Genomic DNA, 122,527 nt, shown 5'->3' with positions numbered 1-122,527 from the left:
ATATTAAGCACTAAGCAGAGAAGGTTGGTTTAACAATGATAGTTTGGCTCCAAGTAACTTTGTTTTACAGTAACCTGGTGAATGTGGCAGCTCAGTGTTACTTTTTGTATAGATTGAATTTAGATCTCCTAGTGATCATGTTTAAATGTGATGTTTCTTTACTACATATTTTGTACTTAAGACTGCCACTTGTTAGGTTATGAATGGAATTTTTAATTAACCATCCAGAAGGAAGAGTCAACAGCCCTGTGGATTTCAATTGTAACTGACTAACTGAATATCAGCTTCCATTTCCTTTATCTGTAGGATTTTGAATTGAATTCGAAATTATCTCAATTTGTTTCATATATCTGACATCCACAAAAGAAAGCTGTCCACAATGCAGTACAAATTGACATTTGCGTATTTAAAGTCCAATAGAACATTTATGCCAAACCAAATAAATTAGAATTTGTGGATAGAGTGCAGATCTTTTGTCAGAAATGTTTGTAAGTTACTGTAACCGTTACTATCCCTAAATTTCTTATGTATGTGTTTTACAACAACAATTGAAATTGGTTGGCATTATTACCTGATCTGATAATTTTAGCTTCTAAAATTTGGTGATCCTTCCTATCCCAAATCTGTCTGAACACAGTGATAAAGTTTAAAAATTTCCATCTTCCTGAGGAATTTTATGAAATCAAAAATTGGCACTTAAGGCCACATTTTCTTTATGTTTAAGTCTAGTACCAGACTGTTTCATTTTTGCCTCCTCTCTCCATTAAAAATGAGAATGTCAAGTTCCCAGGAACTCTATTGATAGAAATTTTTAATGTGTTCTAAAGTCAAGGTTTTATTCTTATACTTAACAAACCTTAAGATTGCACAATAGATTTGAGGGTAAATATGCCACTTGACAGATGAAGAGAGCCTGTGCCCGGTGAGCTTATCGTATCCAAAACAATTTTGGGACATCGTAAAATCAGACCATAGCCTAGGTACAGAAACATTGGTTATTCCCATAGACAAATAATTGATAATTGTAGTTTAGTTCACAAATGCCTCCGTTATTTAAGTAATGTAGAACAGCTGGTACCTGTGGAACTGTACTTCTGCATTAGTGTCTTTAAGAGAAGAGGGCAGAAAACTATAAGGCGATAAAGTAATTGCAAGCCACAAGTTACAGTTTATTCTTCGTATTGCAAAAGTTGCAAACATTGCAGAAGTGGGCTTTTCTCACAGTACCTCAATTGAGCAGTTGTTGATTAGTCAAATTCTTCTAACAGCAACTCTTAATGAACGTAGCGCTGAAGCTGAAGTGCATAGAGTGAGACTGGAAGATCACTGCCTCGAGGAAGTTTACTTTGCTTCTCAACTTCCAAATAAATCAGTACAGCTCTGGCTATTAACAGGAATAAGTAACGTTGAGTGATTTGAACCTGGAATCTTCTGATTCAAATAGGAGTTTGCAATACTTACTGATTACAATGTACCAGTAACACAGTTCACACAGCAGTAATTTTTAAATGGATTGAAGTGCCTGAATGGGACAAGGGGAAATTGGCATCAACTGCCATCATGTTTCTAGTTAGTCCCAACTACTACAAGCCCTTCTGATCTCTCTCATTGTAAGGATTGACATGGAGACTTAGCGATCAGGATGGGGAGGGAAAATACTATAAATACTAGTATCAAATGCTTTGCAATTTTTTTGAAAAATAGACACTTGTACCATTTGCACTTCTCTCCACACTCTGAAATTTAAGTTCTAAGTTTTGATAGTACTATGCCGCGCCTAACTCCTGAAGATTGAAATGCTTGTGCACTTTCTAGTCTTTTTAGAAATAAAGCTTGAGAAAATTTGACTGCTATATTATGATGTTCATCTTGAATGCGTCTGTATAATTTAAGCTATATTTGTATGTTTGTATAAATGTAAATAGCTTTTTCTGTTCTACTTTCCTTAACTCATTCTGCTTTATTGAAAAGTAACAGAAAATAATTGGCAAAGAATGTGTATGACTGTACAATTTGGTTTGTTTATAAAAGTGCATTTTTGGAGCGTTGTGGAGTATGCACTTTAGGAAATTCACAGATAAAAATGCTTGGGTTCCTACTGTAGGCTGTTAGGTCCTTTTTATTTGAAGCAGGATTTATAATACAAGAATAGCTGATGTCGCTGACCTTAGGAGCGAAAAGTTATCGAATCACTACCAGTTGAAACCAGACTGAAAGTGTCCATATGTATAGATTGCCAGCTGGCAATATATTGAAGCTCAGCTGAAATACCTTCTGAAGTCAAATAGTTTGTAAATATTTATTATCTATGTCCTTGAGTGAAGTATAAAGAGGACAGTATTTGTGGACCTGTTCATCCACAGAATCGACACATTCGGGAGAGGAGGATCGGAAAAATTGTGTATCGGAATTCGCATACGTGGTGAAAGTCATTATTTTCACTCTGTATTTCTGTTATTGAGACAAGTATTTATGTTGAACATTTTCAACTTTGTAAGAAATGGACCTGGATTGACTTTTGCTATAATTTCATCTGCGAATAAGATTCATTTTTGGTGCATTACACAGCTTTGTATTGCAGAATTCCCTTAACTCCAACTAGCCTGCCTGTTGAGGGGTTGCTTTCAACCATGTTATTGTTCTTTAATAAAGATAAAACGGTGGTGGACAGCATGTTGCAGTGGTGCATGGCCCATTTTTCTTGGATCAATTTGCAACATGGTTTTAAAGCAGTTGCAGAGGGCGGCAATGCTGATAAAATGTATTTGTGTAATGCAGCACCAGGAATGTGGGCTCTTCCCAATAGATTTTGTAGATGGTGAGCTCCTGATCTCTTATGGGGGAGGGAGTAAATGTGTCTCACAAGCAGAGATGGATGGACAAAGCTAAAGACGTCCAATCTTTTACTCCTTACACTCTCGTGGCCACTCAGCACAGCTTAGGCATTAGTCCAGAAAAAATTTGCCCCACTGCTGTGTTGATCAGTAACAAGGGCCATGAACATTTAAAATAGGATAAGACTAATTAGCAACATACAAGAGGAAGGAAAGTAGTGATGCAACCAACTTTTAACCAATGTAAACAAGAGTTTGAGAGTATCCTAGAAAAGCTATTCAAGAGAGGGGTCATTTCAGGTAATTCATATAATTGGCTAGCTTTGTCTGTTGAGTCCATTCTTGGCTCAGTTGGGCTATTCTCAAAGCCTTCAGATCAGAGAAGAGAACATAGGTCAGGATTTTCAATTGTGACCATATCTCTGCTAGAAAACCTAATTAAGTCTTAGCACCACATTAGTTATTTTTGAGTTGTTCTTCAGTTAATTAACCTGGTGACACTTATGTCAATGCTAGGGAATACGCACTTGTATGATTACACAATGGCACTGGTTCCCGTGCAGCTGTATCCTGGCAAAAATCAACATCCTCAGTAGAAAAGGCTGAGATGAAATCTCTTACCTGTGATCCTGCATCACAATTGACCAGAATTTGCTTCTAGACTGTTGGTTACTAAAAGAATGCCCAAGAACTTGTCCCTCTGGCATTGCCACTTCAGCACTCCATGTTATATGCATAATTCATGAGTACTCTGACACAATTGTTATGTTACTGGACTAGTAATGCAGAGGATTGACTAATGATTTGGGGACATGAGTTCAAAATCCTATAGTAACAGCTGGGGCATTTAAATTCAACTGAACAAATAAATGGTGACCGTGCATTAAAACCTATCTGGTTCCACTTGTGTTGTTCACGGTAGTAATTCTCTTGCCCTCACCTGGTCTGGTCTGCGATTTTAGATCCACATTCAAAGAATCCCTACAATGAAAAGGGATGCTATTCGGCCCATCTAGCCTGCACCAATAACAATCCCACACAAGCCCTATCTCCATAACCCCACATATTTACCCTGCTAATCCCCCTGACACTAAGAGGCAATTTAGCACATCTTTGAACTGTGATAGGAAACTGGAGCACCTGGAGGAAACCCATGCAGATACAGAGAATGTACATACTCCACAAACACTGATGTGGTCTACTTTGAACTGCCCTCTGAAATAGTCAAGCAGTCCATTCGGTTGTATCAAATCATTATGAAAATGTCTAGTAAGCCTTAACCAGACAGATAACCTTTACCTCACAATCTGCATCAATAGAAAGCACTCATCACAACCTTCACAAGAGCAGAAAGGGAGGGGAAATAAATATTAGCTTTGACAGTGACATTGACATTCCACAAATAAATTTTAAAAACTTTGATTGGAGCTCAGTATTTGCCTTGATCACTATTGTCGCCACGGATTACATTAGCATGTCAAAATGTTGGCCAAAATTCCACAATTCAATCCGTTTTAAATGTGTACATTATTGTTGCAACTGATCTAGCTTCTTTATGAAAATTGCCCTCCTATGTTCCTCCAACCTAATTTTATAATGCATAACATTCACCTAACTTTATTAAGTCTAGTCTCTACTGGCCCCAGTCCATAGTGTCTGTCACTTTGATAAGATTAGGTTGTCTTGTCCTCACAAGTCAAATTCCCACTTTCATGTGGCACTTCAATTCTTACTCCAGTTCCTATCTACCACCATTGTCCTTTTGGATTATTACGTTGTTGGAGCACATAGCTTCATTTTTAATTTTGTCTTTTTCCAGACAAAATAACTACTGTTGGTCCCAGTTCCACTATTTTTCATTACTTGTTTGAAAGACTTCCTGTCACAATTACAGTAATTCTAGCATCTTTTACACTCATTTGATATTTCTTTTCCAGTTCTCACTCTGATCTAGGACATTTTGTTTATCAATGAATTTTTTACTGCTCCCCATAATCACTGTGTTTTGTATTTGTGTTGTCCATATCTGATTTGTCTCTTTCTTTACTGGACTTGTTAACCTCCATCCCTATCATATATGTTCCACGTGCTATTGCTACATTGCATCATTTAGTGTTTCTACACACCACCACCCAAGAGTGTTCCAATGTTTTAAGGTATCATTAGCACGAAGATGCACATACTGGGGACCTGTTGGAATCTGAACCACCTCGGGCTGCATGTGAGGATACTTAGAGTGTTGTGAAAGAGCAATCTCTCCTCACAATGGATCAAATACCAGAACTGAAGGGCATTTTGTTTACTTGCCTAATTGTGGAAAGATAATGCCTGTTAGAGGGTTGAGACTTTTGATGATTAAAAAAATCTGGGACGTAAATCAATTAGAAAGTGCTTGACACCCTAGCTTATGTAATACTTTATCAGCCTTTCTTTAACAGTAGTTTAACCTAGTTCTGTTTGAGATGGATCCTTCTGCTGGGTTTCACACAAGATATGAAGACACCAAATAAACAGCACCCACATGAATATCAAAACTTCAACACAGCATCAACAGGAAGGGCTTATACTCAGTACAGATTCAACTGGTATATGGCCATCAGAAATGCATCCATAAGTGATCATTTTTGAGAAGCGTTCATGATACATATATGCTCTGGCACTCTTATCTGCCAGTTTTATGAATCCTTTGCACACCACCATGGATGGATCCTCAATGACAGTAGCATCGTCTCAATGCCATCAGTAGCTATGCTTTGAGAGACTCTCACACTGAAGTTGAGGATTGGTACAATGCCTAAATGGATTGATCGATCCATGATCGAACTGACAAATAGGCTTGCTCAAGATCAGATTCCATTGTTTGGATCATCTCGGAACAATAATCAATTGGATCCTTTCTTGCCTGGCATCCTTCAGATCCATGATGGGTACTCCCAGATGTCTCAAAACTCCTAGGACTTGGAGGACACTGACACTTGAGGCAAACGCCTGTCACCTACATGCAACCATTCCTCCTGTGGCAACTGCTACTGTTGTACTGTTCTTTCTCATGTGTGGCCAATCGTTCCCCATCCACCACCAACAGTCACTCTCTCTACCACTGAGCACAGTAGCACAAGAGTGTACCATCTAAAAGATGCAAGAACTCACCAAGGCTGCTTTGTCAGCACCTTTCAAACCCACAACCTCTATTGCCTAGAAGAACTTGGATAGCAGATACATAGGAATGTTCATCAACTCCAAGCCACACACCATTCTGACATGGAACTATATTGCTGTTCCTTTGCTGTCACTGGGTCAAAATCCTGAAACTCCCTAACAGCACTGTGGGTGTACCTATACGGTAAGAAGCCTCACAACACCAGGTTAAAGTCCAACAGATTGGTAACAAAAGCCACTAGCTTTCAGAGCAGTCGCTGCTCATTCATCAGGTGAGTGGGAGTTCTGTTCACAAACAGGGCACATAAAGACACAAACTCAATTTACAAAATAATGGTTGGAATGCAAGTCTTTACAGGTAATCAAGTCTTATAGATACAGACAATGTGAGTGGAAAGAGCGTTAAGCACAAGTTAGAGATGTGTATTGTCTCCAGACAGGACAGTTAATGAGATTTTGCAAGCCCAGGCAAGTTGTGGGGGTTACAGATAGTTGACATGAACCCAAGATCTCGGTTGAGGCCATCCTCATGTGTGGAACTTGGCTATCAGTCTATGCTCAGCAACTGTGTGTTGTGTGTCATGAAGGCTGCCTTGGAGAATGCTTACCCGAAGGTCAGAGGCTAAATGCCTGTGACTGCTGAATGTTCCCCAACAGGAAGAGAACACTCTTGCCTGTTCTTATGAGAGCATCTTTCAGCATCTGGAGATGTCTGTTGCGATCCTCCTCATCTCAGCAGATCCTGTGTATATGGAGGGCTTGTCCATAGGGGATGGCTTCTTTAATGTATTTAGGGTGGAAGCTGGAGAAGTGGAGCATCGTGAGCTCATCCATGGGCTTGTGGTACAGTGCCGAGGTGACCATTCTTCATGGAGATGTGTGTGTCCAAGAATGCATCTGATTCTGGAGAGTAGTCCATTGTGAGTTCGATGGTGGGTTGATATCATCATAGTTGTTTCAATGATTGTTCACCATGAGACCAAAGGAAGAAAATGCCATCAATGTATCTAGTGTATAGCATCAGTAGAAAGTCCTGTGTGATGAAAAGGTCTTGTTCAACCTGTGCATGAAGATGTTGGCATATCGAGGTGCGAATTTGGTCCCCATGGCTGTTCCATGTGTCTGGATAAAGAACTGGTTGTTGAAGGTGAAGACATTGTGGTCCAGGATGAAGCAGATGAGTTGTAAAATTGCATCCGGAGACTGGCAGTTGTCAGCGTTGAGTACTGAGGCAGTTGCAGCAATGCCATCATCATGGGGGATGCTGGTGTAGAGTGCCGAGACATCCATTGTGACGAGGAGTGCTCCTGGTTCGACTGCTCCATGTGTGCTGAGTTTCTGTAGGAAGTCCATAGTGTCGTGACAAGAGCTGGGGGTTCTTTGTACAATGGGTTTCAGGATGCCCAGAGAGGTTCTCGCACAGGGTCCCATTGCCCAATACGATGGGACGGCCAGGTTTGTTTGCCTTGTGTATCTTTGGGGGGCAGTAGAGATCTCCAACGCGGGGAGTACGTGGGATGAGAGCACGGAGCGCGCTCTGAAGGTGCGGATCGAAGGTCTTGATCAGTCTGTTGAGTTGACGAGTGTGTTCTTTGGTCAGATCTGCGGGTGACTGTCAGAAGTGTTCCTCGTTGTTCAGTTGTCAGTATGCTTCTTTGCAGTAATCCATTCTGTTCAGTATGAACATGGCCCCTCCTTTGTCTGCTGGTTTGATGACAATGTTGCTGTTGGTCTTGAAAGTGTGGATTGCACTGCGTTGTGCTTGGGTGATGTTCGGGGCTGTCTTGTGAATGTGGTTGATGAATGTGGCATTGACACATCTTCTGACGGCTTGGGCATACGTGTCAAATCAAGGGCAGGAGCCGTTCGGAGGAGTCCAATTCGACTCATTTCTCTTCAGTTGCTGCACTACAAATCTCTCTGTCAGATCTTCCAGTCCATTGGCTGTCTCATTGTGTTTGCTGTTGGCCTCTTGGGGTTTGTGGAAGAACTCCGGCAGCCTCATTCACCTGATGAATTCCTCTGTGTCTGCTGCGAGACTGATGGGGTCCATTTTGGTGGTGGGGCAGAAATTGAGCTCTTGGCTGAGAACTTCGATTTCATCTGGTTGAAGTGTGTAGTCTGACAAGGTGACAATGGTTTCCCTGCAGTGGTATTAGTTTTTCTACTGTGATACCAGGGGAGGCTTGGTTGCTGCTGGTGGTGATGCCAAATTTCTCAAGTTTCCTGTTCTTGGTGTGCATGTAGGTGGCAAGTTCTGCTTTTGCATCTACTTGGCAGAGTTTCGCAGCTGCTCTGCATCCTAAGCGCAAGTTGAGAATATGGACTCTATCTTGGTTTCCAGAATGTGGTGTTTGCTGTAGAGCTGTGTATGAAGTGGTTGAGGAGTGTGAGAGAGGTGCTGTGGTGTACCTATACCACAGGGACTGCAGTGGTTCAGCTGCCTTTCCATGATTGAATTAAGTGACAGAGCAGGCACAATGGAATGAAAGGCCTACTGCTTCCTACATATAAAATAATGAAGGGGCTAGATAGGTTAGAGGTAGAGAGATTCTTCCTGCTTAGAAAGGATAGCAGAACTAGAGGGCACAGCCTCAGAATAAAGGGGGGGGGGGGGGCGGTGGTGGGCAGTTTAGATCGGAGTTGAGGAGGAACTTCTTCACTCAAAGGGTGTGAGTCTCTGGAATTCTCTGCCCATTGGAGTGGTGGAGCCTACCTCGCTGGATATATTTAAGTCACGGGTGGATAGGTTTCTGATAGACAAGGGAATTAAGGGTTATGGGGAGAAAGCAGGAAAGTGGAATTGATCCACTTCAGATCTGCCATGATCTTATTGAATGGCGGGGCAGGCTCGAAGGACTAGATGGCCTACTCCTGCTCCTATTTCTTATGTTCTTAATATTCCTATGTTCCCAAGGGCAAATTAGGATTTGGCAATAATTGCTGGACAAGACAGCAACGCCCAGGTCCCCTGGAAGTGTAAAATAAGGATCATTGAGCATTTCCAGCATTGGGCCTGGTTGTGCTGCTTGACCCAGAACTGCTAACTTTCATTGCTACCTCCATCCAGGTTTCCTTGATTAGAACAAAAGAAACAAAGAACAAAGAACAACCCAGCACGGGAAACAGGCCCTTCGGCCCAACGAGCCCGCGCCGCCGCATCGCCCTACACCTATTCTACCCTACATGTCTACGAATGGGACCCTACTCAGTCAGATTCAGGGAAGAAATAGTGTCAATTTGGTGGAAACCAATTAGCCTAAGAGCACATCTTTGGGGTGTGGGAGGAAACCGGAGCGCCCGGAGGAAACCCACGCAACCACAGGGAGAATGCGCAAACTCCCACAGACACAGGCCCAAATCCATGTATCTGCACAGCTAGCAGTGCTAGTCACTGAGCTGTTGTGGAGCCCGTCTATCGGTCCAGGATCAAGCACACACACCGACATGAAGTACTAGGCCACTCCTGGACTTCCAAGAGCAGCCCACGCACGACCCGCCGTGTGCATGCCCCTCGCTTGACACGAGGTGGACCTCCACCTGTGGAATAAAGACAAAAAATATTAATCATACAGCCTGCCCTTCCAGTGTCTCCCAAGGTTTACCCCTATTTAATAGCCCCTACCATATCCCTCCATTCTCGTTTCACTCATGTGCCTATCTAACTGCATCTTAAACGAGTCCAACGTTCCTGCCTCCACCACCCTACTCGGTAGCGCATTCCAGACCCCCACAACTCTCTGCGTAAAGAGAGGAAGGAGGTTCTCCTTTTTCCAGCAGTTGAAAACAACAACACCATCCATTCCTGGGCAGCTTGGAAGCAAACCTGCAGACGGACATTGTTGAACAAGAAGTCCATCCTCTGGCCTGGACTATTTCCCTGTTCTCAGCCTCTTGCTTTCTTCACTGAAGGCAGCAGACAATGGCAGATACTGTTGTGGCCAGTGATGGATCCAGATTTTTCTGTTCACCTTTTTCTGACTCAGAGCTGAAAGCTAGTTTCTTTGAGCCATGGGAGATTTCTTTCAGCTGCAGACACAAAAGTCAGAAACCTTGGAACCACTGCTAGTAGGTCTAGGTGCCATTTAAAAATGTACTGTCATTAGCTAACACTGGGATTTCCACCTTTCTGTCCATCCCCATCGTGTGATTGGATGGTCCCTCGACTTCATTAATTGACCAGCCATCACATGATCACACTCTGATCCTGAAGGGGCAATGATGAGCTCATGTGAACCTGCCACCGAGACCCACATCACTGACATTAAATTATGCCCAATGTCTCCATACTCCATAGCAAAGAATAACACTGTATGAGGCCAAAAGAGATCAGTGGGTGGGTAATTAGACCTGGGTAATTAGACTCCTGAGAGAACAAAAAGAAAAAGCATGCATACAAGTGAGTTAAAGGTCTCTGGGCATTTCATGAGGCTATGCCAATGATAGGAGGAAGGTTTAAATCACCTTTGCCTCTAAGGCACAGGTTTGTTTTTGAGGTTGTGCTAGTGTATTGCTTATAGTTGTTAAAATAATCTCTACCAAGTCCAGTGGCTGATTTCTTGTTTCACTCAGTGAGTGGGCAAATAAGATTAAACTAATCTCTGCCAGTCGTATGTAGCTGTGGTATGTGGTGGATCCTTACAAATAAATTATTTAATGCAATTCATTTCTGCAGATGCTGTGAATGTGTCCTGGGTAAAGAGATGGTGAAAAAAAGTCATTATAGAATAAACTTAAGAAATCGTGTGAAGAAAGCTTCCATAGCAACTAGCCGGCTGAAAAATACAGGCCAGGCCTGTTATCTTTGCTGAGGACATGCCTCTAGGACAAACATTCCTAGAGGTCATAAGATCCAACTTATTTGTAAACCACCATCAGAGAAATCATTAGAAGCAGGCTAGCTAGAGGGGGAAAAAAACACTTTGAAAAACTCTTTCCTTTTCAAAGTGATCCATGTTGGCTCCAACCTTCTTCAGAGGTAACAAGGAGTGAGAAAGCGCCTCCTTATGCTTTAATACCCGTTCACCACTCGTGCACTGTCATCCAGGAGTGGTAAACCATTCTGACCTGTCAGAGAAGCATGTTTGTCCTGTTAATTTAGCTTGTGCATCATTTTTAAACTGTTGCTTCTTAACACAAACAATGGAGACTGAGGATAGATTTGATAGAGGTATACAAGAGTATGACAGTTTTGATGAGATTGAAATAGGGCAGAAACTTACCATTTTTTTCAAAGTGACACACTGAGTGAAAACTGGCCTGGTTTTCTCCAGCTGCACAGACCAGTTTTCTGTCCAGATCATCCCTGCGATGAAGAAAAAGAGTGGGTGGGGGTTTTGCCCATATCTTGGTGGGGAAGGTGCCTGAGAGAACTGGCAAGGACTGAGACCAGGCCATCAATCCCCTACTCCCCAACATTAAAGTGAGGTTCTCACCCTTTGTGGCCATTTACCTTGAGATGTCACTGAAGAGGGGCAGGGAAAATCATGAAGTACATTTCTAAATTTTCTCCAGATTTTCTGCCTGAATCGTCATTCTCTCTGATGGCGAATGCAGGCTGAAAATTGCCCCCACAGAAAAGCTGTTCCCATTAACTGATGGTGAAATGGCCAGGGGCTTGGATTTAAGATTTTGGGCAAGAAATCAGGGACAGGTGAGGCAGAACGTTTCTATACAGAAAGTGGTAATGACCTGGGTCTTGCTGCCTGCTAGGGCAATGGGAGCAGAGATGATGGATGATATCAAAAATAAACTGATAGTCTTTTGAGGGAAATAAACTTACAGGACTACAGAGATAGGGTGGGGAATGAGATTAAAAGGATTGCTCTGCAGAAATCCAACGTGAAATTGACGGGCCAAGTGGTTGCCTCCTATGCCGCTTTGACTCTTGGATTCCACACTTGTAAACATAAGTCATGCCCAGAATGGGGCTTCCTCAGAATCTTATCAATATAGCTCAGCACCACTGACTATGGAGAAAAAAGGACTAAAAGAATTAAGATAACCCTACAAATTCATTTATTTAATTGTCTTACCTTTTTACTGTTCATCTGAAATTTTTGATCTTACAGTCAGGTTTTACAAGATAGCTGCTTGTGATTTTTATAATTTAAAATTGGGCATGAAAATGTGTTTTTCAGTTTCACATTTTAAAGAACTGTGAGCATATCCATTTCATGTCTGAACCGGTTTTAATCAGTACTTTTCACATTTATCCCTGTGCAGGCTATATAACATTAATATTAAGGGCATTTAAATTGTCATTGGATAAACATATGGATGATATTGAAATGGTGTAGGTTAGATGGGCTTTAGATTGGTTTCACAGGTTGGTGCAACATCAAGGGCTGAAGGTGCTGTAATGTTCTCTGTTCTGTATACTTTTAGTTACGTACGCGTGGCCATAATTTTTGTGCCTCAACTAGTTTTAAATTGAGCAGTAATCATCGCATTGCTGTTAAACATTTTTCTTAAAGAAACTTCCCATTAAGAGGTTCTCTCCCTTAAGGTCAGGTGACTCTATCTTAAGCACCCTCCCCACGGTTTTTTGCCACTCCGTTTTAGCTGCAGGTTTGTAGTGTATTTGTACCCTGTTAAAAGTTCCTTTTTTTAATCATTTAAATAGCGCTTTTCAAACCTATTTTACTCGAGGACCAGATTTGTCAGTTGTATTTTTTGAGCAGTTTGATCAGAAATGATAATTTGTTTCCTCAACATGGTTTGTAACAGAATCCCCTTTTTTCTCCTCAGTTTACTGCTCCCCTCTCTGCATTCTACTTTTATTTGTAATTGCCAATTGTGAAAATTTTTTTGCATCAGCATTGTTTCATTTCCATGCTGTATGTGGCCTTACTCAAATGAATCATTTTGAAGTTTATTTATTAGTGTCGCAAGTAGGCTTACATTAACACTGCAATGAAGTTACTGTGAAAATCCCCGAGTCACCACACTCTGGCTCCTGTTTGGGTATCCTGAGGGAGAATTCAGCATGGCCAATGCATCTAACCGTGTATTTCGGGCTGTGGGAGGAAAGCAGAGCACCTGGAGGAAATCCACGCAGATAAGGGACAACATGCAGACGCCACACAGACATTGACCCAAGCTGAGAATTGAACCCATGTCCCCAGCGCTATGAAGCAGCAATGCTAATAACTGTGTCAAAATAGTAGAGGCTCTGACAATATTTCAGTCCCCTCTAACTTTTTGTGGTGCTAGAGAAGTGCTAACATTGTACTGTTGTTTTAAAGGAGTTAGGGTAGGAGGGATGGATCGAGTAATAATTACAGGTCAGTCAGCCTAACCTAGCTAATGGGTAAACTATTGGAAAAAATTGTTAGAGACAGTATGAATCATTATTTAGAGAACCATAGTAAGGAAATCACAGATTTGTTAAGGGAAGATTGTGTCTGACTAACTTGAGTGAATTTTTCATGAAGGTAAAAAGATGAGTAACAGAGGGACCTTGTCCACATTTCTCTAAACGTAGCTGAGTGGGCCAGGAGGCATATGGGAAATTGCTTTTTCATCAGCTATGGCCTAATATTAAAGAGCTGGATGTTATACAACCTAAAACACCAGTTACACCACAGTTAGAGCTTCCATGTGGTTCTGGGAGGATGTGCAAATGCAAGAGAAAGTATAGAGGGAGTTTTATGAAAATGTTGCCAGGAATTGAGAATTTTACCCATGAAGAAACATCAGATAGGATAAACTTGTTTGCTTTGGAGCAGAGGAGACTGAAGGCAGGTTCAGTTGACATCTATAAAATTGAGGGATTCAGTTATAGTCGTTAGAGAGGATCTATCTCCATTAGCTGAGAGGTCAATAACCAGTAGGCACATATTGGAAGGAATACATAGAAGGATTAGAAGGGAATTAAGTAACTTTTTTCACCAAGAGGCTGATGGAATTCTGGAATTCGCTGCTTAAATGAGTGGCGAGGTAAAAAGCCTCATGACATTTCAAAAAAACACTTGGATAAGCACTTGAGGTCTGGAACTTGAACAGATCATGAGTTGGAATTTGGCATTACACGGGTCATCTTTTTTAACTAGCACAGTTCAGTCACTCGCAGTGAACTGAATGGCCTCTTTTGGTGCTGTAATTCTTTGTGTTTCTAACTGTCTCTGGTGTTTAAACTATCAGTTGGTGAGGGCGAGTTGCATTCCACTAAATTACCTTTCAAAGGCCAAGATGGAACTGGAGCTGTGATGTTTTGCAGAATATTTGATTTTCTCTGTGAAACTGTATCCCTTCAAACACGATTGCCATGTATTTCTCCAACTTTTACGTGCTTTTCTATATATATGTCTCCATGAAGAAATATACTTAAACTCATTGCTATTGTTTGAATTTCACTAATTGCATAGTTAACACCTCTGTTTAAATTGAATAATTGAATTAAATTTGAATTTCCATGCATTGCAGGTTTTGAAAATATACATTGCATCCCATCCAGTTTCATTTTGTTCAATGCAGATAATTCATTTGAATTATGTCACTGCCTTTGCAATCTTTCAGCATCTCTGAGCACTCCTGTCAGGTGGCTTTATCTTACCTGCAAAATCGATTTTAAAAAAAAATTCAACAACTGGCCTTGGTAGAGACAGTTTTATTAATCCACTCCATTTACCAATCGCCTATAATTATATCAATACTTCTCTGTGCTAAGGATGCAAAGATGATCAATCTTTCTCATGTCAATGTCACTGTCTTCATGAATTATTCTGAGAAATCTACCTCACTTGGTTTTTCCTATTTGGTTTTTTTGTATGTTTTGCACAATTACATACCTCCCCTCCTTTCTGGCCCGATACAATATTACTATTGATGTGGAGATTTGTGTTCCAATTCTTATCCAGAATTCTGTATACTGTTGTGTGGAGCTGTAAAGATCTCACTGACTCGCTAATGGCTTTCCAGCCACAAGGACTTGTTATTACCTTTCTTGCCCGAGGACACTGACTGCCCTTTATTATAAATGGGCTCCCACCTTGCATGATTTGTAAAAGTGAGGAAGAGGAGTAGTAGCGGGATGGATCTTTGAAAAATGGGGCTTAAATATAGACATAAAGGAAAGGACAGTATTGGTAAGAATTAAGTAACGGAGGACTTTGACAGCAAGGAAATAGAGTCATAGAGGTTTACAGGACTGAAACAGGCCCTTTGGCTCAATTTGTCCATGCCGCCCCCTTTTTGAAAACCCCTAAGCTAATCCCAATTGCCCGCATTTGGCCCATGTCCCTCTATACCCATCTTATCCATGTAACTGACAAAATGCTTTTTAAAAAACAAAGTTGTACCCGCCTCTACTACTACCTCTGGCAGCTTGTTCCAGACATTCATCACCCTCTATGTGAAAAAATTGCCCCTATGGACACTTTTGTATCTTTCCCCTCTCACCTTAAACCTATGCCCTCTAGTTTTAGACTCCCCTATCTTTGGGAAAAGATATTGACTATCTGGCTGATCTATGCCCCTCAATATTTTCTAGACCTCTATAAGGTCATCCCCACGCTCCAGATAAAGAAGGCCCAGTCTAACCAGCCTCTCCTTATAACTCAAGCCATCAAATCCCAGTAGCATCCTAGTAAATCTTTTCTGCACTCTTTCTAGTTTAATATTATCCTTTCTATAATAAGGTGACCAGAATTGCACACAGTATTCCAAGTGTGGCCTTATCAACGTCTTGTACAACTTCAACAAGACATCCCAACTCCTGTATCCAATGTTCTGACCATTGAAACCAAGCATCTGAATGCCTTCTTTACCACTCTGTCCACCTGTGACTCCACTTTCAAGGAGCTAAGAACATGTACCCCTAGATCTCTTTGTTCTGTAACTCTTCCCAATGCCCTACCATTAACTGAGTAAATCCTGCCCTGGTTCAACCTACCAAAATCACCTTGCATTAGTCTAATTAAACTCCATCTGCCATTCGTCAGCCCACTGGCCCAATTGATCAAGATCCCGTTGCAATCTGAGAAACTTTCTTCACTATCTACTATGCCACCAATCTTGGTGTCATCTGCAAACTTCCTAACCATGTCTCCTATATTATCATACAAATTATTAATATAAATGTCAAATATCGGTGGACCCAGCACTGAGGCACACCGCTGGTCGCAGACCTCCAGTTTAAAAAATGACCCTCTACAATCACCCTCTGGCTTCTGTCAAGAAGCAATTTTGTATCCATTTAGATACCTCACCCTGGATCCCGTGAGATTTAACCTTATGCAACAACCTACCATGCGGTACCTTGCCAAAGGTCTTGCTAAAGTCCATGTAGACAACATCAACTGCACTGACCTCATCTACCTTCTTAGTCACCCCTTCAAAAAACTCAATCAAATTGCTGAGACTTTCCACTCACAAAGCCATGCTGACTGTCCCTAATCAGTCCTTGCATCTCTAAATGCCTATAGATCCTGTCTCTCAAAATACCTTCCAACAACTTATCCACCACAGATGTGAGGCTCACTGGCCTGTAGTTCCCAGGCTTTTCCCTGCAGCCCTTTTTAAACAAAGGCACAACATTTGCCACTCTTCAATCTCACAATCCAATAAATAGAGTTATAGAACAAGACTCTTAAAAAGATGAATAGTCATGAAGTAAGAGGAAATCCTATACAAAAATGAGATTAAATGTCTGAATGCCAATGTATAAATATATTAAGTTGTACTCCTAAATCTATTGACACCAGATAACCGTGTTGTCTTTCGTAAGCTGCTGAGATGGCGGTTTCAAACTGCTGTACTGATAGTTTTTAGTCATAAGTTAATCCAGAAATTTTTTGTCACCTGAATTGACATATTTTTCCAAAGCCAGCTGGATTCCTTTCTCAAACAAAAAGAACCCCATTTCTGAAGAAGGTACAGGATTGCTTTCACACAACTTTCTGTTATGGTGGATGCTTTTCTCTAGCTAACCCACTTAATACAATTCTCTTATTTTCTCACGTTTTTGTTTCATTTTGATCTGGTTTGTGTCAATAGGTGTTTTAAACATGATCATCTGTTTACGGGCACTGAGAGGTCTTTAATATAACACATCATTTTAATTGTTATTGGAATCAGGGTAACTTGAAAAATCGTGAGTGGTATAAGGGACATTGTTGCCTGATGATAGTGACTGCCTTTTATAATAAGTAAGCACCCATCTCACATAATTTGTAAGACTAAGGCAGGGAAGTGGTAGGAGGACGGATCTACAAGAAACGTAAGGAGCTTAAATGTAAACAAAAAAGAAAGGACAGCATAGGTGAGATTTAAATAAGGGAGGACATTGAAGACAAGGGAATAAATAGTTGTAGAACAGGACTCTAAAAAGGTGGTAATGAATACTGTTTGACTATGATGCATTTTCACAAACTTCATTAGAAACACAAAACAGTATTTATTAATAAGAAAAACTGAACGGCAGCCAACATGGCAGCACTTAGTCCCCATATGTCTCTTGTCTGTGAGAGGACTCCACCCCCTGGAGTGATTACCTACTCCCAATTGGTCACCCAAGCCAGGTGACCCTTTGCTGTTTTTCTCTTAAAGGGACAATCATCACAATTCACAACATTGACCCACAATGGGGACCTGGTTGATGGACTTCATTCACATGCCAATGGGCTTTTGTCTCTTTTCCCTGGGGGTAGGGGGTGGGCTAAAGTTGCTTTAGCAATTCAGTCCAGGATTATTGGGTACCAAGTTGCCATATTCCGCCTCAAGAAGACACTACAAAGGGTGGTGCGGGAAAAATGTATGCTGCTAAAAGGAAAGAATATAAGAATTCCAACAATGAATGAAGTCGAGGGGACAATTGAAGGTTAGGAAAAAGGCATCAGTATGTAGTCAGTAGAAGTGAATGTACAGAGAGAAGTCGAAGTCAACAAGTAGGAATGCAAAGAGATTAAAATATCAATAAACAAAACTAATTAGTAAAATATTTTACAGACAAATCAATAAAAAAGTTTGTGATGGGAAAATGACCACTCAAGAATAGACAGGAGAATAGCAAAGGTAACAACAGAGATGATAGAAATAATTATTTCATGTTGTTATTTACCAGGCTGAGCGCAGGTAACTGTGACTAAGATGAGCAACAAGTGCATTTAAAATTTTCAAAAGGGATGTGCTGAAGAAAGTAATTAAACACAAAGAAGATAAAACACCTGTTCCAGATGGATTGCACCCATGGATTTTAAAACAACCCAGAGAAAAGATAGCAGAGTCGTTACTATACACAGAATATTTTGTCAGAAAACTGGAGAATAGTCAGTGCAATTCCTATATTTAAGGAAACAGAACATGGCCAGGGAATTATAGACCTAGCATCTTAATATCAATGATAGGAAAGATGCTGGAAACCATACTAAAGATGAGAATAAAGAAACATCTAGAAACAAAAAATAAAATGAACAGTCAGCATGGAAAGTTTTGCTGGACCAACCTTATTTAATGTTTTGAGGCGGTAGCAAAGTAGATAGTGGCAATGTAGTAGATGTAATTTATTTAGATTTTCATTTGAAAGTCATTTGATATGGTGTCTATAATATTAAAACTTTATAACAAATAAATTGGATGCAGGAGAGGAATGGCAGAATGTATTGGTAGCTGATTTCAAGTCAGAAAGCAGCGAGTTGGAGTAAAGATAAATATTCCAAGTAGCAAAAGTTGCATAAGAATCAGTGTTGGGTCCACTGCTGTCCACCCAGGCCCTGTGGTTAATCCACTGAACCGACACACCTTTGGACTGTAGGAGGAAACTGGAGCACCTGGAGGAAACGAACGCAGACATGGGGAAACTCCACGTAGTCACTCCAAGGTAAGAATCAAACCCATGCCCCTGGTGCTATGAGACAGCAGTGCTATCCATGCGATGTTGACTGCCCAGTGAATCGATGAGCAAGTTGTACCTCTCTTTTTATATATACTTTACATTGACTGCTGTTTGCCTCTTAATTCACGTTTAGTTTATGTCAATTTCATTTTGGTCACTAAAGTAAAGGTTATCCATGTGGGATCTTGTCCATTTGTTTCTCATTGGGGCCTTTCGATAAATTGATTTCTTTTGGTTTGTTGCTCTCCATGGGGATCATAATTTTGGGAACTCATTCAGGATCAATCTGAATTAGATTGTGAAATAGGTTTACTGGAGCTTTCCAGAATAGAAACAAATAAGATTTCAAAGTTACTTTCCATGCACTCATTGGGGAATCAACATGAGGAACTTTGATGCTTAGTCCCTTGTGAAGAGGGGGGATTTGACTCAGTGCCTTGGAACACTTGACAAAAGATAATTTGAAGGCCAAGGAAGCAGAGAAAATGGAGGTCATCTTAAAATCAGGAGCTAAGAAGGCAGCAATTGTTGAAGAATTGGTTCACCACCTGAAGTTCAAGGAAGAAAGGGATGAATGTTTGCTCTAGTGCGCAAGTAGAACTTGCCAGGCTTTAATCAGAAAAGTTAAAATTCACAAAAGAAATGAAAAAAAAACTTGAATTCGAAAGAGAAAGATTAGAAAGGGAGAAATTAGGAATGGAAAGCAAAAAGCTCTAAGTACTGGAGATGAAAAGTGCTGATGACCTGGAACAAATTCCTCATAGTTTTGGCAAGGAATATTCACTTGGTACTTTAGTGTGGAGGAGTAGGAAGAACATACTTTGTCACATTTGAGAAAATTGTCATCAATCTGAATTGGCTTGAACAATCCTGGCTCAAGCACATACTAAGTTTTTTTTGGTAGGGAGAGCTTGGAGGTGTATTCATCTCTTTCAGATGAACATTCAGGTGACTATGACAGAGTAAAGATTGTTCTTCCCAATGTCCATGAGTTAGTTCCAGAAATATACAGACAGAAATTCCAGACTTTGAAAAGTAAAGTAGACCACATCTATGTGGAATTTGCAAAAGAAGAGGAGATGGTGTTCAAAAAGTGGTCAATGAAAGTTATACACAACTTTGAAAGGCTTAGGGAAATGATTCTAATGGAAGAATTTAAAAAGTGTCCCTGCAGGAGAACCTACCTGGAAGAACATAAAGTTGGTTAAATACAGGGTAGTGGCATCTGTCTCATTTTCAGAATAGTCAGTGGAGTCTGTTGAAACTGAGATTTTCACAGAAAATGCTGAATTATTCAACAAATCTTCCTTGGTTGAGGCACAATGGCTAGACCAGACCACATGTTTGAGGCAACAGCTGAAAAGGCCCCTGAGTGCTGTCAAGAATTACATTTTGATGAGAAAATTGAGACCTCCCCAATGATATTGGGCTGTTATCCATCAAATCTGGAAGACTTCAGTTAGGACAGTGCCACATTTTTATTGGCTGAAGCTGCATAAGCGTGTGGTAGAATGTTTGGAAGATATTACATAGCAGATGATTTGCAAGTCACCGCCTTTGAAGAAGCCAGCTCCATTAATCCCAGGACCGACAATGGGTACTTGTGGATTGTGTTAGTTCCTTGTTCAGGCTAAGTTGAGTCTTAAGCATTTCCTGACCATCATGGATCTGTCCATTAAATTTCCAGAGGCAGTATCATTGGAAAGTAATACAGCAAAAGTTGTGACTGAAAAGTTGGCTCAGTTTTTCACCAGGTGTGGGTTGCCAAAAGAAATTCAGTCTGATCAGGGGTCAGATTTCAGGTTGGGTGTGTTTCAGAAGCTCTTGTGCAATTTATAAGTGTAGCAATTCAAGTCATCCGCTTATCACCTGCAGTTCCCAGGAGAGATTTCACCAGATTCTAAAGAGTGTGAATGGAACTTATTATCTTAAGTCTAGGAGTGGACCACAAGGATTCAATTATTGGCATTCATGGCTAGGGGCACAACAAATGGGTTGACTGGTTTCATTCCCTGCAAATTGGTCCATGGGTATGAGATCAGAGCACCCCATACACCAGGGGTTCCCAACCAGTGTGCCACAAAGTAAGATGCAAAATGATTAAAAATTGATATAAACAAACTAAATCTAACCTATGTTTTCAGCTCTATGCTCAGGCCTTCCATATATGTGCCAGCCAGGGAAGAGGCGCATGTGTGTAGTTTGGATCTTTTACATCAGTCAGGCAATGAGCCATCTAGCTCATGAATGTCCTTCTGTTATAACAACAAACTGCTACGAAGTCAAAGTGAAACTAGGCAGGTGATCTAGCATCGACGTGGGCATCAGAAATGACAGTGGCACACCCGGCTGTGAGAACCCTGCAACTCCTCTTCTTGGCGTCTAGGGGCTTGAGCCAAAATTGGGAGAGTTGTTCCACCAATTAGTCAAGCAACAGTCTGACATACTCATACCTGCTTAAACATACCTTACAGATAATATTCCAGACACCACCATCATCATCCCTGGGCATTTCCTGTTCCGCCATCAGGAAAGACCCACCAATCATGGTGGCATAGTATGGTCATGTATGGTCAGAAGAGAGTTACCCTGTGAGTCCTCAACAATGACTCCAGACTTCACGAAGTCTCATTGTTTCACAACAAATATGAGCATAGAAAATTCCTAATTTTCACCTAACACACCTCTCATCTGATGAATTTGTACTCCTCAATGTTAAACTCCAATTGGAAGAAACATTGAGGGTATCAAGGGCATAGAATGTACTCTGGATGATGGATAACAACGTCCATCACTAAGAGTGACTCAGTAGCACCAGCACAGACAGCTAGCTGTGTCCTAAATGGCTAGCTATTAGACTGGGCCTGTGGCGGGTGAGGAGTGAACCTGCAAGAAGAAGAACCCACTTGACCTCATCTTCAGTCCAAAGATGTGCAGGTTAGGTACATTGGCCACCCTAAACTGCCCATTGTGTCCCAAGATGTGTCAATTAGATGGATTAACCAAGATAAATGTACGAGGTTACAGGGATAGGATGAGAGACGGCTGGGCAAGATACTCAGTCAGACAGTCAGTGCAGACTTGATGGGCTGAATGGTCTCTCACCAATCTACCAGTCCATGAAATATTGATGGAAATGACCACCACATGATCCTTGTGGAGACAAAAGCCATTTATTTACATTGAGAAGACCCTTCATCATGTTATTTGACATGACCACCGTTAGGTTTAGATCAGATCTAGCAAGTCAAAACAGGACATCCGTGAAGTGCTGTGGGTCGTCAGCAACAATAGAATTGTATTCAACCACAATCTGTAATCTCGTGGCTCAGCATATCCCCCACTTTATCATTATCAAGCTGGGGATCAACCTGGTTCGGTGAAGGAGAACACACCAGGAGCAACACAAGGCATACCTAAAAAAAAAAATGAGTTGTCAACCTGGTGTGATTACTTGCATGCTGAACAGCAGAAGCAGCAAATAATAGACAAAGCTAAGTGATCTCAAAACGAATGCATTAGATCAAAGCTCTGTAGTCCTCGCATATCTAGTCATGAATGATGGTGGATTATTAAACAGCTAATTACCACCCTGGTCCAACATGGACAAAAGAGAAGAACTCAAGAGCTGAGAGTGACTGCCCTTGACATCAGGGCAGCATTTGATTGAGTGTGGCATCAGGGAACCCAAGCAAAACCAGAGTTAATGGGAATTGGAGCAAACTCTCCAATGGTTGGAGATATACCTGGCACAAAGGAGGATTGGTGTGGTTGGTTGAGGTTGATCATCTCAGTTACAGGAAGTCACTGAAAAGATTCCCCAGAGTAGGGTCCTAGGTCCAATCATCCTCAGCTGCTACATAAATGACGTTCTGTCTGAAGATCCGGGGTGGATATGTTATTTCGTATGCAGATGTTTAGTGCTTACTGCAACATTGAAACACAATGTTTAGTGCTATTTGACTGTGATTCACAATGTTTAGCGCTATTCACGAGTGATTCACAATCTTTAGAACTATTTGACTGTCACAATATTTAGTACTATTTGTACCAGTGATGCAGAATATTTAGTACTATTTGTGTCAGTGATAACAACGTTTAGTGCTATTTGACTGTAATTCACAATGTTTAGTACTGTGTGTAACAGTGATACACAATGTTTAGTACTGTTTGTGACAGTGATACACAATGTGCATCTCAGTCACAAATAGTATTAAACAATGTTCAGTGCTATTTGACTCTGATACACAATGTTTAGTACTGTTTGTGACAGTGATGCACAATGTTTAGTACTGTTTGCGACAGTGATACACAATGTTTAGTACTGTTTGTGACAGTGATATATGAAGTTTAGTATTGTTTGTGACTGAGACCACAATGTTCGGTACTATTTGTGACAGTGATACAGAATGTTTAATAGTATTTGTGACTGTGATATACAATGTCTTTCTCAGTTACAAATAGTATTAAACAACGTTTAGTACTATTTGATTGTGAATCACAATGTTTAGTACACTGTTTGTGATAGTGATTCACAATATTGGGCTGCAGATAGCACAGTGGTTAGCACTGCTGTTTCACAGCTCCAGGGACCTGGGTTCAATTCCCGGCTTGGGTCACTGCCTGTGTGGAGTTTGCACATTTTCCTCATGTCTGCGTGGGTTTCCTCCAGTTGCTCCGATTTCCTCTCACATCAAAAGATGTGTGGGTTAGGTGGATTGGCCATGCTAAATTGCCCTTTAGTGTCCTGAGATGTGTAGGTTAGAGGGTTAGCGGATAAATATGTAGGGATATGGGGGTAGGGCCTGGGTGGGATTGTGGTTGGTGCAGACTCAATGGGTCAAATGGCCTCTTTCTGGACTGTAGGGTTTCTATGGTTCTGTGAATGTTTAGTACTATTTGTGACTGTGATTCAGTGTTTGGTACTATTCTTGACAGTGATACACAATGTTCAGTAGTATTTGTGACTGTGATACACGATGTTTAGTACTGTTTGACTGTAATACACAATGTTTAGCACTGTTTGACTGTGATACGCAATGTTTAGTACTGTTCGTGAGAGTGACACACAATGGTTAGTATTATTTGTAACAGTGATTCACAATGTTTAATATTATTTGTGACAGTGATACACAATATTTAGCATTATTTGTGACTCTGATACACAATGTTTAGTACTGTTCATGAGAGTGATACACAATGTTCAGTATTACTTGTAACAGTGATACACAATGTTTAGTACTGTTTGTGACAGTGATACACAATATTTAGCATTATTTGTGACTCTGATACACAATGTTTAGTACTGTTCGTGAGAATGATGCACAATGTCCAGTATTACTCGTAACAGTGATACACAATGTTTAGTACTGTTTGTGACTGTGATACACAATATTTAATACTCTTTGTGAGAGTGATACACAATTTTAGTATCATTTGTAACAGTGATACACCATGTTTGGTACTATTTGTGACAGTGATTCACAATGTTTAGTACTATTTGTGACTGAGATACACAATATTTAGTATTATTTGTGACTGAGACACACAATGTTCAGGATTATTTCACAGTGTTTACTACTATTTGTGACAGTGATTCACAATGTTTAGTACTATTTGCGATGGTACTAAATATTGTGTATCACAGTCACAAATCGAACTAAACATTGTGAATCACAGTCAAATAGTCCTGAACGTTGTGTCTCAGTCACAAATAATACTAAATATTGTGTATCACAGTCGCAAATAATACTAAACATTCTGTATCACTGTCACAAATAGTATTAAACATTGTGTATCACAATTTGTGACAGCGATACACAATGTTTAATACTATTTGTGACTGAGATACATAATGTTCAGTACTATTTGACTGAGATTCAAAATGTTTAGGACTGTTTGTGACAGTAATACAGAATGTTTAGTACTATTTGTGCCTCTGATACATAATGTTTAGTATTTTTGTGACAGTAATACACAATGTTTAGTATTATTTGCAACTGTGATACACAATTTTTAGTAATATTTGTGACAGTGACACAATGTTTAGTATTATTTATGACAGTGATACACAATGTGTAGTATTATTTGTGACAGTCAAACACAATGTTTAGTATTATTTGTGACACTGACACTGATACACAATGTTTAGTACCGTTTGTGACTGTTGCGCAATGTTTAGTACCGTTTGTGACTGTTGCGCAATGTTTAGTACCGTTTGTGACTGTCGCGCAATGTTTAGTACCGTTTGTGACTGTCGCGCAATGTTTAGTACCGTTTGTGACTGTCGTGCAATTCTGGAGATGAGGGGGTTAAACTATGAAGAGAGGCAGAATAGACTGGGTTTGTACTCGCTGGAGTTTAGAACGATGAGGGGGGATCTTACAGAGACGTATAAGATAATGAAGGGGATGGATAGGGTAGAGGTAGAGAGATTCTTCCTGCTTAGAAAGGACAGCAGAACTAGAGGGCACAGCCTCAAGATAAGGGGGGGGGGGGGCAGTTTAGATCGGAGTTGAGGAGGAACTTCTTCATTCAAAGGGTGGTGAATCTCTGGAATTCTCTGCCCGTTGATGTGGTAGAGGCTACCTTGCTAAATATATTTAAGATACGGGTGGATAGGTTTTTGGTAGGCAAGGGAATTAAGGGTTATAGGGAGAAAGCAGGAAAGTGGAACTGAGCCACTTCAGATCAGCCATGATCTTATTGAATGGCGGGGCAGGCTCGAAGGGCTAGATGGCCTACTCCTGCTTCTATTTCTTATGTTCTCATGTTTAGTACTGTTTGTGACTGATGCGCAATGTTTAGTACTGTTTGTGACTGACGCGCAATGTTTAGTACCGTTTGTGACTGACGCGCAATGTTTAGTACCGTTTGTGACTGACGCGCAATGTTTAGTACCGTTTGTGACTGACGCGCAATGTTTAGTACCGTTTGTGACTGACGCGCAATGTTTAGTACCGTTTGTGACTGACGCGCAATGTTTAGTACCGTTTGTGACTGATGCACAACTTTTAGCATTGTGATTCACAGTCAAAAACAATGTTTAGTACTATTTGTAATACCTCTGATGAAAATGCAGTCCCAGTTGGTTGGTGAGTAGATGGGCTGAGATACAGCCAGGTTTGATGGGGGGAATATGCAGATCCACAGGGAAATAGGGAATAGGCTGCTCTACTGCACGGAATGGGGAGGTGGGGGATGGAGGAGCGCATGGGCTGGGGTGGATCTGGTCAGGAGTGGTAGTCGGATAGTGTTGGTCAGGTCTTGATAGTCACGGATATGAGTTTGGATAGTCAAAGGCATTGTTTGTGGGGGTCAGTTAGTGTGGGTGATGGGGAACAGTGCATAATTGTCATAGAGGTATCCAGCATGGAAACGAGCTCTTTGGCCCAACTGTCCATGCCATCCTTTTTTTTAAACCCCTAAGCTAGTCCCAATTGCCTGCATTTGGCCCATATTCCTCTATACCCCTCTTACCCATGTAACTGTCTAAATGCTTTTTAAAAGACAAAATTGTACCTGTCTCTACTACTACCTCTGGCAGCTTGTTCCAGACACTTACCATCTCTGTGTGAAAAAATTGGACCCTTTTGATTCTCTCCCCTCTTAGGTTAAACCTATGCCTTCTAGTTTTATACTCCCCTACCTTTGGGAAAGGATCTTGACTATCTAGCTGATACATGCCCCTCATCTACCTTTTTGGTTACCTCTTCAAAAACTCAATCAAATTTGTGAGACATGATCTTCTATTCACAAAGCCATGCTGATTGTACCTAATAAGTCCTTGCGTCTCTAAATCCCTGTAGGTCCTGTCTCTAAATCCCTGTAGGTCCTGTCTCTCAAAATATCTTCAAGAACTTACCAACTACAGATTTGAGGCCCAGCAGCCTGTAGTTCCCAGGCTTTTCCCTGCAGCCCTTTTTAAACAAAGTCACAACATTTATCACCCTCCAGTCTTCAGGCACCTCACCTGTGACTATTGATGATTCAAATATTTCTGCTGGGGGATCTGCAATTTCCTCCCTAGCCTCCCACAATGTCCTGAGATACACTTCATCAGGTCCTGGGGATTTATCTACCTTGATGCACCTCCTCCTCTGTAATATGTACACTTTTCAAGACATCACTAATTATTTCTCCAATTTCCCTAACATCTGTGCTTTTCTCAACAGTAAATACTGATGAGAAATATTCATTTAGGATCTCACCCATCTCTTGTGGATCTGCACATAAATTACCATGTTATTACTTAAGAGGCCCTACTCCCTTGTTACTCTTTTGGCCTTTATGTATTTGTAGAAGCTCATTGGATTCTCCTTTGCCTTATCTGTCAAAACAATCGCCTGTCCCCTTTCTGCCCTCCTGATTTCTCTCTTAACTCTCCTCCTACACCCCCTGTGCTCTTCAAGGGATTCACTTGATCCCAGCTGTCTATGCATGTTGTGCCTCCTCCTTCTTGACCTAGGCCTCAATATCCTGAGACTTCCGGAGTTCCCAACTTCTACCAGCCTTGCCCTTCACGCTAAGAGGAACGTGCTTCCCCTAAACCCTGGTTAACACACTTTTGAAAGCCTCCCACTTACCAGACATCCCTTTGCCTTCCCACAGACTCCCCCAATTATCTTTTGAAAGTTCCTGCCTGATGCCATCAAAATTGGCCTTGCCCCAATTTAGAATTGGATGGTTAATGATGCAGTTACTCTTGTTGTGGGGCTTTGGTTACAGATCTGAATGCCTTAAAAGGATTTTTGTAGTCTTCTGCAGGTGAATTGTAAGTCTATTAAAGATTTTATTAGAACTATTTACACATTTACAGTAATGGGTACAGACTAGGAGCCTTCTCCATGTTTATGTCTACATACATCTGTGCTCAACACCACACTGACCCCTGCGTCTGAGTCATGAGCTACCTTAATTCACTGTGTGGGCAGTACTGTACTCAGTCCCACATTAACCCTATATGTGCCAGATCCTTGTACTGCAACCCAGGTGTTAGACGAGGATTACTTTGTCTAACCTTTCCTGGGTATCTATTCAGGTAGGTAAATTGAAACTGTCGGAAACATTCACAGAAGATCCCAGAGAGCAGGGGAATTGCCCATCAAAAGTTCAAACCCTAGGCAGTTCCCATGGAGTCTGCTTGTCAGGACTTTCTTGGGGTCCTGATGTGAATCTTGGGTCATCCGTCCAGAAGTGTAATGGAATATTATCCACTTGGTTGGATTAGTGCAGTTCCAAAAAAATTGAGGTGCCTAAAACAATGCAAGATTAAGCAGACCATTTGGTCAGCACCTCATCCATCATCTTAAACATTCACTCCCTCTACCACTGATGCACTGTGGGAGCGATGTGTAACTTGGACAGCACCTTCCAAACCTATGATCCCTACAGCTGAAAGAGCAAGGGTAACAGACGAATAGGAACACTACTATCTGCTAGTTCTCCATACTACGCACCATCCTAACTTGGAACTATATTGCCATTCCTTCCCTGTTGCTGAGTCAAACCCATGGAACTCCTTTCCTATCAGCACTGTAGTTGTACCAATCCTAGCTGGACTGCTGCAATTCAAGCAGGCAGCTCAGTGACACCCACTCGAGTGCAATGAGGGATGAGTAATTTTTTTTGAAGTTTAAAGCTTACTTATTATTGTCACACGTAGGCTTACATTCACACTGCAATGAAGTTACTCTGAAAATCCCCTAGTCACCACACTCCAGCGCCTGTACAGGTACACTGAAGGAGAATTTTGCATGGCCAATGCACCTAACCAGCATGTCTTTTGGATTGTAGGAAGAAATCAGAACATCTGGAGGAAACCCACACAGATACGGGGAGAACATGCAGACTGCATAGACAGTGACCTGAGCCAGGAATTGAACCTGGGTCCCTGGTGCTGTGAGACAGTATTGCTAATCACTGTGTCACCCTATAGCTGGCCTTGTCTGCGAGGTTCAGATTCCATGAAATAAAATATTATGCTTTTGAAGTTGAAGTGCACACAACATCCTAAGGTGTAGCTTAACAAATCTGTGCACCAACATGGTGATCTTCATTGCCTTCCACATTCTCTCCATTACTGATGCACAGTGGCAGCATGGTGTACCATCTATAAGATGCACAGCAACAATTTACAAAGCCTCCTTCGACTGCACCTTCCAGACCCCCAACACCTGCTACCTAGAAGAACAAAGGTAGCAGGTGGATGGCAACACCTCCTGCAGGTCCTCTTCAAACTACACAGTCATCTTAACTGGAACTACGTTATCATTCCTTCATTGTCACAGAAACTTTCTTCCGAATAGCACTATTGGCATACCTGCACTACATAGACTAGTGGTTCAAGAAGGTGGCTCACTGACACCTCCTCAAGGGAAGTTACTTGTGCGTAACAAATGCTGGCCTCACCAGTTATGCCTACAACCCATGAACGAATACAAAAAATGAAAGGGTATGTGGGTCTGAGATGGGGCATTAACATTAAAGATCCAATTCTCTTGCCACAAATATTCCCGTGCTTATTATTTTTCAGGAGAGATTTACGTTTTTGCAACAGTGGTCATTATAGAATAAAAGAACCCTACCCAATTCATCTGTTAGTGTGCCGGAATTCAGAGTATTGTGGCTGCTATTGCAACACTTAGGTAAGCGTACCAAGTACTGAAAGAAGAATATTTCAGATGTTGGCGATCTGAAATGAATCTTGGTTTAGCAGCACCTGTGGAGAGAGAAACAGAGTTAATGTTTCAGGTCGTGACCCTTCACCAGAAAAGCAGATGAAAGTTATAAGTTTAAATATTAACTCTGTTTCTCTTTCCACAGATGCTGCCAAACCTGCTGAGGATTTTTGGGTTTTATACGAAACAACACTTCTCTAGGTAGGCCATCCTATATGGTTCCAAATATGGTTTATATGCTGGAATATTTACATGTTTCTAGAGCTTTCATGTTGTTGGAGCTCTGCATTGTCTTTCTTGGTAGATTTTTTCCTGTAAACCTTTCCCCCTCCACCCCATCCTCTTTGGCTCCTTGTGGCACTCCAGTAGTCTTGTATCTCACCCCTGTGCACATTGTTTGTGGTTGACTGTTTGTTACTAGTCAAATGGTTGGACACGTCCAGCAGAGCTCTGTCCTATGACACAATGACCATCTATGCATTTCCTCCTGCGGAGTGATTGGATAGTATCAGGTGTAGGAGCTCTAGGCAGCTTTACCATCTTTAATTACATGGCACAGTGGTTAGCACTGCTGCCTCACAGCACCAGGGACCTGGGTTTGATTCCTGGCTCAGGTCACTGTGCAGAGTCTGCACGTTCTCCCTGTGTCTGCGTTGGTTTCTCCGGATGCTCCGGTTTCCTCCCGCAGTCCGAAAGACATGCTGGCTTGGTGCAGTGGCCATGTTAAATTCTCCCTGTGTATCCGAACAGGCGCCAGAGTGTGGCAACCAGGGAATTTTCATAATAACTTAATTGCAGTGTTAATGTAAGCCTACCTGTGACTAATAAGTAAACATTAGATGCACTGAAATTAGTTCTGGAGTCTCAGCTGCTACCTGAATTGAAATAATGAACTCAGCATAGGTAGGGAATTGAACCTGTACCATGTGTCCTTGGTGCCTAGTGCCAAGTGAGTTCCTGTGTGCATTCATTTGCCTTGAAAATAAACATTGGATTTATATTCTGGATAATTCCACTCCCATTGAGGTTTTAAGACCCTGACTTCTGCGAAGACCAGACATGACAGAGAACTCATTCCTGTGCTCTGTTATAGACTGTAGATTGTTTTGGGAACTGTTTGCTATTAAACTCTTTGAAAGAAGATAGCAGTCATCGCACTTGATTAGATCGATACTTTTCAACATTGTGGAGTGCTGTAAACTGCTTTTATATTTGTATTGTCCTTCTCTTCTCCTCAGGTATGCTTCAAATCAAATTAATATTTAATGAAGTTTGCAGGATGGTCCAAATTGGATGTTTTCTCTTGGGCGGCACAGTGGCAGAGTGGCTAGCACTGTTGCCTCACAGCTCCAGAATCGATTCCTGACTTGGGAGTATGTGGAGTTTGCACATTCTTCCCATGTCTGCATGGGTTTTCTCCGGGTGCTCCAGTTTCCTCCCACGGTCCAAAGATGTACAGGTTAGGTTGATTGGCCATGCTAAATTAATCCTTAGTGTTCTGGGGTGTAATAGGTCAGAGGGATTAGCAGGATAACTAAGTGGGGATAGGGCCTGGGTGGGATTGTTGTGGCTGCAGACTCGATGGGCCAAATGGTCTCCTTCTGCACTGTAGGGATTCTATGATTTCTTGATTAATCATAACAAATGAGTTTACAGGGTTCCCCCACAGCTGCAGTTATTTCTCAGCTAAAATGGCCATGTGAAACCCTTTTAGCAAAGAATCTCCAGGCATTAAGTCACTTCACCTGAATTATTGGTCCTCCCTCCATTTTGAGATCCTGTTGTCATCTACTCTCATTAATCAAATCCTGAGGGGTTGCAACTAGTGAATGTTCAACTCAATAGGTGCTTTATCCCCATCTGACTTTGAAGTGTCAGCACAGTTCTGAATTGACTGAGATTTTCAACAGTCTAACTTTGCTGTACATGCATTATGAGCAAATCAGAATGTCTTGTAATTGTCCACTGTCGTACACCCTTTTCTCTGGAACTGCTTTGGTTTGTTGCTCTGGTTATTGCTGGGATTTCACTCGACAAAACTTTCCCTGTGAAGGGTGGAACTGACTCAAAAACGGAAGTGTAGGAAACCCTTGTCATGGCCGATTTCCCTTTCCATGAATATTCCGGGCAAGGAAAGATGGGATGATCGTAGAAGTTTACAGCTTTGGAAGGAGGCTGCTTATCCCATTGTGTTTGCACTGGCAGAAACCCTGCCTTAATTCACTTCCCAGCTCTTACTCTGAATGTTTTTTGTAAATTTAAGTTGCCATGAATGGATTATTAGCACTAACTAAACTGGAGTCGTTTACTTAAATATTTTTCACAGTACCAGTTCGTGTAGTTCTGATTCACATATTGTTAAGAATAACTTTGGGTCCCAGTGGGAGGATACATGCTACAAGAGTGCTTCCTTGAGTGACTCTGCTGTTGCAGAGAGTATGCCAGCAAGTGTTTCACAAACAGCCTGAACAGTCTGAAGCTAATTCCTAGTGCATGTAGGGTCAACTGATGCTGAATTGGCAACCTTATTTGGTGAGGACCGTTCATATGGCAAACACAAACATCACCCAAGTGCGGCAAAGTAAGTTATGGAATCGATTACTGAGATGAAATAAGCAGTGCTTCGCTACTTTGCTGCACCTGTCATGAGAATGCGTGGCGTAATGTTTAAAATGTTTCCTATTACCCAGCACAATCGTCACAAAAAAGAACATTTCCTGAGAATGTTATTCTGTTTCCCTATTCTTGTCAGAAGATGTAATATTTGCTCATAGCCACTGAATAAATTGGTTGATTGTCGGGCAGCGGGGAAGAACAGGCTTGCCTTTAATATGCGAACGTAGGACCAATCAACATACTGCAATTTACTGCCTAGGTATGGAAGGAGCCAGGATACATGAAACAGTACCTAAACAAGATTTCTTGAGGAACGGAGAGGGGAAAATTGAGTGGAAAGTAAACAAATATTCCTTGTACAAATTGCATTCAAACATCTTGTGTTTGAAAAGGATGCAATTGTTTTCACAGAATCCTGAAATCCCTACAGTGCAAAAGGAGACCATTCAGCCCATTGAGCTTGCGCCAACCACAGTCCCACCCAGACCCTATCCTCATAACCCCATGTATTTACCTACTAAAGCCCCTGGCACTAAGAGGCAATTTAGCATGGCCAATCAACCTAACCCGCACATCTTTGGACTGTACAAATAATTAATTTTTTCATTTAGCGTAGAACAATGGCTCAACTTTAACTTGCACTGACAAACTTTCTTACTGCAGTTTTGTTCTGGAGTTCTCATTGATGTTGTATCTATTCAGCAATTCAGCTCCCTACTTGCAGATAAAACATTGCTGTGAATGAATGTGCTGATCAATTGTGAGGAGGGCTGAATGGATTGTAATAAAGACTCAAGTTAAGAGGAGCAAGCAGATCTATTTATCCATCTAAACTGCACAATGTTCATGCGAGTGTCAACACGACTCCTGCCGTGTGTGGTCGGTATTCTGTATAGGTCAGAAGAAAGAACAAGAAAATCAACGCCAGCGTCTAGTAAGGTACTGCTATTTAAAACTTCAACTCAAGTACGCTGTTAATTGGCGAGGGCTTTTGCATATTCTATAATTGTTTGGAAGAGTAACAGGAAATTGATTGTTTCAGGGTGGGAATTTCCGGCCATGTTTGCCCCAAGATCAGAAAATCCCACCCGACATCATCGGACTTTTGCATGGTCCTGTCCTGCCCGCTATGATTTCTGTGGCGGGCAGGACAGGAAAAGTCCACTCTCACTGTGATAATAACCATTCATTCTTGTGTTTAATGTAAACTGAACCTTTTTCTGTTCATGGTCAAACGTGCCTCACACACGTGGTTTTCATTTTGTGACATTGCATCAACTGCCCACAGCTTATACAACCGCAAGACCACATAGAAGGAGCAGGCCAGTTGACATTTTGAGCCTGCCCCGCAATTCAATATGATCGTGGCTGATCCTCTATCTCAACACCATACTCTAGCGCTCTCCCCATACACTTTGATGTCTTCAGAGTCAAGAAATATTCAGTGATTTGGCCATGGCAATCTTCAGTGATAGAGAATTCCACAGGTTCACCACCTTGTGATGAAGAAATTTCTCCTCCGTGCAATCCTAAATGGTCTACTCTGCATCCTGGGGACTGTGACCTCTCGTTCTAGGCTTCCCAGCCAGAGGAATCATCATACCTGTATCCAATCTGTCCAACTTTGTCAGACATTTATACATTTCATTGCAATCCCTTCTCAGTCTTCAAAACTCCAGCCGACTCACCCTTTTCATGTACGACAATCCTGCCATCCCAGGAATCAGTATGGTGAACCTTTGCTGCACACCCTCTCTGGCCAGTATATACTTTTTCAGAAAAAGAGAGCACACAACCCCAGGTGTCGTCTCACTGAGGCTCAGTACAGCTGCAATAAGACATCCTTGCTCCTGTACTCAAGTCCTCATGCAATGAAGGACAACATACCGTTTGCTTTCCTAACTTCTTGCTGTACCTGCATGCTTGCCTTCAGTGACTGGCGTGCTAGGACACCCAGACCCCTTCATACCACATTGTTTACCCTTCCCGCATTTTCACTTGAATGAAATAAACATCTGATTTTACTGCTTTTATTATCATTCTAATGCACATATTATGCAAAAACTTTGGAAAGGTATCAGAATAGGTTCCTTTGAAATGAATTTTACTCAGGAGAAATGGGAAATGTTTACTTTGGTCAAATTCTGCTTTATTCAGCTGCACTGCAACTGGTCCGACTGCATTTTAAACAAGTTAAATCACAGACGTACACAGCAAACACCTAGTAGTTGAAAAAGAAAAATAGGTTAATGATTAGGTGTCAACCCTTCCTCAGAATCAGCACTGGATGGGCAGCAGAAGTAAGTTTTATTTGTTTTTTTTCACCATGGGTCAACTAGATGCAGCCAGTAAATTTTATATAGCAGTGCAGTGGATCTATCTTTTTCTCATATGAAGGGTGGGATCTTCTGGGAACAGAGGCGACTCACCATTGGCTTGCTGGCAGGATATCCACAGCATTTTATGTAGTTTGCCCATCCCACCACCTGGGAACCTGCCACGACGGAGTAGAGGGAAGAGAGTCGTCATTGGCGGGACTGGAAAATCCCCTCCTAAGTATTTTTTGCCATACATTTTGACTCCAGTAAAATGTCAGAATTGTGATTTTAAAATGTGACTGCCAATTGTTATCACTGAATCCTACAGTGCAGAAGGAGGCCATTTGGCCCATTGAGTCTGCATCGACCACAATCCCCGACATCCCTTCTCCCCATAACCCCATTTAACCTGACACTAAGGGGCAATGTAGCATAGCCAATCTACTTGACTCTCACATCTTTGGATTGTGGGAGAGGAAACCCATGCAGAGACAGAGAGAATGTGCAAACACAGTGATTGAACCTGGGTCCCTGGTACTGTGAGGCAGCAGTGCTAACCACTGTGCCACCGAGCCGCCCACTTATGAGAATTGGTCAGTTATTTAGCTCATAATAATAGAAAAGAACAACACTTTAGAAGGCCACCCAATCCACTGTGCCACCATAACACTTGATATTCATTGTGACCACCATCCGCTTAGTTTAGTTCCCCTCCCCTCTAATATCTACTGTTAATTTGAGTTTTTTTTTCAGATGTTTTCCACTTCCCTTTTTAAAAGTTACTTGGATCACTGTTTTTGTTGGGTTATTCCATGTCCTAAATATTCTCTGCCCAGTGGTTTAAAAAAGGTTCTCCCAATTCCTCTCTGTTCTCTTGTGAATAAACAATTCCTACTTCACAGGAGATCTTGTCAGGATTAGCAGGCTTGGCAGAATGAGGCTAGCGCCCTCTCATTATAGATCATGGCCTACGTGGTTACTTGGGGAATTGTAGCTTGCACTTTGAGTGGGCATGTGCCTGTTTGAGGGTGAGAGTTCAAGGAGCATTATTGGTGTGATCAAAACGTTTGGATGCAATAAAGAAAACATGTCAAATGTTTCATCTTTTGCCACCCAATTCTTACAAGATACCCCCCCCCCCCCCCCATTTACACTGTAGAGAATAGGCAATCCAAAGAGAAGCCTCTTAATATGATGGACCCAAAAAAAGAGGAGTGGGGAGAGCAGAGTTCAGCTGCTTAACCTCAAAAATGTCACAATTTTGCTTTTTGTTTATGGACCACCCAGTCTAGATTTGGGAGATAACCACACTTAAATTTCACAGAAGCACAAATGTCACTATAAAAACTGGGGTGAAATAAACCACTATAAATCTTTCTCTTTATCCCCTCAGTTTGCTCACTCTTATCTTCATGTGCCCTGCTGTAAGTTTTCAATTTTATGAGCATGAATATCATGTGTTATGATGGCAGTGAAAATGGGAGTTATACTTTCCCAGTTGAACAATAATCTGGAGAAACAGATACTCTGTGCATAATGATCATTGACATTCAGTGCAATGAAAACAGAAGTCCTGTATCAGCAGAGCAATCCACGCCACTAGGATACTGCTCAATGGTGAAAATGGAAATTATGACCTTGGAGAGAAAATGCTTTTTCTTTTGGAACAACATTTACCTCATTATCTAAATACTTTGGTGCTTACAGTTCTCTGGCAACACATAACTACTACTATGTTTGACACAGACCATTAGACGATATCAGTTACCTTGGAGCTATAAGAAATTGATATTTTTTTTCTGACATTTTTTCTAACATTTTTATTGACAGTTACTCTGAAAATATCAGTATTGTAACTTTTTTCCTCCAAAGTTAAGATTCCTTGCTGGAGTATAGTTTCATGGCCAATAATCAAAGTTTTACTACCTTAGGCTCTGTACTCGTGCAGAGTGTCAGCTAACCATTCATCCAGAGTAGACATCATAGCTAAGCCTGATCCCACTCTCATTTGTTATCCATACATGTACCACTAACACGTCTGCTAGATCATGACCATGACCGGGAACCAGGGCCTTCATTCCCTAGCTCAGGTCACTGCAACTGCCCCTCATCATCCTGGCTGACAGCAGCTAACTCAGCTCACTGGATCTTCAACAGAAATGTATTGGACTTTTCTACGCTCCTTCTGTTTTGTCAATCCTAAACCAAGGGAGCAGGGCAGCCAACTAATATTCAGGACGTGAGTCCTATTCGTACCAGTGAAATGAACATACCAGTTCACTTGACAAAAATATTAAGTTTCCAGATTCACTAAGTCCTGTTGTATAATTCAGCAATGTCCGATATATTGGCTGCTAACCATGTGAGGGGTGTTGCTAATTGTATTTCTGATTGTTTTTCTTTGGGGCTGTGATTTCAGTAATCATGTTCATACAGTGTGTGTATCTGAGCTTTAATTGTTTCCTCATTCCTGTTTTATCACCCTCGTTCACATTGCATTATGAGCTTTAGCTCTTCATTAATTCCTTGGATTCCATATTGTTAGAAAATGAATCATATAAACTTCAGGCAAGATAGATCTAGATCCTATTGAATTACATGCTAATAGAAACCAAGCTGATTGGTGAAGTCAGAACCTCAGCACAAAGCTTTTGCTAGTAACTGTGTTCGATCTCAACACTTCTCTCACAGCCAGTGTCCTAGCCGTCTCTGATTTATGTGCTCTTTTTGAAAAACCAATAATCGGTAAAATAAATAAAATGGGTAGCAACCTCAAATGGGGCACTATATCAAAAAGAGATATTTCAAGAGGATCTTATCTAATTAAACCAAAACGTCATTCCTGGGGCTGACGATGAATGCACCCTATTTATATGTGTTCAAAGTACTTTATTAAAGAATGCCCTTTTACCTGTGTATTTTAACAATATAATTAATATAATACCATTCATTTGATAATTCAACCAAAAACACAAAGATACCATATGTGAATGAATAGGAAGTGGTTTTGTGCATTGATCATAAATAAACCCTTGGAATTAATGTTCAGTGAATGGAGATGTTGATTTTTCTGTACCAATTTATGCAACATTTATTGGATTCAACTTCCATGTGACCAGACACAGACGCTCACTTTCCTTTTCAGAAAGAGAAACATCCTTACTATGACCTGTCTGTGAAAATTTTACGAGCAAGGAATATTGTTGGAGGAGACTTCTGTGAGTAATTACTTTTCTGTTTATTTGCATAAGCATTTGTGACTCCACTGATACTTTCAGAGGTTGTGTACGACATTTTAAACAAATTTAGTTATGTCATAGGAGCACTTGACTTCAACACTGCTGGTTTACTTCTCCCCACAGTGGCTGTGGCTACATAGACACCTATACATTTGTTTATTTCATTGTTCCTGTCCCCCTAAATAGTTTCATGCTGGAGTTAACTGCTTTAGCCTTGCAACTCAAGTTGCTTCAAAGTACTTTGTAAAATGTGAGACAAGAGAAGCGTTTTAAATTGAACTACATTTTGGAATAAACTAGTTGTTTAACAAGTTGAATTGTAATTGAGGATAAAGAGGGTTTTCTCATTGAGAATATCTGTGTTGATTTGATTTATTAATGTCATATATATTATACAGTGAAAAGTATTGTTTCTTGCGCGCTATACAGACAAAGCATACCAAACATAGGTAAGGAAAGAAGAGAGTGTAGAATGTAGTGTTACAGTCATAGTTAGGGTGTACAGAAAGGTCAACTTAATGTGAGGTAGTTTCATTCAAAAGTCTGATGGCAGCAGGGAAGAAGTTGTTTTTGAGTTCGTTGGTACGTGATCTCAGACTTTTGTATCTTTTTCCCAATGGAAGAAGTGGAAGAGCATATGTCTGGGTACATGGAAGCCTTGATTATGCTGGCTGCTTTTCTGAGACAGCAGTAAGTGTAGACATTGTCAATGAATGAGAGGCTGGTTTGAGTGATGGACTGGGCTTCATTCACGACCTTTTGTAGTTTCTTGCATTGTCTTGGACAGAGCAAGAGCCATACCAAGCTACGATATAACCAGAAAGAATGCTTTCTATGGCACGTCTGTAGAAGTTGGTGAGAGTTGTAGCAGACATGTCAAATTTCCTTAGTGTCCTGAGAAAGTAAATGCGTTGGTGGGCTTTCTTAACTATTGTGTCTGCATGGAGGGACCAGGACGGGTTGTTAGTGATCTAGACACCAAAAAACTTGAAGCTCTTGACCATTTCTACATCATCCTCATTGATGTTGACAGGGACATGCTGTCCATTATGCTTCTTGAAGTCAGTGACTATCTCCTTCATTTTGTTGACTTTAACAGAGAGATTATTATCTTTGTATTAGTTCACCAGATTCTCCATCTCTTCTGTACTCTGTCTCAAGATTGTTTGAGATCCAACCCACTACAGCGTGTCATCAGCAAACTTGAAAATTGAATTGTTGGGGAATTTGGCCATGCAGTCAAAGGTGTGTAAGGACAATAGTAAGGAGCTGAGGCCACAGCTTCACGGAGCACCAGTGCTGAGGATGATCATGTAGGAGGTGTTGTTGTCTACCCTTAACTGATTGTGGTCTGTGGGTTAGGAAGTCTTGGATCCAGTTGCAGTGGGAGGAGCTGAACCCTAAGCTATGAAGTTTGAAGATAAGTCTAGTAGCAATAATGGTGTTAAAGGCTGAGGTTTGGTCTATGAATAGGAGTCTGACGCAGGTGTCTTTGTTATCTAGGTGTTCCAGGGTTGTGTGTAGGGCCAGAGATGGCGTCTGCTGTGGACCTGCAGCGGTGATAGGTGAACTGTAGTCGATCCAGGCAGTCTGGGAGGCAGGAATTGGTATGTGCCATGACTAACATTTCAAAGCACTTCATAATGATGGATGTCAGAGCCACCGGACAATAGTCATTAAGGCACGTTGCCTGGCTTTTCTTTGGTACCAGGATGATGGTTGTCTTCTTGAAGCAGATAGGCTTATCAGATTGGTGTAAAGAGAGGTTGAAGATGTAGTGTTAGGGAGATTAGCAGGGTAAATGTGCAGGACTACGGGAATAGGGCCTGGGTGAGATTTTGGTCAGTACAGACGTGATGGGAGCTGAATGGCCTTCTTCTGTGCTGTAGGTCTTCTATGATTCTAAATCTGGCTTGCTTGTATAGGTTAGGTTCACATGACTCGAACACCTCAGACCTGGACTTTAGCAAGCGGTTGATATCCCTTTTCATCCAGGGTTTCTGGTTGAGAAACGCGCAAATAGCCTTGAATCTCTGCATTCAACCAGTCTCTTTGGAATCAAACAATACTGGTCTGTTCTTTATTAGAACTTGTCACCCTGGGAAGGCTTGGCCACTGTAGGAAATGAAAAATAGCTAACCAGCTATTCTCAAACTTCACCCCCACTGATCAACCAGAGAGAGACTTCATGTTTTAACTTGACCTTTACTCAAGCTATAGCAGGAAAGTCTGCCTTCCAGGAGATGGTACACAGACTTCTTGAGTGATCATAGAATCATACAGTGCAAAAGCAGGCCATTTGTCCTGTTGAGTCTGCATTGACCACAATCCCACCCAGGCCCTATCCCCATAACCTCATACATTTACCCTAGCTAGTTCCCCTGATGCTAAGAGACAATTTATCACGGCCAATCTGCCTAACTCGCACACTGCAACAGACTGATTTCATTCTCCTTAATCTAGTGTGCACAAATATATTTCTCTTCCAGTTTGTTCAAGGTCCAACTCTGTCACTTTCATTTAACTTCTGAGTACTGAAAGGCAGAAATGGATCTGAGCAAAGTTAGAAAACATTGTTTTCCTCAACCCCTTCCTCCTCACCAGTGAAGTTCCCTCTACTGTGCCTCAACAATTTCCAGATAAATTGGGGGCCAGACTTTTATGCTCGCTCGCCTCTCTCCAGCAGGTTCTGAGACCAGGGGAAAGAGGGTGGAAAATAGCATGGACGGATTTCCCTCTGAGGTCTCACCTGCCCTGACCCAATGTGACTTTACAGTGAGGTAGACAGGGCTTTGGACAGGAAGCCTGTCTCTGCCCCAGTTAAGGCCTAGAGGCCACTCAAAGGCTTTTTCTCGCCCAGTCTGGATTTTTAGCAGGTGGGTGGGCACTTGATGACTGGGTGTAAGAAACTGATAAAGCTCTCACCCTTGATCACTGGCAAGGAGGAGGACAGGGACCTCTATTGGGAGGTTGCTTTAGACTAGGGCGCCCTCCTCCCAGACTGGAGACCTCCATCTCCCCACAGTGAGATAGCCCCACTCATAAACCCCACCCTCTTCACAGGAAATTTCCTATCTTCCCCCTCCACTGGGCCCCTGGTTCTTACCAGCACGATGGCTCCCAGGACAGTCTCAGGCATGGCGCTGCAGTATTTTGATTTGATTTGATTTATTATTGTCACATGTATTAACATACAGCGAAAAGTATTGTTTGTTGCACACTATGCAGACAAAGCATACGTTCATAGAGAAGGAAACGAGAGAGTGCAGAATGTAGTGTTACAGTCATAGCTAGGGTGTAGAGAGAGATCAACTTAATGGAAGGTAAGTCCACAACAGCAGGGAAAAGCTGTTCTTGAGTCAGTTGGTACGTGACCTCAGGTTTTTGTCGTACCTCTTACAGTCACTGCAGCATTGTGCCTGGATAGGCTGGAGGGCTGTTGGCTAATGTTCTGTCCAAGGTGAGGGCTGCCTGCACTTGGACGAAAACCCTGCCTGCTACCAACCAACCTTCACTCTCTGGATGATGCGTATTAAGTGCTTGTTATCTTGAAAATTCAGGCCAGGGTGTTTCTTAATACACCAGTGTGATATTTTTCTTCCTGCCACCGTCCAGTTGTGCCGAAATTCCTCTGACAATGAAACAGTCTCACCAGCAGCAGGATGCAGGCAGTATTTTGGAATCTAGAAGGCCAAGGAATGATAATCTCCAGCAAGAAAAGTTTAGCCATCTCCCCTTGGAGCTCAACCCACATTGTGTCCTACCACGGGTGGCACAGTGGTTAGTGTTTCTGCCCCACAGCGCCAGGGAATCTGGGTTCAACTCCCACTTCGGATGACTGACCCCATATCAGCATGGGTTTCCTCCAGATGCTCCGATTTCCTCCCACAGTCAGCTAAGGTTGATTGGCCAATTCAAATTGCCCCTTAGTGTCCAAAATATGTGTAGGTTAGGGGAATTAGAGGGGTAAAAATCTGAGGTTGCAGGGATAGGGCCATGGTAAGATGCTCTGTCAGAGAGTTGGGGCAGTCACAATGGGCCAAATGGCCTCTTCTGCACTGTAGGGATTCTAATTATAACTGCGTCACCTTGGCATTACTATTGAGTAGAAAGTCAGCTATACCAGCTATAATAATCAACGGTGAACCTCCGATCGTTCAGGCTCTCGATCACCAAGACCTTGCATCTGCTGTAACATCACCCGTCTTCACCCCTACCTTAGCACATCTACAGCTGAAATCCTCTTCCAAACCTTTGTTAACCTATAGATTTGTCTATTTTAATGCTTCTTTGACAGCGTCCAACCTTATACCCTCTATAAATTCTAGTTCTGAAATAGAGTTACCAGTTTCCTAACTCTCACCAAGTCTCATTCACCCTTCACCCCAGTGCTTGCTGTACTGTATAATGTCCCCAGTCCACCAGCACTTTTACCATTTCTCAGCCTTTTTTTAAAAATCTCTCTTTGGCCTCACCCTTACTTTCCTCTGTAAACATCCAACAACTCCCTCAGATCCTTGCCCGCTTCCGGTTTTGAAAGCTCTCACATTCCTGATTATAATCACTGGCAACCATGTCTTCACCTGCCTCAACTGTAAGCTCAGGAATTCTGTCCTCAATTCCGTGCTGCCCTCCCTCCTCCTAAAAACCAAGTGTGTGGTCAGCTATCCCAGAATCTCCTTTCATGACCTTATGTCAATCTATTTGTTTCCTTGTGGCATTTGACACAGTAAAAGGCACAATATAAATAGAAATTGTTATTCTCTCATCCTTTGTGGATCAGTAACCTAGAATTCTCCACCTAACACCATAGTGAGCGCTCTTACCACTAGACAGCAGGAGTTCATGGAGAAGGCCATATTAGTCCTTTTTAGGGCAACTTGGGGTAGACAATAAATGAAGCCTCACGAGCATCAGCCACATCCTGAGAACAGAAATAAAACAAATCTTCTTAATGCTCACCAGCTGCTGGCTTGAATGTGTCAGGAATCTGTAGAGAGAAATTGTTCAGATCCGTGGCCGTCACAGACAAACTAGACTTTGCCGTCCATCTGTGCACTATTTCCTTGCGTGTATTTCTTTTCTGTGTTTCATTTCCCGTATCAGTCTGGCTTCTTCTAACTCAGTAGTTTGGGAGTTCCATATTATTGGTGGCTCAAATTACCCATACCCAGAAAGAGAGGCAAAGCCTTAAATAATGCCACTTCAATGTAAGTATAGCAGGGAGGGTGTACAGTCAGGTAAAGCGAATAGTGTCATGGGGTTTGGTATTGGGATCAGTACTGTCCTTAGTTTCCATCAATAATTTGATTCAGAATCTCAAAGTAAATGGGCTAGGTTGACCTCCTGTACTGTCTGATTCTGTGAAATGCCACTGGTGATAAATGCCACCATTGTCCTACCAGCGTGATGGGGCACTCCGATTTATGTATCTCTGGAAATGATAAATAAGATTGTGTCCTCATGGCAACAAGAACTCCTTAAATGCAAGGATTTTTTTGAGGTACCAGAGTGATAAATGCAGATTCTTGATATTTGCAATAGTTCTGAATTCTGTTTCCATATGTAAGGATAGCAGAGAGCAGGACTGCCTGCCTTATACCACCATACGAAAAGATTCCTGTGTACGTATTGACGTAGCTTCTGACTGTTTCATGTTTCTGACCGTTCACAGTTGGGAAAGCAGATTGTTACGTTTCTTTACATCTCCCGACGGCATCTGCAATTGATTACAAAACGAAAATCATTTCCAATAGCAACAATCCAGAGTGGGATGAAACCTTCAATTACAGGATCCAGAGTATGGTGAAGGTAAGTCTGAGAGAAGAAGGCAATTGACGGTGGGTAGAATTTTGAGGATGGCCATCCCGAGAGTCGACACCCAACACACCCTCACACTCCGACTGCCATTTAATTGGCAGTGGACAGGTCTGTTCTTGGGAGGGAATCCTACCCGTGAGATCGATTGGCCAGCTTGAAGCCGGGAAGTCAGGACCTTTGGTGCCAGGGAAGAGGAGGGGAGGTCCAAACGTGAAATTACATCAGGGTTTTGTCAGGAAACAATCCTGGACGTTCAATTCTATGCAGTAATTTTAAAGTCACTTGCTGTATTGTACAGTGAGTTCAGACTGTATGGTACAGTGTTTCAATTTTTAACACATTCAGTCTTTAAAACAGCTGTCTTGTTAGTTTCACATCTGAAAGAAGATGCACTCATTTAAATTATATGGAAATGAATGTAAAGAGCAACTGCATCCAGATTTCCACAAGGCACAGGGCGTAGTTCATGGTCAAACTGACCCCACAAATATCTGACATTAAGCTTCTGGAGCTGCTCTCTTAAAAGGGATTGATATTAACAGGATAGTTCATTTATTTTTGAATAAAAAAGTTTTTCTGTCTTTGTATTTGGTGCAGCACAAAGTTAGTCTTTTGCATTTAGTGAAGTGGTTGCATGCAGGAATCAGAATGTGGGCCCCAGCTGTTCACAATTTACCTCAATAATTTGGATGAGGGAATCAAACATAATATTTCCAAGTTTACTGAAGACTAAAGTCACCATGGTCCCAGATGACCATAGGCTGCTCTTCCCTTTGTGGATCACTACACCTCAGGCAAGGGGCAAAGTTGAGAAGATGAGACCTTTATGAATAACTTTAGAATTGAACCCACGCTGTTGACGTCGCTGTACATCACAAATCAGCTATCCAGTCAACTGAGCTAAACCAACGCCCCAGCTGATGACTCTAAGCTACATGGAATTGTGATTGGTGAGGAGCAAGTAAAAAGGCTCCAAGATGATTCAGACAAATTGAGTGGGCAAATATATGGCAGATTCACCTGGATATGTGGATAAAGGTGAAGCTATTCACCTTGGTAGGAAAAACAGAATGGCAGAGTATTATTTAAGTGGTGATAAATTGGGAAATGTTGATGTACAAAGGGACCTGGGTGTCCTTATATATCAGTCACTGAAAGCAAGCTTGCAGGCACAGACAAATGGTATATTGGCCTTCATTGCAAGAGAATTTGGGTAGAGGAGCAAGGATGTCTCATTGCAGCTGTACAGGGCCTTGGTGAGACCACACTGCAGTGTAATGTACTGTTTTGGTCTCCTTTCCTAAGAAAAGACATACTTACCATAGAGGCAGTGCAGAGAAAGTTCACCAGAATGGCTGCTGTGATGGGAGGATTGTCGTATGAGGAGAGATTGGGTCAACTAGGCCTGTATTCACTGGAGTTTAGAAAAATGGGAGAGTTCTCATAGAAATATATAAAATTTGACAGGGTTGAACAGACTGGATGGAGATATGTTGATCCCTCTGGCTGGAGAGTGTAAAATGAGGGGTCACGGTCTCAGGATATGAGCTCGGCTAGTTAGGACGGAGATGAGGAAAAGCTTCGACACATAGTGGATGATGAACCTGTGGAATTCCCTACCACAGAAGTCACTGAACGTATTTAAGAAATAAATCGATAGATTTTGAGTCACTCAAGGAGTATGGGGATACAGTGGGAATTTGACATTGAGTTGGAGGATTAGCCACGATTAGATTGAATGGTAGACTAGGCTCAATGGGCTGAATGGCCTACTCCTATTTTCTATGTTTCTCCAGTAATGTGACATCTTGCATTTTACAATTTTGCTTATTTGTTCACAGCTGAGGGGAAACAGCCAGTGTTTCCCCAATAACTGATGTAATTTGTCTAATCCTCTCCTCATATTTTGCAATGATTCATTGTGGCATGTTTTCTGCTCTATTTGAGAGGTTCTTTTTTTAAACCCTATTCAGAATGTGCTGGAGCTCTCCCTCTATGACGTCAACGTGAAAGGGACAACACATCTGTCGACAGTAGCCATCGACATTGGAAAAATTGAACCTGGACGCAATTTAAAGACTACCATAAACCTGAAGGTGAGGCATACATTTTGCCTTGATCAAACCAATGGGCAGGGCGTTCCTTTTCTATATACGTAAGTAGTGTAGGCCCTGAATGTTTAAAGATGTACAACAACAACCCAGTAGAGATTGTGTTTGTAGAAGGGGAACTCAGTTCATAGGACTGTGCTATGACATAAGATTTGCCGATGTAACTAGCTACATCAGACTCTGAAAATACTCTGAGTAATAGTGTTTTAGTGCAGCCAAATGGTACCTCACCTTTCAATTAGGCACATTACAGTCTTATGGACTTAATGTTGAGTTGAACAACTTCGGACCATGAACTCTGCCCACCGTTTTGATACCCCCTCCTTCTGACTGTAACTTCTTTTCATGTTTTTGCTTTCAGATAGTGCTGACCTTTATGCCATTATTAAAACCTATTTAGTCTTTAATAGTGTTATTACTGCTGCTCTCTTTGCCTTGTGTTTCATGATATCTTTGTAATTTAATCTCTCCTGACCTTTAACCTTCTCCTGACCTTTTGCTCTACCAGCTGTTCCACTCTTTAATTTTACAACAGTGTAAAATTCAACACATTTCTAGCTCTTTTCCAGTACAGGTGATCTCATCTTAGATGCAAGATGTTAACACTGATTCTGCTGAGTCTTTCCAGCATCTTCTATTTTTGTAACTATTTCCGTTGGCTGGGGCATCTCTGGCTAGATTATATAGTCTAAAAATTAGAGCCTGACCTTTGAGGAGTGAAATTGGGAAAAGGGCAGTAAAAATTTGGAATTCTCTTCTGCAAGTGGCAATTGATGATAGACAAATTGTTAATTTTAAAAATGAAATGGATAGATGTTCATTAATCAAAGCTTTAAGGGACATAGGGCAAAGATGGGTCTATGGAATTGGGGCAGGGATCAGCCATAATATGATTGAAACAGAGCAGGCTTGAGAGGCTAATTGGCCTCCTCCCATTTCAGATTTTAAACCCATGTGCTCGACATAGAGGCTGCCATGCAGTTTCTGTTGCAATGATATTTTTTAAAGGAATATAAACTAAAATACAATCTGATTGCTTTTAAGCTCAATGCAGGATTGGACAGCAAAAATAATAATAAATGGATTCTCATTACATTTAACCTGTTTCTTTCAGGATGATGAGCAACTGGAAGTGGAGTTTTATTTGGAAAAATGGTGAGCATTGAAATGATGGCAATTTGGGGACTTGATAGGACAAATTCATTCCATTTTATCAGGCATTTTTAAAACTGTTTGTTTTTAAATCCATTTGTCGTAGATACCAATGTCCATCCATCTAATATTTACGAAGCGGCTGAGTAACTTATGGACTAGTTGAAGACCTGTATGCTAGTGGGTCTATGTATAGATGTCAGCAACATGTTTGTTGGAGAAATTGCCCAAGTATATATTTTTCACAAAAAAAGGATAAAGCACATTGTTCCCTTGAGCAAGTTGAGTGGAGGAGCGATGACAGAGACTTGGTTAAAAGAAGGACAGGACTGGCAGCTGAATATTCCGGGGTACAAGTGTTTTAGGTGAGGCAGAAAAGGGGCTAAAAGAGGTGGGGGAGTAGCGATATTGGTTAGGGAGCACATTACAGCGGTGCAGAGGATGGACAATTTAGAGGGGTCATGTAATGAGTTGCTGTGGGTGGAGCTTGGGAACAAGAAGAGTGCAATCACTATGCTGGGGGTATACTACAGGCTGCACAACAGCCCGCGGGAAGCGTGGAACAGATATGTAAGGAGGTTCTGGATAGGTGCAGAAAAAATAGGGTTGTTGTAGTGGGAGACTTTCATTTCCCTGGCGTGGACTGAAAAGTACTTAGAGCTGGGGGTCTGGACGGGGTGGAATTTGTAAAATGCATACAGGAGGGTTCTTTGGAACAGTATGTAGTTAGCCCGACTAGAGAGGGGGCTATACTGGACCTAGTTCTGGGAAATGAGCCCGGTCAGGTTGTCAAGGTTCCAGTATGGGAACATGTGGCAAATAGTGACCACAATTCTGTTTACTTTAGGATAGTAATGGAAAAGGATGAGTGTTGCCCTAAGGGTAGGGTGCTAAACTGGGGGAAGGCTAGCTGTAGCTATAACTATAGGCAGGAATTGGTGGCCATTGATTGGGAGAGGTTGTTTGAGGGCAAGTCCACATCTGGCATGTGGGAGTCTTTCAAGGGACATCTGATAAGGCTGTAGGACAGACATGTGTCTGTAAAAAGGAAGGATCGGAAAGGCAGGATTCGAGAGCCGTGGATAACCAGGGATATTGAGGACTTGATCAAAAAGAAAAGAGAGGTGTACGTTAGGTCCAGGCAACTGAAAACGGACAAAGCTCTGGAGGAATACAAAGAAAGTAGGAAAGAACTCATACGGGGAGTTAGAAGGGCGAAAAGAGGTCACGAAATGTTCTTGGCAGACAGGATTAAGGAGAATCCAAAGGCATTTTATTCATATGTTAGGAACAAGAGAGCTGTTAGAGAAAATATTGGACCTCTCAGGGACAAAGGAGGGGAATTGTGCTTAGAGCCCAAGGGAATAGGGGAGATCCTAAATGAATACTTTACGCCAGTATTCACAAAGGAGAGGGACTTGTTGACCTGTTGGAGAAAATCTCCATTACAAGGGAGAAAGTGTTAGGTTTTTTAGGGAACGTTAAAACTGACAAATCCCCGGGGCCTGATGGCATTTATCCTAGACTGCTCAGGGAGACAAGACATGAAATTGCTGGGCCTCTGACGGAAATCTTTGTCTCTTCATTAGACACAGGTAAGGTCCCTGAGGATTGGAGGATAGTGAATGTGGTACCGTTATTTGAAAAGGGGAGCAGGGATAACCCGGGTAATTATAGGCCGGTGAACTTGACGTTCGTGGTAGACAAGTTGTTGGAGACAATTCTTAGAGATAGGATGTATGTGCATTTAGAACAGAACAATCTCATTAGTGACAGACAGCATGGTTTTGTAAGAGGGAGGTCGTGCCTTACAAATTTGGTGGAGTATTTTGAGGAGGTGACAAAAACGGTTGACGAAGGATGGGCCATGGATGTCATCCATATGGATTTCAGTGAGGCGTTTGACAAAGTCCCTCATGGCAGGTTGGTTAAAAAAAAGTTAAGGCTCGTGGGCTACAAGGAGAGGTGGCTAGATGGGTTGAAAACTGGCTTGGTCACAGGAGACAGAGGGTAGCAGTGAAAGGGTCTTTTTCCAGCTGGAGATCTGTGACCAGTGGTGTTCAGCAGGGCTCTGTACTGGGACCCCTGCTATTTGTGATACATATAAATGATTTGGAAGGAGTAACTGGTGTGATCAGCAAGTTTGCGGATGACACGAAGATGGCTGGACTTGCTGATAGCGATGAACATTGTTGGACAATACAGCAGGATATAGATAGGCTGGAAAATTGGGCGGAGGAATGGCAGATGGAATTTAATCCAGGTAAATGCGAGGTGATGAATTTTGGAAGAACTAATGTTGGGGAAGTTATACAATAAATGGTAGGACCGTCAAGAGTATAGAAACACAAGTCCACAATTCCTTGAAGGTAGCAGCACAGGTGGAGAAGGTGGTAAAGAAGGCATATGGTATGCTTGCCTTTATAGGAAGGGGTATAGAGTATAAAAGCTGGAGTCTGATGTTGCAGCTGTATAGAATGTTGGTTAGGCCACACTTGGAGTACTGCGTCCAGTTCTGGTCACTGCACTACCGGAAGGATGTGGAGGCTTTAGAGAGAGTGCAGAGGAGGTTTATCAGGATGTTGCCTGATATGGAGGGTCTTAGCTATGAGGAGAGATTGGGCAAACTGGGGTTGTTCTCCCTGGAAAGACGGAGAATGAGGGGAGATCTGATAGAGGTATACAAAATTATGAAGGGTATAGATAGGCTGGACAGTGGGAAGCTTTTTCCCAGGTCGGAGGCGACAATCACAAGGGGTCACGAGCTCCAGGTGAGAGGGGCGAGGTATAACTCAGATGTCAGAGGGACATTTTTTACACAGAGGGTGGTGGGGGCCTGGAATGCACTGCCAAGTAGGGTGGTGGAGGCAGACACTCTACGGTTGTTTAAGACTTACCTGGATAGTCACATGAGCAGACTGAAAATGGAGGGATACAAACAAATGTTCTAGTTGAAGATCGAGAGCCTCATGACGTTCCTGGGAATTAATAGATTCCTATCAGTCGTCCAACGAATTTCAAGGCTCACCTTGTCACTTACATTGGAGCTCTTGCGATCTTCAACGACAGGTGATAGATTACCTACACTTCAAGACAAGCTTGTCACTTGTCAGACCGTAGGGCTCACAGCCTGCCAGGAGGCCGTATGAACTTATATGGTAAGTCTTAAACATCCCTAGCGTGTCTGCCTCCACCACCGTACTTGGCAGTGCATTCCAGGCCCCCACCACCCTCTGTGTAAAAAATGTCCCTCTGACACCTGAGTTATACCTCGCCCCTCTCACCTTGAGCCCGTGACCCCTTGTGATTGTCGTCTCCGACCTGGGAAAAAGTTTCCCACTGTCCAGCCTATCTATACGCTTCATTGCCTGTATAGCCTGTTGTATGTCTATTTATGTTCATTGATGTCTCCTTTTACATCTACAGGCGATTCGGTCTACCTTATTGGCCAACAAGATGCACACACGCGGTGGGTTGTGCAAGGGCTGCTCTTGGATGTTGCTTCGAGAGTTGCCTAGTGCTTCACGTCCGTTAGTGTACGCTCACTCTGGACCAATTGACGGGCAACACATCAGCTCAGTGACTATCACTGTCTGCTGTGCAGTTACAGGGACCCGGGTCGGATCTCCGGCTTGGATCAATGTCTGTGGGAGTTTGCACATTCTCCCCGTGCTTGTGTGGGTTTTCTCCGGCTACACCAGTTTCCTCCCACATCCCAAAAATGTGCTTTTTATACTGATTGGGGTCAATAAATTGTCCCCTAATTGGATCTCCCTTAATCTGGTGTACATACAATTCCCTAAATAAATCCCCCTTTATTGTGGAGTTCCACAAGTAGACAAAAACGTCAACGAGCGACATAAGACTCAAATAAGGCACTCACTGAGTGTGTTAAAATGGGCGGCATGGGCTTGTAGGGCTGAAAGGCCTGTTTCCTGTGCTGTACTGTTCTTTGTTCACACCAAACCAGTTATCAACCTTCTTTCAATTATCAACAGAGTAATGGAAAGTGATGTCAATATTGTCACCAATTGATATCAAACCATTGGTAACCTGCTAGCTGATGCTCAGATCAGATTCCACAAAAGCCACTAGATCACTGGCCTTGATTTCTAATATGGACACAAGACCTGATAACAGAAGTGGGAGTAGCCGTCCTCAGCATCAATGACTGAGTATATAGACCTTGGGAACTAACGGAACTGAAGTAAACAGGATCACCATCCTGATAGCCCTTGCCCCCCATATTAAGTCTTTGGAGGCAGAAGTCCCTTCTCCAGAATCCCTTTATTGCAATTCCAACAGCAGTACACAAAGCACTATCAGTTAGCAGCCTATCTTTGGGAGTGCCAGAGGAACTGATACTCCTGGTTAAATACAAGGAAAAGACTCTTTGATTGGCGCATCAATTGACTCCTTAATCAGGGAGTTCATATTCCAGTAGGCCAACCTCAATGGCCTGATTGAAGTCATGACACCTTCAACCACCCAGGGAGTCTCAGTGGCCTCCAGCGCCCCCCAGCGAGGCCATCAAGCCTGGTCCCTGTTGCTGGGGACCATACGTGATTCTCGCCGCTGAGGATCTCCACTGGCGAGGCGGTTAAGGCAAGTGAGCCCAATTGTGTCTGGGACTCAATATGATTATTAAAATGAGAATTAAAACTGGCCTTCTGGCCTTCTCGGGCGTGAAGCCAGTTCTTCACTTCACTTATCGCCCCTAAATGTTTCAGGAAAATTATTTTTTATTAGAACTGAAAATGTTAAGAGATGTAGCAGATTTTGAACAAGTACTGCGGAAAGAAATGATATGCTGAAAAGGAGGAGAGATTGAATGACACAAGGGATGCTTGTGTGAAACAAGAGGGACAAGTAAAGAAACAAATGATAGATCTATAAATGGTGTAAATGGAAATACTGGAATCATCACCAACAAAATAGAGACAAGGACTTTGGTCTAAAAACGTTGAACTCTGTGTTGAGTTCAGAAGGCTGTAAAGTATCAGATTGAAAGATTATGTGCTGTTCTTTAAGCTTCAATGGAATAATGTTCGCAGCCATTGTTGGAGTGCATGTGGGTTGGACAATTATAATGACAGACGACCAACAGCATGGGTGACTCATACTAGTTGTTACACAAAGTAACACCCAATCTTTTGCTTTCCCCATTGTAGAGGAGACCCCATTGTGAGCAGCTGTGTTAAAACTATATTTAACAGTATACTCAATTCAAAGAAACACGCGTGAATTGCTCTTTCGCCTGGAAAATGTGTTTGGGGCTCCGGATGGAGGTTATAGGGCAGGTATTGCAACTCCTGGATTTGTATCAAAGGTACTGTGGAAAGTTAATCAATTTTGCACCCAATCTCACCCCTCCTTTGTCCCTTATGAGATCAATCTCCAACTCTTCTGTACCTCGACTTCTGCCTCTAGTTACCATGCACAGCTCAGAGATAATAGGCCAACTACAGGATCTCGAAAACTAACTAGAGGGTGGAGCATATTAGAATTTCAGTGATTTATTTCTATGATTCTATTTCTCCCCATCTTTTTATTGTTTCATTTTTCTTAGGTTGACTTCACTCAGTGTTGTTCAATGATGTTATAGTGAAGGAACTTTGGTATTTATGGGTTAATAGTCCAGTTCAGAAAATCTCAGTCATGGATCTTCCATTATTGGTCCTTAATCAACCAACATTCATTCATCACCATAACAATATCAACTTGTTTCTTTTTTTGTCTTTTGCAGTAAAGATCCTCCCGCTGAGATCCTCACTAATGGCGTGCTTGTGGTGAGTTGTGCTTTATCTGTAAATTGTTTGATATAGTTCAGATCAGTACATATTTGTTCACTTGTTGGAAATCCTAGAATCCCTACAGTACAGAAGGAGGCCATTCGGCCCACCAAGTCTGCACCGACCACAATCCCACCCAGACCCCATTCCCATAACCCCACATATTTACCTGTTAATCCCCCGATACTAAAGGGCAATTTAGCATGGCCAATCAACCTAACCTGCTCATCTTTGGACTGTGGGAGGAAACCAGAATACCCGGAGGAAACCCACGCAGACATGGGGAGAATGCTCAAACTCCACACAGACAGTGACCCGAGGCCGGAATTGCACCCGGGTCCCCGATGTTGTGAGGCAGCAGTACTAACCTCTGTATCACCATGCCGCCCCACACTGAAATGGTGGTGTTCTTACTAAAGTAATAGGAGTTAGAGATTATAATAAATGCCTGAGATTAGTCCATTCCCTTTTTGCCCACCCCCAGATGTGTGTATTTACATATGCATGTACATCTCAAGATATACTAATGATGTGGTCCAGGTATGCAAAATGGTTTTGCTCTTATCTCCCTAATTGAGATGTACTAATGGCATTTGTAACACTCCAACCAATGACCAGGCTAAAACCTGCCATCCTTGTTCTGTACGTAGGATTACAACATCTAAGGGTAGTTCCAGTTCTGGTGTTTTGCAGAACACCAGGCAGCCTATATTTATGATAGTAGAAAAATGGCTAGTTTGGGGAAGGAGTAATATCTGTACCAATCATGGTAAGATTAATGTGGAGATTAGTGCACCTTTGCATATATTTTTAAAAATTCTTTCATGGGATGTGGGCGTCACCGGCTAGTCCAGCATTTGATGTCCATGCCTAATTGCCCTTGAGCAAGTGGTAGGGAGCTGTCTTCTTGAACTGCTGTTAGGGATGGAGTTCCAGGATTTCGACCCAAGGAGAGCGAGATTTCCAAATCAGAGTAGTGTGAGGCTTGGAGGAGAACTTGCAGGTAGTGGTGTTCCTAGGTATCTGCTGCTGTTGTTCTCCTCGATGGTAACAGTCATGGGTTTGGAATGTGCTGTCTAATGAACCTTGGTGAATTTATGCACTGCACCTTGTAGGTGGTACACACTGCTGCATTGTTGGTGGAGAGAGTGAATGTTTTTGGATGGGGTGCTAATGAAGTGGGCTGCTTTGTGGTATTTGGTGTCAAATCTCTAGAGTATTGTTGGAACTGCACTTATCTAGATAAGTAGAGTGTATTCCAATACTCTCCTGACTTGTGTCTTGTAGATGTTGGACAGGCCTTGGGGCGTCAGGAGGAGAGTTACCTGTCACGGGATTCCTAGCATCAGACCTGCTCTTATAGCCGAAGTGTTTATATGGCTAGTCCAGTTTCTGGTCAATGGTATTGCCTAGGGATGTCGATAGTGGGAGATTCAGTGATGGTAATGCCATTGAATGTCAAGGGGCAATGGTTAAACATCCTATAGTTGAAGGTGTCATTGACCGGTACCAGCGTAGCACATGGATTGCTTCAGTATCTGTGGAGTCGCATATGGTGCTGAACATTGTGCAATCATCAGGGAATACCCCCATTTCTCACCTCATGATGAAAGGAAGTTCATTGATGAAGCAGCTGAAGATGGTTGAAAATTAAACACTTCCATTTAAAACTTGAGCATCTCAGCTTTGACTTTCCACAAAATCTTTTTGCAGCTGTGAACTGACTATCACCTTCCAAGGTCCACTTTGTTTCTTAAGATCTTTTTGTTCCATTGTTTCACTTTGCAATTGTCCTTCACATCCCCCTCACCCCCTCTCCAGCCAAAAGAATACTTGTAGCAAATTTAATGTAGCCTATCATTGTGGGTGGGTGGGTTGGGGGGGGGGGCGGGAATTGTTGGTTCTAAGGAGGTCCATCAAAGATGCCAAAAGACAGTACCAGACCAAGCTAGAGTCCCAGGCTAGCTACACCAAACCAGGCAGCTATGGCAAGACATAACAGGCTACAGGATGAAGACATGTAAAATCACCGGCTCCAACATACCCCTCCCTGATGAGTTCAATGCATTCTATGCCCATTTTGAGCAAGAGGTCAGCAAGAACATGCCCTCCATCCTGGAAGCCCTGAATGAACCTGTATCTGGGTTACCATTGCAGATGTTAGACAGTTTTCTTGAAGGTCAACCCACGAAAGCGACTGGCCCGGATGGGGTACCCGGTTGTGCACTCACATCCAGCTGGCGGGGGTATTCACAGATATCGTCAACTTCTCTTTACAACAATCTCAGGTCCCTATCTGCTTCAAGAAGATGAACATCATCCCGGTACCAAAGAAAAACCAAACGACATGCCTTAATGAGTATCGGTCAGTGGCTCTGACGCCCACTATTATGAAGTGCTTTGAAATGGCACGTATCAATTCCAGACTCCTGGACTACCTGGGTCCACTACAGTTTGTCTACCGCTGCATCATGTCGACAGCAGACGCCATTTTGCCGTCCTTACACTCAACCCTGGAGCACCTAAATAACAAGGACACCTATGTCAAACTCCTATTTATTGACTGCAGCTCAGCCTTCAACGCTATTATTCCCGCAAAACTCATCTCCAAACTCTGTGGCCTGGGCCTTGGCACCTCTCTCTGCGACTGGATCCTGAACTTACTAACTCTCAGACTACAATCAGTAAGAATAGGCAACAACACCTCCTCCACAATCATCCTCAACACCGGTGCTCTACAAGGCTGTGTTCTCAGCCCCCTACTATACTCATTATACACCTATGACTGTGTGAGCAAATTCTCCTCCAATTCGATTTTCGAGTTTGCTGACGACACCACCGTTGTGGGTCGGATCTCAGACAATAACAAGACAGAGTGTCTAGTGAGTTGGCACGGCAACACTAATCTCTCCCTCAATGTCAACAAAAGAGATTGTCATCAACTTCAGGAAACACAAAGGAGAACATGCGCTGTCTACATCAATGGGGACGAAATAGAAAGGGTTGAGAGCTGTACATTTGTAGGTGTCCAAATCACCAACAACCTGTCCTGGTTCCCCTTTGCCAACACTATCATTAAGAAAGCTCACCCATGCCTCTGCTTTCTCAGAAAACTAAGGAAATTTGGTATGTCAGCTATGACTGTCACAACTTTTACAGATGCACCATAGAAAGCATTCTTCCTGGCTGTATCACAGCTTGGTATGTCTCCTGCTCTGCCCAAGACCACAAGGAATTACAAAAGGTTGTGAATGTAGCACAATCCGTCATGCAAATCAACCTCCCATCTATTGACTCTGTCTACACTTCTCCTGCCTCGGCAAAGCAGCCAACATAATTAAGGACCCCACTCACCCCAGGCATTCTCCCTTCCACCATCTTCCTTTGGGGAAAAAGATACAAAAGTCTGAGGTCATGTACCAACTGACACAAGAACAGCTTCTTCCCTACTGCTGACAGACTTTTGAATGGACTTACCTTGCATTAAATTGATCTTTCTCTACACCCTAGTTATGACTATTACACTACATTCTGCACTCTCTCGTTTCCTTCTCTATGAACGGCATGTTTTGTCTGTGTAGCGCAGAAGAAACAATACTTTTCACTGTATGTTAATACATGTGACAATAAATCAAATCAAATCAGAAACCGTAATTCGGATTGAATGGTTTACTGTGTATTGGTTAACCTTTCCATGTATCTGCATGCATTTCAGGTGGACAATAAAAATGATAATGATTCCTGACATTAATAGAGGCAAAACGACAAGAATGAACTGAAATGAACTGGATAATCTAATTGATAACTCAGTACCTGTAATCCAATGCCTGTGCAGTTCCCATCTCCTGGTAAGCTTGATACTGAGCTAATCTCTTTTCTGTTTCTCCATTGACTAGGCTCAACCTTGCACATGTATGGAAGCCAAGGTGAAGAAGGTCAACAATCTCCACGTGATGGAACCAGGCAAGTGCTGTATTGCAAGAGACTTATACAATTGTGTTCTTTCCCTCAGGTTTATATGTCACTGTTCACAACAATAAGCAAGCATTTATTGATAAGACCCACAGTAAATTAAGCAGACAATGAAAACAATTATTTGACAATGATTACTGTTATGTACAGGGGAAGAGAGGGGATGCAGATTGAATTCCTTTATTTTTCTCGCTGTTTGTCCCTGATCTAATTTTTGAAATAAGTGTGGTGTGTTTGTGAAGTCAATTTTAACGTGACTCATTATAAAATTCTCTTTATAGATTCATAGAATCGCTACAGTTCAGAAGGAGGCTATTCAGCCCATCAGGCCTGCACCAACAACAATCCCACCCCAGCCCTAACCTCTTAATCTCACATATTTACCCTGCTAATCCCTCTGACACTAAGAGGCAATTTAGCACGGCCAATCAACCTAACACGCACATCTTTGGCCTGTGGGAGGAAACCAAAGTACCCAGAGGAAACTCCACAGACACGGGGAGAATGTGCAAACTCCACACAGACAGTGACCTGAGGCCGGAATTGAACCTAGGTCCCTGGCGCTGTGGGGCAGCAGTGTTAACCACTGTGCCAACCTACCATCTGGTTAATCCTTAAGAAGTAGTTTATTCAGACATTCAAACTTAGAGGGCAGCCCCTCTCACAATCACATTGGTACACACAAGGAGATAGAGGAAAAATAACTTTACAATTAGGGATAACTTAAAACCAAAAATAAAGTTAGAAATATCAATTTATGAAAATATCAAGAGTTCAGAATATCATAGAGATCAGTGAATGTTCCTTCTTGTTAGAGGTAATATCTGAAAGTAGAAGTTGCTGAATTGCAACAAGTTGAGACTGGTGTACAGAGACTCCATAGGTGACAGCAGGAATGATCCGGAGGCTTTGAGGAGGTTTAGACAAGTCAGGCTTTGGTGTTGACAGGCTGGATGTTAACAAAGACTGCCCTGGGAGTGGGAAGCCAGAAATGTAACATTAAAACTTTCCAAAGGAGTTTAGGACATCTGGCAGTGCCCATTGATGAGTTAGTTTCAGGTTGATGGTCAGTTTGTGTGTCCCGGGTCCAAACGTTCACCCAAGGAGATGGATGGTAGCTATTATCATCCCCTCGCGTATAACAAATGTTTCTCTAAGTATAATTCAAAGCTGGGGAGACAAATTGTCTGCTGTTCCTTTTTTTCATTGATTGTAATGGATCCACATAATGATAAGTGTAAGATTCCATAAGGATAAAGGTTGAGATTTTTCTTGTAATTACTGTTGGAAGTTTCCAGAACTGTAGCCAACATGCAAATTGTCTGACCTGTACCAGAGGTTGGTAGTCATTTACAGGTTTTCTCCGTTTGTAGTTACCCTTCATTAAGTTCCAACATGGCTTTAGTTGTGATGTGATCAGAAGTTCTTGGAGGCTAATTGCACAGCTTTGGGTATGTGGAATTGTTTGTTCTGTTACTAGGAGTTGTGAATTTCAGTTGTAATAAAGAACAGAATGATGAGCAGCCAGGAGGATAATGAAGGGTAGAAGACTGCAGATAGCAGGGCAGCCCTGACAGCGGGGAGAAGATGAAGGGTAATGCACAGGAGATTATATCCATATCAGCTCTAAATGGAACACATTTCCTGCTTGAGGAGGTTCATCAAGGAAGTTGTCACTGAATTATATCAACCGCTGCCACCACAACTCTCAAGTTCAAACCAGGACATGGACAATGCTGCCTGACCTGTCGAGGTCACTGTGGCTCTTCAATCTTATGCCACAAATTTTTTTCAGGCTGCAACAATTGAAAATAGCTCTCAATTCAAATGTACCAATGTACCGAGGAGCCTACTGTGGCTTCTCTACACCAAGTTGCTTTTAGATGCTGGCTTTAGCATAGTACTTCACAGGAGTGTTATCAAACAAAATCTGATACCAAACCACATGGAGAGATACTAGAAAGGTGACCCAGTGGCCCAGGAGGAAAAGAGAGGCGTAGGATTTTTTTTTCTAAAAATAGACATTATTCATAAAATTTGTAAAGATACATACCATAAGAGTTCAAATTTGTCAATACATAAAGTGCAGAAGAGATCAGTTTCTTCCATTACTGAATGTGGTACTCTGAGATGCCTTTACTACACTTAAGACTATAGATTACATTTACATTTCATGGCAAACATTCTCTGGTGCATACAGTCCCATGAGTTTTACATAGATTTCATCTAGTCCAGTGTAGTATGATCAGATGGCATTAGATGTTGACCTTTGTGGTAGCTGTGCCAAGCTTCAGTGTATCCCTTAGCACATAGTTCTGAACCTTGGTAAGTGCCTGTCTGCATCATATGACAAGATTTTGGGGTCATAAGCTGCAAGGCGGCCATGGGGCATGGGCTCAATGCTAACAGCTGCATTTTTCTATTGATAGCTGTGGCCTTTGACCTTTGACAGATCTTTGAGCCTACTTCAGCCCCACTCAGAATCTGTGGCCAATTCCCACAACCCTTACTTCCCAAAACCTTCCAAACTTTGGAGGATTAAAATGGGGTCATGTGGAGGAAAATTTGAGAAGTATTGCTTTAGGATAATCCAGGACTAGTCATATGCATGGTGCCACAGTGGTTAGCACCATTGCCTCACAACACCAGGGACCTGGGTTCAATTCCTGGCTTGGATCACTGTCTGTGTGGAGTTCGCACATTCTCCCCATGTCTGGGTGGATTTCCTCCGGGTACTCCGGTTTCCTCCCACAGTCTGAAAGACGTGCTGGTTAGGTGCTGGAATGTGGCAACTAGGGGAATTTCACAGTAACTTCATTGCAGTGTTAATGACTATTAAAATTAACTTCAACTTATAACATTAAAATATGTTCACATATGGTAGTACAACTCAAAGCTTAATGGTCAATTTTACAATTTTCTTTTGGTCCATCTATTAACTGGTTTCTTAATGAACATAGTAACCTAGCAGCTTTTAATTATACCCACTTGCTATTGCAAAATCAAGCTTGTAGCTATTTTGCTTTCATATTGATGCAAAAACAGTTTACCACTGAGCGTGACAGTTTGCTGGGGCTTGGCTAGGCAGCTGCCTCATTTTTAACCTTGCCCCAAAGCAACACAAAAGTACATCAGTTGAACTAGCCTTGAACAATCTGAAGCTATGCCTTTCAAAATGCAAACCCATTGTGTTTCTTTACCTTAGAAATCAAAACTCCATTTTACTGATTAGTGCCACCTTCTGGTGAACAAGTGTAGCAAGCAGTCAGTGAAACGCTGCGACATCTGAAATTTGAAAGCAGATCTTGCAAAATGTTCAGAATCTTAATTTGAATCAAATTTTCTGGCCATCACAAGTTCTCCATTTCCACTCCTGCCAGCAGAACATTTTTAAGTGTGGTGGGTGACACATTGAAGTATGCAAAATGGATTTTATATCCATTACAGATTTTAAAAAGTGACTTAACCTTATAAATTTTAGCTGGATTTGAACCCAGGCAAAGGGTTAACGTGAAATTTTGTGCCCTTCCTCATAATGAGTTTATCCACCACCTTAATGCCTCATCCTGATTAAACCTGTGTTGGAAAGGATTGGGAATGGTCTTCCCATTCTGCTGAAAATTGAGGCCCTGAGTGGATAATTAATGCCCAATTAAGGGACTGCATCTGCTGCCATTGGTATGAACCCTGTGGGAGGCGAGGACTCGCTATGTGGCATGAGTGGGGGCTGTGGGGGGGAGGGAGTGGCCTCCAAAAGAACTCAGTACCTGATGGTCGGCATTAGGTAATGAGGGCTCCATTGAGAGTCCCCTACCCTAACCAAATTTGCGGCTGACTCCCTTACAACACGCTTCCTGGGACTTCACCTCGCAAACCCCCTCACTCAGTAGCTTGGTTCCTAAGTTATGGGTAAGTGTTGTTCCAGCAGCCACACTCTGTCCCATGGTGGTGCTGTTGAACAGAGTTGTGGCCTCTGATTGACGAGCAGCTCTTGGCAAACCTGATCTCCTCCCACAATGCTGCTGGTGGTTGTTTATTATTGCCAGTGTACTTTCCCAGAGAAAGGCTACCTGGGGCTCTTGTCAACTTTTGAGACGTAGAAATCATAGAATCCTACAGTGCAGAAAGAGGCCATTTGGCCCATCAAGACTGCACCAACCACAATCCCACCCAGACCCTATCCCCATATCCCCACAAATTTACCCACTAATCCCTCTAACCTATGCATCTCAGGACTCTTAGAGCAATTTAGCATGGCCAATCAACCTAACCCACACATCTTTGGAGTGTGGGAGGAAACCGGAGCACCCAGAGGAGACCCACACAGACACGAGGAGGATGTGCAAACTCCACACAGACAGTGACCCAAGCCGGGATTTGAACCCAGGTGCCTGGACCTGTGAAGCAGCAGTGCTAACCACTGTGCTACCATGCCACCCATGCTAACCACTGTGCTACCCAGTCAGCAGCTGAGACACTGCCCCTGCCCACCCCTCCCATTTGCCAGCACAAGATAGTGTGCACCATCTGCATGTTTTATTTTTTAAGCAACTTGTGCTTAGTAAGTCATATTTTGCCCTTGCAGCTCTTCAAGCAGAGTATAATATGATCGTAAAAGTTGATGGAGCTTATGAAGAGGAGCAGGTTACCAGTATCAAACCTCTGTCAAATCCCGTGTGGAATGAAAGCTTTCGCTTCCACATAGACAAGAGCTTGGATCCAAAACTCTCTATTGATTTGGTTCAAACCACCACACAGCTGCAGGTGAGAAATCTGATCACTCACTTGAAACCATTGTTTCAGCAAAGTTGCAGTTATTTTTTCACGCAGGACACTGTGAACAGGGAAGGTAGTTGAATTTTGTTGTTGCACTGATTAATGCAACAATTGGATTGTTTCTGGACAGAATGCATTGAGGGATGCAGTGCAGGTAGGTGGAGTTGGCTTATTTTGAATAAAAGCTGAGGCACAATGACTCGTGCCTTATGTAATTTCTCTGCTTTCAAAAACTCTCTAGTTTTAAAATTCTAGAAAATTTTGACCAACTCTTAAAGCTCATTGATTAATTGTAAACTTTATCAAAAGGGAAAAATACCTCATAGAATCCCTATAGTGCAGAAGGAGGGCATTTGGTCCAGCCAGCCTGCACCAACAATCCCACCCAGTCCCCATCCCCTTAACCCCATGTATTTACCCTGCTATTCCAGCGACACTAAGGGCCCGATTTTTACCACTGCGTCACGCCTAATGTGGTAAAGTCGGGTGTGAGGCCATTAATGCAATCCGTGCCCATGTCCGTGCAAATTGCCACTTTACCGAAACCCAGGAATGACGGCGACCCGATTTGTGGGCGCAATGGTGATTTAAATGCATTTCAATTGAATTAATGAACTGCCCACCCAACTTTATCAGCATTTCCCTATTTACCAGCATGTTCGCCGATCCAAAATCGCGCCAGAATGGACCTGCTAAATAAAAATCTAAATTGGGCGCTCCAGCTGCTAAAGAGCGCGTTCAGAGCTTCCAACGGCTCTCTGACTCAGATCAGTGGTGGGGAGGAGGGAGGCGGGTCAGATCATTCTCTGGTTGGCAGGGGGAGGAGGAGGAGGTGAGTCAAATGTTCCTCGGGAGTGGGGGGGGGAGGCGGTTTGGTGGAGGGGTGGGGAGTGAGTGAGGCCAGGTCACTATCTGGAGTGGGGGGGGAGGAGAGAGGCGGGTAAGATGTATCTCTACTGGGGGAGGGAGTGAAGGAGGCCTGATCGCTCACTGGTTGGGGGTGGGGGCCAGATGGATCTCTAGTAGAGAGGAATGAGGGGTGGGGGCAGGGGGTCCGCTGCCACTCTGCAGGCAATCAGTGGGTGGGGGGTGGGGGGGAGGGGGGGGCGCAGATGGAGATCTGGGGGTAGGGAGGCCAGATGGATCTCTGGTGGGGAAGAGGGCAGATGGATCTCTGGTAAGGGGGAGCGGGGGGGGTCTGCTGCCACTCTGTGAGCGATTTGGTGGTGGGGGGGGGGGAGGGCAGGGCATTGTGATCGGTCTGGGTAACAGGGTGGGTGGGTGGATAAGGGGCACAATGATGTCTATGGGGCTATCGATCCCGCTTTTCAGTCCCAGGCTGCTTTCTCTGCTTTCTGCGGCCCAGGAGCGATCTAACACGGGCACTTTTTCAAATTTTTTTCCAACTGTGCGTGCGCAGTTGAGAGATCCAATCGTTTTGGGCACGCTAAGCCCTGCCCACAGGTCCGCAAATTTTTTCAAGCTGAGTTCATATGGGGGCAACTGAAAGCAGATTTCTAAGTAAAATCTACAGTACACCCAGCTTCAGCACTTAGGGCCTGAGTTTATCAATTTCATTCTAACGGCCGTATTTTACCATTGCATTGCACCCATTTTTGGGTACAAAAATGTAGTAAAGATGGGTGTGAGGCCATTAAAACGATCCGTGCCCACATCCGCACAGATTGCCACTTTACCAAAACCCAGAAATGGAAGCGATCCGCTATGCACCCAAAACAGGTGCAATGATGATTTAAATGTACTTGCATGTATTTAAATTGAATTAATGATCTGCTGCCCACTTTATCAGCATTTCCCCCTTTACCAACATGTTCACCAATCTGGAACTGCGCCGAAATGGACTTGCTAAGTAAAAGTCTGAAATGGGCGGTCCAGCTGCTGAAGAGCACGTCCAGAACTTCCAACGATTCTCTGACTCAGATCAGTGGTTGGGGGGGAGGAGGGAGGTGGGCCAGATCATTCTCTGGCTGTGAGGGGGAGGGGGAGGGGATGAGGTCAGATTATTGCCTGGTTAGGGGAGAGGAGGAGGAGGAAACGGGTCAGATGTATCTCATAGAACCCTACAGTGCAGAAAGAGGGCATTTGGCCCCTCGAGTCTGCACTGACCCACAATCCCACCCAGGCCCTACCCCCATATCCCTACATATTTTACCCACTAATCCCTCTAACCTACACATCTCAGGACACTAAGGGCAATTTTTAAGCATGGCCAATCAACCTAACCCACACAGCCAGGTATCTCTGGTGGGGGAGGGCCAATCGTTTTCTGGTGGTAGTGGGGGAGGGCTGATCATTGCCTGGGAGGGGTGGGGTCGATCATTGTCTGGTGATGGGGGAGGGGGCTGATTGTTGTCTGGTGACGGGGGCAAGGGCTGATTGTTGTCTGGTGGTTGGGGAGGAGGGCTGATCGTTGTCTAATGGTGGGGGAAGAAAAGGTGGGTCAGATGTTCTTCTTGAGGGGATAGAGGGAGGAGTGAGGCCAGACCATTCTCTGGAGAGAGGAGTGAGGCCAGACCATTCTCTAAGGGGGGGAGGAAGAAGGCGGGTAAGATATATCTCTGGGAGGATGGGACGGAGGCTTTATTGCTCACTGGTGGGGGGGGCCAGATGGATCTCTAGTGGGAGGGGGCAGATAGATCTCTGGTGGGGGGTCAGATGGATCAGTGATGGGGAGGGCAGGGGGGTCCGTTGCCACTCAGCGGGCGATTGGTGGGGGGAAGGAGCAGGGGTGGCAATCGGTCTGGGTAGTGGGAGGGGTTGATAAGGAGGGCAGTGATATCTGTGGGGACTGCCATTCCTGCTTTTCACTCCCAGGCCGGTTTCTCTGCTTTCTGCAGCCCAGGAGCGATCTGACATGGGTGCACTTCTTCAGATTTTTTTCTAACTACGCATGTGCAGTTCGGAGCTCCAATCATTTCGGACGCACTAGGCCCTGCCCATAGTGCGATTCAGACCCACAATTCATTTTTCAGGCTAAGTGTGTATGGGGGTGCCTGAAAGTAGATTTCTAAGTCAGATCTGTGTCACACCCAGATTCAGCACTTAGAATAAAAATGGTAAAATCAGGCTGTAAGAGGCAATTTTGCATAGCCAATCCACTGTTTTGGAGTGTGGAAGGAGACTGGAGCACCTGGAGGAAACACATGCAAGCACAGGGAGAACGAGCAAATTCCACACAGACTGTCACACAAGGCCAGAATTGAACCTGGGTCCCTGGTGCTGTGAGGCTGCAGTGACAGCCACTGTGCTGTCCACAATCACCAATAAGTTGTATTTATAATGTCTATTGCCTCTTCTCGATCAGTTAGGACCGTTTTGAATGACTTAAGAAATGTGATTTTGAATCTCCTTCCACAATCAAAATGGAAATTTGTAACCATTTCAAAATGTGCTGAGATTTTCATTCTCCCAAATCTCCAGTCAAAATGGCCAATCCCATTGTCTGTTTTGAATTCATTCTCAGGGTGCTGGGTCTTTAGTGTTCATTAATCACCCCTCGGTGGTAAGATGCCTGTTTGAACCATTGTAGCATTTTTTTTAATTCTTTTACTGGGGGCATCACAAGCTAGGCCAGCATTTATTGCTCAGCCCTAATTGCCCTTGAGAATGTGATGAGCTGCCTTCTCAAACAGCTGCAGTTCCTGAGGTGTAGGTACATCCACAGTGCTGTTAGGAGGGAATTCCAGGATTTTCACCCAGCAGCAGGGAGGGAATGATAATATGTTTCCAAGTTAGGACGATGTGTGGTTTGGAGGGGAACTTGCAATTGGTGGGCTGCCCTTGTTCTTCTAGATGGTGAAGGTCATGGGTTCGAAAGGTGCTGCTAAGGAGCCTTGGTGAGTTCCTGCAGTACATCTTGTGAAGAGTACACACTGCTGCTACTCTGTGCTGGTGATGTAGAGTGTGAATGTTTAATATGGTGGGCATGAGAACCAATCAAGCGGGCTGCCTTGTCCTGGATGGCATCAAGCCTTTTGTCTGTACTCATCCAGACAAGTGGAGTGCATTCCATCACACTCCTGACTTTGTGCAGAGGTGGGTTACTCTGCACAAAGTTTCCAGCTTATAACCTGTTCTTGTATCTATAGTGTATATGTGGCTGGTCCAGTTCTGGTTGTGGTCGCTGGTAATCCCCCCCTGCCACCTTTTATGTTTTAAGTGGGGAAGGGGGGTGGAATTCAGTGATAGTAATGCTATTGAATGCCATGAGGAGATGGGAAGAATCTCTCTTGTTGGGGATGGCCATTGCCTGCTACTTGAGTGGTGTGAATGTTACTTGTAATTTATCAGTCCAAGCCTGGTTATTGTCCAAGTCTTGCTGCATTTGGACATGGACTGCTGTCTCACCACAGTATGTGATGAGTCACGCATGGTGTTAAATATTGTGCAGTCATCTAGGAATATGCCCACCTGACCTTATGGTGAAAGGAAGGTTATTGATAAAGCATTGATAAGGCCTGAGATCAGTACTCTGAGGAACTCCTGCGGTGATGTTCCAAGGCTGAGACGGTTGATCCCCAATAACCAGAACCATCTTCCATTGTGCTGGGTGTGGCACCAACCTTGTGGTAAGGGCATTTTCATTGCTGTTAGGGAGTCTTAGGATTTTGACCATACAAAGATGAGAGAATGGTGATGCATGACCTGGTCAGGATGGTATGGAAGCTGAAGGTGGCAGTATTCGCATTCAGCTGTTGCCCTTTACTGATGCTGGTGGTTCAGGTTGTAAGTTTGGGAGGTGCTTTCCAAACAGCCTTTGGTGTGTTGCTCCTATAGTTAGCACACTTTGGAGCCACAATGCACTGTGTTGCCTATCCCCTTGACCCTGTTCCAACTAAGCTGCCATCAACCAGCTTCCCTCCCTGGTTGCCTTGTTAACTGATATTGTTATTCCCAAATACCGTGCCCCTCACATTCAAAACTGCTGTCATCATCTCAGTCCTTAAAAACCAGTCTTTGACAGCCTTAAATATTGTTCATCTCCAACCTATTTCCTCTCCAAAGTCCTTCAGCATGCTGTCAGCACTCAAACCCCAAGTTTCTTCTTTGGAACTCCATGTTTGAATCCCTCCGATCATGTTTTTATTCATGTCGTGGTATCAAAGCCACAAATGACAAATTTAGCATTTATTAACAAGGGGTTTGAGTTTAAGAGCCGTGGGGTTATGCTGCAACTATGCCGGACCTTGGTGAGACCACATTTGGAATATTGGGTGCAGTTCTGGTCACCTCACTATAAGAAGGATGTGGAAGCACGAGAGAAAATGTTGAGGAGATTTACTAGGATGCTGCCTGGTTTGGAGAGTAGGTCTTATGAGGAAAGGTTGAGGGAGCTGGGGCTTTTCTCTTTAGAGCAGAGGAAGATGAGAGGCAACTTAAGAGGTTTATAAGATGACGAAGGGGATAGATAGAGTGGATGTGCAGAGACTATTTCTTTGGGTGGATGTAGCTGTTACTAGGGGCCCTAACTATAAGGTTCATGGTGGGAGATATAGGAGGGATTTCCAAGGTAGCTTCTTTACTCAGAGAGTGGTTGGGGTGTGGAATGCACTGCCTGCTGTGATAGTGGAGTCGGACACTTTAGGAACTTTCAGGCAGTTATTGGATAGGCACATGGAGCACACCAGAATGATAGGGAGTGGAATAGGTTGATCTTGGGTTTGGACATAGCTCAGCACAACATTGAGGGCCAAAGGACCTGTACTGTGCTGTACTGTTCTATGTTCTATTTTACATGATTTTCTTGACCTCCCTGCAGCCTTTGACATGTTTGACCCCACCATGTTTCTCCAACACCTCTCCACCTCATGCAGCTGAATGGGATTGCTCTGACCTGGTCCACTTTATTCTCTCCAAGCTTGGCCAGGGAATCACCACAGTAGTTTCCCTTTCCGCTGCCTCACTGTTGTTCTGGTGCCCCTCAAGATCTGTTCTTTGCCCCCTCCTTTCTCAGGTACCTGCTGCCTCTCAGTGACATCATCTAAAAACACAGCGTCATTGCCCATGGGTACCCTGATGATATCTTACACCATTTCTCTTGACCCCTCTAAACCTGTAAATTGTCATACTGTCCAACATCCAGTACAGGATCAGAAGATATTTCCTGCAACTGAATATTGGGAAGATCGAAGACGATGTCTTCCATCTCCATCACAAACTCAGCTCCTGAGTCACTGACTCAATCCTTACCTAAGACTCTGTCTGAGGCTGTACCAGATGTTCACAAACTTGGTATCATTTTTGACTTTGAGATGAGCTGTTGACCACATATCCATGCCATTATTTGGATATCTACTTGGATATCTCTACCGATTTACTAAATCATTTTAAGCACTCGATTATATCACTTCTTAATCTTTACACTTAAGGAAATACAAGCTTTATCAATGAAACTTGTCATCCTAATCATGGTACCTGGAACTGAATGTAGTTCTCCAAATAAGGTCCAACCAGTGGCCAGAGTTCTGTATAGCTGTAACATAATTTCTAATGTTTCATATTCTAACTCCCGAGATAAAATTTCATCAACTTTATTTTATTCTTGTACTTTTTCTGTCCATTAGCTCTTAATAGTTTCTGTACATGGATTCCAAAATTTCCCTGCCATTGATTAAATATTTTGATCTATCTTCCTTTAGTTTAATATCTTAATGTTACCTGAACCCCTCGAAATGCACAAGAGGGGCCTAGGGTGACACCCCTTCTTTCCACTACCACAACTTGCTGTGGCCATTAACAGTGGAAATGAAGGATGCGATTGTGTAACACGCCGACAACGTAGAACCTTCCAGCGTAACCTGGGAGAGAAGAGTGTAACATTGGTCACAACAAATTCTTGTAACATCTACAAACTAGACTTTGTGTGACATCATCAGCATAATCACTAACCTTGGCAACCAATTTTCATGAGGTCAAAGAATGTCTGCCTGAGGTACAAGGATAACTTGTATATTGTCCAGCCATAGGATGTGCCTTTGTTCATGTCACAAGTGTGGAACTGAAAGCGGTTCACAGTGATGAGATTGAGTGAGACTTAATGGAACTGAGGAAACAGATAGGAGATAACTGTGGGAGGGGCTCATTTGTAATCTTGAATGAACATGGGACCTTGCATCACATCTGTTAGCCATTCACTACCTAAGACTTGATGAGGAATAAATGCAAACTTTATTTACAATAATGAAGATTGTAGACAGTGAATGAACACCCATACCACCATTGTGCATTAAACACTTCTTAATTTTTCTAACCCTACATCCAATTGCAGCCTTGACGTCAGCAGAAGAGGTGAAAGCATATTGCTATGCTTTGTTGTCTGAGATGATTTTGGGTATCCTCTGGGGGCACAAGGCCTGGAGGGCCCTGGCCTGCTCAGGGACAGGCATCCCTCCCTCAGCCTGACTTGCTGGAGTTGATAAGGTTGTGGGCATAGAGGATTTGGAGCAGTAGAACACCCTTGGAATGTCCTGAATGGATGTCCTTACGTTGTCTGGCTGTCTCCGCCATTTGTGTGCCCAAGGGTCACTCCTTGACTCCATCAGGAAAAGGGGCAGCTGGAGAGAAGTCAAGGTGGCCTATCCCCTCCTGCCTAGCGCACCCATGCTTAGAGTGATGCAGTCCCAGTCCACGTGCACATCTGGCAGAAAGTTCTGGATCTGAGTCTCCACAGCAGCCGCCAGCCATGTTTGCATGTCAGAGCAACAACATCAGACAGAATGTGATGGTCTCCTCCATCCTTCATTCCAGTCTGGTGACGGCGTCTGATAACTCTGTCTGATGTCCCCCTGCCTGTTTTGCACTTCCAATGTTTCTCTCAGGTCTGATTGCAGAGGTTCATCATCAGATTTAGTGGAGACCTGGACTCCAGCAGTTCTTTGAGTGTCAGAGACTGCCACTGCCTCTGCCTCTTGTGGACATGTGTGCGTGGGGTGATCACCAGGTTGTGACCTGAGTTTATTCGAGAACTTGGACCCACTGAGATGCACGTATCTGCACTGGTGGGAGATGCAGCTGAAAGCAGGGACACGTTTTCATCAGATGTTTTCTCTGCCTTGTCATTGGAGGTACTCTGGAGGTTGCGACACTTGCTGGTAGTCTTTATCTACCATTTGTTGCCGGTAGCTGGAATAGAGTGAAGAATTAGTCATTGACCAGGCAAGCTCCAGCATTATAGGTCATTGTCTGCACATCGTCGATGTATACTAAATGGACTCTGGCTCGTTGGAGGAGACCAATCTCACCTTCCATACAGGAACAATCTCTGTCCTCTCCAACAAGTTCTGCCACCTGCTCCTTGTGAGAGGGGAGCATCCTCAGCTCAGGCCTGTCCCCTCCAATCTTGGCTCTCCCCTGCCTGTTATGGGTGATCTTTTTCTGCAAATGAACAGATGGACTGACTGAGCACTGTGGATGAAAAAGCAGTTCAGAAGGTGTGTGTGCTTGTTGTATGTGCTGAGCCTTACCCAGTAAGGGATTAAGATGTAAATTGTCCAGGATCTTGCATGAGATGGTGAGTGTCTGGCGGACATATAGCACTGATAGCCCATCTGCTAGGTGTATGTGACATCCCTGTGGGCTGTAATCATTAGACTGCCTGATGCCTTTGCAAATGTGTGAGTAGAAGTTTTGCTTACCTTGGAGGAACTTGTCAGATCATTCATTCTTTTACTGCATTGCAGGGTGGTTCTTTTTTGTTGGCCATGGGTGTTGACCTTCCTGGTGATCTCCTCCCAGGCAGGTGTGATCAGGGATGAGGACTGTCTGCTCCTACTTCTGAAGGAGGATCTCCAGCCATTCCTGGATGTCCAGGAGGAGAATGGCTTGGGTGACTGTCTGTGCGGAGTTTGTACATTCTCCCCCATGTCTACGTGGTTTCCTCCAAGTGCTCTGGTTTCCTCCCACAGTCCAAAGATGTGCAGATGTCAATTGCCCCTTAGTGCAGGGGGAGTAGCTAGGATAAATGTGTGGGATTATGGGGAGAGGGCCTGGGTGGAATTGTGGTCGCTGTAGGCTTAACGGGCCGAATGGCCTCATTCTGCACTGTAGGATTCTATGAAATAGAAAATTGGGTGGAAAGATTAGACTGACCATCCAGTAGGAATCATGTCTGCCACCAAATTTAGCCTGCAGAATGGAAAATTCTGCCCTGTGTTAGTTACATTTATATCGAGCCTTAGTCAAATGATCACTTAGTGTGCCATGTACTGTTCCCATTGCCATGTTACAAAAAAGAATATTGAAGCGCTGGAAAAAATATAGAACTAAAGAAGGGCTTGGGGTTCTTTCCTTTAGAAAGGAGGAAGGCAGTAAGATGATGGGCTGAGTAATGATTCAAAAGGAGCTTTCCTGTGGAGGCAGAGAGCATGACTAATGTACTAAATTAGCAAACATACTGGAGAGGACCAAAGCAAGGGAAATGCAATTAGACCGTCCGTAAAAATACATAAAATTACATTATATGTATTTATGAATAGGAATGGACTGCCTGATATTGTGGTGAGATGTTGATTCTTAATGAACTTTCAAAAGGGAATTGGTTAAATACTTAAAGGGGTAAAATTTGCAGTACTGTGGATAATGGGGTTAATTGGATCTTTCAAAAGATGTGGATGTGCCAGCGTTGGACTGGGGTAAACACAGTAAAAAGTCTGACAACACCAGGTTTTAGTCCAACCGATTTATTTGATAGTAAACTCACAAGCTTTCGAGGGGACTCCCTCTTCGTCAGGTGAATGGAGAGTTCTGGCCTCGGACAGAGCATATAAAGCACAGACGCTTTAGAGATTACTGATTAGAATGCGAATCTTTACACCTAACCTGCTGTTCAAGACCTGAAGTGGCTGACAATGTGAGTGGAAGGAGCACTGATCACAGGTTACAGAGATGTGTATTGTCTCCAGACAGTACAGTAAGTGAGGTTTTGCAAACCCAGGCAAGTCACGGGGGTTACAGATAGTGCGACATGAACCCAAGATCCCTGCTGAGACCGTCCTCATGTGTGTGGAACTTGGCTATCAGTCTCTGCTCAGCGACCCTGCGCTGTCGTGTGTCGTGAAGGCCGCCTTGGAGAATGCTTACCCGAAGGTCAGAGGCTGAATGCTCGTGACCACTGAAGTGTTTGCCAACAGGAAGGGAACAGTCTTGCCTGGTGATTGTCGAGCGATGTTCATTCATCCATTGTCGTAGCGTCTGCATGGTCTCCCCAATGTACCATGCTTCGGGGCATCCTTTCTTGCAACGTATCAGGTAGACAATGTTGGCCGAGTTGCATGAGTATTTACCGTGTACCTGGTGGATGGCATTCTCACGTGTGATGATGGTATCCGTGTCGATGATCCGGCATGTCTTGCAGAGGTTGCTGTGGCAAGGTTGTGTGGAATTGTGGTCACTTCTTCTGAAGACTGGGTAGTTTGCTGTGAACAATGGTCTGTTTGAGGTTGTGTGGTTGTCTGAAGGCAAGAAGCGGGGGTGTGGGGATGGCCCTGGCGAGATGTTCGTCTTCATCAATGATATGTTGGAGACTCCGGAGAAGAGGTCGTAGCTCCTCCGCTCCGGGGAAGTACTGGACGACGAAGGGTACTCTGTCCGCTGTGTCCCGTGTTTGTCTTCTGAGGAGATCGGTGCGGTTTTTCGCTGTAGCACATCGGAACTGTCGATCTATGAGTCGAGCGCCATATCCTGTTCTTATGAGGGCATCTTTATGAGGGCATCTTATGAGATGCCCTCATAAGAACAGGATATGGCGCTCGACTCATAGATCGACAGTTCCGATGTGCCACAGCGAAAAACCGCACGATCTCCTCAGAAGACAAACACGGGACCGAGCGGACAGAGTACCCTTCGTCGTCCAGTACTTCCCCGGAGCGGAGAAGCTACGACATCTTCTCCGGAGTCTCCAACATATCATTGATGAAGACGAACATCTCGCCAGGGCAATCCCCATACCCCCACTTCTTGCCTTCAGACAACCACACAACCTCAAACAGACCATTGTTCGCAGCAAACTACCCAGTCTTCAGAAGAACAGTGACCACAACACCACACAACCCTGCCACAGCAACCTCTGCAAGACATGCCGGATCATCGACACGGATACCATCATCACACGTGAGAATACCATCCACCAGGTACACGGTAAATACTCTTGCAACTCGGCCAACATGGTCTACCTGATACGTTGCAAGAAAGGATGTCCCGAAGCATGGTACACTGGGGAGACCATGCAGACGCAACGACAACGAATGAATGAACATCGCTCGACAATCACCAGGCAATACTGTTTCCTTCCTGTTGGTGAACACTTCAGTGGTCACAAGCATTCAGCCTCTGACCTTCGGGTAAGCGTTCTCCAAGGCGGCCTTCACGACTCACGACACACGACAGCGCAGAGTCGCTGAGCAGAGACTGATAGCCAAGTTCCGCACACATGAGGACGGTCTCAGCAGGGATCTTGGGTTCATGTCGCACTATCTGTAACCCCCGTGACTTGCCTGGGTTTGCAAAACCTCAGTCACTGTGCTGTCTGGAGACAATACACATCTCTTTAACCTGTGATCAGTGCTCCTTCCACACACATTGTCGGCCACTTTAGGACTTGAACAGCAGGTTAGGTGTAAAGATTCGCATTCTAATCAGTAATCTCTAAACCGTCTGTGCTTTATATGCTCTGTCCGAGGCCAGAACTCTCTATTCACCTGACGAAGAGGGAGTCCCCTCGAAAGCTTGTGAGTTTACTATCAAATAAATCGGTTGGACTAAAACCTGGTGTTGTCAGACTTTTTACTCTTTCAAAAGAGTCAGCACAAATATGATGGGCTGAATTATCTCCTTGTTTGCTATATTGTTCTATGATTTTCTAAGGGCTGAAGGCCTCTGTCAGTTTGTGTTCACTATTGGAAAGCTATTTTGATTTGATAGTTCACTCAGTATAAGAAGAATAGAGCTCGCCTGATCGCACAAGCAGCTGATGCAACAAACATTTGACCCAGGTAGAGCAGGTTTGACCCATCTTTATGATGAGTTAGCCATGATGGCAGTGAAGTATTTCAATTACTTTGGTGTCCAGTGGCTGGAGTGAGAAAGATCACTTCTTGTGATGGAAAAGGACACATAGGTAAACATCATCTGAGAACAAGATAAATTTTCTTCATTATGCTTCTCCTTCCTGACCTTCTCCTCCTCAGCCTGATGATCTTCACTGACCAGCTCTTACACCAGATACTGATTGTCTGTGGTCCATGACCACACCAGCAAATGATCAATAGCTTGAGAAAAATGGGGTGGGACTTTTCTTTCAGGCAGTAATATGTGATGGGAGGGAGGTTTTCCACAGAGCAGAAGTGAAGCAGATCAGTGGTGCACTTGTCGCTTCAATGTATGAAAGGTCCTTTCAATAACACCTCTCCATTTGTCACAGGATGCTATGCATATTGAAATGATGAATGAAACCAATGTAGTCGGTTCAGGGTCCGCGCCTCTGTATAAGCTTCCTATTGGAAAGAAGGTGGATGTGGAGATGCCTCTTGGCAAGGTAAGCAGTGTTTAAGCCAGCTCCTCCTCTTGGGTTAGTTACCATTAGGATATTTCTATCTATTTTCAGTCTGAATGGGCAGCTTACTCGTAACTGCTTAGATCAACACTGTCTTTGCATCCAGGCAGAGTTCTTGCAACACTCCCTAGTCCCACAATCGTTTGGCCACCGAAAATCCTTGATGAGCTGATATAGTCCAAAACCGATTTCAGTTTTGTGATTTAAAAAAATATCTTATTTCCGTTCTCCTTGGGCTGCAAATAATCTCTATTTAAAATAAACAGATGCGGATGCAGTGCTCCATTTCCACCTCTCCCCATTGGTTCGGCTTGATAACGGTATCTGATTCAGCAATATTTACTTAAGTTTATTTTTAAATCCCGTAGCTGCTGATCTAAATTCAAAGAGTTGGCATAGGCCATCAGACTCCGATTCTAGTGCAGGAGATGGGATCCACTGCTGGTTGTCCCAGGTGGAAAATGACCCTGAGTGAGGGGAACTGTAAATGTGCACTTCAACTCCACAAAGCCTGGTAGGTGAAGTGTAGGTATAAGAAGTCAAGTGATTGAAATGTTACCTAATCTTTAACACAATGGCCTTGACTTCAGTTTCACACTTGTTGAAAAACTGAATGTTGAGCCTTCTGACTCAAAGTGCACTGAGCCCCTTTGTCCACTAGTATACGTGAGGGTGGGTGAGCAAGTTGACCTTTTCTTGACTAATTGTTGGCTGCCATGACCATTTGCAACTGACTAGTTAAAATGAACTCAACAATCTCATGATTAGAAGGCAGTGATGAGGTTGCTTTGTACAGTGATACAGCGTGTTTCCAAAGAGTCAAAGAAGATGGCAAGACAGGTGGAGTGAGCAGTTTGTAAAGCATACAGCATCCTGGGCTATCAAACTGAAATGATAGGGAGAGGTGAAAATGGATCACTGCATCCTTATCTGTTTATTTTAAAGAAAGGGTATTTTCAGTCCAAGGTGAACTGAATTAGGACATTTTTTTAAATCAGCAGCAAAACTGAGACCAGTTTTGGACTTTATCAGCTTATCAAGGATTTGGCATCAGCTCGTCAAGGATTTTCAGGTACAAGAGCGTGGAGGTCATGCTGAACGTGTATAGGACACGAATTAGCCCTCAGCTGGAGTATTGTATACAGTTCTAGGCACCACATTAAATGCATTAGAGAGAGTGCAGAAGACGTTTACAAGAATGGTTCCAGGATTGAGAAATTTCACTTATGAGGATTGGAGAGGTTGGGTCTGTTCTCCCTGGAGCAAAGAAGACTAAGAGGAAATTTTATGAAGATGTTCACAATCATGAGTAGATAGGGAGAAAATATTCCCGCTCGTAAAAGGATTGAGAACAAGAAGGCATAGAATTAAAAGAAGCGATTGTAATGTGAGAAAAAAATGTTCGTACAGCAAGTGGTTTGGATCTGGAATGCACTGCCTGGAAATATGATGGAAGCAGGTTTAAAACATTAAGTTTATTTATTAGTGTCACAAGTAGGCTTACACTAACACTGCAATGAAGTTACTGCAATGTGTAAATCCCCTAGTTACCACACTCTGGCACCTGTTTGGGTACACAGAGGGAGAATTCAGCATGGCAAATCACATCTTTCAGACTGTGAGAGGAAAATGGAGCACTGAAAAAATGTTCAAGGGTACAGAGACTGACGTTAAGTCATAATGCTCATTTAGAGAACTGGCGCAGACATGATGGGCTGATAATATCTAAGCTAGGGGACAGCCTGCCTCATGAATCATGTACCACCTGGAACCAGAGATATCTGTTTAATTTAAACCTATATGCAGAAAAAATTGGAATCTAAACAATGTCCTGCATATGTGACAGTCGGTGCTTGTAGAGCTGTAAACTGGTGGAGCACTGCTTCACATGTCTCTCTGAGTTAGTTCTCTTCCACCATCTGTTGGAAGAATTAATGATCATGCCATACCCGAGTCTTCTGAGGTTATTTTGTACAAGCTTCACTATAACAGGTTCCCTCAAGCCGGACAACTGTCACGGGGCTGTCTTGGAGGTGTCTCAAGGAGCTGCAGCCCTCTACAAATTGCATGTGATTGGGATGAATTTCACTTCTGTTCTTCCCATTACCACAACATTGACGTATGGCAATTTGGAAATCTTACAGGGCAGACAGGGGACAAGACTTGATAGGCCTCCATCTGCACTGTAACAATTCTGTGGCTCTATACATTGATATTTCCTATTTTCCCAATACAATGAGTTATCAATTCTCGGTCTCTGAGAGAAATGTGGAGGAGCTAACAAGCATTCCTTGGCAGGAAAGAGCAAAGAAACAGAATAACTTAGCTCTCTTGTCCTCTGTCTGCCATGTAAGGTTTTCAAATTGCCATATGTCATGTACCCAACAATGTTGTGGTGATGGGAAGAAAAGAAATGAAATGCATCCCAATCACATGCAATTTGTAGAGGGCTGCAACTCCCTGAGACACCTCCAAGACAGTTCCGTGACAGTTGTCCACCTTGAGGAAACTGATATGAACTTGTGCAGTGATGGTTTAGTGGTGTGAAGTTGATTGCCTATATAACCACGTAGCTAGTAGTGTCTTTTACTCTCAAGCGCTTGAATATTGGTTGTAATCTCTTTTAATAAATGCATATTAGTTTTTAAATTCCTAACGGAGCCAGGAAGAAGTGCCAGCGTGCACCTCTCCTTTTCTCAATGGCTGGCCTCCCAGCAACAGTGAGCCTTTCTCAGTATGCATTTCCTGCTGACTGCCCGTTAATTGGCCACCCAGCATGAAATCACATTTCAGGGCCAATCGCAGCCAGAAGTGCCTTCTGTGCCTAATGGGTGCAAAGTTCAGGTTGAAGGAAATCAAATAAAGCTTCAATATATTAATCCATTCTCACAACTGAATTATTTATTTCTGGCCATGTACCTTCTAATGTTAATAGCTCTCCCAAAAACTCCATGGAATATTTAATCTCAGTCAGTACTGGCTGCTTCCTTCCAGATCTTTCCAACCCTCATGGTAGGGGAACAAATGTTCAATATACTTCTATTTGGATAGTTGTCATACCCACCAAGAAGAGAACGGGCTCATTCTGAAAGATTGCACTAGTTAGCAACACACACTGTCTTCCTGGAGTACAGCTAAGGAACAACTGGGTGAGCAGTTATTAACTCCACATTCACTTGATGTAAAAAAAACTATAAGAAAAAGAACTCTCAGATCCATCACCATGCTAGTATTAAGAGAGATGGGAAGAAATGAGAATGAGGATAAGTAAGAGATGGGGGATTATGTTTGTGCTGTTTGGCTATCTGCCACAGCTGCTTTGGCATTCTTCTTGAATAGCACAAGTAACTTTGCCTCCGCCTTATCTCTCTTAGAAACAGGTTGTTGACCTAAGGCTGCGGGCAGAAAAATGGTAAGTTCATTTTGATCTCTGATTTAGGTCCTTTTAACTTTATGTATGTGTATCTAATACAGTAAACAAGTAGTCATTTTTTAGTACAGATCTTGAATATTGCTGAACAAAGAGACATGAGTTTTTTGTCTTGCACTTATCAGGACAGTTTGCAAGAATTTCCAATAGCAACCCACTGACCTGTGTGGTTTGAATTTGAAGCAAAGCTTGGCAGTTGACTGTTCACTGATGTATTCTCTGTGGCAATGCCTCTACCAATCGGAATCCACTTGCCGACCAATCAGCATTCTTTTCTACAGTATAGATTGTTGTTCTCTTTACTATTGGTTTTCTATGAACTGTCCTGATGAGTAGGAGACAAAAAGCTTCAATGGCATGTCTCCTTTTTCAGTAACACCATATATATAAAACCTCAGTCTATCCAGCTTTTGAATACTGCTCTTATTCTCATTGAATACAGCTTTTGAACACTGCCCTTCCCTCTCACTCTTCCTGAAACGCCACTAGAAGGAGATTATACCTGATGGGTGAAGGCTTTTCTTTTGCTTCCAAGGGTTGATTTGAACCTTCGGCTGTGACAGAAAGTGGGTGCTGGTGGATTTGCTGCTGTCTACTGGAGCTCTACTCCTGTCCATTTTCCTCCATCACTGTAGGTTCAGATCAGCCCTCTAGCCTCTTTCCTACCATTGCAATTTGTCCATTTGCTCTGAAGTTTGCTTTCTTGTGCCTGTAACTTTCCATCCTTTTTTGCTTGACTTTCTTTCTGCATGTTTACTGTATCAAAATAAAGATTCATCATACTGATTCTGCTGTAGCCCATTCTCACCCAAACTGTTAAACTTCATACCCTCAAAGTCTTTTCTTTCTTCAATGATCTGTAAGCCTTCAAAATCTGGGTCTGGAATTGGCTGATCAGTATTTCCTGTTGTCCATAAGTGGTGTTCCACAGGTCTCAGTGTTGGGACCTTTGCTATTTGTGCTATATATTAACGTTATGGATATGAACATGAGGGGCGCGATTGGAAAATTTGCAGATGACAAAGATTGGCCAAGTAATGAATAATGTACAGAATAGTATAACCTCCAAAACAATGTAGGTGGGTTGGCGCAGAGGATGGTAAAGTGGCAGATAGATTTTAACGTAGCGAAGTGTGAGGTCATGCATCTCAGAAGGTCAAAACACTGGTGAGGCCACAACTGGAGTATTGTGTGCAGCTCTGGTCACCACATTACAGGAAGGACATAATTGCTCTGGAAAGAGAACAGAGGAGGTTTACAAAAATGTTGTCAGGGTTAGGAAAGTGGAGCTATGAGAAGAGATTAAATAGACTGAGGTTATTTTCCTTGGAACAAAGAAGGCTGAGGGTTGACTTGAATAGAGGTGTACAAAGTTACAAGAGGAAGAGATAGTGTGGACAGGATAAAATTGTTTCACTTGTGGAGAATTCTAGAACCAGGGGACATGGATTCAAGGTAAATGGCATTAGGTGTAGTGGAGACAGGAGAAAGAACTCTTTTACACAGAGGGCGATGGATATCTGGAATTTGTTGTTCAAGTTGATGGTGGAGGCAGAGACCCTATACCATCTTAAAAAGTACCTGGATCTGCACCTAAAATGCTGTAAGCTACAGGGATATGAGCTGGTTGCAGGAACATGGGATTAGAAAGGGTGTCCTCAGGCTGGCATGGCCAAGATGGGTCAAATGGCTTTCTCCTGTGCTATAGCTAGTCTATGGTTCAACCTGTATATAGTCACCGATGTTCCTTGTTAAAAACTATTAAAGCCCTCTGAAATATACACAGGAATGCCTTTTAGTCACATTTTTTCAGGTCAGTCCAAACTCAACAGTTCTATGACCTGAATTGATTTATATGTCCTCACTTAATATGAACAAACTGAAGGTTCTGTCATTATGAAAATAATTCTAAATAAATGATCAGATGATTTCCAGACAGTCTGACTGACCAATTCCTTACAGTGACACCTTTCTTATTGCAAACAGATAGTGTTTGACTGTGAATGTCCATGTTCCACAGCTATAAAGATATGGATGTGCGCCTGAGTTTCGACATCTCTGACCCAGAGAAGGAATTCCTTTCAAAGAGAAAGAGATTTGGTGCACGAGCCCTGAAGCAGGTCCTGAAGCTAAAGAAGACTCCAAAGAACAGTCAAGTATGAAACAAAGTAAAGAATGCAATGAATAGGAATACACAACCTTCGTTTGGGAGCAGGGAGAAAGAAAGAAGTCCTGTTCTAAATAACTAACATAGAACTGCATATCGGTTGCAGCTCTCAGTATATTAGTAATTTTGCTTTTGTAGTTGCATAAGCACTTTCTAGTGTTTTAAAGCTCATTTGAAAGCTGTGGCGTGTGCCCGTGTCAAACAGCAGTTGTAAAATCACCAACATTTTGGGCAGAGTTTTCCTAAGAAATGGCGAAGTGTCATGTTATGACTGAAAACCAGTGATTTTCTCTCCAGAGAAACAGTCAGGTTTTCTCTCCAGACCTTCTGACACTTTTTTTTCCAAAACAAAGGAGGGGGGGGTGGGGGTGTGTTTTGCACCATTATTCTTGAGGGGCAGGGCTTAAAGATACCGGCAAGACCAGCTCCGTGGAGAAATGGCACCTCAATCTTAAAGTTAAAGACCTCACCCCAGCCGACATCAGGGCCCCAGGCAGACGAACACAGAGGGCAAACTTGTCCCCAACACTTAATGAATGTTCAACCCTCATCATCGCTGGTACCAGGGTGACTCAGAGCCCCATCCCACTCTCCCTCCACAGTGCAGGCACAACCCCCTTGCCCTCACAATAGGAGGTCCCTAATGGGGTTCCCTTGAGGACCCACCCCCTTGGCAGTGCGAACCTGGCTCTGTCAGGACACTGCCCTGCAATGTCCATGACCATACGGAACTGCACTGGTCTCTGTGCCCCCAGTATGGTCATCTTGACTGCCAGAGGGCAGTAATGATTCCTGCCAGTGTGACATTATGCTGGTGGAGGATCTGATGCCCCTTGAAGCAATGACATTATGCTGTTTACGAATATCTAAATTTATTCAAATTCATGGTAATCAGGTTCAGGCGTTCACTGGGTATGAACCTCATTACGTTGTTTGTGGGAGGGGCGGGGCAGATCTCATTGCAATCTCCCTGGTGCAAACCCCATTTTGACCTCTCTCAAGAGTTTCTGGACATAACAGGATTTGCACTTTAGTAAACAGGCCCTGGAAAATTCCCCCCTTTGTGTCTAAGTGGCTGTTGGGGGCCCCACACCTTCAGTACAAACTATGAAATGGAATGGGTGGATTCACCTTGTTTGACCTTAGTAAGTCTCTTATTATTGATGCTCAACTCCCAAACACAGGTGTAGCATTATCTGCCCTTCTCCAGCAATGTATTAGCCCAGAAGTGCATTGCTATTGCATTTGGGTGGCATCTTCCATTTTTCATACATACAAATAAGGAGCAGGAATAGGCCATTTGGCCCCTCAAGCCTGCTGTGCCATGGCTGATCTGAGAGTAACCACAAATCTGCATCCTGCCTATAACCTATCATTGCCTTGTTTACCAAAAATCAATCTACATTTGCTTTGAAAGCATGCAAAGACTCTGCTTCCATAACCTTATCAGAAAGAGTTCTAAAGAATTTCAAACCTCAGAGCTAAACAAAAAAAACTCCTCGTCTCAGTTTTAAATAGCAGATATTCTAAAGCTTCTCAAACTGAGATTACCAATTGAGGAGATACGCCATGTCCGGATCCATGCCTACTAAGGACTTGGTCATGATCATCTAACCTTTTAACACATTGGACAATTAATATACGTGGAACAAATTCGAATTGTTCTACTACAGATATCTTAATGAGAAAGTTATAAAATAGTTACAGTACAGGAGTCCATTCAGCCAACTTTGTCTGTGCTGGCCCTCTGCAGGAGCAATTCACCTGGTGGATCTCCCCTGACTTGTCCCTTGGCCTTACACATCTTCTCTTTTCAGATTATGATCCGATTCCTTTTTGAATGCCACAATTCAGCTTGTTTCCAATATGCTCTCAAGCAGCGTATTCCAGGTCCTAACCACTGACTGTGCTCGTAGATTTCTCCTCAAGTTGCCATTGCACTTGATAATGATCTTAAATTTGTGCCCTCTGGTTCTCAATCCTTCCACAAATAGGAACAGTGTCTCCCTATCTATTCTGTTCAGACCCCTGCTGATTTTTGAATAAACTTATCAAATCTCCTCTCAGCCTTCACTTCTCCAAAGCAAAGAATCTCAATTTTCCCATTCTTTCCACATTACTGGATGATTCTTTTGAATACTTTATTTTCCTTTATACATTTCTGGGATGTGGGCGTTTCTGTTTGAGCCAGTTAGTGCCTCTGATCTGAATGGCTTTGCATGCCATTTCAGAGGATAGTTAAGAGTTAATCATATTACCAGGTCTGGAGTCACATGTGGGCTAGACCAGGTAAAGGTGGCAGATTTCGTTAGTTTCATGATTATCGTTGGACTTTTAATTCCAGATATTTTTGTTGAATTCACATTTCACCACCTGCAGTAGCAGGATTTAAACTCAGGTCCCCAGAGCAGTACTCTGGTCTTTGGATTACTAGTCCAGTGACAATACACCATCATCTCCTCTGCAATCTGTACTTGACTTCACATTCTTCCCAACTTGTGGTGCCCAGAACTGGATGCAGTTGAAAATTTAATATAACTTCCTTGCTTTTGTAAGCTGTGCTCCTATTTATAAAGCTGAGGTTACTGAGCTGCTTTCTCAAACTGCCCTGCTGTCTTCAATGATCTATGCACATATGTCCCCCCGTTCTTGCAGTCCCTTCAGAATTGTACCCTTTGTATATTATGCTGCATTCTTTCTACCAAAATGAATCACTTCCCTCATCTCTGCATTACATCTCATCTGCTAATTGTCCATGCATTCCACCAACTAATTTATATCCTTTTGATGTTCTGCATTATCTTCGCAGTTCACTCGACCCACAGATCAATCCAACCCCTCCTCCTGATTCTTAACTGAGGGTGGCTGACTTTATTTATTCATTCATGAGATATGGGTTTTGTTAGCTAGACCAGCATTTATTACCCGTCCCTAATTGCCCTTGAGAAAGTGGTGGTAAGCCACCGTCTTGAAGCGCTGCAGTCCAGGTAGTGTAGGTACCCCACAGTGCTGTTAGGGGCAGAGGATGAGACCTAGAGAGCGATCGCTCGTAGACGCCTCACTAGACCTTGGGTCTAAAGATAATGCTTGTCATCCCTACAGATGCAGGATCACTTCTAACATTTAAGAAAAACTTGGGTTCATGGATGAGAGGGGTGTGGAGGGATATGGTTCAAGTGCAGGTCAGTGGGACTAGGCAAAAAATGGTTCGGCGCAGACAAGACGGGCTAAAAGGCCTGTTTCTGAGCTGTAATTTTCTATGGCTCTATGCCTGACAACCTTTGTCAACAAGGACTGCATAGGTCCAGAGGACTGATCGGTCACAACTGCCACTTGCTGCAGAATTTAGCACTACGAGGACCTGGAAGGCAACTTTTGCCAGTGTGCAAGAAAGTGATCTTGGCTCCTAGGGGACAAGGACTACCCACTGAGGATGTGACTAATGACTTCTGTGCAGAGGCCGCCGAGAGGGAGTACAACAAGGCTCATGCTACAACTTGCACTTTGGCAAAGCAAACCATAGAGATGCTGAAGATGAGGTTCCGGTGGCTGGACTGGTCTGGTGGAGCTCTGCAATATAGACCACAGAGGGTGTCATTAGTTCTCCTCACCTGCTGTGTCCTGTATAACCTGGTGCTGCAACGTGGATAGGAGCAGATGGCAAATTGTGCGGAGGGTGTGGAGAGTCTGCAGAAGGATCTAGATAGGCTGGGCGAATGGGCCAGGAAATGACAAATGGAATTTAATGTTGGCAAGTGTGAGGTGGTCCACTTTGGTAGGAATAATGGTAGGAAGGACTATTACTTACGTGGCGAAAATCTGCAGCAGGCGACGGTGCAGAGGGACCTCGGGGTCCTTGTGCATGAGTCGCAAAAACCCAGCTTGCAGGTGCAGCATGTGGTCAGGAAGGCGAATGGGTTGCTGGCCTTCATAGCGAGGGGGATTGAATATAAAATTAGGGAGTTCTTGCTGCGGCTGTATAGGGCATTGGTGAGGTCGCAGCTGGAGTACTGTGTGCAGTTTTGGGCGCCGCACCTGCGCAAAGATATTTTGGCCTTGGAGGGAGTGCAGAGGAGGTTTACTAGGCTGATACCGGAGTTGAGGGGGTTGAGCTATGAGGAGAGGCTGAATAAACTAGGCTTGTACTCGTTAGAGTTTAGAAGAATGAGGGGAGATCTCATTGAGACGTATAAGATGATGAATGGGATGGATAGGATAGAGGTGGAGAGAATCTTCCCGCTCAAAAAAGACAGTAGGACTAGGGGGCACAGCCTCAAGATAAAGGGGGGGCGGTTTAGAACGGAGTTGAGGAGGAACTTCTTCACTCAAAGGGTGGTGAATCTCTGGAATTCTCTGCCCGTTGAAGTGGTGGAGGCTGCCTCGCTAAATATTTTTAAGACGCGGGTTGAAGGGTTTTTGATAAGAGAGGGGATTAAGGGTTATGGGGAGAGGGCGGGAAAGTGGAACTGAGCCACGACAGATCAGCCATGATCTTATTGAATGGCGGGGCAGGCTCGAAGGGCTAGATGGCCTACTCCTGCTCCTATTTCTTATGTTCTTATGTTCTTAGTAGCAGCACATCTCCTCTGATGAGGATGTTGATGGGAAATGGGGATGATGAGGTCCTCGAAGGCGAGGATGCCGGCCATGAGGCTGACAATGTGCAGGCGAGGCAGATACACTGGGATACACTCATTGCTAATTTGTGGAGCATGATGACAATGCGCAGTGAGGGCTCCCCATAATCACCACATGGCATCTGTGAGCACTGAATATTGGTGTCTCAAGAGGCTCATTGTGTTGTTTCGGATGCTGGTGGGTATTTGGAGCCTGCTTGAACAAGATCTGTGGCCATCTGCACCTGGTGTGAGCACTGGACATGCATCTGACCAGTTGCAGCATACATACCCTCTGTAATAAGGCTCCTGCCATGGAAGTTCAGCAGATACCCATAATCCCTATATTCCAGGAGGATGATGTCTTACAGTGGGGACAATCCATAGATCCTCACAGAGCTTGTGTGAATGTCTGTCTCCTATCTGACTGATAGCAGATTATTTGTGCTCAGTGAACAGGGGCAAATCATAGAGATGTAGTGGGGAAAATAACTTCTCCTGATCCTATGACAACCTTTGTGAGCTGAACCGTTCAGGTCCACAGTGTCACCAGAGACACATGCTGATGGTGTGGGGGGCAGTCTACACCTCAAAGATGCAGAGAGTGTATAGAGAGAATGACGGAACTGGGTAATTCCACCCCTGTACATTCTGGTCATAATGAGAAATGCCATTGATATGCAAGCATGACGGGTGTGTTCAGTGACTGAAGAGGAACCATCAATGTGCTTGGGAAGGTTGCACACAGCACAGGGAGGAAGCTCTGGACTGAGACACCTGCCTTTATTTTGTGCAGAAACCAAACTTTCACTTCAGACTGAAAGGAACACAGCTCATAGCAAGGAGCCGTAGGCAGGATAACATTGGTGGGAGTTTATTTACAATAGTGACATCGTGTACAAGTGATTAACATCAGTGCCGTGCTGTGCAACTGAATCCTCTTGACCTTCCTTACCCTGCCGCAACATCTTAGTGCATCTCCAACATCCACAAAAACAGTCTGCTGACTGCTATGCCCTGTTGTGATTTTTGGAGGCAGCACAGTGGTTAGCACTACTGCTTTGCAGCACCAGGGACCCAGGTTCAATTCCAGCCTTGGCTGACTGGAGTTTGCATATGTCCATGTGGGCTTCCTCTGTGTGCTCTGGTTTTCTCCCACAGTCCAAGGGGAACTGGCCATGCTAAAAGGTCCCTTAGTGTCCAAAGATATGTAGGTTAGATGGAATAGCCATAAATGAGTGGGGTTATGGAGATGGGATGGAGTTTGAGCCTGGATACGATGCTCTTCTGGAGAGCTGGTGCAGACTCGATGGGCTGAATGGCCTCCTTCTACACTGCAGGAATTACATGGTTCTATGATCTCAGCAGGTGTCCTCTGGAGGGCTGAGACCTGGGAGGTCCAGGATCTTGGTGTGTGGCAATGCCACCCTCCTCACCTGAAGCAGTCATGAAAAGAAGGATTTTGGATGGGTGGGTGGCCCCGGAGTGTGCACCAGCTAATTCTCCACTGTGTGGGCGCCGAAGGGTCCTGGCTCCTTCAGTGAGAGGGAGGGGCAGCTTGGGTAAGCTTGAGATGCCGCACCCTCACCCCTGGCATTGTCACTGATGGATATCTACATGGTGGCTGCCACCTTATCAGTGTTAACAGTGCATTGGCCTTTCAGTGCTATTACTTCAGTCTGAAAGCAGATACACTCCATCACCATGCCTTGCAATCTGAGGAGTGCAGCAGACCTGTCCTGGTCCCCCCACATCGACACTATGGTTAAGAAAGCCCACCAACGCTGCTACTCTCTCAGGAAGCTAAGGAAGTTTGGCATGTCAGCTACAACTCTCACCAACATTTACAGATGCATCATAGAAAGCATCCTTTCTGGATGTATCACAGCTTGGTATGGCTCCTAATCTGACCACGACTGCAAGAAACTACACAGGGTTGTAAATGTAGCCCAGTCCATCACACAAACCAGCCTCCCATCCATTGTCTCTGTCTACATTTGCTGCTGCCTTGTAAAAGCAGCCAGCATAATTAAGGACCCCACGTGCCCTGGACATTCTCTCTTCCACCACCTTCTGTCAGGGAAAAGATACAGAAGTCTGAGATCACGTACCAGCTGACTCAAGCTGTCTTTAGACTTTTCAATGGACCTGCCATATATTAAGCAGAACTTTTGCTTCACCCTATCTGTAATTGCAACACTACATTGTCCACCCTCTCCTTTCCTTTTCCTCAATGTACTCTATGAACAGTGTGTTTTATCTGTGAAGCACAAGAAACAATACTTTTCACTGTCTCTCAATACAGGTTCAATAATAAGTCAAATCAAATCAGACATTCCTTCCTGATTTTCCCAAGATTGTTTTTGCGTTTCCTGCAACTGAGGTAGAGCCTAGTCCAGTGGCTCGTCATCTGACTTGGACCCAGCAGATTTCTGGCCTTCAGTCTTCCGAGTGCCGGCACCCTGGGATGTCCTTGTCTTCGTCTGCTGAGGATCAAACAGTGTGATGTGCTCAACATTCAGTGACCCCAAGGCAGTTCTAAAACTAGGTCCCACCGAGGTGTGTATCCGCGCTGGTACAGGGTGTGGGTGAGTGCTCTGACTCATGGGCCACCTTGGCTGCTTCCCAGATGTGGCTGCAAAAGAAAGGAGGTCATTAATGTGTGTGGCAGATGCCTGAGAAGCAGGAGATATCTCTCACAGCATGGTATTCTGATGGATGTTGCAATGCTGGGTCCTCAGTTGGTTGAACTCTGCCAACCTCGCCATCAGCCAGCTGGCTGAATTGTTCTTTCCTCAGTCTGTGAGGACCTTCAGTTCAGGCATACATCCACTAGTCTGTGATCTTTCTCTTTTATTGTGAGCCAACTTGTCCTACATGAAGACAGGTGGAGAAAGTGTAAAGAGGACATATTTCAGGGCAGTTGATGAAGATGCCGGGCATGTGTGGGTGCTGAGTGGAGCGATGGCCATGATGAGGGTGTGACCTGCAAGGAAGGTAAAGGTCTGAGTGGCAGAGTGAGTGCTGGCACTCCTTGAGCTAGCATTGATGTGTGCTATGGATGTGTGCTGGGTCTGAGTGTGTGTATGTGATGAGAAGTTTGATTAAACCTTGCAGAATGGAGAAGATCATTCTGTTGCAGCAATGGATGGCTCTTTTGGACAGCATTGGTGCTGACCCTCTAATGTACTCCCTCGCAGTCAAGGCTTCCACAATAAAAATCAGTTTCCAAGTGACTGAGGATCCCAACACAGGTGGGGCAGATGGTGGTTGGAGGAGTGGATGGGTAGGGTACCCAGGTTGCCAAGCGTTTCTTTCACTGGCATCTACTAGTTCTCAGCAGTGAAACTGGAAGTGGTCAGCTCCTTCCCAGATCTTTTTCCTCCATTTCAGGTGGTTGTAGGCCAAGGATTCCCAGGTGTTGGGGATGTGGCACTTTTTAAAGGAGGCTATGAGGGTATTCTTGAAGTGTTTCCTTTGCCCTGCTGCCATATCAAACTCCCAAATAGAGTGTTTGTTTCAAGAGTCTTGTGATTACCCAGCAAGCTGATCGAGTGTGGTCACTACTTCGATGCTGAGGATGTCGGCCTGAGCGAGAACACTGGCGTTGATGAGCCTATCCTGCCAATGGATTTGCAGGATATTTCAGAGGCAGTGCTGGTGATGTTTCTCCAGGATTTTGGGGTGCTTGCTGTACATAGTCCACATCTCAGCCTTATGAGAGGGCAGGACTGCAGCTGCCATCACCTCATATACTGAATTTGTCACCCTGTTTACAGAGTGCAGGCAAAGGACATCATTGTGTCCAGCAAACACTAAGAACGCAAAAACGGAAGCAGGAGGAGGCCAACAGGCCCTTCAGGCCTGCCCTACCATTCAGTATGATCATGGCTTATCTGAGTCGGCCTTGACTTCTTTTCTATGCCATTTCAACATAGTCCACTATTCTTCAATCAAATATTTATCCACCTCCACTTTAAATACTTGTAATGATTCCACATCCACGACTGTTTGGGTCAGAGAATACAGTTAGAAGTCTCTCAACACCAGGTTAAAATCCAACAGGTTTATTTGGTAATAAACGCCACTAGCTTTCGGAACGCTGTTCCTTCATCAGGTGAGTGGAGAGTTCTGATCACAAACAGGGTATATAAAAGTACACACAGTTTACAGAATACTGATTAGAATGCGAGTCTTTACAGCTAATCAATTCTTAAAGGTGCAGACAATGAGAGTGGAGATAGCATTAAGCATAGGTTAAAGAGATGTGTATTGTTTCCAGACAGGACAGTAAGTGAGATGTTGCAAGTTCAGGCAAGTCATGGGGGTTACAGATAGTGTGACATGAACCCAAGATCCTGGTTGAGGCTGTCCTCGTGTGCGGAACTTGGCTATCAGTTTCTGCTCAGCAACTCTGCGCTGTCGTATGTCGTGAAGGACGAACACCAGAGGCCGAATGCCCGTGACCATGAATGCAAAGACTTGCATTCTAATCAGTATTCTGTAAACTGTGTGTGCCTTTATATGCCTTGTTTGTGATCAGAACTCTCCGCTCACCTGACGAAGGAACAGAATTCCGAAAGCTAGTGGCGTTTACTACCAAATAAACTTGTTGGACTTTAACCTGGTGTTGTGAGACTTCTTGCAGTGTTTACCCCAGTCCAGCACCGGCATCTCCACATCATGGGTCAGAGAATTCCAGAAATTCACCACCCTCTGCGAGAAAAAATTTCTCTGCACCTCAGTTTTAAATGACTGGCCTTTTATCTTGTAGCTATGTCCCCTTGTTCGAGATTCTCCCACTCGTGAAAGCATGTCACCATCTAACCCCTCAGAATCTTGCATGTTTGAGCAAGGCCTCTTCTCACTCTTCTAAACTTTAAGGAATATTGACCCAGACTATTTAGTCTCTGTTGATAGGACAACCTTCTCAGCCCAGCAATTAGCCTGGCGAATCGCCTTTGGACTGCCTCCAATGTTACTATATCCTCAAAATGTCAATACTATTATTACTAGTGTATCTTCCTTTTAGGTAAGGGGAGCAAAACTGTACCTAGTATTCCAGGTGAGGCCTCACCAACACCTTGTACAATTGCACACAACCTCCCTATTTTTTAAACTCCAACTGCTTTGCAATAAAGGCCAGAATGCCTATTACCTTTTAAAGTTTTATTTATTAGTCACAGGTAAGGCTTACATTAACACTGCAATGAAGTTATTGTGAAATTCCCCTAATCGTCACAGTCCAGCACCTGTTTGGGAGAATGCACCTAACCAGCACATCTTTCAAAGTGTGGGAGAAAACCAGAGCGCCTGGAACAAAAGCAATTATTTGTTAGACCTGCCTGCTAGTTTCTTTTGACTCATATTCTAGAAAACCTAGATCCCTCTATACTTCACTCACCGGCAGTCTCTCTCCATTCTATGTGCAGGGGTTACCTTTTAATATGGTGCCTGGATTGTTGTAGTTTTGAGATCATGGAAGGCGGACAAACCCGAGGCTACCTGCCAATGATCCAATGTGAAATCCATGCCTTTACGTTTTTTAAACCAAGTAGCACATACACCTGTTCAGTTGTTGCATTTGAGATCGTAAACACATAGAATAAAACAAAACTTCATCTCTCACCTGGATTGTTTGCTAATGTTCTTAAACCTGTGTCCTCTGCCTGCTGACCTTCCACACAATGGAAATCATCTTTTGTTTATACTTCATACTCTGTCAAAATGCCCCATAATTGCAAAGGGAATCACTGATTGACCTTCCTGTAGGACTTGTTGAATGCGAGTCCCCTGGAGAATTGGTAATTAGCCATCCAGGTGGAGCTCGTGTACTGAGCCCTGTATAAAGCAGGCCCCTGAGTGGGTCTTTTATTGTCCCAGTTGTGTTCACTACAGGTTTGTGGTTTTTGTTTTGCTCTATTTTGTGAAAGAAAAGCACTTGTTCCTTTACAGCCATCTCTCGGAGTTATTAGACCCCATTGCCCTCTTTGACCAAGTTTAGCTTTGCCAGTCTCTCTACATAACAAAATTTCTGCATCTTGGATACTGTTTTAATAAGTTTTCTCTGCATTCTCTCCAAGGCTTTAACTTCCTTTCTAAAGTGTGGTGCCTAAGACGGACTCATGACTCTGGCTGGGGCCTAATCAATAATTTGCAAAGGCTCAACACATTATCTTGTTTATTTATCCTGTGTTTTTCACAGGAAGCATCTAATGCTTTCATTTGACCTGGCTCCCCTCATTCAAATAAGGAAAATATAGTTGCCCCAGTTTCTTCTTCAACGTCCCGGTTTTACTATATGAGTAATTTATAGGTCCCTATGCAAGTTCAGGATGAGGACTGATTATATAGCTGTTTAGAAGAGCCAGCACAAACAAAATGGGCCAAATGGCCTCCTCTTGTGCTGTATACCAACTTTTGAGGAGGATGTGAAACACAGACAATGACATCCCTTTCTGGCACACTGATTGTGTCTGTAATTTATAGGTGCCAGTTGTAGCACTCCTTGCCTCAGGGGGTGGAATACGAGCAATGACATCCCTTTATGGTGTTCTGCTGGGGCTGCAGAAATTACAAATCCTAGACTGCGTAACCTACATGATCGGAGTATCGGGATCAACGTGGTGAGTATGTGTCTGAGTTGAATTGCTAATGTGTTTCTGATAAACGGTTTGCGTAATCTATGTGCCCAGGAAGTGAATGCTTTCTCAGTTTGCACAGTTAAAATGGGGAGCCTGCGAGCCAGGGAATAATCAGCTGAAACACTCGGCATAGCCAGGGACGCAGTGACCCTCCCGATCTCCAGGGCACGGCTTCATTTCATAAAATCATAAAGTTTTCTGCCTTACAGCTTGACTGGATCAGCTAACAGGCAGACTGACAACTCAACCAGATCATTAGACAGTCAGACTGACTTCTGAGCAGACCATTAAACTGCTAGATTGACAGCTGGGCCAGACCATTAGGTAGCCAGATAAATAGCTGGGCCAGACAGACAGTCAGATCAGAAAAATACTCCTGCCCCTTTAGGTTCAGAAGAAAATTTGAAAGATGAAGTTGAAATTTATCTACCTGGCCAGGATCTGGATCCCCACTGCTTTTGCCTTATGTGAAAGCTGCAGTACCTCTACTTGCGTTTACTCATGCCTCTGACGGATGTAGGTCTAATGCAGCACAGGTAAAGCTTTCTCTACACTGTCTCCATTAATTATTCCAAAGGCAGGTGCAGCATCAGTTGAGAGGCAGAGTAAAGCCCCCTCTACATAGTCCTATCAAACACACCCATAAGAAACATAAGAACATAAGAAATAGGAGCAGGAGTAGGCCATCTAGCCCTTCGAGCCTGCCCCGCCATTCAATAAGATCATGGCTGATCTGTCGTGGCTCAGTTCCACATACCCGCCCTCTCCCCATAACCCTTAATCCCCTCAGGTATATCAAGGGTTACACAGAAAACAGCCATTCAGTGTTATTATGATCTTCATGGAGATCAATAAATTTCAAGAAGTTCAATATTCCAGTTAAAGCTGTGAAAGAATATTAAATTTTCATGTTTTAAGACTTTTACTGTAACAAAATACTTTAATCACAATTGACCAAACACTATCTTTGTAGGCAACTTATTTTTTAAACCATAAACCAGAAAATTCTCTTTTTTCTTTTATCACAACCAAAGGCACGCATCACAGATATACTTTACGCTGTCCATTAAATATACATCCAATTCTCTTGGAATCAGCCCAAGGTAATCCTTAGCTCCCAAGAATTTATTTTTGTTCTTTTCCATCCTCAGCCTGGGAACTTTTAATCCCGGAACTATTATTCACAGCAAAGTTTTTTTCCCCGCAGCAATTCTTCATCTAGCTCAAGCTAGGTGATTCTTCCAGCTTCATTTAAAGTCTTATGAATTTGGTCTTTTTATCTCTAGCATGAACTCCACACACATTCTGTTGTAGTGAACCACAGTGTCTTATTGCCCATAGCTGTTCTCCTCCTCACGAATACTGGCAGACTAACCTTTTTCGTGATTGTTCAGGGTATCTTGAACCTTTGCCCTCTTAAAATCCATCTCCATAGCAATGTGAATCACATGAATCATGTATCCAGATACAAATGCTGATCAGCTGTCCTTTAGGCTCCAACTCGTTTTTTATCTGAGAAGTAAATGGACAGTTACAGTGCAACTGACATTCTCAGCAGTTTCCGAGGATGTTGGAGACTCACAGTCTATCTATTGTTAGCTCCTAAGCTGCTGCCATTGTTTCTGAGTGCAAACACCTTGCACCACATGGGCCCATGTTAATCCCTTAACAATCAAACCACCTTGAGAGCAGGTCACAGAATCTCTCCATTTTACCTCAAATTAAAGACACCATCCCACAACACAACTTCACAATTGTAACAGTGCAAGTTTCCTAGAGTTTCCAATTCATGTCCAGAGAGTGAGTGGACCAACTTGTTCAGGATGTGGGAAGCAGGGGGACTAATGAGAGGTTTTCCTAGTTGAGAGCAGCATCAGGATGCAGTGGAAAGTAAATGAGGGAGAGGACACTTCAAAATGTTAGTGCCCGTCATCCAGTTTTTTTTTTGATAAATCATAAATTTATTTTGTAGTTAGGTTGCCATTGTTAGGGGGTTTGGTCATGGAAGAAGGCACAGGGCCTGGACAGGGTGGGACCCCCACATCTGGACCTGTTGGGACTGTGTATCCAGACCAGCTTGGAGTCACTTTGGACTGGGTAAGTCTACAATCTCGGTCAAATGGTCAGCAGTTTGTTTTTAAATTCATATTCACAGTCACTTGTTAATTACCTTTCCCTGTGGGAAATTACCCAATGGAAATGGAGGAAGAGTGAATATAGGCTGGATGGGATGGAAGGTGTGGGAGGTAGGAATAAATATCCTTATGAAGAGCAGTGACCACAAATAAAATAGCAGCACATTAGATGTGAACATATTCCCAAGACTGGAGCTGATGCACACGCCAATGACTGGGCTAACGTTTTGATAAATATTGCAATAAGTAACACAATAACCCCTTTTAGTGAATGTCCTATCTCATAATGTATAAACCTCGCCAACAAGCCCTTGTCAGAAAACCTTTTAAGCAACTGTAATTTTTCACCAGGTGTATGTCTACGCTGTATCACGATGCCGATTGGTCTCTCAAAGATATGAAAGAGCCAATTGAGAACGTCAAGAATCAAGTGATCAAGAGCAAGACCAGCGCCCTATCCAAGGATCGCCTGGGGTATTACATTAATGCTTTGGTAGACAAGAGCCGATCAGGGCACAACATATCATTGACAGATCTGTGGGGGCTCATCATTGAATCATTTCTCCTTGGAAAGGTATAGTGATGGATAACCTTCTCTGTATAATATCCCAACTTTGTTACTCCCTCCCTAACAGCACCATGGATGTACCTAAATCTCAAGGACGGTCATGATTCAAGCATGCACCTTCTCAAGGGTAGTTAAAGATGGGCTTTAAATGCTGGCCTTGCCAATGATGCCTTCAGAGAACAAATACAAAAGACTATTAATCCACAGTACCTCACCTGTGTCATCTGTGGCAGTGTAAATCTGATCTGTTCAAGTATTCACTTCCCATTTTGAACCTCAATGTGCAATATAACTAGGGAGAGAGTACATAAAGTGGTTTCCAGATGCTTCACTGATTGTGCTTAAAGAAAACACAAGCCCTCTTTCTTCAGTATCCTCAACCTGTAAGCAACCATTGTCCCCCAAGGCTCCAGCTCTTCTGCCATTATCATGTGGCATAGTGGTTAGCAGTGCTGCCTCACAGCACTAGGGGCCTGTGTTCAATTCCCGGCTTGGGTGACTGTGTGGAGTGTGTACGTTCTCCTGATGTCTGTGTGGGTTTCCTCCAGGTGCTCCGGTTCTCTCCCACTGTCTGAAAGACATGCTGGTTAGGTGCATTCAGCCTCAGTGTACCCAAACAGGCACTGGGATGTGGCAACTCGGAGATTTTCACAATAATTTCATTGTGGTGTTAATGTAAGCCTACTTGTGACGCTAATAAAAAAGAAACTCTGGTTCTGCCAATTAGCTATGGCTCACTACCCTGACATCATTCTGTACTGTGTGAAAATCTACTTTATAGCCAGCCATGTACTTTTGAAATACATTGCCATGTTGTCATGAAGCGGAACAGCCAGCTGAAACCAACAAGTTATCTTAAACAAAAACTACATAAACGACTAGATCAAATTGCAGAATAATTTTATTTCCATCTTGTCTAAGGACAGACGGGATCTTGATGTAAAATTTTATCCGAGAAACATCATGTTCAACACCGCTGCACTGCCTGAGTTAGTCAATACTCATAGCTTTCTTCTTGTGTGACTGGGTTTGTTCACACTATTCCTGAGATATTACTGTAAAGCTTTGGAAATTATTTTATTTTTATTTATTCATTAGTGTCACAGGTAGGCTTACATTAACACTGCAATGAAGTTACTGTGAAAATCCCTTAGTCGCCATACTCTGGTGCCTGTTCAGGTACACTGAGGGAGAATTTAGCATGGCCAATGCACCTAACCAGCTTGTCTTTCAGACTGTGGGAAGAAATCAGAGCGTCCGAGGAAACCCGCATAGACACAAGGAGAACTTGCAGACTCCGCGGTCACCGAAACCAGGAATCAAACCCGGGTCTCTGGAGCTGTGAGGCAGCAGTGCTAACCACCGTGCTGCTCACACACTTTAGAGGTTTCATCGACACTTCTGGGATGTCATCTACAGTTTGGATGTCTGCTCTGCACTTTGGAGCTGTGTTATATTAGATCAGCGTGGGCACCTGTAATGCTGTTATGTTGGACCTGCAATGAAGACCAAGGTGATCAGCAGCAACAGCTACGTGCTCAGACATAAAGTACCACGGGGGAGGGGGAATCAGCAGAGAGGTGTGCAAACAGAGGTTAAACTTCTTTAACTTGTCAGAATATTGGTGTCTCAAGAGGTTCATTGTGGCATTTCAGATATTGATGGGTATTTGAAGCCTGCTTTAACAAGACCTGTGGCCATCTGCACCTGGTGATGAGATCCTGTCAAGAGCATCACTGCCTTCAACCTCTTTACTTATGCATTTGTCTAGTGATCTGCCAGAGACATTTGCGGAACCTCACAATAGGCAGCAGACAAATGCATAAGACAGGCAACAGTCGGTTTGTTTGCCAGATTATGTTAGTGTTCCCAGTGGTGATGTCAATCTGGATTATCGGTCACTCGGGTTTCTGTTCGATCTGGTTTCCCGCAGCTGCAGGGTGTCAGTGCAATACGAAGTCTCTCAACATCAGGTTAAAGTCCAACAGGTGTATTTGGCAGCAGAAGCTTTCGGAGTCTCGCCCCTTCAGGTAAATGAGGAGTTGTATTCACAAACAGAGCATATATACATACAAACTCAATTTACAAGATAATGGTTGGAATGCGAGTCTTTACCGGTAATCAAGACTGAAAGATACAAACAATGTGAATGGAGAGAGGGCCAAGTACAGGTATTGTCTCCAGCCAGGACAGTTAGTAAGATTTTACAAGCCCAGGCAAGTTGTGGGGGTTACAGATAGTGTGACATGAACCCAAGATCCTGGTTGAGGCTGTCCTCGTGTGCAGAACTTGGCTATCAGTTTCTGCTCAGTGATATTGCATTGTCGTGTGTCGTGAAGGCCACCTTGGAGAACGTTTACCTGAAGACCAGAGGCTGAATGCCTGTGACTGCTGAAATGTTCCTTTACTGGAAGGAAATGCTCTTGCCTGATAATTGTTGAGCAGTGTTCATTCATCCGTTGTCGTAGCATCTGCATGGTCTTGCCAATGTACCATGCCTCGGGATATCCTTTCCTGCAGCGTATCAGGTAGATAACGTTGGCCGAATCACAAGAGTATGTACCGTGTACCTGGTGCATGGTATTCTCATGCGAGATGATGGCATCTGTGTCAATGATCCGACACATCTTGCAGAGGTTGCTGTGACAGGGTTGTATGGTGTCATGGTCTCTGTTCGCCTGAAGGTTGGATAGTTTGTTGCGAACAATGGTCTGTTTGAAGTTGTGCAGTTGTTTGAAAGCAAGGTGTAGGAGCGTGGGGATGCCCTTGGCGAGATGTTCATCTTCATCAATGATATGTTGAAGGCTCCGGAGAAGATGTCGTAGCTTCTCCGATCTGGGGAGGTATTGGACATTGAAGGGGACTCTGTCCGCTGTGTCCCATGTTTGTCTTCTGAGGAGTTTAGTGAGGTGTGTTCTTTAGTCGGATGTGTTCTTTAGTCGGATGTGCTCTTTAGTCGGGTGTGTTCTTTAGTCGGATCTGCAGGTAACTGTCGGTAGTGTTCCTCGTTATTCAGTTGTCGGTGCACTTCTTTGCAGTAATCCGTTCTGTTCAGTATGAGAGTGGCCCCCCACTTTGTCTGCTGGTTTGATGACAATGTTGCGGTTGATCTTGAGAGCGTGGATGGCATTGTGTTGTGGTTGGGTGATTTTCAGGGCTGTCTTGTGAGTGTGGCCGATGAATCTGGCATTGATGCACCTCCTGACGGCTTGGGCATACATGTCGAGTTGAGGGCAGTGGCCTTTCGGAGGAGTCCAATTCGACTCTTTCCTCTTTGTTGCTGTAGCGCAGATCTCTCTGTTGGCTGTTCTAGTTCATTGGCTACATCATTGTGTTCGCTGTTGGCCTCTTGGTTTTATGGAAGAATAAAGGAGTTGGTTTGCAGGTGCACCAGATAATTAAGGCAAATGGAATTTTGTCCTTCATTGTAGAGGGATGGAGTTTAAAAACAGCGAGGTTATGTTGCAACTCTATAAGGTGCTGGTGAAGTACACCTGGAGTACTGTATACAGTTTTGGTCTCCTTACTTGAGAAAGGATATACTGGCACTGGAGGGGTGCAGAGGAGATTCCAGAGTTGAGAGAGTTGGCTTATAAGTAAAGACTGAGTAGACTGGGGCCCTACTCATTGGAATTCAGAAGAATGAGGGGAGATCTTATAGAAACATATAAGATTATGAAGGGAATAGATAAGATAGAAGCAGCGAAACTGTTTCCACTGGCGGATGAAACTAGAATTAGGGGGCATAGCCTCAAAATAAAGGGAAACAGATTTAGAACTGAGTTGAGGAGGAACTTCTTCACACAAGGGGTTGTGAATCTGTGGAATTCCCTGCCCAGTGAAGCAGTTGAGGCTACCTCATTGAATGTTTTTAAGGCAAGGATAGATAAATTTTTGAACAGTAAAGTGGGTAAGTGGAGCTGAGTCCACAGAAAGATCAGCCATGATCTTATTGAATGGCAGAGCAGACTCGAGGGGCCTGTACACCTATTCCTACTCCTAGTTTTTATGTTTTTTATGTTTACATAACTCCCGCAGCCTTGTTTGCCTGATGCGTTCCTCTGTGTCCACTACAAGACTGATGAAGTCCATTTCACTGGTGGAGCAGAAATTGAGCCCTCAGCTGAGAACTTTGATTTTGTTGGTTGAAGTGTGTAGTCCGACAAGTTGTAAATGGACCTCCCCGCAGTGGTACTGTTTTCTACTGTGATATCGGGGGAGGCTTAGTTGGTGCTGGTAATGATGCTGAGTTTCTCAACTTTCCTGTTCTTGATGTGCATGTAGATTGCGTATTTCCATTGTTTCATCTGCTTGGCAGAGTTTCGCAGCTGATCTGCGTCCTGAGCGCAAATTGAGGCTATGGACTTATCTTGGTTTCCAGGATGCAGCGTTTGCTGTGGAGCTGGTATATGAGGTTGTTGAGGAGTGTAAGAGAGGTGCGAAGGCAAAGTTTCTCAGCATAGTCTCTGTTATAGTTGGACCTGAGTGGGTTCGTGATCTGTAGTCCTTTCGGTATCTTGTTTGCTTTCTTGCATCTTTGTAGAAACTTGATGTCTGTGTCGATATGCGCGATCATCTTGGAGATCCTGTCCACTTGGAGCCGGCAGTTGCGTTGTCGAAGGTAGTCATGATGTGGAGATGCCAGTGTTGGACTGGGGTAAACATACTAAGAAGTCTCACAACACCAGGTTAAAGTCCAACAGGTTTATTTGGTAGCACAAGCTTTCAGAGTCTCGCTCCTTCTTCAGGTAAGTGAGGAGTTATGTTCACAAACAGGGCAACCTACAACACAGACTACTTTGAGAGACTTTGCTATCACACCTCTCTCATACTCCTCAACTACCTCATACAGCTCTAAGCAAACACTGCATCCTTGAAACCAAGATAGAATCCATATTCTCAACTTGCAGTCAGGACGCAGACCAGCTGCAAAACAATGCCAAGCAGATGAGACCATGGCACTATGCACGCCAAGAACAGGACAGTTGAGAAACTCGGCATCATTACCAGCAGCAACTAAGCCTCCCCCGATACCACAGTAGAAAACAGTACCACTGCAGGGAAGCCCATTGTCAACTTGTCGGACTACACATTTCAACCAGACAAAATCGAAGTTCTCAGCCATGAGCTCAATTTCTGCCCCACCATCAGAATGGACCCCATCAATCTTGCAGCGGACACAGGGGAATTCATCAGGTGAATGAGGCTGCGGGAGTTCTTCCACAAAGTCCAAAAGGCCAACAGTGAACACAACGAGACAGCCAGTGAACCAGAACAGCTGACAGAGAGATCCGCGGTGCAGCGACCAAAGAGGAAAGAGTTGAATTAGACTCCTCCGAAAGGCTGCTGCCCTCGACTCGACATGTATGCCCAAGCTGTCAGGAGGTGCATCAATGCCAGGTTCATCAGCCACACTCACAAGACAGACTCGAACATCATCCAAGCACAACGCAATGCCATGTGTTTTCAAGACCAACCCATAACATTGTCATCAAACCAGCAAAGGAGGGGCCACTTTCATACTGAACAGAGTGGATAACTGCAAAGAACTGAACAACAAGGAAAACTACAGACAGACAGTTACCAGCAGATCCGACTAAAGAACACACCTGTCAACTCAACAGACTGATCAAGACCTTTGATCCGGACCTTTGGAGCACCCTCCGTGCTCTCATCCCACGTACTTCCCGCATTGGAGATCTCTAGTGCTTCCCAAAGATCCTCAAGGCCAACACAACTGACTGTCCCATCATATTAGGCAATAGGACTCTGTAAGAACTTCTCTGGTTGAAACCCATTGTACAAAGAATCCCCAGCTTCTGCCACGACACTATAGACTTGCTACAGAACACATGGAGCAGGTGTACCCTTCGTTGTCCAGTACTTCCCTGGAGCGGAGAAGCTATGTTATTTTCTCCAGCCTTCAACATGTCATCGATGAAGATGAACATCTCACCAAGTCCATTCTCATACCTCAGTTCTTACTTTAAAAAACCTCAAACAGACCATTGTCAGCAGCAAACTACCCAGCCTTCAGGAGAACAGTGACCATGACACCACACAACCTTTCCACAGCAACCTCTGTAAGACGTGCCAGATCATCAACATGGTTGACGTCATCTCACATGAGAACACCATCCAGCAGTTTCATGCTATACACTCTTGCGACTCGGCCAGCATTGTCTACCTGATATGCTGCAGGAAAGGATGTCCTGAGGCATGGTACATTGGGGAGACCATGCAGGTGCTATGACAATGGATGAATGAACACCGCTCAACAATCACAAGGCAGGAGTGCTCCCTTCCTGTTGGGGAACACTTCAGCAGTCACAGGCATTCAGCCTCTGATCTTCGGGTAAGCGTTCTCGAAGACGGCTTTCATGACACACGACAGCACAGAGTCATTGAGCAGAAGCTCTGCACACATGAGGACGGCCTCAACCAGCATCTTGGGTTCATGTCACACTATCTGTAACCCCCATGACTTGCCTGGGCTTGCAACATCTCACTAACCGTCCTGGCTTGAGACAATACACATCTCTTTAACCTGTGCTTAACCCTCTCTCCACTCACATTGTCTGTACCTTTACGACTTGATTACCTGTAAAGACTCACATTCCCATGATTATCTTGTAAATTGAGTTTGTGTCTTTATATGCCCTGTTTGTGAACACAACTCCTCACACGCCTGAAGGAGAACGCTCCGAAAGCATGTGTTGCCAAATAAACATGTTGGACTTTAACCTGGTGTTGTGAGACTTCTTACTGTGCTTATTCCAGTCCAACGCTGGCATCTCCATATCATGGGCGTCAGTGCTACAGGCGTGTGATAATTGAGGCGCCCCCTAGATTACCCTGGAGTATTCATTAACTGCACAGGCTTCCACTCCATCAATGTCCGCTGGTATCCAGCCAGAAAAATATCTTTATGCGCAGGATTTCTCCATAAGACCATAAGACATAGGAGCAGAATTAGGCCATGTGGCCCATCGAGTCTGTTCCACCATTCAATCATGGCTGATATTTTTCTCATCCCCATTCCCCTTTTCCCCATAACCCCGATCCCCTTATTAATCAAGAATCTATCTATCTCTGTTTTAGAGACACTCAATGACCTCACTTCCACAGCCTTCTGCAGCAAAGAGGTCCACAGATTCACCACTCTCTGGCTGAAGAAATTCCTCCTCGTCTCTGTTTTAAAGGATTGTTCCTTTAACTTGAGGTTGTGTCCTCTGGTTCTAACTACAGCTTTGTACAGTCCTGGGGTCTGACTACAGCCTTATACCGCCTCAGAAGTACATCCCTGCCCTTGTATTCTAGCCCTCTCGACATGAATGCTAACATTGCATTTGCCTTCCTAACTGCCGACTGAACCTGCATGAATCTTGAACAAGGACTCCCAAGTCCCTTTGTGTTTCTGATTTCCTAAGCATTTTCCCGTTTAGAAAATAGTCTATGCCTCCATTCCTCCTTCCAAAGTGCATAACCTCAGACTCTTCCACATTGTATTCCATCTGTCACTTCTTTGCCCACTCTCCTAATCTGTCCAACTCCTTCTGCAGCCCTCCTGCTTCCTCAATGCTACCTGTCCCTCTACATATTTTTGTATTATCTGCAACTTAGCACCAGTGCCTACAGTTTCCTTCTTCCAAATCGTTAATGCATATTTTGAAAAATAATGGTCTCAGCACTGACCCCTGAGGCACACCATTAGTCACCGGCTACCATCCTGAAAAAGACCCCTTTGTCCCCATTCTCTGCCTTTTGCCAATCACCAGTCCTCTATCCATGCCATGATCTTACCCTTATCCTCCATTATGTTTCTGTCCTCCAAACTCTTCACATTTCCAAGCAGATTTGCTAGTTGGCAGCTCAAAGACAAAGGATACCCACTTAAAACTTGGCTGATGACACCTCTCAGAAAACCAAAGAATGTCAGACTCGTTGAACAAGTCATCGGCATGCTGAAGATGTACCTCAGCTGTCTGGACAGATCTGGAGGTACCCTTCAGTAGGCACCAGCCCGAGTCTCCAGATTGATTGTGGTCAGTGTTCCCCACAAATTTTCCTTCATAGTCATTTACTGCACTGCCTAGTCCCTTTAAGGTTGTTTTTCATCTTAGAGGGGCTTGATTGCTATGTGAGTGCCCACCCACCCAGTTTAGAAGGAACGTTGGCCATGGCGCACTGCTCTTTGCGTCACACTGTGCAGCAGTGAAGCTTGAACCTGCAGAAGGAACAAGGCACAGAGCCTCTTTGGACAATGCCAAGGGGGAGGAGGAGACCAAAAGCAAGGAGGTGGAAGGTGACCCGAGAAATACACCACTAGCGGCACACATTGCAGCCCTGGATGCCCTCATTATTTCAAGGATCGGTTCAGTTTCACCCCCCATTTGCTAGACTATTAATCCAGAAACTCAGCTAATGTCTGGGGACCTGGGTTCAAATCCTGCCATGGTAGGTGGAATTTAGAATCTACTGATGACTATTAAACCATTGTCGATTGTCAGAAAAACCCATCTGGTTCACTAAAATCCTTTGGGAAAGGAAATCAGCCATCCTTACCCAGTCTGGCCTATATGTCACTCCAGAGCCATAGCAATGTGGTTGTCTCAATTGCTCTCCGGTGGCAACAAGGGATGGGCAAAAAATGCTGGCCAGCCAGCAACACCCATGTCCTGTGAATGAGTAAAAAATAATAATTGTTTTAAAAAGTTCATTTACAGGATGTGGGTGTCGCTGCCTAGGCTAACAATTATTGCCAATCCCTAACTGACCTTGAGAAGACAGTAATGAATTGCCTTCCTGAACTATTGCAGTCCATGTGGTGTAGGTACACCCACAGTGCTGTTAGGGTGGGAGCTTCAGAACTTAATATGTCCATAATCACTTGACTGTCAGAGTGACACCAGAATGCTGCTGCTATGAGACCAGTTTTACTGTGTTTACATAAAGTCAGCTAAGATGTGATCAACCTTTCCCTTTTTGTACATGGTGTAGCTTTCTTCCATTGGTTTGTGGCAGGAATTTCTGAATGAATTGGTGCTTTTTGAGGTGAATTGCAGGCATTTTCAGTATTTTACTAACGATTATGTGGTCTGGCCAGGTAGACCCAATGTGATATGGTTCAAGACTCACTGTTGCAGTTAGCAGTTCCTATCAATATCTGGAAATTCTGTTGATTTGTGGATTTACTTTGGCTACAGGATCACACCAAGAATGGGCTTTCTCATTTCACGTAGCTAATGGTACTAGTGCACATGAAGATCAAACAGTTTGTGTACATGGTTCAGAACCTCTAGCCAAGGTGGGTTGTACCAAAAATAGCAGGCTCTTGCTAACACTGGCCTGATAAATAACTTCCTAGAAGTAGCATCAGCCTCATGGTATTCCTATGACACTTCTAGCTAAAGCTCTAGGTGAAAAAGTTGGTGGTGAGAGTAAGCCTGGGCTGTGCAACTGGTTTTTGAAACCATCTGGACATCCTCAAGTCCCATCGCTCACTGTCCTCTACAGATTCTTTCAGTGCACCAATGGGTAATGTAGCCCCAGCCTGGAAAAGAATGGAAACCTACCTGTGCCCTAGGAGATTAAACTGCAGAAACACCTTCTTATCCAAGTTCAAAGATCACCAAAACTGTGCTTTTGTTAGGCTTTGGCTATGCAATCATCTTACTGTTCATGTGAGTGGCTCTGAAGTTAGTTAATAATTTGGTCACTTTACTTTAAAACTTAAGCACAAAAAAGTAATTTACAAATGACGTATTGCTGACAGTTAGGACACATTTGAATGTAGGTATGCACTGCTTATGTCTGTTGAACCAAACAAAAATGGCTTTCAGACTATTTTAATCAAACAGTACCTTTTATGGTAAAGTATATTGTACTCAGAATTATTGAGTACAATATACTTATCCTTAGCGCACAAGTTTACATTTTTCTATGACCTATGTAGGGCAAAGACCATTGACATTGTCAACTGATGACATAAATCAAAGGATCCTTGTTTTATTGTCTGGGTTGAAAAGATTCATTCTCAAGGGCTTACTCAAACTCACATTGGTTGTGATTGTGATCTCCAACGGTTGCTAGGCTTGTGTCACTCTCTCTCTTGTGTATCAAATGCCCCCTAAAAGGTAATGTTGACTAAAATGTTTGTTGCTTTTTACCCAGTGAATATGGTTGGTGTTTTAAATATCTAACCAGTGAATGTGTATGAAATGCTTAAAGTAATATCTTTGTTGTTAGGAGGATAAAACTAAGCTGTCAGACCAGCAGAAAGCTGTGAGGAGGGGACAGAACCCATATCCCATCTACGCCAGTCTTAACGTGAGGTCGGACCTCAGCGCTAGAGAATTTGGAGGTACAGTCCTTACGGGGCAGGGGATCAGGCGGCGGGTGTTTTGATGAGGCCTTTGGAGTTGAGGAGGGCATCAAAATTGGAGAAAATTACACTAGGCCAATTTGCCAACGTGTTCCTGCTGTTCCCAGGGGTCATTCCCAGAAGTGCAAAGCCAATTGACTTGGATAATAAAGCAACTCACTGCAAAATTTTCCCAGCATCACATGAGCCCCATGCTGTGTCAGGGAGAACATTGTTATTGGCTGTGTACCTTTTCTGGTTTGTAGTTGGTGCACCGCACATTGTCACCTTTCTCTGCAGGTGGATTATATCACAATATGCTTGCCTGTCCCATCATATCTTCAGAAAAAGAATATCCTGACAGCACTTGAATAACATTGAGAAGATTCCAGTATCATTTCTGATGTACCCATCATAAGGGCTATGCACTGGCCCTTTAAAACATAGGAACAGGAGTAGGCCATTCAGTCCATTGAGCCTGTTCTGCCATTCAATGTGATCATGGTTGTTTGGGCACTTCAATGTCTTTTACACTCACTATCCCCATAACCCTTTACGTTATTGTTAATCAGAAATGTATCAATCTCTGCTTTAAACACACTCAATGACTGAGCTTCCCAAGCCCCTTGGGTAGAGAATTCCAAAGACTTACAACTCTTTGGTTATGGAATAGAGTTATTGTTACTCTGCAGTTAATGTCTGGAGGCTGGATTATGCTGAGTGACCAAAGTGGACAGAGTGCTATTTCTAAGCACTCGCACCTCACCTTGATAACTGCCAAGCAACAATAGCCATTGCTACTTGGGGCTTCAGAACTGTGTGAATATCTTCCTTCCATTTATTATGGAATACTATCTGGTGTAATAATTTTGTTAAGAAGATCAGAAGCTAACATGAAGCAGAATCTTCTGTCTTTTGCAGAATGGTTTGAGTACACTCCTTACGAAGTTGGACTTCCAAAATATGGAGCTTATATCCCCATTCAGCATTTTGGAAGCAGGTTTTTCATGGGATACCTGATTGAGCAATGTCCAGAGATAAGACTCAGCTTCTTAAACGGTAAGAGTTACCGTTTGGGTCATGATTGCTGTCAGAAGTATGTGCTATATAGTTTGTTAATAAGAAACACAGGGACAAAAGTTATATCCAATCAAAGTCCAATCAAATTCCCAACAAGAGAGATGTTACAGATCCAAGTGGACAAGCCAGGCTTCCCATTTCCTGTATTAGGTTTGATCTACATGATCCAAGCTGATAGGAGCATGATTGCACCTCCTCCAGTGCTTGATCTGAGCTTCCTCTTAGCCAAAAGGTCTAGATGGAGTTTTAAAAGATGGCTTCAATTGAAGTCTCAGTGTAACCTCATTGACTTCTATCAAGTGCAGGATAACAAACGATACTTGATCTTAGCCAAAAGGCCAAGAAGCGATCTCACAGGGACAGAACTAGGTTAGTCAACTGCTTCAGCCCATTAAACTGAAAAATCTGTAGTTTCTTTTTTCCTCCCTCCCACCTGTAATAACATACATTTACAATATTCCAACACAAAGGCACAGTTTAAAGAGCTTTTGGAATATTATGGCAAAAGCAGCTGCAATTTTTCCACTTATTCCTTTTAATACCCTGGCCTGGAAACAGCCCATCTCCTAGAGATTCATCCATTTTAGTCCCATTAATTTCTCCATTAACATTTTCTTTTCTGTATTCATTCCAATATATTTTTATTCTTGACATTGTTTTAGGTTCCAGATTGGATGAAAACAATGCAAAGTATTAATTTAACAAGTCTGTTGTTTCCTTATTATCTATTACGGTATCACCTGCATCTTTTTGTTTTTCTTTATTCTTTCATGGGATGTCAGCATTACTGGCAATTCAGGACAGCATTTGTTGTCAGTCCTTAATTGCCCTTGAACTGAGTGATTTCAGAGGGCAGTTAACAGTCACATGCAAGCCTGACCAACAGATTTCCTTACTTTATAGAAATGAGTGAACCAGCTAGATTTTTACAATAATCGATGATAGTTTCATAGTTACTGAGACTAGCGTTCAATTGTAATTTTATTTATTCAATTTAAATTCCACCAACTGCCATGGTGGGATTCGAACCCATTCCACACGCCCCCTCACCCCACCCCATCCCATACCCCCAGCAAATTAGGCTGAGCCTCTGGATGACTAGTCCTGTGACACTACCACTACAACACTATCTCCCCTGTGTTTAATGGACTGGATTTGCCATGGCAAATTGGTTTGTACTTATATTGCTTTGTGTTAGATTAATGTTGATTTGATTTGTGTTGTTTTAGCTATTTTAGACAGGATTAGGGGTGATAAAATTGGAGGTGGTGTCCCAGAGTTACGTGCGGGTGAAATTTAGTCATACATATAGACAATCTCACCAATGAAGAATGGTTGTTTGACTAAGTCTCTGGAGGGTGCACTGCAGCACTGCTTGTCCCTAAACTCTTAGAACAGTGGGAAGTCTGCACCCTCATCCGGAGGGATTCTGCCTCACTTAAGAGTGGATTTGTTGGGCTTCTACACTCTTGTGGAAGAAAGTCTGCACTTGGGGACAGAGTGGATTCTTGGGACACCCTAGGCAGGAGGTTGGGATATGTTCTGCTTCTTCAGGGTGGGGGTTCATCTCCCCCTCAGTGGGGGAGGGAGACCTCGTCACCCTCAGATAGGGCTGGAGGATCTAAGCAACTTAGAGAAAGGAAACAATGAAAATGATTGTCCTCTTCTCTGCACAGGCCATTGGGGTAGTGCTTTTGCAGCAAACCTGGAAGAGATCCTGAGGGAGTTGGTTGGCATTTCCAACACTTGGCTGCAGAACTTACAGGATGCTATCAGGGCAACAGGTACCCGTTCTACAAACAAATGTGTTTTAACCTCTAATAGCGATTAAAGACACTAAGTTGACTTTAATTTTTTTTATTTACCACTTTACTTACCAAAACTCAAACTCACAACAGTTGCAATATTTGAATTCTTACATTTCAACTCTTAACTTTAACTCTTTAACTGAAACTCTAACTCTTATATAACTTTAACTCTTTAACCAAAGTGAATACTATCTGGTTGAGAACAAAGAGGCCAAATCTATTCCTGATGTAGATTCTTCCATGTGATGCTTTTTCTTCTTTGAATATTTCTTTCAAGGTACACTTGCGATGGTTATTCTCTGAATTCTTGCTGAAGACAAAGAGCTGATACACATTTCTTCATTTTCAAACTGACCCAATCTTCAGAAAGTTCCCTGGCACTCAGCCAATCACATTGTTCGATTAGGCCAATGGAATTACCCACTAACAACTTCATAATGTTTAGTTTAAATGGCATATAGGTCACATAATCTTAACCCATATATGGATATGGCTTCACTGTGTCTAGCTTATCCTTATTTGATCAGCACAGGAAGTTATCTTGTGGAGATGCCGGGGTTAGACTGGGGTAAGCACAATACATCACTGGGGTAAGCACAGGTTGGACTTCAACCTGGCATTGTGAGACTTCTTATAGCACAGGAAGTGTCAGGTCACAGTCCACAGGCTGGGTCATAGCTTGCGGCAACTTTATAACCTGCATCTGTTTTTGATTATAACTTGACCAAAAATCCCAGCATGCTTGACTATCATTGTCACAATTGCTCTTGCAGCTAATTTGCCATTATTGTTGCTGAAATTATTGTTGTAGTTGTCGGCCTTCTGACCACATACTAATATGTCTCCTCGTGTAATAACAAAAGCCAATAATTCTCCGCCCAGCCTTGTGATTTGTACAAAATTAATCATTCAGATGTCAATAGTCTTTCTTTGACAGAGACTCATAAATTAGGAGACTTATGATTGAATTGGATATTTGTTGATGTCCCTTTTCCTCAGTAAAACTTTTATTCCTTCTCACCTTGGTCATTCATGCTGCCATAGCCCCTAACCCACCACCCCCCATCTTCAACTCCCTAAGAATCATAGAACCCTTATGGTGCAGAAGGAGGCAAATCCACCTAACCTGCACAACTCCAGACTGTGGGGGGGAACAGAATCCTGAACAGAACGGATTACTGCAAAGAAGTGTACCGACAACTAAACAATGAGTAACATTACAGACAGTTACCCACAGATCCGACCAAAGAACACACCCGTCAACTCAATACTTTGATCAAGACCTTTGATCTGGACCTTCAGAGCAACCTCCATGCTCTCAGCCCAGTTACTGCCTGCGTTGGAGATCATTACTGCCTCCCAAAGATACACAAGGCAAACACACCTGGCTGACCCATCGTATCGGGCAATGGGACTCTGTGCGAGAACCTCTCTGGCTACATCGAGGGCATCCTGAAACCCATTGTACAAAGAACCCCCAGCTTTTGTCACAACACTACGGATTTCCTACAGAAACTCAGCACACATGGAGCGGTTAAACTAGGGACACTCCTCGTCACAATGGATGTCTCGGCGCTCTACACCAACATCCCCCACAACGATGGCATTGCTGCAACTGCGTCAGTACTCAACGCCGACAACTGCCAGTTTCCAGATGCAATTTTACAACTCAACCGCTTTATCCTGGACCACAATGTCTTCACCTTCAACAACCTGTTTTTCATCCAGACACATGGAACAGCCATGGGGACCAAATTTGCACCTCAATATGCCAACATCTTCATGCACGGGCTCGAAAAAGACTTCTTCATCGCACAGGACCTTCAATGGATGCTATACACTAGATACATCGATGACATTTTCTTCCTTTGGACTCATGGTGAACAATCACTGAAACAATTATATGATGACATCAACAAGTTCCATTCCACCATCAGACTCACTCCGGACTATTCTCCAGAATTGGTGTCATTCTTGGACACACGCACCTCCATCAAGGATGGTCACCTCAGCACCTCACTGTACCGCAAGCCCACAGATGCTCCACTTCTCCAGCTTCCACCCTAAACACGTTAAAGAAGCCATCCCCTATGGACAAGCCCTCTGTAGACACAGGATCTGCTCAGATGAGGGGGATCACGACAGACACCTCCAGACGCTGAAAGATGCCCTCATGAGAACAGGATATGGCGCTCAAATCATCGATCGACAGTTCCAACATGCTATGGTGAAAAACCGCACCGACCTCCTCAGAAGACAAACATGGGACACAGTGGACAAAGTACCCTTTGTCGTCCAGTACTCCCCCAGAGCAGAGAAGCTACGACATCTTCGCCGGAGTCTTCAACACATCATTGATAAAGACGAACATCTCGCCAGGGCCATCCCCACACCCCCACTTCTTGCCTTCAAAGAACCGCACAACCTCAAACTGACCATTGTCCGCAGCAAACTACCCAGCCTTCAGGAGAACAGTGACCACAACACCACACAACTCTGCCACAGCAACCTCTGAAAGACACGTCGGATCATCGACATGGATGACATCATCTCACGTGAGAACGCCATCCACCAGGTACATGGTATAAACTCTTGCAACTCGGCCAACATTGTCTACCTGATACACTGCAGGAAAGGATGTCCCGAGGCATGGTACATTGGGGAGACCATGCAGACACTACAACAACGGATGAATGAAAATCGCTCGACAATCACCAGGCAAGAGTGTTCTCTCCCTGTTGGGGAACACTTCAGCGGTCATGGGCATTCGGCCTCTGATCTTTGGGTAAGTGTTCTCCAAGGCGGCCTTCACAACACACGACAGCGCAGAGTCGCTGAGCAGAGACTGATAGCCAAGTTCCGCACACATGAGCACGGCCTCAACTGGGATCTTGGGTTCATGTCGCACTATCTGTAACCCCCAGGACTTGCCTGGGCTTGTAAAATCTCACTTACTGTCCTGTCTGGAGACAATACACATCTCTTTAACCTATGCTAATGCTATCTCCACTCACATTGTCTGCACCTTTAAGACTTGAATAGCAGGTTAGCTGTAAAGACTTGCATTCTAATCAGTATTCTGTAAACTGTGTGTGTCTTTATATGCCCTTCTCTGATCAGAACCTTCCACACACCTGACGAAGGAACACCGTTTCCGAAAACTTGTGAGATTATCAGATAAACTGGTTGGACTCTAACCTGGTGTTGTGAGGCTTATTGTGGGGGGGAGATCAGAGCACCTGGAGAAACCCACGCAGACAGAGGAAGAATGTGCAAGCTTCCGGGGACACTGGTGTGGTAAGGCAGCATTGCTAACCAGTGGGCTCAGACTTGAGTGTTAATGGTGGACAGCTGGTTTGGACAGTCGCTGCCAGATTTGGTTGGATCACATGGGGCACCAGCAAATCCTGCTCCCCTCAGCCAAATTTGCTCATTTTTCCTAGAATGCAAAGATAAACCCTGGTTTATCTTGCCCTCTGCAACCCTTGTCCTCTGCTCCCTCACTCTACTTTACCCTCCCCTCCAAATATAATTGGAGCATTAATTGAAGAGGAGAAATTTTCAGGGCTGCAAGGGAAGGGTGTTCAGTGAATTTAGACACTTGGTGGGCCTATGAATCTAACCAGCCCATGACAAATGCAAACAACTCATGGACTTTTATGTTTCTAAGATTGAGACCATCTATTCAGTTACCTCTGCTACTTCCATCCCAACCAACCCCACCCTGGCTCTGAAATTGCATTTTCCTTTCCTCTCTTCCCCAAGCCCTCTCAAGGCTCATCCTGCTACTCCCTCAGTTCAGTTTCCATTAAACTGTTGATCACTGAGCTTCCCAACTGCCTCATTTGCCTTGGCTAATATTGTTAACAATTCACACTCTGTCCCTTCTTTCAATATCTACCACCGTTATCTCGTGCCTCAAACAAAAAACACCCCCAATTCCTCTATCCTTGTTAAAAACCTCTCTTTTCTCCAATATCCTGAAGCAGCACTGATCAAATACAAATGACATCATCTGTGAGTGTGACGAAGATAAACTTATTTTCTTGTCCATCTCAACCTGTCTCCTACCTTTGACATAATTTCCATATCATTCAATGCCTCACCGTCATCATCCAGTTGGTGGGACTGCTATCAACTCCATTCTTATCTATCTAACCATAGCCAGAATATTCCCTGCTCCTACAGCATTATCTCTGGGCTTTCAAAGCATCTGTCCATCACCTCCTCTTATGCTGCAACCGTGATATAGTTTTTGATTCTGAGTTCAGGTTCCAGCCACATAGGCTTTCTATCACCGAGATTGCCTGCACTCACCTTTGTAATATCATTGTCTCCACTACTGCCTCAGCCCATCTACAGCAGAACTCTGCTTTCACGTCTTTGCTATTTCTAAACTTCACCATTCCCATTTTCTCCTGGACCGTGTCCTACCTTGCACCTTTGGGAATCTTCAGTTCATCCAGAACTCTGTGTCTCACCCACACATCTGTACTCACTGGATTGGTTCCCTGTCCAGCAACACTTGATTTTAAAATCTAATCCTTGCTTTTAAACCATGGATTCATGTATCCCTATCTCTGGGATACCTTCCAACCCTACATTGCGCCAGGATCTGTGCATTGCTCCATAAGAGCATGAGAACTAGGAGCAGGAGTAGGCCATCTGGCCTCTCAAGCCTGCACCACCATTCAATAAGGTAATGGCTGATCTTTTTGTAGACTCGTTCACCGTAATACTTAATTCCTTTACTGTTCAAAAATGTATCTATTCTTGTCTTAAAGACATTCAATGAGGTAGCCAAAAGTGCTTCACTAGGCAGGGAATTCCACAAATTCACAACTCTTTGTATGAAAAAGTTCCTCCTCAACTTAGTCTTAAATCTACTCCCCCTTATTTTGAGGCCACATCCCCTAGTTCTAGTTTCACCCGCTAGTGGAAACAACTTCCCAGCTTCTATCATCTATTCTCTTCATAATCTTATGTTTCTATAAGCTCTCCCCTCAATTTTCTGAAGTCCAGTGAGTATGGCCTCAGTCTATTCAGTCTCTCCTCATAAGCCAACCCCCTCAACTCCAGAGTCAACCTAGTGAATCTCTTCTGCAGTCCCAGTATATCCTTTCAAGTAAGCAGACCAAAACTGTACACGGTACTCCAGGTGTGACCTCATACAGCTACAACATAACCTCGCTATTTTTAAATTCTATCCCTCTAGCAATAAAGGACAAAATTATATTTGCCTTCTTAATTACCTGCTGCACCTGCAAACCAACTTTTTGTGATTCATGCACAAGGACATTCAGGTCCCTCTGCACAGCAGCATGCAGCAGTTTTTTGCTTTTTAAATAATAGTCCATTTTACTGTTATTCTTATCAAAATGGATGACTTCACATTTACCAACATTGTACACTATCTGCCAGACCCTTGCCCACTCACTTAGACTGTGTCCCTTTGCAGATTTCCAGCGTCCTCTGCACATTTTGCTCTGCCACTCATCTTAGTGTCATCTGCAAATTTTGACACGCTACACTTGGTCTCCAACTCCAAATCATCTATGTAACTTGTAATAATTGCAGTCCCAACACTGATCTAATTCTTGTGCATCCTCATTTTTATTGCTCCATTTTTGGTGGCCGTGTTTTCAGCTGTCTAGGTCCTTGACTCTGGAACTCCTACCCTAAACCTCCACTCTTTTAAGACACCCTTTAACACTACTTTTTTTGACCAAGCTTTTCGTATGGCCACCTGTCCTGATATGTAGCTTGGTTTTATTTGCTGATTGCTTCTTTGTGTGCCTCAGGGTGTTTTACATTAACGACCGTATATAAATACATCATGCTTTGTCACACCTATATTGCAGTTTTAACCTCATTATTCACATGTCAATGTCTTAAAGGCTCATACTGGCTGTATGGACAGTAGAGATGTCACTAAGCTCATAATCAATGAAATACAGCTTGTAACGGTCATCATCATTTGAGCCCTTCAGTTCATTGTAACTTGCAAGCTTTTACTAATTATAAATGATTTTTTATTCATTTGTGGAACATGGGCAATGCCCATCCCAAGTTGCCCTTGAAAAGGTGGTGGTGACCTTTTTGAATCACTGCAGTCCATGTTCTTTGACCTACAAAGCCATTAGGAAGGGAATTCCAGGATTTTTACCCAGTGACTATGAAATATCAGCAATATATTTCCAAGTCACTGCTGCCTCACTGCACCAGGGACCCAGGTTCGATTCACGGCTTGGGTCACTGTCTGTTTCAAGTTTGCACATTCTCCCCATGTCTGCATGAGTCTTCTCCGGGTACTCCGGTTTCCTCCCACATTCTGAAAGATGTGCAGGTTAGGTGCATTGGCCCAAATAGGTGCTGGAGTGTGACAACTAGGGAAATCTCATTGCAATGTTAATGTAAGCCTTACTTGTGACTAATAAATAAATTTTAACTTTACTTTAAGTCAGCTTTTAATGCCCTATACATTATAGTTACATTTTCTGAAGTGATTGTACCGCTATGTACAATAAAGCTGGTTTCGCTCTCCTGATCTGAAAGTGATGTGCTGTTATTTTGCTATTACAGACAAGTCTTCACTAATAAGTCAATCTCAGCCTGAAATGTGGACAATCGTTCCAGCTGGCTTGCTGGACAGTATCGTAAAGAATTTATTTGTGTCACGTCTGACAGGGTCAGAAATCTGCAACTTTTTACGTGGCATCTTTCTGCATAGGATGTATGAGGATAATCACTATTTCATGAGTGGGCTAAGTACTTCATCTTTCTTTCTATCTGTCTGACTAGTTTGGTGTCTGCATGTTTATGATATGTTTTGTCTGAATGTTCCAGCATTGATACATGCTAAGTGCTTGATACTATTAACCATTTGGAACAACATTAGCCAGTCTGTGATATCACAAATCAGGTGCTCGTAACAACCCATAGATGGCTCGTTCCTTATTCCTGTGGTTTTTACTTTTCAATTAGCTTTCTATTCTTAATATATTTTTGGTGCTTATCCCTGCTCACCAGAGGGGAGAGGAATAAAAATGGAGGAGGAGAGAACTGGGCTTTTCTGTACATAAACTTTTGAAGATGGCAGAACCAGTTGAGAACATTTTTGTAAAAAGACATAGAGTACAAATATTAAGGCAGATTTGATGAACTTTTGCAAAACACAAGTAGGCTGGAGTATTGTGAGGGAGGGAGAAATGGGAAGGGTGAAGGAGGGAGAGACGGGGAGACTGAGGGAGGGAGAGATAGGGTGGATGAAAGAGGGAGAGAGGGAAGGATGCAGGAGGTGAACGTAGCACACAATTATGTGGAGGGACATCTGGGCAAGAATGATAATATCATTTAGATCAATAATGGAGAAGAGCAAGAAACAATCTAATATATAGAATTCCTAACTAAATTGGAAGATGGCTAATTTCAATGTGATGAGAAGGGACCCAGCCAAAGCAAAATACAACCAGCGACTGACAGAAGAATCTGCGACAGAACAATGGGTGAACCTTCAGGAAGGAATGCTTCAGATACAGGCTGGTATATTTCAACAAAGGCAAAAACACGGTCATTGGGTGATGAGGGAAAGGAGGTTATGGTGAACAAAAAAGGATGATCAGACTGTCAGAGAGAGAATATGAAAATAGAATGGCTGTTAACATTAACAAGAACCCAAGAAGTCGTCTTCCAACATGTAATAATAAGTGGGTAAGAAGAGGTAGTGTGTGTTTGATTAGGTACAAAGAGGGTGATTTGTGCTTTGAGGTGAAGGGCAAGGCTAGAGTACGTAATGAATTCTTTGTATTATTGTTTACTAAGGAAGGGGAATCTGGCAAAATATTGGTAGAAGCAGAGATGATGGAGGTAATTGTGTGAAAATTGAAAGGAAGGAAGCACTGGAGAGGCTAGCTGTGCCTAGGGTAGATGGTCTGGATGGCTTGCATGCCAGGTTGATAAAGGAGGTGGAGATTGAGATAATAGAAAGCCAATCCTAATCTTTCAATCTTCCCTCGATATTGAGCAGCTGAGAACATTAAAAATTGGAATATGTGACTCGAGCAAGTCCTAGCAACTGCAAGCTGGTTAATTAACCAGTGGTGGGTAATGTTCTGAGCTCCATAATTGGGAAAGTGTCAACAGGCACTTGGAGAGGTTTGAGTTAATTAGGCATAGCCAGCAGAGATTTGTAAAAGGCAAATCATAATTGACAAATCTAATGGAATTATTTTTGGCAAAATAAGAGGTTGATGAGAGGCACGTGGTGGGTAGTATCTGTATAGATTTGAAGAAAGTGACAAGGTACCACATTGATTAATAAAATTGAAACTTATGGAATAGGAGGATCAGTGAGTAATTGGATACAGAATTAGCTTAAGGTTATGATAGCTTGTTGTTTTTCCATGATACAGATGATGTTTTCTAAGAGTCAGTCCTGGGAAATGGCAAATAGTGAGGATGATATAACTTGTCTGAACAGGATATTACAGGCTAGCAGAACAGGCAGACAAGTAACGGATGAAATTTAATATGGAGACGTGTGTGGTGATGCGTTTTGTAGAAGGGTTTAAGAATCCAAATTGGCACCCAGTACTGGAGTGTGCAGGAACAGAGGGACCTTAGATGTGGGTGTCACTGGCTTGGCCACCATTGGTTGCCAACCTATTTACCCTAGAGAAAGTGTTGATCCACCTTCTTGAAACATGTGGTGTAGGTGCATCCACTTTGTGCTAGGAAGGGACTATCAGAATTTTATCCCAATGACAGTAAAAGAACAACAATATAGTTCCAAGTCAGGATGGTGTGTGACTTGGAGGAGAACGCGCTGGTGTATCTGATGGTCCTTTTGGGTGGTAGAATTCGAGTTTGGAAGCTGCTGTTGAAGGAGTCTTTATGAGCCACCGCAATGTACCTTGGTACACACTACTGCCACTGTGCGTTAGTGCTGGAGGAACTGAATGATTAAGGTGATGAATGGGATGCCAATCAAGTGGGGCCGTTTTGGAGTCGAGCTTCTTGAAGCTGCACTCATCCAGGCAAGTGAAAAGTATTCCATAACATTCCTGATCCTTGCCCTGTTGGTAGGATTTTGGAAGTCAGAGGATAAATTACTTGCCACAGAATTCCTATTTTTCCACCTGCTCTTGTGGCCTCAATATTTATATTACAAGTCTAGTTCAGTTTCTGGTCAATGGTAATCTCAGGTCTAATAGTGATTCAGCTGGTGGAGTGCAGTGCAGTATCACATAGGCAGCTGAAGATTTCCATGCCCTTTTTCATCTGATGCCATGAGACCTCCCGAGATCTAGAGTCTATGTTGAGAACTCCCTGGGCATCTCCATCATGACTGTACTGCATTGTGCCTTCCAATTCCAGTGGGACAGGAAATACCTAGTGACGGTGGTGAGTGAGTATGATTGCATCAGGCTGCTGTATGACTGGTCTATGAGAGAGCTCTGCCAATTTTAGCACAAAGCCCCAGATGTTAATAAGGAGGACTTTGCAGAGTGGACAGGACTGGAAGTTTCCAGTGCCTAGCTTGATGCCTGTTTAATTGACTTTCTAGTGGTTTGATACAATTAAGTGGCTTGATGGGCCATTTCAGACGGAATTTAAGACTTGAGTACTTTGCTATGATCTGGAGTCATATGGCCAAGCCCAGATAAGGACAACAGATTTCCTTCCCTAAAGGACATTTAGTAAACCAGATAAGCTTTTATAACAGTCATGGTCACCATCACTGCGACGAGCTTTTAATTCCAGATTTATTAATTGAACTTAATTTCCTCCAACTTCTGTAGTGGGATTTGAACCCGTATCTCCAGGGCTTAGCCTGATTCTCTGGATGACTTGTCCAGTGATATTACCACTATGATGGTATCCCCTGATGAGTGCCAATGTTTTGAGATGGCAGGACGTATTGAGTGAGTTGGCTCACCCAATATGTCCTGCATATTGGGGCATTGAGCTTCATAAATAGAGGTATTGAGTACAAAAGCAAGTTATAGTGAATCTTTATAAAGCTCTAGTTAGATCCTAACTATTCCATCTAGTTCCATCACCATAATTTAGGAAAGATGTCTTTGAGAGGGTGCAGAGATTTACCAGAGTGGTTCCAGATATGGGGGCAGTTTTGGCTACAAGGTTAGGTTGAAAAGGTGGGAGTTTTTGTCCTTAGAGGGAAGGAGATTGAGAGCAGAATTGATAGAGGTGTACAAGGATATGACAGGCTTAGAAAAGGTAGGCAAGGAAATACTGTTCTCATCAGCTGATGATGCAAGCACCAGGGGACACAGATTAAAAATCTTGGGCGAGAGATACATGTGGAATGTGAGGAAGAACGTTTTTACACAGCGAGTGGGAATAACCCGAATGTTGCTGCTTACACAGAAGTATAAACATCAATGATTTCAAAAGGAAATTGGATGGGTACTAGAAAGAAATAAACTTGCAGAGTTACAGGCACCGAGCAAGGGAATAGAGCTGACTGGATTGCTCTGTGGAAGCGAGCTTAGATTTGATGGATTAAATGGCTTCCTTATGTGCCATAAATAACTCTATAATTCATTTAGGTAGCTGATTATTTGATTTATGCCTGTTGATATTATGATTGTACATTTTGCATCATGCCTTTAGAAAGGATCTGCTGAAATATTGAACAACCCTCCCCACATCAGGTCACTTAACTTTCTCCCTGATATACTTACAGTTACCCTTTTTGAAAATCCATACCGAACTTCTGGTCCGTGTTGTCAGAGGCAGCAAATTTTGACATGTTGACATCATTTTTATGAATGGAGTAAACGTTTGCTTGTTCTTATTAATTGCCAGTCCTTTTAATTAATGCCTTTTTCAAAAAATCTTTAGTTGAACATCCGGACACCTCTCCAAACCATCTGACTCCAATGACGAACCAGCTGTACTTGGTTGATGCTGGATTCTCCATTAATTCGGCATTTCCTCTTGCCCTACGCTCACAGAGACAGATTGATGTCATCCTGTCTTTTAATTTTAGTCAGGGATCACCATTCAAGGTGAGAGGGATCTGTACAATGACAAAATGGTTGTGTGATCTCTCAATCTATGTACTGTGCTACTTATTTCCATGTACCATGTAGGCCAATATAGAGGTGATGGTAGTGAATGAACAACTTCCGAGGTCAGGAGTTTAAATTATACTGGAGCAAGTTATGAAACTGAATTGAGTGGAGCTATAAAACAACAGTGAAAGTTGTCAGATGCTCATAAAAACCTATCTGGCTGACCATTGCTATTCAGCCTGCTTGGTCTAACTGCAGTCCCACGCTGCATGGAAACAAGAGATGAGCAATAAATACTAGGATAAATTTAAAATATAGTAAGGGAGATACTTTGAAAACCATACATCGCCAACATTGTTCTTTATTTATTTTCACCTTTTGTATCATAGAATAACCTGGCAATCCATTCTTGTTACAAAACATCCTCCTTATCCAAGACTCAACAATAATATTTGGCATAGTTTTTAGTTTTGCTCTTAATGATCACTACCTTGCTCAGGCATCCCTTAATTATCTCATGTTTCATCCCTACCAATTATTTATACACATCTCTTTATAGTTAGTGTCTGGCAACAGTCACTGTTCCATAGAATTCCAAAGTGTATGGTATTAGCTAAAAAACGTTATTACTTAAAATGCCCTTGGCTCTGTACCAATGGAGGAATAAAGACAAAAACTGCACAGTTAAATGGTCATATCTGGGTAACAGTCAAACCTTTGGAAAGGTTCATGTTACTGATCAATAATCAATACTACTTTGTTGAGAGCATGAACATAAGAACATAAGAAATAGGAGCAGGAGTAGGCCATCTAGCCCCTCGAGCCTGCCCCGCCATTCAATAAGATCATGGCTGATCTGTCGTGGCTCAGTTCCACATTCCCGCCCTCTCCCCATAACCCTTAATCCCCTTGCCTATCAAAAACCTATCAACCCGCGTCTTAAAAATATTGAGCGAGGCAGCATCCACCACTTCAACAGGCAGAGAATTCCAGAGATTCACCACCCTTTGAGTGAAGAAGTTCCTCCTCAACTCCGTTCTAAACCGCCCCCCCTTTATCTTGAGGCTGTGCCCTCTAGTCCTACTGTCCTTTCTAAGCGGGAAGAGCCTCTCCACCTCTATCCTATCCATCCCATTCAACATCTTATATGTCTCAATGAGATCTCCCCTCATTCTTCTAAACTCTAATGAGTACAAGCCTAGTTTATTCAGCCTCTCCTCATAGTTCAACCCCCTCAACTCCGGCATCAGCCTAGTAAACCTCCTCTGCACTCCCTCCAAGGCCAAAATATCCTTGCGTAAGTGCGGCAACCACAACTGCACACAGTACTCCAGCTGCGGCCACACCAGTGCCCTATACAGCCGCAGCAAGACCTCCCTACTTTTATATTCAATCCCCCTCGCTATGAATGCCAGCATCCCATTTGCCTTCCTGACCACCTGCTGCACCTGCAGGCTGGGTTTTTGCGACTCATGCACAAGGACCCTGAGGTCCCTCTGCACTGTCGCATGCTGCAGTTTTTCGCCACGTAAGTAATAGTCCTTCCTACCATTATTCCTACCAAAGTGGACAACCTCACATTTGCCAACATTAAATTCCATTTGCCAGTTCCTGGCCCATTCGCCCAGCCTATCTAGATCCTTCTGCAGACTCTCCACACCCTCCGCACAATTTGCCGTTCCACCCATCTTGGTGTCATCAGCAAATTTCGACACCATTCACTCAGTTCCCTCCTCCAGATCATCTATATAAATGGTAAATAGCTGAGGCCCCAGCACTGACTCCTGGGGCACTCCAATAGTCACCAACCGCCAATCCGAATAGCACCCATTGACCCCCACTCTCTGCCTCCTATTTGACAGCTAATCCTCTATCCACGCTAACACCCTACCCCCAACTCCATGCCCCCTGACCTTCTGTGATAACCTCTTGTGAGGTACCTTGTCAAACGCCTTCTGAAAATCAAGAAAGACCACATCCACCGGCTCTCCTCTATCCACCGCCCTAGACACATCCTCATAGAACTCCAATAAATTCGTCAGACATGACTTCCCCTTAACGAAACCGTGCTGCGTCTGCTCTACCAAACAATTCTCCTCAAGATGCCTCGCTGTTTTCTCCTTGATCATGGATTCTAACATTTTTCCTACAACAGATGTTAAACTAACCGGCCTATAATTCCCTGCCTTTTGCCTGCCACCCTCCTTAAACAATGGCGTAACATTAGCCGTTTTCCAATCTTCTGGCACGACATTAAATTTTGTCTAAAAGTCTAGTTTGCTCTGATCTTGTCCACAGGTACATGGAAGGGCTGAAAGAAAACTGATAAATCACAAATCAACAAGGTTTAGATTGTGTGTAAAATGTCATAAGAAGTTGTATTAAATCATAGAATGATCACCTTCCATGGTTCAATACCATTGTTACACTAACTAATGGAGACGGGCAGAATCAGTCAGCTGTAAACTCATGGGGAAATCAGAAGATTTCTGTCAGCCATCTACAGGTTAGAAAATATCATAGAAATATTTTACCCAGTAACTAAAACTTTGTTTTCCTCTTTTCTCTCTCTCTCTCCCCCCCACTTCCAACCAGGTTCTGAAGAAGACCGAGAAATTCTGTATAGAACATAATGTCCCCTTCCCAAAAATCGATGTGGCAACTATACTGGAGAACAGCTTACAGGAATGCTATGTCTTTATGGATGAAGAAAATCCCAATGTTCCCATGGTAGTTCATTTCCCTCTCACAAATGCCACATTCAAGGATTACAAATCTCCAGGTGAGGGTTTGTGTCCAGTACACAGAGCAGCAAGAAATACTTTCAATACAAAGAATTTAAGATAAGTGATGAACATGTTCATTTTTTAATCTTGAAGGTTAACTGCCTACATCCCTCGAAGCTGATTTCTTCTCAGCTCTCTTCCTCCATTCCCAGGCCTAAAGCAAAGGCTGCCTCTCTTACCACAGATGGTTCCCCAGCTAGTCTTTTAAAACTGAAAAGCTCAAAATTCAATATGCAGTGCTATTCTCACCTTCCCTTTCTGTCCTAATGATGGATTGCCTATCATCTTTATTTCACCCTGCCTTCATTGAAACAAATCCATGCTGTTCCTGCTTTGATTTTTCCAACAATCTCCTTGGCTCTTAAGTGCCACAAAAAATTGTTAAAAGCATCCCACCCACATTATCCATAAAAAACCCTTCAACTGCTGCTCAGTCTTTATTATCTTCTCCAAGAAGTGTTTTTGGAATGTACGTTGATCACCAATTTGTAAATGCAAGTTATCAGAAGTAGTTGGAGGACTGCTTTGTCACTCACTGCTGTCTATATCTATTGTAGGAGTTGAACGTACATCTGAGGAAGATAAAATCAATTCGAGTTTTGTCCTGGAAGCAGAGCATTCACCTTACAGCACCCTGAACTTTACATACACCCCGAATGATTTTGACAGGCTGGTTGATCTGAATTGCTACAATGTGATGAACAATAAAGACATCATTCTGATGATCTTGAAGAAGGCACTAGCTAAGAAGAGTTGAGCCACATCAATAACTCTGGAAGAGTTACTAAAATGAATACTGAACAGTGAAATAGTCCTTGCTCTTTTCTCGTCATCCGGTTTTTGATTTATTTAAGCTAAATCAGCCATTTGTCTTCGCACTGATTCATTCCTTGGGTTGCGTTGCAGTGGAATAGGAAAGAGACCCCAATCTTGGGCCTTAGTTTGTGCTGTTCTGAGCAGGCCACCAACAAGTGCAGATTTGTAGCCCAGGTGTATGCTGGAAAAGCAGCTTCTCACAATTGCACTTCTGGGATTTACAGTATACATCCCAGCACAATTGTGCCACTGCCCAAGAACACTACTATCTGGTGAAAGGTCACCAACCTAAATCATTTAACTCCATTTCTGTTTCCACAGATGCTCCCAGGTATGTTGAATATTCTAAAATATTTTTGTTTCAGGGTTCCAGCATTTGCAGAATTTTGCTTTTGTACTCTGATATCTCCACAGTCCTCTGCATATGCTCCTTCATTTCATTACAACCAAATAAGAGTATTATGTTAAAACATAGCTGTTGTTCATCTCGTCATTGAGTTTACAGCATGGAAACAGGGCCTTTGGCCCAACTTGTCCATGCCAATCTGTTTTTACCACTAAGCTAATCCCAATTACCCACATTTGGCCCATATCTCTCTATACCCATCTTACCCATGTAACTGTCTAAACACTTTTTAAAAGACAGAACGGTACCCATCTCTACTACTGCCTCTGGCAGCTCATTCCAGACACATCACCGCCCTGAGTGGAAAATTGCCTCTCTGGACCCTTTTGTATCTCTCACCTTAAACCTACGCCCTCTAGTTTTAGACTCCCATACCTTTGGGAAAAGATGTTGAATATCTACCTTATCTATGCCCCTTATTATTTTACAGACCTTTTTAAGATCACCCCTAAGCCTTCTACACTCCAGGGGAAATAGTCCCAGTCTATACAGCCTCTCCCTATAACTCAAACCATCAAGTCTTGGTAGCACCCTAGTAAATCTTTTGCGCACTCTTTCTAGTTTAATGGTATGCTTTCTATAATAGGGTGACCAGATCTGTATACTGTATTCCAAGTGTGGCCTTACTGATGTCTTGTACAGTTACAACAAGACATCCCAACTCCTGTATTCAGTGTTCTGATCAATGAAACCAAGCATGCCGAATGCCGCCTTCACCACTCTGTCCACCTGTGACTCCACTTTCCAGGAGCTATGAACTTGTACTCCTTGATCTCTCTGTTCTATAACTCTCTCCAA

General features: G+C 43.3%; 1 protein-coding gene across 1 annotated transcript; it reads left to right on the top strand.

Moving 5' to 3' along the window:
* The first annotated feature begins 29,650 nt into the window (after positions 1-29,650).
* On the top strand, positions 29,651-121,690 carry LOC145352178 (cytosolic phospholipase A2 zeta-like). Its single transcript, XM_080201908.1, has 22 exons — positions 29,651-29,708; positions 32,848-33,062; positions 37,587-37,659; positions 43,355-43,491; positions 45,474-45,596; positions 46,726-46,766; positions 52,510-52,552; positions 56,452-56,518; positions 61,113-61,291; positions 73,740-73,853; positions 77,246-77,283; positions 79,322-79,457; positions 90,574-90,710; positions 93,215-93,437; positions 103,680-103,794; positions 104,716-104,853; positions 106,551-106,658; positions 113,265-113,473; positions 114,101-114,224; positions 117,513-117,715; positions 120,317-120,503; positions 121,065-121,690. Exons 2-22 carry the CDS (start codon positions 32,964-32,966, stop codon positions 121,262-121,264), a joined length of 2,694 nt encoding a protein of 897 aa, XP_080058034.1. The 5' UTR covers positions 29,651-29,708; positions 32,848-32,963; the 3' UTR covers positions 121,265-121,690.
* The last annotated feature ends 837 nt before the right edge of the window (positions 121,691-122,527 follow it).

The sequence above is a fragment of the Carcharhinus amblyrhynchos genome, chromosome 14 (assembly GCF_965287045.1).
Source record: "Carcharhinus amblyrhynchos chromosome 14, sCarAmb.v2.hapA, whole genome shotgun sequence".
Lineage (NCBI taxonomy): Eukaryota > Metazoa > Chordata > Chondrichthyes > Carcharhiniformes > Carcharhinidae > Carcharhinus > Carcharhinus amblyrhynchos.
The sequence above is the reverse complement of the archived record's forward strand: the minus strand, read 5'-3'. Positions and strand labels throughout refer to the sequence as shown.

Bases quoted from the DNA above. Each gene is read 5' to 3' on its own strand.
- LOC145352178 (XM_080201908.1), top strand. From the start codon at position 32,964: ATGTTCATGCGAGTGTCAACACGACTCCTGCCGTGTGTGGTCGGTATT. The intron at 43,492-45,473 runs GTAAGTCTGAGA...AACCCTATTCAG, and splicing joins GGATCCAGAGTATGGTGAAG to AATGTGCTGGAGCTCTCCCT. The intron at 52,553-56,451 runs GTGAGTTGTGCT...TCCATTGACTAG, and splicing joins TCACTAATGGCGTGCTTGTG to GCTCAACCTTGCACATGTAT.